Source organism: Aegilops tauschii, chromosome 3 (genome assembly GCF_002575655.3).
Source record: "Aegilops tauschii subsp. strangulata cultivar AL8/78 chromosome 3, Aet v6.0, whole genome shotgun sequence".
NCBI classification, from domain to species: domain Eukaryota; kingdom Viridiplantae; phylum Streptophyta; class Magnoliopsida; order Poales; family Poaceae; genus Aegilops; species Aegilops tauschii.
Window position 1 is genome coordinate 333,027,035 of NC_053037.3, and position 144,179 is coordinate 333,171,213.

Below are 144,179 nucleotides of genomic sequence, written 5' to 3' on the forward strand. Positions count from 1 at the left end.
CTCGTGCGCGTTGGCCCTTTCCATGCCGGGGTGGTCCACTGAAGCTTCGACTTCTAAGCGGGAAACCCACTTGACGAGCTTGTAGTAAAATTCGGCGTCACAAACGTGTGCGTGCCCGACAGCCTCCAGGGCTATTTGCCGGGCGCCGGCCTCCACGTAGTCGGCCCAGTTGCGGGCGCTCTGCTCGCGACTCAGAGCGTCGGTGCGCTGCTGCTCCATGTCCCGACGGCGGCGCAAATCGGCGATACGCTGCTCCTCCGCCAGGCGGTCGCGCTCCAACAACTCCTCATACTCCGCATTGCCATCTAAAGACCGATAGAATGCCTCCTCCCTCCGTCTGCCTTCCGGTGAAAAACCGAACACTAGTTCCGGCGGTGACCGCCTCCGGCGTCGCCTACCGCGGACGGGCGGGGGCATGGCGGACGTGGCGAGAGCGAGGATAAGTGGCGAGCGATGTCGGGCCGGTGGGGGCTTATGAGGATAGGGCGAGTTGGGTGATGGTGCCACCGGAGAAGCCCGGGAAACAGTAATTATAGGCGGAAGGTAGGCGAACCAGCGTGTCGCGGGAAACACAACGGTTATCGCGGTCATCGGAATTCAATGCATAAGCCGGCATGGCTTAGCACGCCAGCTTGCCGTGGAAAACTAGAAAAACTAAAATTATGACGGTGCCGTCCCGTCCCGTCAGTGGTGCGTCCCGTCCGTGCTGGTTCGCACGCCAGCATGACGGTCAAACGAGTGCACTCGAATCATCCAGATGAGGTACTCCCTCCTTGTCAAAAATCATTCCATCACTCATCATCTACCTTGGTTGGTGAGATTTTTGAATTAAGCCCTGCAAACCGGAAAGGAGGTAGTACGTGCATGATCCGCTATTTATTCGTGTAGGATCGAGTAGGTCGTTTTTTGAATTGAGCCCTGCAAACCGGAAAGGAGGTAGTACGTGCGTGATCCGCTATTTATCCGTGTAGGATCGAGTAGGTCGGATAGTGTACGTGTAGGATCGAGTAGGTCGGATGGTGTACGTGTACGATCGCATTAGCTGATGAACGTTTGCTGAGAGATAAGGCATTTGCGAACATTTTTGCTGGCAGTTTCTTCAGATTCGCATGGCATTTTCTTCAGAGCAGCTTGTTAGTTTCTTCAGAGATAGGCATTTTTATTCAAAAAACTACCACTTCGGATCTTGCGTCGCAACTAAAATTGCCAGAGCGCATTAGTAGGCTAGCTAGTGATTGATCAATAACTTGTAAACACTGAGCCAACAGAAATAAGGAACTCTTAGTAACTTGTAAACACTGAGAACACAGAATAAGGATCATGCTGTGCACAACAGTAAGAGCCGATCCGTTCGAAATGTTCACACGAGACTCACAGGCCTGGCATTGTAATATGTTCACATTAGTAGCCCAAATTCAAAACCAACTAGTACGATTCCCATACATAAGATCAACATGTTAATGCATCTCAATGATTCACAGATCATATACAAATATGTAGCTCCAAAAGCAAACATCTAGAAAAACATATGTTCTTCCTACTAACTTGGATGCTTCTCTTGGCCAACATTCAATACAGAGTGAAAGACAAATTTGTTTGTGAAGTCTACAATTCCTCTTACAAACGTAAGTAGTTTCACCAACAGCTGGAACCATGAGAATGAACCACACATGATGGAGGAACATCCACTGCAATCTGATTTGGTCTTCTCTCGATCACACGGCGAGACTATTTTCGGAATACAAACTTTAACTTAGGCAAAATGATGCCCATTGTATAATCAGACCAAAGCAATGAAGCACCTAGTGTTGGCCAATAAATAGTGCAGTACTACTTTTCTGCAGTCCATGAAGTGACTATCCAATCTTTCTGTGTCTATTTTCAAATGGCACTGCATGCAGTGACTATACTATTCTCTTGTGCAGTTCAACCAAAATTGCGGTCACTTTGTTTGTTTGCCAAATAGCAACGGGCAGACATCTCTATCTGCACAAATATCAAGCAGCTAGTAAACATATACCCCACCTTGTATTTTTGGTTTAAACACCTCTCTTTCGCTTAGCATCTGTCATGTTTTGCACTGGACAATTTGATACAGTCATGTTTTGCCCTGGACAATTTCATACTGAATTGATTTGCTGGTTCAGAGCAGAAATATAGCGCCTATTCTTCATCAGACCAAGGATATCCATGTTCGCAGTGATGGAAGAGGTGAAATCGATACAACCGAAATTGAGCATCCAATCATTGAATCCTGTCCTGCACCTCCAATGTAGGTCCACCCTACCAATAAATTCACATGCAAACCACTAGTATTACTATCTAATGACAGTATAAAAAAGTAGCAAGATAGTAGCAAACCATGTACCTTCGTAATGAACAGCTCATAGTGCCACCAATTGGATATAAAGGTTTGGAAGAAAACATGCTCCTAATGTTGAACCATTTGGACTTTTTGTGGAGTTCCACTAAAATCGAGCATCCCTGTTTGCATAGATATTGGAAGTGTGATTACTATAAAAGTGGCACTAGTTGAAGCATAGACTCACAAATATAAGCATTCCAATTTCTTAATGGGAAAAGGTAGCAAGACTGTTTCTAACCACCTGTTTGAAGCAATAAATAAGGCAACAACGGCTTATGTCAGGAAGGCATACGTAGTTTTTTCTGAAAAATTGAGCCATTCCTGACCTTTCCTCTTCTTTTAAGCATATTTTGTGCAGTTCAACTAAAATAAAATGCCATCACCGCCTTGACAATTCAGTGGCACTGTACAAAAGGAAATGACTTAACATTACATCATGATGTCAGGTATGTAGTCGACAGGCATTAGAGACAAACATACATACCTCCTCCGATAACATAATGAACATTAATTTTAACAAAGGTGTGACTAGCTTTACCGGGATAATTGGAGTGAACTCTACACCCTCAGTTCCATAATATAAGACGTTTTCGCAGTTCAATTTAAAGTACCCAAACGTCTAGTATTTAGAAAAACAGGTAGTAGTTTTCTTGAGCACATATCTGGGAAAGCTTGCCACACTTTATATATGTCCATACGCTAATGCAACACCATTCGAATAGTACAAATATACACTAATCCAGTGGCTAGTGCAATAGTAGAGTAGTTATTTTATTACAGGGTACAGTACAATGGTTTTTCTGAACAGATTTCCATAAGCTCTAGCACTGGAAGATTTCTATAAGAATTAACAATACAAAATGTAAAGGTAACAAGTTTCAGCATTGGTATACTAGCTGTGCAAGAGCATTAAACCAAATACAAAAGTCTCAAGGTAACTAGCATTATTAACTAATGACAGTATAAAAAAATTGCAAACCATGTACCTTCAAGGTAAATATCATTTCGAACTCGAGGGGACCTAAAAATTGCTATCCCAATCTTGATAATCGATCAAACATAAAAACTTGACCGAACGAATCAAGAGAACAGCCGGAGGAGGAGGTGCCCACTCTTTACCTTTCCTCTTAACACTTTACAAAAAAAAATTGACTTATCTCATGAAAGTGAGGTATGTAATCTATAAGCATTAACAGTGCAAAAATCTGAAGGTAGTAACAAGATTCATCGTTGGTATACAGGCTGTGTAACAGCATTAGAATGCCTTAGCTGAAAAATCTTTAATACATCCACAATCAATAGCTAACCCTAAAATAACCCAGTAACATTAAATGGCATTGCTTAAATTTATCGGCGGCATTAGACTGAGTGCGACATTAGACTGTTTTTCCCCTTTTCAACCTAGATGCAGGTTCGAGGCCTAGTCTCTTGGACAGTATAGTCTCCCTTCCTTTCTTTATTCAACACAAACATGGATTAGTCTGCATGAAGTAGGGTTTCCTTTAATAGTGCAAGTTAAGGTTTTCGTCTGCGTGACCAGCAGAGCAGAGGATTGCAAATTGGGAAGATGGTGGAGTGGAAAAAGATCCACATGCAGCGACGTGGCAGATGGGGCAATATAACAAGGGTATGGTTTGAAAAGAGGTAGCATACCTGAGGGTCAACGGGAAGTGGCTTCGCTCGTGGTCGTCGTCCTCCGCACACACTACAGCAGCAAGCTTGGGGATGGAGGCCATCCCGCGTGGGTGCTAGGTCTGAGAGGACGGCCTTGTCGTCAGTGCGTGACCTCACTCGCCGACGACGAGTGCGTCAATGTTGCACGTCCTTTTCTTCCCCGGCGGATCTGTGACCACCGGTGAGGAGGGAGAGAGAGGCCGTCTTTTTTAGATCTGGAGAGAGGGTGCTAGTGTGAGAAGCAAGTGGGCAGCCCTTAGCAAGAAAGCGCTGAAGCTCCAGCCTATATATCTTTTTTATACTACTACTAGTACTAGAGGTGGAGTAGTGGTAGAGTAGTTTATATTTTCTCTGCATACAGAACTAGTTAGTCGTGCTTCAAAACTGAACAACCCCAGGACATAAATCCCAGTAAATGACCCTTGTGTCATCACCAGCCCCAGGATTACCGTTGTTGGTGGACATTTCCTTGATTTAGAATTCCAAGCAATTACAAGAGATTGGATACAAGACCACAAAGGTCCAATGAATATAACAAGGATCTCTAGTGGTGGATGACGGAAGCGACTCGTGGATCTCCAATGTTGATGGGACTCCATTCCCACGGGAACAACTGACCAGGATAACTCCTATCTCGCGTGGCTGCTATCTCCGAATCCTAGGTTGCGAGGTGTCTTCATAGTGCTCGTCTCTGAGTCATGATCTGGCCAAGACAATAGCCAGGGACAAGCCAGTGAGTACATTTGAATGTACTCACAAACATCAAGAACAAAAGATATACCGGATGCATATGCTCATGATGAATTAAATTATATGCATGTGCTGACTGAGAATTAAAGCATGGCATGACAAATATTCATACAGAAAATAAGGCATGTTATTAGTAAATCAAAGAAATGAAATGGAACTTTAGGCGTTGGACCGCCCGAGAAATTCCAAGAGAAATGCCAAACGGGTGTCTAAAAGAGAATCGGGCGAGACAAGACCGCCCGAGAACTCAAGCGACGCCACGAGAGGTCTTGAAAATAAATGCCACAGTCGGGTGTCTGAGCGACGCCTCATAAAGGGCTTATAAGAAAATAACATGAGTATTCAGGTGGACTAGCCATCCCAAGTGATACTCGGAAACGAAAATAAACTGGAGTATCCCGGGTAGTCTAGCCATCCCAAGAGATACTCAAGGTTAAACATAAGAGGAAAAGGTTAGTCCACAACAATATCCATATCAACAATAATATTCATAATAGCACTAGTAGTGACAATCATTATCCTACAAAAGGAATAATGATCACTTTAATTATTTCCTCCGTGACTGACACTAAGACCGACACTTGACCAACCCAGACAGTAGTCCTTAACCATGGACACGGCTATTCGAATAGATATAACTCTACAGAGGGTGTACTCTTTACCCACAAGAAAAGGATTTCTTTAGCCAGCATCGAGACGCTGACTAATTCCCATTACGGCCTTTGGGTTGAAAACACACCTAACCAGCACACACCAGATTAAGTTTCCGGATGCCAGGAATCGCCCAAAGCATCATTCAAGAGAAACTCTAAGGCGGGGAGACCATCGTCTCGAGTAGCATGGGATCACTATTAACACACGCGGATTATAAGGGGTGCCCCCCTCTCGGCCCAGCTGGATACACCCATGCCCCCTGGCCCGAGGACTGGCATTGCAGCCGGTACCTGGAAACCCTCATCATGACCTCTCTGTACGGTGTGTGCAGGGAAAGGGGTTAACAACTTACTGAACCGTACCCAGCCTGTGGCCGGGACAAGTGGTAGCACGAAACTAGTATGGGGGTTACCGGAACAAGACTCGATCTACGGTCAACTCAGGAGGTTTAAGTTTGCCTGCAGTGGTTAGCACAATATAAATCCTTGGTAGTACCGAACAGGGTCACCACCCGGTATGTTCCAACATACCCTCACTGATCACTCTCGTCACAACGAGATTTCAGTCTCATGGTCACTTTTCTCATGACTGATTCTTCCTACAAATTAGCCCGGACCAACACAGGCACATATGGCACATGAAAACAACCGTACTCACTTATACTTCATGTTTAAGTGAAAAAAAATACCATCAAGGGGATCATGCATGTATGACCAACAATATGCAAACTCTATAGGAATTCAACATATTCATAATTCAAATACACATGCCACAAATAATTATGCAGTCACCATATCATGTGTTCAAAATGCTTGCCTTGAGCATGCAGAAATGTTGGGCGCATTCCAAAACTTTGAAAATTATATCTCCCCTCCATTTCCTATTTTCAAAATATTATAATTACCACATAAATCCAAAAAATGCTAAAAAGTTGTTTGGAAGCTTTTGACATAAATACTAAAATAAACTAGAGGAAATTTAAGGGATAACAGAAAAAGAATCAAGTCAGTTGGAGTTCATATGATTTTCCTATGGATTTACTAAGCTGGAATAATCAAGAAAATGGACTATTTATTAGATCCAGCAAAAACCAGGCCTAGGAAAAATGTTCACCCTATCTGGATACATAGAACATGATTGCAGGAGTTGGAAGAAATTTGAATCATCAAATTTGAATGTGAAATGGATGTTGTGGAATTATCTGAAATCTGCTGGAAAAGAAAAAGGGAAACACATATTACTGTTATGGGCTGAGTAGAAATGCGCCCTGGGCGCGGTATAGCCGCCTGGCGTTACTGGGCCAAGCCCAATCGCTCGACTGTGCGGGAGGGCTGCAATGTCGAAGGCGTACTCGCAAGAATACGCTTTCGCCGCGGGAAAGCAACTTCAACCGAACCCGTCTCCACTTAAGACGAGCTGGTGCGGTGCTGGGTCACTAACAGTGGGCCCGTCTGGCCCACCGGTCAGGTTTGACCAGTCGCCGCGCGCGCCTCCCTCCCGGCAGAACAGAAGCGGGGCTCCGGTGAGACTCGCCGGCGAACGGCGGCACCGCTCGGGGATCTGAGCACATGGATGTGCTCAGGACGTCGAGGCAAACCCGTGGGTACCCGCCATGATTGACGACACGGACGGAGTCGCCGACAGCGAGCTCTCCGGCGGACGGCGGCGTCGGGTGAAAGGGGTGCTCCGCCTACGGTGGCTCCCGGGGCCAATTTAAGGTGGGGATGGATTCATGGGGCGAGGAGGGGGTGGACGGTGAGGAGAGTGGAGGAGGGGAGCTCTGGTGGCGTCGGAATCAACAAGACAGTGGCGGCGGCCGTGGTTGCCGGAGCGGAAGAAGACGACCATCTTCGGTCATTTGGCTGCTCCTGGTGGCTTACAGAGGGGGAAGGGAGTGTGTTGAGGATCGTAGAGAGCCCGAGGTGAGCTTTTATAGCGCGAGGGAGTCGGCTCCGTGGTGTCCCGAGGATAAGCACGGCGGCAGCGATCATTACGGTGGCAGGTGAGGCCGTTGAGGTTGGCAGAGTGGACGGTGAGGGCAGTGGCCGCCCGCAGTTACTCCTGGAAGGAGATGGGCTACTCGGAACGCGCCACACAGGTCGGGCAGAGACGTGGCTGTGCGAGACTCGTCGGGCGGTGGTCTTGGTCGTCGTGGACAGCGGTGGACGGTGCTAGGGGCCAAGCGAGGGTGTCGGCGAGGTTCCTGGTGGCCGAGCTGATCCATAGGAGGATCAGGATGAGAGGGGGAGGCAGCAGAGCGGCGGCAGAAGCTCGGTGCCGACGTGTTCCAAACGCGCGCTCTGGACACGCTCCGGACGTGCACGTAGCATGCTTGACAAAATGCTTCAGTGGTCTAGGAGCCTCTGATGCTAGTGCAAATTAATAGTACTATGAGACTAGTTGTGAGAGAGCTAAAGGACATGCTAGTTTGGCCAAATGATCAAGTGTCAATGAAGTTCAAAAAGCTTTGCCAAATCCTGTCATGAGCTGAAGGTGTTCGATAGAATGCTAGGGCAAGCTAGAGGACTTTGATGGATTTGAAACTTGGAAGGGTGGGGTCTCTTTAGATGATAGAGATGGTAGTGGAGTTAGTTTGGCAAGATGAGAAACTTTCTAGTGCAAGTTTTACCAGAATCCAATTATGGACAGAAACTTTAGTGGCATGTTCGGTGTACTTGAAAGATGAAAATAGAGCTGATCTCCTGGAGTTAAGGTTTTGGTTGGAAGGACGACAAGGTGGAAAAGTTTCAGAATTAATGGAGCTAGGGAAATTGGGGTTGTAGTTATAACTCAAGAATGGGGCAGAAATGAAAAGAGGATGTTTCAATCAAAATTTTCAAAGGACATAGTTAGGTTTTTGCTCAAAAGTGACACATAGGAATCACCTGACCTCTCATAATTTTTGTGGGGTTTTAAAACAATTATTTAGAATGCTTGTAGTGCAACAGAAGCATTTTAAGTATTGAAAATGCTTTGAAAAGTATTACTTTGTGTCAAATTTTTATTATGAAAATATTTCCTACTGTTATTTACAATATAAGTGAAATGTTTTACAAAACAACCAAGGACCACAACATTTCACAATAATCTTCTATGGAGGGAAGAATTTTGTAAAACAAAATAGAAAAGGCTCTGAGATTAATAAATGACCTGGAGTAGCTCAAAATTTTATTTCTAGCCAAGTTTTACTTTAATAAAAATTTGATTAAATTTTTGGGGTGTTACAAACTCTACCCCCCTTAATAAAAATCTCGTCCTCGAGATTTTCTAAGGGCCGAAGAACTGAATGCAAATCACAACAATGATCATATGCATAATGCAATCATGGCAATGCACTTACGACATACGCCCTAAATTACAATACAACGGTTGCAACACATAAACTAGTGCTAGGTATAGCAACAATGACCATCTACGGTCCGAAGGTGAGATCTACAGGGTCTTGTGGAAAGGTTCCCGGTGTTGGGGCACATTCTTCTTCTTCCGGGGTGAAGTGAAGGAAGTAAACGAAGAACACGCCCTTCCGGAGTTGGCCATGGTGGTCCTCCAATGGCAATATGGGGATTTAGAACATCAAGATAATGGAGGTAATCCATTAGTTGCTGTGTTAGATGCTCCTGGGCCATCACATATTGAATGAGATTGGCCAAAGCTGGATCTCTCTCTATGCGTTCACAACGGAACGTGGCTTCTACTCCAGAAGCTGCGCGGCTAGGGAAATAATAGTATTTCCTTCACTAGCAGCGGGTACAATGAATCGAAGACGGGTAACTGCTTCATAAGCAGCAACCTCAATAGCCATGCCTGAGGTTGGCATGGATCTCCCGTCGAAGACAACATATGGAGGGCCTTGATTTAAATCCTCTCGTGGGATGTGCACAACTGCCCAGTATTTTGAGGAATCAGGGGTGATCCTCATTTTGAACAACTCATACTGGGGTGGGTGGCTGGAACCAAGCGTATTGCGAGTCAGATCGCACAAAACCTTAACGAAACTACCAGGGCTTGCATCTGGAGTTCGTAGGTAGGCTCCGGGGTGAGACATGGAAGGATGAATGTAGAAGAGCGGTGCTCAAGTGTGGTGGCTGGTGGTGTATGGATACGGGCCCTTATAAGGTGCCTGGGTCAAGGAACATGATGCGGCGCTGGTACGACTTATGCATCGGTTCCGACATAGGGTTGTCCAAGTCGAATTCTCGGACATCACTTCCCAAAAGGAGTGTGACGTATTACTATGCGTGTCGGCAGTCATGTCTAGCATTTACTGTGTCGCCACATGCCAACCATTTATGCTATATCACACATAGTACCATTAAAACAATGGCACACGGGTAACTTACAAGCTCACTACGCCATGCGACTGCTACATTGAAAATACAAGACAACAATACTACTAAGATTTAACAACACTACTGGTGGACTCGGTCCACCTCGTTGACATCTAGCCGGGCGTGTCTTGCAGATGTCGAGGCTTCTCCGTGAGTGTCGGAGTTGTTCGGGGTAGGATGGGGTGCTATAGTGCTAGGATAGCGGTGATGCCCCTCGTGGGGTCTCGTTGTCACAATTCCATTGGAGTAGGTCTCCAAGAGACGACGGAGTTCCCCTGCGGAGGTGAAGGCATTGCCCGGATAGATGACAGGAGCAGACCTTGGGGGCTCAACTGGCCACCCAAGCAGCATTATCGGGGTGTCAGTGTCGGTTGCAGCTTCACTTCTCACCGGTGTCAGGAGAGCAAGCGTCCTGCGGGTCGCAATCAGGTCATTAGTGACCTGATCAAATAGTGCCTCTTGCGCTCTCAGGTAGCGCACCAGATGCACTAGAGCAGGATCCGACTCATGGTCACCGTTGGCGACTTGGGTTGGGCTACCATAGCCTTCACGACTAGGGTAGTAGAAGAAAGGGCGAGTGTTAACCCTCGGCGACAAATGCCGGAGATGAACTATACCCTCTCGGGCTGCAAGTTGGATGGCTTGGGGCTCGTCGGAGGTCGTCCTTCCGGTGAACCGGTAGGGACGCTCTGATGTGGTGCCCCTCCCGTAGATGTGCACCGTGGCCCAGAAGTGATGAATGGCATCACTTGTGTGTTCCTGGTACACAACATATTCTGGGGGTTCGTCTATGCCAAAAGCACGACGAGTGAGATTGGCGAGGATCGCTACAAAATCTCCAAGCTCGGACGCGGTGGTCTCGATGGGAGCAGGCATCTTGGTGGTTTGGAAATCAGGGTGCAAGTTAGAGTTGTGATGTGCTGAGTTTGGGCAAGGCTTCCTTTATAAGCCAGTGAAGTCTTCCATCGCACGCTTGCGGATGGGACAACTCAGGTGTCGGCCACAGGCGCACGGCCTATGGCCTAGGACGATAGGTTGGGCACCGACTGTCAAAAAGATGTCGGCTGGCCACTGTGCGGGCTATCGGATAGGATGAGCTTGACGGTGGATAAGAAAGGATATGGACGGTGTGGAAACCTAGGGATAGTGACCAGGCTAAGATAGGATTAGCCGGTGGTCAGCCTGGCTCTGATACCAAGGTTGTAGGGGCCGGATTTCTGGGACATAAATCCCAGTAAATGACCCTTGTGTCATCACCAGCCCCAGGATTACCGTTGCTGGTGGACATTTCCTTGATATAGAATTCCAAGCAATTACAAGAGATTGGATAAAAGACCACAAAGGTCCAATGAATATAACAAGGATCTCTAGTGGTGGATGACGGAAGCGACTCGTGGATCTCCAATGTTGATGGGACTCCATTCCCACGGGAACAGCTGACCTGGATAAATCCTATCTCGCGTGGTTTCTATCTCCGAATCCTAGGTTGCGAGGTGTCTTCGTAGTGCTCGTCTCTGAGTCATGATCTGGCTAAGACAATAGCCAGGGACAAGCCAGTGAGTACGTTTGAATGTACTCGCAAACATCAAGAACAAAAGATATACCGGATGCATATGCTTATGATGAATTAAATTATATGCATGTGCTGACTGAGAATTAAAGCATGGCATGACAAATATTCATACAGAAAATAAGTCATGTTATTAGTAAATCAAAGAAATGAAATGGAACATTGGGCGTTGGACCGCCCGAGAAATTCCAAGAGAAATGCCAAATGGGTGTCTAAAAGAGAATCGGGCGAGACAAGACCACCCGAGAACTCAAGCGACGCCACGAGAGGTCTTGAAAATAAATGCCACAGTCGGGTGTCTGAGCGACGCCTCATAAAGGGCTTATAAGAAAATAACATGAGTATTCAGGTGGACAAGCCATCCCAAGTGATACTCGGAAACGAAAATAAACTTGAGTATCCCAGGTAGTCTAGCCATCCCAAGAGATACTCAAGGTTAAACATAAGAGGAAAAGGTTAGTCCACAACAATATCCAAATCAACAATAATATTCATAATAGCACCAGTAGTGACAATCATTATCCTGCAAAAGGAACAATGATCACTTTAATTATTTCCTTCGGAGACTGACACTAAGACCGACACTTGACCAACCCAGACAGTAGTCCTTAACCATGGACACGGCTATTCGAATAGATATAACTCTACAGAGGGTGTACTCTTTACCCACAAGTAAAGGATTTCTTTAGCCAGCATCGAGACGCTGACTAATTCCCATTACGGCCTTTGGGTTGAAAACACACCTGACCAGCACAGACCAGATTAAGTTTCCGGATGCCAGGAATCACTCAAAGCATCGTTCAAGAGAAACTCTAAGGCGGGGAGACCATCGCCTCGAGTAGCATGGGATCACTATTAACACGCGCGGATTACAAGGGATGCCCCCCTCTCGGCCCAGCCGGATACACCCATGCCCCTGGCCCGATGACTGGCATTGCAGCCGGTACCTGGAAACCCTCATCGTGACCTCTCTGTACGGTGTGTGCAAGGAAAGGGGTTAACAACTTACTGAACCGTACCCAGCCTGTGGCCGGGACAAGTGGTAGCACGAAACCAGTATGGGGGTTACCGGAACAAGACTCAATCTACGGTCAACTCAGGAGGTTTAAGTTTGCCTGCAGTGGTTAGCACAATATAAATCCTTGGCAGTACCCAACAGGGTCACTACCTGGTATGTTCCAACATACCCTCACTAATCACTCTCGTCACAACGAGATTTCAGTCTCACGGTCACTTTTCTCGTGACTGATTCTTCCTGCAAATTAGCCCGGACCAATACAGGCACATATGGCACATGAAAACAACCGTACTCACTTATACTTCATGTTTAAGTGAAAATAAAATACCATCAAGGGGATCATGCATGTATGACCAACAATATGCAAACTCTATAGGAATTCAACATATTCATAATTCAAATACACATGCCACAAATAATTATGCCGTCACCATATCATGTGTTCAAAATGCTTGCCTTGAGCATGCAGAAATGTTGGGCGCATTCCAAAACTTTGAAAATTATATCTCCCCTCCATTTCCTATTTTCAAAATATTATAATTACCACATAAATCCAAATCAGTGCTAAAAAGTTGTTTGGAAGCTTTTGACATAAATACTAAAATAAACTAGAGGAAATTTAAGGGATAACAGAAAAAGAATCAAGTCAGTTGGAGTTCATATGATTTTCCTATGGATTTACTAAGCTGGAATAAACAAGGAAATGGACTATTTATTAGATCCAGCAAAAACCAGGCCTAGGAAAAATGTTCACCCTATCTGGATAAATAGAGCATGATTGCAGGAGTTGGCAGAAATTTGAATCATCAAATTTGGATGTGAAATGGATGCTGTTGAATTATCTAAAATCTGCTGGAAAAGAAAAAGGGAAACATATATTACTGTTATGGGCTGAGTAGAAATGCGCCCTGAGCGCAGTATAGCCACCTGGCGTTACTGGGCCAAGCCCAATCGCTCGACCGCGCGGGAGGGCTGCGACGTCGAAGGCGTACTCGCAAGAATACGCTTTCCCCGCGGGAAAGCAACTTCAACCGAACCCGTCTCCACTTAAGACGAGCTGGCGCGGTGCTGGGTCACTGACAGTATGCCCGCCTGGCCCACCGGTCAGGTTTGACCAGTCACCGCGCGCGCCTCCCTCCTGGCAGAACAGAGGCGGGGCTCCGGTGAGACTCGCCGGCGAACGGCGGCACCCCTCGGGGATCTGAGCACATGGATGCGCTCAGGACGTCGGGGCGAACCCATGGGTACCCGCCATGGTCGCCGACATGGACGGAGTCGCCGACAGCGAGCTCTCCGGCATCGGGCGAAAGGGGTGCTCCGCCTACGGCGGCTCCCGGGGCGAATTTAAGGTGGAGATGGATTCGTGGGGTGAGGAGGGGGTGGATGGTGAGGAGAGTGGAGGAGGGGGAGCTCTGGTGGCGTCGGAATCAACAAGACAGTGGTGGCGGCCGTGGTTGCCGGAGCGGAAGAAGACGACTATCTCCGGCCATTTGGCTGCTCCTGGTGGCTTACAGAGGGGGAGGGGAGTGTGTTGAGGATCGTAGAGAGCCCGGGGTGAGCTTTTATTGCGCGAGGGGGTCGGCTCCGTGGTGTCCCGAGGATAAGCACGGCGGCGGCGATCATTACAGCGGCAGGTGAGGCCGTTGAGGTCGGCAGAGTGGACGGTGATGGCAGTGGCCGCCCGCAGTTACTCCTCGGAGGAGATGGGCTACTCGGGACGCGCCACGCGGGTCGGGCAGAGACGTGGCCGTGCGGGACTCGACGGGCGGTGGTCTTGGTCGTCGTGGACAGCAATAGGGGCCAAGCGAGGGTGTCGGCGAGGTTCCTGGTGGCCGAGCTGATCCATAGGAGGATGAGGATGAGAGGGGGAGGCAGCAGAGCGTCAGCAGAAGCTCGGTGCCGATGCGTGCCAAACACGCGGTCTGGACACGCTCCGGACGTGCACGTAGCGTGTTCGACAAAATGCTTCAGTGGTCTAGGGGCCTCTGTGTTGGAAATATGCCCTAGAGGCAATAATAAATTGGTTATTATTATATTTCCTTGTTCATGATAATCGTTTATTATCCATGCTAGAATTGTATTGATAGGAAACTCAGATACATGTGTGGATACATAGACAACACCATGTCCCTAGTAAGCCTCTAGTTGACTAGCTCGTTGATCAATAGATGGTTACGGTTTCCTGACCATGGACATTGGATGTCGTTGATAACGGGATCACATCATTAGGAGAATGATGTGATGGACAAGACCTAATCCTAAGCCTAGCACAAGATCGTGTAGTTCGTTTGCTAAGAGCTTTTCTAATGTCAAGTATCATTTCCTTAGACCATGAGATTGTGCAACTCCCGGATACCGTAGGAATGCTTTGGGTGTACCAAACGTCACAACGTAACTGGGTGGCTATAAAGGTGCACTACAGGTATCTCCGAAAGTGTCTGTTGGGTTGGCACGAATCAAGACTGGGATTTGTCACTCCGGGTAAACGGAGAGGTATCTCTGGGCCCACTCGGTAGGACGTCATCATAATGTGCACAATGTGACCAAGGAGTTGATCACGGGATGTGTGTGTTACGGAACGAGTAAAGAGACTTGTCGGTAACGAGATTGAACAAGGTATCGGGATACCGACGATCGAATCTCGGGCAAGTAACATACCGATAGACAAAGGGAATTGTATACGGGATTGATTGAATCCTCGACATCGTGGTTCATCCGATGAGATCATCGAGCAGCATGTGGGAGCCAATATGGGTATCCAAATCCCGCTATTGGTTATTGGCCGGAGAGGTGTCTCGGTCATGTCTACATGTCTCCCGAACCCGTAGGGTCTACACACTTAAGGTTCGGTGACGCTAGGGTTATAGAGATATTAGTATGCGGTAACCCGAAAGTTGTTCGGAGTCCCGGATGAGATCCCGGACGTCACGAGGAGTTCCGGAATGGTCCGTAGGTAAAGATTTATATATGGGAAGTCTTATTTTGGTCGCCGGAAAAGTTTTGCGCATTATCGGTATTGTACCGGGAGTGCTGAAAGGGGTCCCGGGGTCCACCAAGGGGGTCCACCAGCCCCGGGGGGCCACATGGGCTGTAGGGGAGTGCGCCTTGGCCTATATGGGCCAAGGGCACCAGCCCTAAGAGGCCCATGCGCCAAGAGATAAGGGAAAGGGAGAGTCCTAAAGGGGGAAGGCACCTCCGAGGTGCCTTGGGGAGGATGGACTCCTCCCTGGCCGCACCCTTCCTTGGAGGAAGGGCCAAGGCTGCGCCCTCCCCTCTCCCTTGGCCCTATATATAGTGGGGGGGAGGGAGGGCAGCAAAACCTAAGCCCTGGCGCCTCCCTCTCCCTCCCGTGACACATCTCCCTCCTCCCGCAGCGCTTGGCGAAGCCCTGTTGGAATCCCGCTACTTCCACCACCACGCCGTCGTGCTGCTGGATCTCCATTAACCTCTCCTTCCCCCTTGCTGGATCAAGAAGGAGGAGACGTCGCTGCTCCGTATGTGTGTTGAACGCGGAGGTGCCGTCCGTTCGGCGCTAGGATCATCGGTGTTTTGGATCACGACGAGTACGACTCCATCAACCCCGTTCTCTTGAACGCTTCCGCTCGCGATCTACAAGGGTATGTAGATGCACTCCTCTCTCTCGTTGCTAGATGACTCCATAGATTGATCTTGGTGATGCGTAGAAAATTTTGAATTTCTGCTACGTTCCCCAACAGTGGCATCATGAGCTAGGTCTATGCGTAGTTTCTATGCACGAGTAGAACACAAAGTAGTTGTGGGCGTCGATTTTGTCAATTTACTTGCCGTTACTAGTCCTATCTTGATTCGGCGGCATCGTGGGATGAAGCGGCCCAGACCGACCTTACACGTACACTTACGTGAGACAGGTTCCACCGACTGACATGCACTAGTTGCATAAGGTGGCTAGCGGGTGTCTGTCTCTCCCACTTTAGCGGATCGGATTCGATGAAAAGGGTCCTTATGAAGGGTAAATAGAAATTGGCATATCACGTTGTGGCTTTTGCGTAGGTAAGAAACGTTCTTGCTAGAAACCCATAGCAGCCACGTAAAACATGCAACAACAATTAGAGGACGTCTAACTTGTTTTTGCAGGGTATGCTATGTGATGTGATATGGCCAAAAGGATGTGATGAATGATATATGTGATGTATGAGATTGATCATGTTCTTGTAATAGGAATCATGACTTGCATGTCGATGAGTATGACAAACGGCAGGAGCCATAGGAGTTGTCTTAATTTATTGTATGACCTGCGTGTCAATGAAAACGCCATGTAATTACTTTACTTTATTGCTAACCGTTAGCCATAGTAGTAGAAGTAATAGTTGGCGAGACAACTTCATGAAGACACGATGATGGAGATCATGATGATGGAGATCATGGTGTCATGCCGGTGACGAAGGTGATCATGCCGCGCCTCGAAGATGGAGATCTAAGGCGCAAGATGATATTGGCCATATCACGTCACTTTATGATTTGCATGTGATGTTTGTCATGTTTACATCTTATTTGCTTAGAACGACGGTAGCATAAATAAGATGAACCCTCACTAAAATTTCAAGAGACGTGTTCCCCCTAACTGTGCACCGTTGCGAAGGTTCGTTGTTTCGAAGCACCACGTGATGATCGGGTGTGATAGATTCTAACGTTCGCATACAACGGGTGTTGACGAGCCTAGCATGTACAGACATGGCCTCGGAACACATGCGAAACACTTAGGTTGACTTGACGAGCCTAGCATGTACAGACATGGCCTCGGAACACAAGAGATCGAAAGATCGAACATGAGTCGTATAGTAGATGCGATCAACATGGAGATGTTCACCGATGATGACTAGTCCGTCTCATGTGATGATCGGACACGGCCTAGTTTGACTCGGATCATGTATCACTTAGATGACTAGAGGGATGTCTATCTGAGTGGGAGTTCATTAAATAATCAGATGAACTTAATTATCATGAACATAGTCAAAAGGTCTTTGCAAATTATGTCATAGCTTACGCTATAGTTCTACTGTTTAAGATATGTTCCTAGAGAAAATTTAGTTGAAAGTTGATAGTAGCAATTATGCGGACTGGGTCCGTGAACTGAGGATTGTCCTCATTGCTGCACAGAAGGCTTATGTCCTTAATGCACCGCTCGGTGTGCTGAACCTCAGCGTCGTCTGTAGATGTTGCGAAACATCTGACATACACGTTTTGATGACTACGTGATAGTTCAGTGCGTAATGCTAACGGTTTAGAATTGTGGCACCAAAGACGTTTTCAAACGTCGCAGAACATGTGAGATGTTCCGAAGACTGAAATTGGGATTTCAGACTAATGCCCACGTCAAGAGGTATGAGACCTCTGACAAGTTTCTTAAGCCTGCAAACTAAGGGAGAAAAGCTCAATCGTTGAGCATGTGCTCAGATTGTCTGAGTACTACAATCACTTGAATCGAGTGGGAGTTAATCTTCCAGATGAGATAGTGATGGTTCTCCATAGTCACTGCCACCAAGCTATTAGAGCTTCGTGATGAACTATAACATATCAGGGATAGACATGATGATCCTTGAGGAACTCGCGATGTTTGACACCGCGAAAGTAGAAATCAAGAAGGAGCATCAATTGTTGATGGTTAGTAAAACCACTAGTTTCTAGAAGGGCAAGGGCAAAAGGGATACTTCATGAAACAGCAAATCATTTGCTGCTCTAGTGAAGAATCCCAAGGTTGAACCCAAACCCGAGACTAAGTGCTTCTGTAATGAGGGGAACGGTCACTGAAGCAGAACTACCCTAGATACTTGGTAGATAAGAAGGCAGGCAAGGTCGACAGAAGTATATTAATGTGTACTTTACTAGTACTCCTAGCAGCACCATGGTATTAGATACCGGTTCAGTTGCTAAGTGTTAGTAACTCGAAATAAAAGCTGCGGAATAAACGGAGACTAGCTAAAGGTGAGATGACGATATGTGTTGGAAGTATTTCCATGGTTGATGTGATCAAGCGTCGCATGCTCCCTCTACCATCGAGATTGGTGTTAAACCTAAATTATTGTTATTTGGTGTTTGCGTTGAGCATAAACATGATTGGATTATGTTTATCGCAATACGGTTATTCATTTAAGGAGAATAATGGTTACTCTGTTTATTTGAATAATACCTTCAATGGTCTTGCACCTAAAATGAATCTCGATCGCAGTGATACACATGTTCGTGCCAAAAGATATAAAATAGTAATGATAGTACCACATACTTGTGGCACTGCCATTTGAGTCATATTGGTATAGAACGCATGAAGAAGCTCCATGTAGATGGATCTTTGGACTCACTCGTTTTTGAAAGGATTGAGACATGCGAACCATGTCTATTGATATATATGCGTGAAGAAACTCCATGTAGATGGATCGTTTGGACTCACTTGATTTTGAATCACTTGAGACATGCAAATCATACCACATGGGCAAGATGACTAAAAAGCCTCGTTTTCAGCAAGATGGAACAAGAGAGTAACTTGTTGGAAGTAATACATTTGATGTGTGCAGTCCAATGAGTGCTGAGGCACGCAGTGGATATCGATATGTTCTTACTTCACAGATGATTTGAGTAGATGCTGAGAATATTTACTTGATGAAACACAAGTCTGAATTATTGAAAGGTTCAAGTAATTTCAGAGTGAAGTTGAAGATCGTCGTGACAAGAGGATAAAATGTCTATGATATGATCATAGAGATATCTGAGTTACGAGTTTGGCACACAATTAAGACATTGTGGAAAGTGTTTCACAATTAATACCGCCTGGAACACCACAGTGTGATGGTGTGTCCGAACATCATAACTGCACCCTATTGGATATGGTGCATACCATGATGTCTCTTATCGAATTACCACTGTCGTTTATGGGTTAGGCATTAGAGACAACCGCATTCACTTTAAAAGGGGCACCACGCAATTCCGTTGAGACGACACCGTTTAGGGAAACCTAAGTTGTCATTTCTTAAAAGTTTGGGGCTGCGATACTTATGTGAAAAAGTTTCAGGCTGATAAGCTCGAACCCAAAGCGGATAAATGCATCTTCATAGAATACCCAAAACAGTTGGGTATACCTCCTATTTCAGATCTGGAAGCAAAAGTAATTGCTTCTAGAAACGGGTCCTTTCTCGAGGAAAAGTTTCTCTCGAAAGAATTGAGTGGGAGGATGGTGGAGACTTGATGAGGTTATTGAACCATAACTTCAACTAGTGTGTAGCAAGGCACAGGAAGTTGTTCCTGTGGCACCTACACCAATTGAAGTGGAAGCTTATGATAGTGAGCATGAAACTTCGGATCAAGTCACTACCAAACCTCGTAGGACGACGAGGATGCGTACTACTTCAGAGTAATGCGTGATCCTGTCTTGGAAGTCATGTTGCTAGACAACAATGAACCTACGAGCTATGGAGAAGCAATGGTGGGCCCACATTCCGACAGATGGTTAGAAGCCATGAAATCCGAGATAGGATCCATGTATCAGAACAAAGCATGGACTTTGGTGAACTTGCCCGATGATCAGCAAGCCATTGAGAAAAATGGATCTTTAAGAAGTAGACGGACGTGGACGGTAATGTTACCGTCTATGAAGCTCGACTTGTGGCAAAGAGTATTTTCACAAGTTCAAGGAGTTGACTACGATGAGATTTTCTCATCCGTAGCGATGCTTAAGTCCGTCAGAATCATGTTAGCATTAGCTGCATTTATGAAATCTGGCAGATGGATGTCAAAACAAGTTTCCTTACCAGTTTTCGTAAGGAAAGGTTGTATGTGATACAATCAGAAAGGTTTTGTCGATCCTAAGGATGCTAAAAGGTATGCTAGCTCCAGCGATCCTTCCATGGACTAGAGCAGGCATCTCGGAGTCAGAATATACGCTTTGATGGAGTGATCAAAGTTTTTGGGTTTATACAAAGTTTGTTAGAAACTTGTATTTACAATAAGTATATGTGAATGACATATTGTTGATCCGAAATGATGTAGAATTTCTGGAAAGCATGAATGGTTGTTTGAAAGGAGTTTTTCAAAGGAAGACCTGGATAAAGCTGCTTACATATTGGGCATCAAGATCTATAGAGATAGATCAAGACGCCTGATGATACTTTCAAAGAACGCACACCTTGACATGATTTTGAAAGAGTTCAAAATAGATCAGCAAAGAAGGAGTTCTTGGCTGTGTTACAAGGTGTGAGTATTGAGTAAGACTCAAGACCTGACCACAGCAGAAGAGAGAGAAAGGACGAAGGTCGTCCCCTATGCTTTAGACGTAGTCTCTACAGTATGCTATGCTGTGTACCGCACATGAAGTGTGCCTTGCCATGAGTTGGTCAAGGGGTACTATAGTGATCCGGGAATGGATCACATGACAGCGGTCGAACTTATCCTTAGTATCTAGTGGACTAAGGAATTTTCTCGATTATGGAGGTGAAAAGGAGTTCGTCGTAAAGGGTTACGTCGATGCGAACTTTGACACTAATCCGGATGACTCTGAGTAGTAAACCGGATTCGTATAGTAGAGCAGTTATTTGAAATGGCTCCAAGTAGTGCGTGGTAGCATCCACAAGATGACATAGATATTCGTAAAGCACACACGAATCTGAAAGGTTCAGACCCGTTGACTACAACCTCTCTCACAAGCATAACATGATCAAACCAGAACTCATTGAGTGTTAATCACATAGTGATGTGAACTAGATTGTTGACTCGAGTAAACTCTTTGGATGTTGGTCACATGGTGATGTGACCTGTGAGTGTTAATCACATGGTGATGTGAACTAGATTATTGACTCTAGTGCAAGTGGGAGACTGTTGGAAATATTCCCTAGAGGCAATAATAAATTGGTTATTATTATATTTCCTTGTTCATGATAATCGTTTATTATCCATGCTAGAATTGTATTGATAGGAAACTCAGATACATGTGTGGATACATAGACAACACCATGTCCCTAGTAAGCCTCTAGTTGACTAGCTCGTTGATCAATTGATGGTTACGGTTTCCTGACCATGGACATTGGATGTCGTTGATAACGGGATCACATCATTAGGAGAATGATGTGATGGACAAGACCCAATCCTAAGCCTAGCACAAGATCGTGTAGTTCGTTTGCTAAGAGCTTTTCTAATGTCAAGTATCATTTCCTTAGACCATGAGATTGTGCAACTCCCGGATACCGTAGGAATGCTTTGGGTGTACCAAACGTCACAACGTAACTGGGTGGCTATAAAGGTGCACTACAGGTATCTCCGAAAGTGTCTGTTGGGTTGGCACGAATCGAGACTGGGATTTGTCACTCCGTGTAAACGGAGAGGTATCTCTGGGCCCACTCGGTAGGACATCATCATAATGTACACAATGTGACCAAGGAGTTGATCACGGGATGATGTGTGTTACGGAACGAGTAAAGAGACTTGCCGGTAACGAGATTGAACAAGGTATCGGGATACCGACGATCGAATCTCGGGCAAGTAACATACCGATAGACAAAGGGAATTGTATACGGGATTGATTGAATCCTCGACATCGTGGTTCATCCGATGAGATCATCGAGGAGCATGTGGGAGCCAATATGGGTATCCAGATCCCGCTATTGGTTACTGGCCGGAGAGGTGTCTCGGTCATGTCTACATGTCTCCCGAACCCGTAGGGTCTACACACTTAAGGTTCGGTGACGCTAGGGTTATAGAGATATTAGTATGCGGTAACCCGAAAGTTGTTTGGAGTCCCGGATGAGATCCCGGACGTCACGAGGAGTTCCGGAATGGTCCGGAGGTAAAGATTTATATATGGGAAGTCTTATTTTGGTCGCCGGAAAAGTTTTGCGCATTATCGGTATTGTACCGGAGTGCCGAAAGGGGTCCGGGGGTCCACCAAGGGGGTCCACCAGCCCCGGGGGGGCACATGGGATGTAGGGGTGTGCGCCTTGGCCTATATGGGCCAAGGGCACCAGCCCTAAGAGGCCCATGCGCCAAGAGATAAGGGAAAGGGAGAGTCCTAAAGGGGGAAGGCACCTCCGAGGTGCCTTGGGGAGGATGGACTCCTCCCTGGCCGCACCCTTCCTTGGAGGAAGGGCCAAGGCTGCGCTCTCCCCTCTCCCTTGGCCCTATATATAGTGGGGGGGGGGAGGGAGGGCAGCAAAACCTAAGCCCTGGCGCCTCCCTCTCCCTCCCGTGACACATCTCCCTCCTCCCGCAGCGCTTGTCGAAGCCCTGTTGGAATCCCGCTACTTCCACCACCACGCCGTCGTGCTGCTGGATCTCCATTAACCTCTCCTTCCCCCTTGCTGGATCAATAAGGAGGAGACGTCGCTGTTCCGTATGTGTGTTGAACGCGGAGGGGCCGTCCGTTCGGCGCTAGGATCATCGGTGATTTGGATCACGACGAGTACGACTCCATCAACCCCGTTCTCTTGAACGCTTCCGCTCGCGATCTACAAGGGTATGTAGATGCACTCCTCTCTCTCGTTGCTAGATGACTCCATAGATTGATCTTGGTGATGCGCAGAAAATTTTGAATTTCTGCTACGTTCCCCAACACTCTGATGCTAGTGCAAATTAAAGTACTATGAGACTAGTTGTGAGAGAGCTAAAGGACATGCTGGTTTGGCCAAATGATCAAGTGTCCAATGAAGTTCAGAAAGCTTTGCCAAATCCTGTCATGAGCTAAAGGTGTTCGATAGAATGCTAGGGCAAGCTAGAGGACTTTGATGGATTTGAAACTTGGAAGGGTGGGGTCTCTTTAGATGATAGAGATGGTAGTGGAGTTAGTTTGGCAAGATGAGAAACTTTCTAGTGCAAGTTTTACCAGAATTCAATTCTGGACAGAAACTTTAGTGGCATGTTTGGTGGACTTGAAATATGAAAATAGAGCTGATCTCCTTGAGTTAAGGTTTTGGTTGGAAGGACGACAAGGTGGCAAAGTTTCAGAATTAATGGAGCTAGGGAAATTGGGGTTGCAGTTATGATTCAAGAATGGGGCAGAAATGAAAAGAGGATGTTTCACTCAAAATTTTCAAAGGACATAGTTAGGTTTTTGCTCAAAAGTGACACATGGAATCACCTGACCTCTCATAATTTTTGTGGGATTTTAAAACAATTATTTAGAATGCTTGTAGTGCAACAGAAGCATTTTAAGTATTGAAAATGCTTTTAAAAGTATTACTTTGTGGCAAATTTTTATTATGAAATATTTCCTACTGTTATTTACTATATAAATGAAATGATTTACAAAACAACCAAGGAGCACAACATTTCACAATAATCTTCTATGGAGGGAAGAATTTTGTAAAACACAATAGAAAAGGCTCTGAGATTAATAAATGACCTGGAGTAGCTCAAAATTTTATTTCTAGCCAAGTTTTACTCTAATAAAATTAAATTTTTGGGGTGTTACATGCGGTGGACGAAATCATTGATCGGTGCAACGTCATCACCTCGGCTAGGATGGCAGGTTCGTTCAAGACCATTCTCGACTCAACTAATAACATCATTACAGGGAACTCAAGGGTCCAGGAGCGGTTTGATCTCCCCTATCTTCTTCGCCGTGACCCTGCTGACTGGCGCGGGCAACGGAGGCCTCGCCTTGTGCAAGTTGATGCCGCTTGATAATGATACGTGTGATGTTAAGATGCCATCGCTTGAGGGTAAGTCTTGGGCAGGCGCAAATGGAGATTGGGTTGTTTATATTGGGTACAACTGCGAGTGGGAACTTGTGAATGTGTACACTCGTCACCGGGTTCCACTTCCAAAAATCTCAGACTGCCCAGAGGTCGAGTACACTGGTATTCTACGTGAGTTCAAATATGATCATGGTGACTGTCGTCTACGGAAGATAGCAATTTGTCGAGTTCCCAACCGCTCTTGGGATTACACGAACTATTAAGTTGTTGCTATCTTCGACAAGCTTGTTGCCGTCCTTACTTCCACGCCTCGATGGATGTTGCTCAAAAATCAATTTCTATACACGGATGAGTACTGTGATGCAATTCAATACGAGGGTCTTGTGTTAGTTGCCACCACTCGTGGCACTATTTTTGCATGGAATCCGGATACTTTCGGTACGTTTGTCTTCCACCGTAGTTATAATTGTTTCATCCACATGCATGCGGGTTAGCTAGTTTCCCTTTACTAATTAACCTTCTTGTGTTTCCAAGGTCCTGTGAACATTCCACCACCTATACTTGAAAATTTTTATAACCAAGGGGAGATGACGATGCTGATGATCACGAACATGAGAACGAGTAGGACCCATATACTCAGTGGCGCCTGGCAACTTATTCTGATGGACCACCTCTTCTTGTCTGTATACAGGGCACTGCTGATGTTACTATGGAGGCAGGTGTTGTCTCGCATGGTCGCACTCTCCGGATCTATTCCAACATCCGTTGCAGGGTATTCGAGATGGATACTACTGTGCTAGCGCCAACACCTTCTCCCTGGTTTAGTATTGATACTCTTGGAGGAAACTCGCTCTTCCTTGGACAAAACTATCGAATGATGGTGGAAGGCGATCCAACTGCTGTTGACACAACGTTACTACCATTTATGAGAAGCAACTATATATATACCTCGGACATTGCTATGCTTCCGTACCATCCCAATATGGGTCCTGACATAGGCCGCTTCAGCCTGGATGATCAGTCCTGCGTTGGTCTTGAGATTGACAGTAGCGGGCCCTTCCCAGAGAATCACTTCCGGTTCAAAGCAAGCGTTTCCAGCGCCGACGAGTGGTTGAGCTGAAGTTCATTTCATTGCTTGTTATTTCTTGTGTGATGAAAACTTTAGTATTTATAATGTATCCTCGTTGTGGTTGTGGGTTGATGACCTGTTGTATGTAATAAAATGATATGCCTATGATAAACTTACTAAATTTATGAATGGCTTTCGAGTCGCTTCTCTGAGTGGGTGCTGCGACAAGGCAAAAAATATTTTCCGAATACATAATTGTACATGCATTGCAACAGGTTATCGGATGAGTCCAATCAACAATAGTACTACTACTATTTGTACTAGCTTCACATGCTTCGCGCGTCGGGCGGGTGTTTTTACTGTAGCTGCGAATCCCATCATCCTAGGTCCTCAGATGAGTACAGTAGAAATTGCATTATGATGTTTGGGTTCAAACTTTCAAAACTGCTGCACTATCTCTACGGCTACGTATACGTAATACAACAAGTTTTAAACTTGAGACCAGCCACCCACCCTCACAAAGAACACCTTTTAACCTAGCAAAGACTCCAGGAAATTTGGCCACAGTGTGAGGTGGGCCATATGTTAATGTGTTCGCTGTACTAGCAGCACCTCGAATCCTCGATATATAATAGGGTGGCATGGGCCAGATCAAGCATTCACGTCTAGGAGTACGACACACGCCACCAGCACGACTTCCATCTGACACCATATTTCTTGGAGTCCGTGCTACAACTATCTCTTCAACCTCGTCGTTTCTCTAACTCAGCCATCGCGCGGCGGGCGAGGTGGGGGTTTGCCGATACTAGTTGGTTTCCTCAACTGCGGTCCCACTTGTAAGGCCAACTCCAACGCACGACCCCAAATGGACCTCCGTTTTGCCCGGATTCTGTCCGTTTGGGTAGGGCAATGGGGTGGGGTCGTGTCCAGGCCATTTCTCGGATGCGGTGGCCGTGCGCCCAACGCGCGGACGCATCTCGGCTACGTACATTTTTCTTTGCAAACACATATCTTTTTTTCATCATTGATTTTTGGTACATGGAAATACATCACCAAAATTTGACTTGAAAAGCAAGACCAAAGAAAACAAGAACCACAAGAATACATATTAGAATATATCCAACTTCCATAACTGCTCCTGTAAGTTGGTTAGTGCCTTCTCGATGCATTCGTTGTTGATCTACGGAGGCTCGATCTTGCGTGCTTCTTTCTTCTTCGAGTGTAAAGAAGTAGACATTGCTTCCTCGCATCTAGTCTCATGTCTAGCCTCTATTCTATCAACAAGTGCACTAGTCTCATCTCTAGCCTCTATGCTAGCTAAAAGTGCTAGAATATCTACTAAATTGCGCTCTATCAATATATCGATGTAGTCTTCTTCCCAGTACCAAAACTTGCATCCATTCTACACAATAAAATTTTAAGTTAGCACAACTAGTCTAATCCGAGAGCACAACCAAAGCTAAAGTAGCACATACCCCATCGGTTGAGCACTTGATGAACACCCATCCGGGATGTTCTGGCGTTGTAGACACGTGGCACAAGACCTTCTTTGGGCAGTCGTCGCATGTAATGAGTGACAACGGTGCGTCGACGAGCTTTTGGGCCAGCACCGAGCCTGGCCGACCGCCATTCATGTATCTGCCGGCGGACCGCCGACGGTGCAGATCCGAGTGGCTAGAGGAGGAGTCAGTACCTGCATGCGGCCTTGCCGGGGCCTTCCAGCCCAGTGCCCGGCCAGTCCATGGCGCGGCACGGTCTCCCATGGCCTGGCGAGCTCAAGCCCGACCGGATCCGCTCCAAATCCGGCCGCCGGGTGCGCAAAACACGTAGCCGTGGTTGGGTAGCTCCGGGGCGTCTAGGGAAAGGGGGCTGAGCGAGCACTCGTCCGAGCTGCACACGCTGGAGTTGGCCTAGCGGCGTGGCGGACCAACCGTGTGGGGGTGTGAAGTGGCTTTGCTCGTGTGGGGGACGGAAGCCAACCCGCGCGGGCGCTAGGTCTGACAGGACGGCCTTGTCGTCAGTGTGTGACCTCTGTGGCAACCGTCCGCTCCCCACTAGCCTCTTCGTTGACATGTGGTCCCGTTCCAACATGTTAGTGAGATGACGACGAGTCCTTTTGTACAATTTCCGAACGGACGTCTATGTAGGCCGGGGCGCCTCTTCGTGTACCGTGGCAACCGTCCACCAACTCTTCGCCTTTCCCTCTTGATTTGGAACTGCTGTCGCACGCTCTTCCTCCCTCCTCCATTTGCCTTCACCCTTCCTTCTGCCATTGTTCGATCGTCTTCTCCATGGAGGGAACAGGCCAGAAACGACCCCGTTATTCTTGCCCCGATCAGAATGATGACGTGGGGGAGGAACTCATTGATCGGTGCGACGTCATCACCTCGGCTAGCATGGCAAGTTCATTCAAGACCATTCTCGACTCAACTAATAATATCATTACAAAGAACCCAAGGGTCCAGGAGCGGTTTGATCTCCCCATCTTCTTCACCGTGACCCTGCTAACTGGCGCGGACGACGGAGGCCTCGCCTTGTGCAAGTTGGTGCCGCTTGATAATGATACATGTGATGTTAAGATGCCATCGCTTAAGGGTAAGGCTTGGGCAGGCGCAAATGGAGATTGGGTTGTTTATATTGGGTACAATTGCGAGTGGGAACTTGTGAATGTGTACACTCGTCACCGGGTTCCACTTCCAAAAATCTTAGACTGCCCAGAGGTGGAGCACACCGGTTTTCTACATACTTTCAACTACGATCATGGTGACTGTCGTCTATGGAAGATAGCAATTTGTCAAGTTCCCGACCGCTCTTGGGATTTAATGGACTATGGAGTTGTTGCTATCTTCGACAAGCTTGTTGCCTTCCTTCATAGTTCGACTAGATGGATATTGCTCAGAAATCAGTTTCTATACACCGATGTGTACTGTGATGCAATTCAATACGAGGGTCTTGTGTTTGCTGCCACCACCACTCGTGGCACTGTTTTTGCATGGAATCCTTATGCTTTTGGTACGTTTGTCTTCCACCGCAATTATAATTGTTTCATCCACATGCATGCGGGTTAGCTAGTTTCCCTTTACCAATTAACATTCTTGTGTTTCCAAGGTCCTGTGAACATTCCACCACCTATACTTGAAATTTTTTATAACCAAGGGGGAGATGACGATGATGATGATCACGAGCATGAGGACCCATATACTCAGTGGCGCCTGGCAACATATTCCGATGGATCACCTCTTCTTGTCTGTATATAGGGCACTGCTGATGTTACTAAGGAAGCAGGTGTTGTCTCCCATGGTTGCACTCTCCGGACCTATTCCAACATCCATTGCAGGGTATTCGGGATGGATACTACTGTGCTAGCACCAACACCTTCTCCCTGGTTTAGTATTGATACTCTTGGAGGAAACTCGCTCTTCCTTGGACTAAACTATCCAATCATGGTGAAAGGCGATCCAGCTGCTGTTGACACAACATTACTACCATTTATGAGAAGCAATTGTATCTATACCTCGGACATTGCTATGCTTCCCTACCGTGGCTATCACAATATGGGTCATCAAATAAGACGCTTCAGCCTGGATGATCAGTCCTGCGTTGGTCTCGAGATTGACAGTAGCTGGCCCTTCCGAGACAAACTCTTCTAGTTCAAAGCAAGTGTTTCCAACGCCGAGGAGTGGTTGAGCTGAAGTTCATTTCATTGCTTGTTATTTGTTGTGTGATGAAAACTTCAGTATTTACTAGAATGTTTTGTTGGAACTAATCTATAATCCAACATGTATCCTCGTTGTCGTTATGTGTTGATGACTTGTTGTATGTAATGAATGGTAAATTTGGATATGCATGCCATAAACTCAATTTATAAATGGTTTTTGACTCACTTCTTGGAGTGTTAGTGCCGTTGTAGTATAGCCAGCATCCGTAGTAGTATGAAGTTGCCACATCACATAGAGCCAAACAATAGTTAGTTCTAGTTAGATCAACTAGAGCTAGGTGTCGCACGGAGACCGAGAAATATGGTGATAGTGTGACTCCATGAGGTGGGCTTGTACGCAGTATGATGTAGGCACATGGCTTGCCATGTTTCCTACTCCTCCAGTCTAAATGTGGAGAAGATTTGGTCGAGTTCTTCCTCCTTTTGCCGACACATGGGACATCCAGCATCCAGGTCGTGTCATGCAAGAAAATGGAGTGGTAGTTGAAGCCACGTGATGTGCATCTTGGGTTAAACTGTAAATAGAATCTTACTACTCTTGAGTAACTCCAAAAGCAGCCACCGAAGATCTTTATTGGATTTGTTTTTCATCACCAGCGCGTCGAGGTGAAAGATGTGCAGGTTGAGTAGGTCCTCTTGCGTTTTCACTGACATGTGGGACTGCATGTGAGCAAACAGATGATGGGCTCCGCGCGTCTGCTGGCTGGCTGAGAAGAGAGATAGAGGAGGGCTGAGCACAGACTCCAGGAAATTTGTTCTACGTAACCAGCACCTCGATATAGGCTCGGGTGGCATGGGCCATAACTAGCATTCACGTCTAGCAGTACGGCACATGCCACCCACATGAGTCCCATCTGACACCAATATTCTTGGAGTCCGTGCTACAACCATCTCTTCTCCCTCCTGTTTTCTCAGCCATCGCGCGGTGGGCGGGGTGGGGGTTTGCCGATAGTCGGTTTGCTCAACTGCGGTCCCACTTGTAAGTGAAAATGCAACACAACACACATTCCCCCTTGAGCAGCGTGCCCGACCAACCGTGTGGGGGTGTGACGCGAATACGGCAGGCTTTTCCTTTTGAACTTGTAACTTATAAAATTTGGTTATGCTCCATGGCGCGACCGATAGATAGAAATAACGTTTTCCCCTAGAGTAACGAGAATTTTGGTTCTGGCGCGGTTCATGCATGGAGTACGTACGAAAATTATGAAGTTGATGCGAAAGGTAAGATAATTACTAGTAGTACCATATACTACTACATGGATTTGACGGAAAGATAAAGATACATACGGATCCATCAACGACATCCTCACGCCCTAGTGCGCCGGGTCACCAACCGACATGTGAGGAGCAGCAGCGTTGGAGGCGAGCTCAACGTGCTTCTGAACAATGCTGTCCAAGGTTGCCCTGCGGGTCAAGAAGGCCAGCAACCTATCGTCCTCCTCCGGCACGTAGTAGTCCTTGTGGACGATTTGCGTGTAGACGTGGGTGATTATGTCGACGGTGTCTTGCTGCACCAGGCGCTGCGCGGCGAGCGTGACCTCGAGGTGGACTTTCTCTGGCGCGACGGCGGGGAGTCGCAGCGCCACCAGTCCGTCAAAGAGGTTGTCACCATAGAGGCCGTTGAGGGTGGTGGGCATCACAGAGCCTGGGCACGTGGGCTGGAGGCGTATGTTAAGGTCGTCTGCGAGCTTCTTGACGACGGTGAACTTGTCGAGGAAGCCGACGAGGACCTTGTCGAACAAGGAGACGAAGCTATCGTCCAAGCGGCCTCGAGCCCTGGTGGCCTCAAGCACGACCTGGAGACGTTCCTAGGTGCCGGGCCGTAGGCCGGCGTCGTGGACCATTTGGCACGGCCGGCTGATGCTCGCGCTCATCGCCTCCATGGGTCTAGCTTCTAGTCAACTGATCTTGTGATTGGAGTGATCACTCTTGCCCTTGGTTAGGGTGCGTAGGTGCGTAGGATTTCGTGGATTGGACTGGCGGGGAGCCTTTATATGAGAAGTGCAGACTGCGTTGCATTCATGTGTGTGTTGGCCATCTACTCCTTGGCCCTCTACTGCACCTGCCTTTGGCTGTATGACAGGTGGGCCAGCCACCTGTTGGGCCCACGTGTCATTCACCCAAACGCAGGTGCAGTAAGTCAATGAAGCTGCGTCCCCTCCGTCCCAAAACACTTAGGCACGGTAGTTCCCTCCTCGTTTCTTATTTCGTCACATATCAACCATTGAGAGATGTGGGCCATGCATGCTTTCAATGACTTGAGACTACCAAACATGACATGGAGTGGTTAGTTCATTGCATGTAATCCTATTAATTATCAAAAGGACATTAAGTTCTCTCGCTTTCCCCTTCGTCTTGTTCACGGCGCACAACCTAAGAGCATGGTTAATAGTATAGCCAGCTGCTGGCTATATGATGTTGCGATGTCATATAGAGCTATCACTTGTAGCCACTCGTACAATAAGGTTAGCTATAAGGCTGGCTATAAGAGTACTACTTTTTCTCATCTTCTCTCTCTCTTTCTTCATATTTATTGTATATCGGCCTAGGAATCCGCATATAGCTAGGCTCTTGCATGAGAGCCCACTCCTCTTTTTCACTTGCTCTAAGATGACTTAAACACCTACACGGAGGGAGTAGTTCAATTCATTGGATGCATACGCACCCCACGTCTCCTATTGGGTGATTTCTTTTTTCGTGGCAAAAAACAGGGAATGAGGTGGGTAATTAATGCACCGTGCCTAAAAGTTTTGGGATTACTATTTGGTTTTCGTAAAGTGACTAATGCACTAGTACGGAGGGAGTACAATAGTAGTCTTTGATTGCAATTTTTTGTTGGTAGCTTACAAAGCTGAGCGCTCGGTGAGTACAATAGTAGTCTGATTGATGAGACTTTAGATTTGAGCCATCTACCGGAAGGAATAAAACAATACACCATGTATTTATTTACAGAGGGAGTAGTACATTTTTTTACATGCATTACTAGATATTGCTAGTCAAATACTAAATCCAGATGGACGTGGTAGTACTACTAAATCCAGACGGTGGTGCTAGTACTAGTAGTAGTACTAGCAATGTAGTAGCACTATACTACCCGTTGGTCAAATTATTACGTGCTGCTCCTCATAGTGAAGTCACAAGACCCTGCGCCAGAGATGACACCTGAGTATAGGCGCCGTGTTCGGCATACCATAGCCAGCCTCACCGTCTGCAGTCACTGTCATCATGGCTGTAGAGCTAGCCTGCTTAATTTCCCGTGCGTAGATGCCCGTGCATTGCATGGAACACCAAGATTGGGGGTGGACAGCGCCGGCAGCAGCCATCGTGCCAGATTTTTCCATGGCCTTCTAGATGTGGTGGGGAGGAGATAAGGCTGATTGTGAGAGACAAGGAGTTGTTTGTAAATAGGGAACAAGTGCGGGCATCTTTTTGCAAAACTGGAGAAGTTTGGTTTGTATGCGTCAGATCTAGATCCGACGGCTATTAGTGAAAGATGGCAGGCAGAACATCATCACCAACTCAGGACCTCTTTGATTCGCAGGATTTTGAAAACACAGGAATAGGACACGGCAATATTACAAGTTTCAAACTGATATTACAAATGTTAGGAGTAATGCTGCACCTACGAAGAGGGAATCTAGGAAGTTTACGTAAGAACTTTCGTTACTTTAGGTGGATGCAGCATTAACGTACAAACTAAAATCCACCGCCCTGACAAGTCACTAATGGGCAAATAAATTTTTGAGTCTCTGGCCACTTGATGTTTCAAAAACAAATTCAGCTTCTGCGGAGACTTTGTCATTTAGGCTTAGACGCTTGCGGTGATCAACACGCCATTCATTGTTGCGCCAGAGAACACCAAACCTCATTACCTTGAGCACACTTGCCTCAAGAGCAAAGAACCTGGCCAATTTAATCTCATATGTGCTGCCTCGGTAGTAGATCAAATCAATTTCTGTAAGATGGAGATCAAGGCATTCGATGAGATTGTTATAGTGCAACACATATTTCACTTTTGGGTCTTTTTTTATCTGCAAAAGAAGAGAACATATTAGAGCAGCTGGCTGTATAAGATTGCCGTGTCATCAAGAGGTACCAATATCATTCGCTCATACGATAGGGTTGGCTGGCTAGTGATATTTTTTCACCCTCTCTCTCTCTCTCTCTCTCTCTCTCTTTCCTCTCATTTACCTAGGAGCACGTGAAGAGCTTGGGCATTTGTTGCCTTCCACTATGTGGCCGATGCCATATTTCTCAAAAGTATGCCACATAATATGCATCGATGTCTCAAAAGATTTTGGCACCGCTCCTCGCGATGTGAGAGAGTTGGCACCGCTGTGCACACAGACCCACGTGTATAAACAAATCAAGCAAACCAACTACACCAACCTCTCACTCTCCCAAACAAGTGTTTTTTTATTGCCTCAGTCCTCTCTCTCTCTCTCCCACGCAAGTGTTTTTTCATTGCGTGAGTTAATTTGGCACCGGAGCAAAGTAGGTGATCCAGATTGGGGCACCAGGTGAGCAATGGAGGGGCATCGATGCCAAATGCATCACAAGTGAATTTGGCACGTGTTTTGGCCTACATAGTGGAGGGCCATTATAGCTCACTTTTGTACTACCTCGTATTTAGTGTAAAATTTTGACCATAGATTTACCTAAGAAAATGCCAATGCATGTCACAAAAAATTATACCATTTGAAATTAGTGTTCACATACGAATCCAACGATATAATTTTTAGTGACATGGATTAACATTTTGTCAGTTAAATCTATGGTCAAATTTTGATACTACAAAATAGGAAGAGTAAACCAGGACGGAGGTAGTACTTGCTCTTAGGGTAACCATAGAGTTACTAGTCTAAGTTACTTTCCACTATGACTAGCATAGGCTACTATAGTAGTACAACAAAAAAATGATGCAGGTGATGATGTGAGAAAAAATACTAAAAACATTTCTTTCGGTGCAGCGCGTAGATGCAGTTTTGAACACTACACGTGTCATCGTAATTTGGGAAAATTACGAAAAAATTGAGCTACATTGTGATTACCGTTTACTAAAAGGAAAGAAGTTTCACCTCGATGAGTAGCTTCTCCGTGCACAAAAAGCATGTAAGGAATCCAACAACTTGATCCAGATTGGGGCCGATAGATTTTATTGCCAAGATCTTCACTCTGCGCATAGACTGGGTCAAGCTTGTGGGAATCATTTTCCGAAAGACGGTCGTAAATACATCAAGAAGAAATTTAAAAATGTGAATTTCAAGAAGACGGAGAAGAAGATGAGTGCTGTACCTGAACGATTATGGATCCAATAAAGAGTTCAAAAAATTTGGCAGACGAGTACACCAACGCTGTCAATTTTGGCGCGTCAATGACCCTGATTTTTGTTGGACCTTCTAGATCAGATACAAGCAATCTCTCAAGGAAAGGCGCATTCTCAATGACCATAACGTGGAATAGCTGGAGTGATCTCTTCCCAATTCATGTCTTGTTGCGGGGCCAGCAAGACACATAAATCCATCGGAGATTCGTCGAGGCGATGTGGAGGCTAATGAACCTGTGGATCTGCTCAAGACAAAGGTACTCGAGCGCAGTACAGCTGCGGAGCAGGTTCTCCATAGCTTGCTTCGAGATGCCAACATCGAAGAGGTCGAGCTACTTGAGTTGAGGGAGAAGAAGGGTGGGTGCGGCATTAATCTGGCGAAGATAGCAGGAGCTGAAGCTGGCGCGGCGCAGCGTTGGCGTGAGGCAGAGCGCGGACGGCGGCAGGGAGCGACATCGTCCAGCTTCAAAGCTGAGCTCCTCAAGCTGATTTAGGGCGGGGGATAAGAACCACTCGTCGAACTTGGGTTGGACCTTGCAGTTGGTACTGAAGATGCGTATGTCAAGGCGTCTGGCTGGCCCAGGGTGCGATGAAAGGATCTTGGAGACTGCGGCCATGCGTTTACAATCCCCGTCACAGAGGTAGTTGTCGACGGTGAGGTTGAGGTGGACGCGGCGCCAGAGGGGGCGCCACCGCCGGGAGAGCAGGGCGGTCCGCACGGCAGATTTGGTGGGGAGGAGGCCGATGATGATGGGCAACATGTCGTCGGGGAGGCTGCTGATAAAGTCCAGGCTCGCCGGATGCAGTTTTGGCTCGAGCCGCCCCTGCTTGTTGACTGCCTCACCATCCATCTCAACCGGCGGTGACACCGGTGTACACGTGTGCTAGTGTGTGTTGTGTGCTAGCCTGCTGGGTGTGCGTGAGTGCGTCCTTCTGTGCATGCCGCCGCGTAGTGGTGAATTGTGCGCGAGTGCGTCCTTCACGCGGAAGAAGTGTGTCCTCAATGCACCCTCAATTTACTAGCGTGTGGGGTGCTACCTTGAGTGGTTTCAACTTTGTTTACTTCACCGTGTGTCAGATGGGCCTCTAGTTTACTTATTTTCACCCACTGCCACATGGGCCAGCACACAAAGATAGAGAACACGAGCTGACAAGGCAGCATGTGGACTGGTTGACCTGTCAACTAAACAATATACGGAGCTATACGCTGACATAGTGAGCGTATAATCTGTCGGTATAGAGAGTTCGAGTGAGAGGGGAGGCCCGTGAGAGATAGCAGAGAGAGAGAAAGAGCTACTCCCTCTGTTCGATAATGTAGTGCCAACATTTTTTTAAAGTCAAACTTTTGAAACTTTGACCATGTTTATAAAGAAATTACTTATATCTACAATACGAAAGATAAATGATAGTATGAAGTAAGTACATGTTGTGATGAATCTAATGATCGTTCCAGATGTAAATGTTTTTCTCCACATATACCTGGTCAAACTTTTCTGAGGTTTGACTTTTCAAAACATCCATATGCTTATGGACGTGAGAGAGTCCCTAACTAGAGAGAGAGAGAGAGAGTGAAATAGAAAGAGTGAGTGAAAAAAGTGTGTGTGCATGTGTGAAAGAGACATGGACAACACACGATAAAAGCAGAGAAAAGGCGTGTGTGTCTTGTGCAAACATATCACACATGCATCTTCGACAACGGAAGCAAGGTGAGGAGATAGTGTGTGGTTGTTTGCAACCGAGAGAGAAGGACCCCTAGCACGTGGCCAACAGGGGTCTAACAAACAAGGGAGAGAGGTCGAGAGAGACGTACGGAGAAAATGGAGACATGGGAAGGAGAGAGTGTATGTTTGTCATAGAGAGATCCCCTGGAGATCGGGATGGGACTACATGGGTGGGAGATCGAGTGACAAGGTGTGTGCGCGATAGAAGATACCCCGAGAGATATCGAGATAGACGTATGGATGGAAGGAGACAATACATGTGTTCCTGATGGCTAGTGAGAGATAATCATACTTAGGGGGGAGTGCGTGCGCCTATGATGGAGTGAGGGATTATGGTACTTAGGGGGGTGCATGTCACATAGAGAGAGAACAAGGGCGGAGAGTGTTGGATGGGTCTATATGTAGCATGAGAGAGACATGTGTATGTGTGAACCAGGGAGATATAAAGTTTGAGAGAGATAGAGGAGCCCCGATAAGGCTTAGTGGTGCGTCAGATAGCTGAGAGGGGGAAAGAGATATTCCATCCGCTCGATAATGCAGTGCATGTAAATTTTTTAGAAGTCGAACTTTGGAAACTTTGATCAAGTTTACGCAAATGTTCTTTATATCTACAATACCAAAGATACATCATACGAAACTACATCTGATGATGAATCTAATGGTATATGTTTGCCGTTCTAGATGTAAATGTTTTTCTCCACGCACATGGTCAAACTTTGTGATGTTTGACTTTTCAATAAATCTATATGCTATGGACCGAAGAGTGTGCCTAAGTCGAGAGAGATCAAGTGCGTGTGAAGGAGAATGAGTGAGTGTGCAAAAAGAGTATGTGTGTGAAAGAGAAAGGGACAACAAACGATAAATTAGAGAGAGAGAGAGTGTGTGTGTGTGTTTTTTCGTTTCTTATGCAAACATATCACACATGCATCTCCGAGATAGAAAAGCGAGGTGATGAGATACACGAAGATAGCTAGTGCGTGATTGTTTGCAACGGAGAGAGACACCCCTATAGCACATGTCCAATAGAGGTCTGGCCAACAAGGAACAAATGTGGAGAGGGACACATGGAGAACATGGACGCATGGGGAGGGAGAGAGGGTGTGTTTGTGATAGAGAGATCCCCTCGAGATCTTGAGGGGACTATATGGGTGGGAGATCGAGGGAGGTGTGTGCGCGATAGAAAGATGCCCCGAGAGAAATTGAGATAGACCATGCACATGTTTGTGATGGAGACTAAGATTAGCTAGTCATATACATATAGGGGGGACTGCGTGTGCCTACATTTGAGTGAGAGACCATCATACTTGGCTAGGCATGAGATTGTGTGTGTGCGTGTGAGATGGAGAGAGAACGAGGGAGAGAGATAGAGTTTTAGATGGGTCTATCGAGTGCGAGTGAGATATGCATGTGTATGTGTGACCCAGGTAGATGGAGAGTTTGAGAGAGAGAGAGAGGGAAGAGCTCTGAGACGACAGAGTGGTGCGTGAGAGAGTTACGGGCAACGAGCCAGGGAATTTGTGTGCGTATGATGAGTGCACCCAAGATATTTAGCTTGGACTAGAGAATCATACATAGTGTGCGAGAGAGGCCTATAGATGGAGTATATATGCATGCGAACTAGAAAGACCCCCCCCCACACACACACAAAGAGAGAGAGAGAGAGAGAGAGAGAGAGATGGAGAGAGAGGGAGAGGGACCAACAAGGTTTGTGTGTTGGATGTGTGTGACAGAATAGAAGATTGTCGGCGAGAGAGAGAGAGAGAGAGAGCAGGCGTCCGGGAGAGGGGGAGGTCGCGTTTTATGCATCAAAGACTGATATAAACCATGTTTCGATATAAACTTGCATTCAAATATTTAAATTGGAGAACATGTTGTCTGCAATCCACACATGAACGGAGATATGCGTATATCAAACAAGTTCATTAATTTGACTTTCAACATGTTCATGGAGTACTATAATACTCTACAACATGCTACTCGATTAAGGTGTTCAATTTTGGATTTAGTTCACTATTTTGACCTGGTGAACGAGCTATTTCATTGAATCGAGATATTTCATTTTGGGTTTGATTCCCGTTTTTTAGTGGGTCAACTATTTGTCATATAGTAAATCGCTAGCAACGAGCATGTAAAAACACATTACTCCCGACCATCATCTCTCCATCAAAAAAAGAATTGGCAAGCTAATATTTCAAAATTTGATTCGAATCGACTTGGTAAGGTAGACGTGGATGCTCGTTCTCCCGAAATGTGAACGAACCATTAAACACCCTCTGCTCGGTGGAATTCGCCCGAGCAAATAATGGGAGACACAAAATTACCGGCCTATGTGGCACACACATCAATTGGCCCGTTGTACGTAGGTTTGTAACTTCATCCAGACGCGCCTTCTCCTCGGCCGAAATGACATGTGTCGAATAATTCATAAACCATGGTCGGCAAAACACCCTCTCCTCGCCCGAAATAGCTCGCGCCCACTATTTCAAAACACACTCTCCTCGCCCGAAATCGCTCGCGCCCACTATATTTCAAAACACGCCTTCCTCGCCCGAAATCGCTCGCGCCCACTATATTTCAAAACACGCCCTCCTCGCCCGAAATTTCTCGCGCCCACTATTTGGGAGAAGCAAAGTTACTCTACTATCCCTGACCCTCAATATACAGACCCAAGCCAAGAAGCCTAAAGGCAGGGGTAGAACTGTAACTCCCCCCACATTTCAGACAAATGCGTCGATAACAGATGGTTCCCCCTCCCAATTCCCCATTCATACCTCGTGGGCGCCAAATCACCTTCTCCCCGGAAGCTCCCTTCTCCCGAGCCGCGAAACCTCAGCCCCTCCTCCATGGTGCTCCCCACCGCACCAAATTCACAGCCGCCCTCCTCTCTAATCCCGGAGACGTTGTCCATTTGCCGTCGAGCACTGGGTTGTGTGCCTCTTACTCCGTGCTGCCGAAGCTGCCTCGACGACGGCCGCGTGAACCGTACCGGAGCCGATTCACACCCGTCGTTGTTCTCGGCGCTGGAGCGGCTCCAACTTTGGACCCGTCCAGAGCCCCGGCGCTGCTTCCCCGTCGCCGTCGACCATCGCGACATCTCTTCTTCCCTGCCGCCGGTAGCCACCGCAACCGCGGCGGCCTCACACCGACTCGGCAGCTGGAGCTGCCTACTTCACCGGGCCGCTGATGTCTACTACACAACCTTCTTCTTGTAGACGTTGTTGGCCCTCCAAGTGCAGAGGTTTGTAGGACAGTAGCAAATTTCGCTCAAGTGGATGAGCTAAGGTTCATCAATCCGTGGGAGGCGTAGGATGAAGATGGTCTCTCTCAAACAACCCTGCAACCAAATAACAAAGAGTCTCTTGTGTCCCCAACACACCCAATACAATGGTAAATTGTATAGGTGCACTAGTTCGGCGAAGAGATGGTGATACAAGTGCAATATGGATGGTAGATATAGGTTTTTGTAATCTGAAAATATAAAAACAGCAAGGTAAGTAATGATAAAAGTGAGCACAAACGATATTGCAATGCATTGAAACAAGTCCTAGGGTTCATACTTTCACTAGTGCAAGTTCTCTCAACAATAATAACATAATTGGATCATATAACTATCCCTCATCATGACAAAGAGTCACTCCAAAGCCACTAATAGCAGAGAAAAACAAAGAGATTATTGTAGGGTACGAAACCACCTCAAAGTTATCCTTTCTGATCGATCTATTCAAGAGTCCGTAGAAAAATAACACGAAGTTATTCTTTCCGTTCGATCTATCCTAGAGTTCGTACTAGAATAACACCTTAATATAGAAATCAACCAAAACCCTAATGTCACCTAGATACTCCAATGTCACCACAAGTATCCGTGGGTATGATTATACGATATGCATCACACAATCTCATATTCATCTATTCAACCAACACAAAGAACTTCAAAGAGTGCCCCAAAGTTTCTACCGGAGAGTCAAGACGAAAACGCCTGGCAACCCCCATGCATAAGTTCATAAGGTCAATGAACCCGCAAGTTGATCACCAAAACATACATAAAGTAGATCACGTGAATATCCCATTGTCACCACAGATAAGCACATGCAAGACGTACATCAAGTGTTCTCAAATCCTTAAAGACTCAATATGATAAGATAACTTCAAAGGGAAAACTCAATCCATTACAAGAGAGTAGAGGGGGAGAAACATCATAAGATCCAACTATAATAGCAAAGCTCGCGATACATCAAGATCGTGCCAAATCAAGAACACGAGAGAGAGAGATCAAACACATAGCTACTGGTACATACCCTCAGCCCCGAGGGTGAACTACTCCCTCCTCGTCATGGAGAGCATCGGGATGATGAAGATGGCCACCCGTGAGGGATCCCCCCTCCGACAGGGTGCCGGAATAGGGTCCCGATTGGTTTTTGGTGGCTACAGAGGCTTGCGGCGGCGGAACTCCCAATCTAGGTTCCTTTTCGGGGGTTTCTATATTTATAAGGATTTTTGGCGTCGGGAACAAGTCAGGGGGGTCTCCGAGGCAGCCACGAGGTAGGGGGGCACGCCCAGGGGGGTAGGGCGCGCCCCCACCCTCGTGGGTGCCTCGGGACTCTTCTGGCCCATCTCTGATACTCCATGGGCTTCTTCTGGTCCAAAAATAATCTCCGAGAATTTTCAGGTCAATTGGACTCCGTTTGGTTTTCCTTTTCTACGATACTCAAAAACAAGGAAAAAACAAAAACTGGCACTGGGCTCTAGGTTAATAGGTTAGTCCCAAAAATCATATAAAATAGCATATAAAACATCCTAGATGGATAATATAATAGCATGGAACAATAAAAAATTATAGATACGTTGGAGACGTATCAAGCATCCCCGAACTTAATTCCTGCTCGTCCTCGAGTAGGTAAATGATAAAACAGTATTTTTGATGTGGAATGCTACCTAACATAATTATCAATGTAATTTTCTTTATTGCGGCATGAATGTCCAGATCTGAAAGATTCAAGACAAAAGTTTAATATTGACATAAAAATAATGATACTTCAAGCATACTAACCAAGCAATTATGTCTTCTCAAAATAACATAGCCAAAGAAAGCTCATCCCTACAAAATCATATAGTTTGGCCATGCTTCATTTTCGTCACACAAAATGCTCTCATCATGCACAACCCCGATGACAAGCCAAGAAATTGTTTCATACTTTAGTATTCTCAAACTTTTTCAACTTTCACGCAATACATGAGCGCGAGCCATGGACATAGCACTATGGGTGGAATAGAATATGATGATGGAGGTTATGTGGAGAAGACAAAAAGGAGAAAGTCTCACATCAACGTGGCTAATCAACGGGCTATGGAGATGCCCATCAATTGATGTCAATGCGAGGAGTAGGGATTGCCATGCAACAGATGCACTAGAGCTATAAATGTATGAAAGCTCAACAAAAGAAACTAAGTGGGTGTGCATCCAACTTGCTTGCTCATGAAGACCTAGGGCATTTGAGGAAGCCCATTGTTGGAATATACAAGCCAAGTTATATAATGAAAAATTCCCACTAGTATATGAAAGTGACAAAATAAGAGACTCTCTGTCATGAAGATCATGGTGCTACTTTGAAGCACAAGTGTGGAAAAAGGATAGTAACATTGTCTCTTCTCTCTTTTTCTCTCATTTTTTTGGGCTTCTCTTTTTTGGCCTTTCTCTTTTTTTGGGGCCTTCTCTTTTTTTATTTGGCCATTCTCTTTTTTTTTATTTCCTCACACGGGACAATGCTCTAAAAATGATGATCATCACACTTCTATTTATTTACAACTCAAGGATTACAACTCGATACTAGAACAAAATATGACTCTATATGAGTGCCTCCGGCGGTGTACCGGGATGGGCAATGACTCAAGAGTGACATGTATGAAAAATTATGAATGGTGGCTTTGCCACAAATACGATGTCAACTACATGATCATGCAAGGCAATATGACAATGATGAAGCATGTCATAATAAACGGAACGGTGGAAAGTTGCATGGCAATATATCTCTGAATGGCTATGGAAATGCCATAATAGGTAGGTATGGTGGCTGTTTTGAGGAAGATATAAGGAGGCTTATGTGTGATAGAGCGTATCATATCACGGGGTTTGGATGCACCGGGGAAGTTTGCACCAACTCTCGAGGTGAGAAAGGGCAATGCACGGTACCAAAGAGGCTAGCAATGATGCAAGGGTGAGAGTGCGTATAATCCATGGACTCAACATTAGTCATAAAGAACTCACATACTTATTGCAAAAATCTACAAGTCATCAAAACCAAGCACTACGCGCATGCTCCTAGGGGGATATATTGGTAGGAAAAGACCATCGCTCGTCCCCGACCGCCACTCATAAGGAAGGCAATCAAAGAAACACCTCATGCTTCAAATTTGTCACACAACGGTTACCATACGTGCATGCTACGGGACTTGCAAACCTCAACACAAGTATTTCTCAATTACTCAGCTAACACGACTCTAATATCACCATATTTATATCTCAAAACAATTATCAAGTATCAAACTTCTTATAGTATTTAATGCACTCTATATGAAAGTTTTTATTATACCCATCTTGGATGCCTATCATATTAGGACTAATTTTATAGCCAAAGCAAATTACCATGCTGTTCTAAAATACTAACAAAATAATATAAGTGAAGCATGAGAGATCAATATTTCTATAAAATAAAACCACCACCGTGCTGTAAAAAGAGATAAGTGAAGCACTAGAGCAAACGACAAACTACTCCAAAAGATATAAGTGAAGATCAACGAGTAGTCAAATAATTATGCAACTATGTGAAGACTCTCTAACATTTAAGAATTTCAAATCTTGGGATATTATTCAAACAGCAAGCAAAACTAAATAAAATAAAATGACGCTCCAAGCAAAACACATATCATGTGGTGAATAAAAATATAGCTCCAAGTAAAGTTACCGATGAACGAAGAAGAAAGAGGGGATGCCATCCGAGGCATCCCCAAGCTTAGGCTCTTGGTTGTCCTTGAATATTAACTTGGGTGCCTTGGGCATGCCCAAGCTTAGGATCTTGCCACTCCTTATTCCATAGTCCATCGAATCTTTACCCAAAACTTGAAAACTTCACAACACAAAACTTAACAGAAAACTCGTAAGCTCCGTTAGTATAAGAAAATAAATCACCACTTAGGTACTGTTGCGAAATCATTCTAAATTCATATTGGTGTAATATCTACTGTATTCAAACTTATCTATGGTTCATACCCTCCGATACTACTCATAGATTCATCGAAATAAGCAAACAACACAATGAAAAGAGAATCTGTAAAAAAAATAGAACAGTCTGTAGTAATCTGTAACTCTCGAATACTTCTGTAACTCCAAAAATCCTACCAAATTAGGAAAACCTGAGCAATTTGTGTACCAATCTAGAGCAAAAATAATCAGATCAAAAGCACGTTTCTGTGAATTATCAAAACTAATTTATTGGGCGCAAAAGTTTCTGATTTTCAGCAGGATCAACACAACTATCACCGTAAGCTATCCTAAAGGTCTTACTTGGCACTTTATTGAAACAAAAGCTATAAAACATGATTACTACAGTAGCATAATCATGTGAACACACAAAAACAGTAAAGGTAAATATTGGGTTGTCTCCCAACAAGCACTTTTCTTTATTGCCTTTTTAGCTAGGCATGATGATTTCAATGATGCTCACATAAAAGATAAGAATTGAAACATAAAGAGAGCATCATGAAGAATATGACTAGCACATTTAAGTCTAACCCACTTCCTATGCATAGGGATTTTGTCAGCAAACAACTTATGGGAACAAGAATCTACTAGCATAGGAAAGCAAAACAAGCATAACTTCAAGATTTTCAACACATAAAGAGGAAACTTGATAATTTTCAGTAGCATCATGAATGAATTCAACAATATAAGTATCACATAAAGCACTATTTTCATGATGCAAAAGCATAGAATTTTTATTACTCTCCACATAAGCAAACTTCTTCTCATGAATAGTAGTGGTAGCAAACTCAACAAAATAACTATCATGTGAAGCATAATCCAATTGAAAATTAAAATCATGATGACAAGTTTCGTTGTTATCATTTTTATTTATAGCATACATGTCATCACAATAATCATCATAGATAGCAACTTTGTTCTCATAATCAATTGGAACCTCTTCCGAAATAGTGGATTCATAACTAAATAACGTCACGACCTCTCCAAATCCACTTTCATCAATATAATCGTCATAAATAGGAGGCATGCTTTCATCATAATAAATATTCTCATCAAAACTTGGGGGGCAAAAAATATCATCTTCATCAAACATAGCATCCCAAGCTTGTGGCTTTGCATATCATTAGCATCATGGGTATTCAAAGAATTCATACTAACAACATTGTAATCATGCTCATCATTCACATATTTTATGCCAAGCATTCTATGTAATTCTTCTTCTAGTACTTGAGCACAATTTTCCTTCCCATCATTTTCACGAAAGACATTAAAAAGATGAAGCATATGAGGCACCCTCAATTCCATTTTTTAGTTTTCTTTTATAAACTAAACTAGTGATAAAACAATAAACTAAAATATTTAATTGCAAGATCTAAAGATATACCTTCAAGCACTCACCTCCCCGGCAACGGCGCCAAAAATTGCTTGATGTCTACTACACAACCTTCTTCTTGTAGACATTTTTGGGCCTCCAAGTGCAGAGGTTTGTAGGACAATAGCAAATTTCCCTCAAGTGGATGACCTAAGGTTTATCAATCCGTGGGAGGCGTAGGATGAAGATAGTCTCTCTCAAACAACCCTGCAACCAAATACAAGAAATCTCTTGTGTCCCCAACACACCCAATACAATGGCAAATTGTATAGGTGCACTAGTTCGGTGAAGAGATGGTGATACAAGTGCAATATGGATGGTAGATATAAGTTTTTGTAATCTAAAAAATATAAAAATAGCAAGGTAACTAATGATAAAAGTGAGCACAAACGATATTGCAATGCGTTGAAACAAGGCCTAGGGTTCATACTTTCACTAGTGCAAGTTGTCTAAACAATAATAACATAATAGGATCATATAACTATCCCTCATAATGCAACAAAGAGTCACTCCAAAGTCACTAATAGCGGAGAACAAACGAAGAGATTATTGTAGGGTACGAAACCACCTCTTAGTTATCCTTTCTGATCGATCTATTCAAGAGTCCATAGTAAAATAACACGAAGCTATTCTTTCCGTTCGATCTATCCTAGAGTTCGTACTAGAATAACACCTTAAGATACAAATCAACCAAAACCCGAATGTCACCTAGATACTCCAATGTCACCACAAGTATCCGTGGGTATGATTATACGATATGCATCACACAATCTCAGATTCATCTATTCAACCAACACAAAGAACTTCAAAGAGTGCCCCAAAGTTTCTACTGGAGAGTCAAGACAAAAACGTGTGCCAACCCCTATGCATAAGTTCACAACGTCACTGAACCCGCAAGTTGATCACCAAAACATACATCAAGTAGATCACGTGAATATCCCATTGTCACCACAGATAAGCACATGCAAGACGTACATCAAGTGTTCTCAAATCCTTAAAGACTCAATCCGATAAGATAACTTCAAAGGGAAAACTCAATCCATTACAAGAGAGTAGAGGGGGAGAAACATCATAAGATCCAACTATAATAGCAAAGCTCGCGATACATCAAGATCGTGCCAAATCAAGAACACAAGAGAGAGAGAGATCACACACATAGCTACTGGTACATACCCTCAGCCCCGAGGGTGAACTACTCCCTCCTCGTCATGGAGAGCGCCGGGATGATGAAGATGGCCACCGGTGAGGGATCCCCCTCCGGCAGGGTGCCGGAACAGGGTCCCGATTGGTTTTTGGTGGCTACAGAGGCTTGTGGCGGTGGAACTCCTGATCTAGGTTTCTTTTTGGGGGTTTCTATATTTATAAGGAATTTTGGCGTCGGGAACAAGTCAGGGGGGTCTCCGAGGCGGCCACGAGATAGGGGGCGCGCCCAGGGGTGTAGGGCGCGCCCCGACCCTCGTGGGTGCCTTGGGACTCTTCTGGCCCATCTCCGATACTCTGTGGGCTTCTTCTGGTCCAAAAATAATCTCAGTGAATTTTCAGGTCAATTGGACTCCGTTTGGTTTTCCTTTTCTGCGATACTCAAAAAGAAGGAAAAATCAGAAACTGGCACTAGGCTCTAGGTTAATAGGTTAGTCCCAAAAATTATATAAAATAGCATATAAATGCATATAAACATCCTAGATGGATAATATAATATCATGGAACAATAAAAAATTATAGATACGTTGGAGACGTATCAGCCGCCAGATAGGTCGCACCCTCATCTCAAATCACTTTATTTATTCGTCAGTTGTTTGAATTTTTATTCTGGGCCAATCGATTCCCAATGGGAAGCAGCACCCCTCGAGCCGGCGGAGCTCCTAGGCTGCCGGTTGGCTGGTGTTGAACGTAAGGGTGCGGGGGCGCAAGTTCGCCGCAGAAGCAGCGCTTAGATGGCTATCTTAGAGTTGCGTGAGTTGAAGGTACTGCCGCCGCCGGATCTGGATGACGACGAGTCTTTGTGGATTGGCCCGGGGGAGGCGTAACCACGGCAGTGCAGTGGGGCGGGGAGCGGGGTTTTGGTCGGGGCCACGGACGGCGAAGGCAGGCTGCTCTGCTGGTGGTCGCTGGCTCTTCGGGGAAGATTCCGAACAGTGTCAGCCGGGAGGCACAAGACGGCCAGCAAGCCATCCGGCATAGATCGGACAGTAGCAAAATAAAATAAAATCGTGTGACCCCAATTTAGTCTTCAGTCAACAGACGTGTGACCACTCTCATACCTTGCTGTTGATCTCTTAGGGTACTTCTTCACATCAGAGAGATGTGTCGTTCTTAGCATTATGCGTTTTCTGCATCTTCAGCTACACCGTCTTCCGACTCAACGCAGCTGCTCCAACAAGGGAAGCATACACCAGAAGGGAGCTATAGTCCCCACTCAACAGTTCCCTGCATCGAATTCACGTGCCCGACATGGACAGCCACAACAACTGCAGGGCCATCGACAGGTCAACACATGATGCTCACTCCTATGGATGGCGGCCAGATAGGTTGTAGTACCCTCATCTTACTTGTGTACAACATTTATGGCTTTGTTATTCATCTAAGGATGGAAAATAGATTATCACATTTCACTGTATATTCATGCTGATCTCTTACGGGTCTTGTTCAGGAGTTAACGTTGTTCATAGTTCAGGTAAGAGACTTGTTCTTTAGGTAACACTGTTCCATGGTTATCATCCATCAGCCAATGCTATCCCACAGGCTGGTGATTATAGTATTATACCACTTCTAGTATTACCCATGTTGTTCTTTAATACTTTTATGTGCCATCTAGTTAATCCCGAGTACAAATGATACATATTCTATAGCTTTCATCTGTGTTCTCCCTTTAGTTTTTGAGACCTGTTGCTGCTAGTTAACCCCAGCCCTAGTATTTATGTCATCTCCTACAGGCACTCATTACATAAATCTAACTACTAGTTGTCTTCCATGCATGTCAGATATAATTGCACACACTGATTTATCCGCAAGAACCTCACGGAGCAATGTAACGGCCAACAAACTTGACGTCAATGATACCGAATATGATGGAACATGTAAAGGCAGTTCTTCACAAGACTTGCACAAAGATGATGAATCCTATTCACCCCACAAGGTCCTTGCTCTTACTTGGCCCTTGATATGGGTACATCATGCACATAATGTCCTGGAGTGCATCTACTCTGTTGCAATGCCTTGTGCTTAGCCTACTGATCATGCATGTAAATATGGCATGCCTTCCCATTTTTCAGTACCTATTCCATTCATGATAACATGTTTTCAAATTCATGTATTGTCATTCTACTCTATCGCAATGCCATCTGCTTAGTTTGGACATCATGCTTTTGAATATCTTATGCATTGTTATTAATCAATATGTACTTCATCTGTCTACCATACCATGTTCTTTTTTGTACATTGAAGTGCTGTTCTAGTGGTCTCTTGCAATGCCATCTTAGTTTCCCAATCATACACGCATATGTTGCCTTAGTGTTTTTCTGTATGTATTTCGCTAGCATACAATTTTACATTCAAGTAGTGTTTTTTACACTGTTATCCTGTCGTATCCCTAGCTCTTACATCATACTCCCTCCGTCTGGATTACGTGTCGCAGAAATGGATAAAACTGGATGTATCTAGAACTGAAATACGCCTAGACCCATCCATTTATTTCCGAATGGAGGGAATTCATGTCAATATTTCATGCCTTTCTATTCTTCAGTACCTATTCCATCTCTGCTGTAGCATGTTTTATAATTGAAGCACCATTCTTCTATATAAGGCATGCAAGGGGAAGACGACTATGTTAGAATCTGAAGGGTTACAAACCAGGTCTTTGCAAAAGATCCAAACGCTAGGAGATAATAAACCAACTCCAGTTTTCATAGATACTGCTCCAGCACAAAGAAACCCAACTCCCACTGATAATAAGCAGATTCCAGTGGCCAAAGAACTAGTCCGCTCCAGTCCAGCAAAAATATGTCAACTCCATTCTAAGAAGCGTGTGCGTATCCTCGCATCATGAAATTTTATAGCATTCTGATCATATTTTCTACATGTTTCTTACCCATCTCTCTTTTAGAAAATAAGGTTAAACGATAGAAGACTTCCTCCATTGGGATCGTATTCGAGGAAAATATCTTGCGGGAATTCTCTGTGCTCCAATGCTGATGTAAGTACCTGTTGTATATCACTATATTTTTACATCAGCATGTATTTTGTTAATCGGCGTGAATCCAACCTTTATCTGATCTAAAATTAGTTGTAGCAAAATGTTAAAGGCGCCAATGTTAATTTTTGTATGGAAAACTGCCTAGTAGTTTTGCATACTGAGCCGCATGAGTGTACTATCTCATATCATGCACATTACTGAATTGTAGTGCTGCTCTGGTTGCCCATTCATTCATTTTGTCAATGTTGCTTTCGTATTACCTTACCCTGCTGATGATAACTGTGCCATATTGTGTTAATTTGGTGTAGGCTAGTTGCCCAAACGTTTGTTGTGTCAATGTTGCTTTCCAATTATCTTACCTGGCCAATGATAGCAATGCTAGTGTGTTAATTTGGTGCAGGCTGCTGAAGATAAGAAGACAAACTCTGAAAACAGCAAGGCAACCCCATTGTTTCTTTCCAATAAATCTAGGCCAGGTAATATGGCAATAACTCATGATTAATCTGTTCGGTTCCCCTCCTAATTTATGTTATGATGCAGTGGTCGAGACACTCTCCACTATCAATATAACAAGCCTGCCAAAATCGCCATCTGAATCTGTTCGGTTTCCTCTGTCTCGAATGCAACAGAAAAAATGTATGTTTGTGAACCAATTAATGGCTGAAGCAATGATGGAAATGGTGGAGGAATCAGAGGTGCACATTCGTGCGCAACAACAACTGATCAATGTTTTCAGAGACAGTGTAGCAAAGTAGCAAGAACTTGCCCACATGCTTATGGGCGTCATCCGCGCTGAGGTTGCAGATTGTGACTTTGTAGATCGTTAGGTTTTGTTCATTTATTTGCACTGGCATCAATCTTTGATTGCCCAGTGGATGTAATTTCCTGTAATATATGCTGGATGTGCAACGTTTTTCCCTGTATGCCGTACCTTTGCTTGATCGGTTTTGGTCCTGTGCATAATTGCTCGTTGTAATGGGCTCAAATTATCTAATTGGGCCTAAAGACATGTACGAACTTTAGTGGGCCCATTAAGTTAATGGGCCGTTACCAAGCCGAAAGTTAATGGCCGCCCCTCTTACCTCCTGGTTCATTAATAGACCGACATCGAAGCGGGCAACAGGTGGGACCATTTGATTTCACAGGCCGTTAACAGGCCGTTATGAAGGTTGAGCTACATATGAACCAACTATACTGTGGGCCTTTAGCAGGCCGAAAGAGACAGCGGGCTCGTACTAGACCATGAAGAGCATGGGCCGCTAAGAGGCCGAAAGTCAGGTCGTACTGTAAATGGCCCAACTGTGTTGTGGGCCTTTAGCAGGCCGAAAGAGAAACCGGGCTAGTATTGGACCATGAAGAGCATGGGCCGTTAAAAGGCCAAAACTCAGGTCCGACTACAAATGGCCCAACTCATTTATGGGCCGTCAATAGGCTGAAAGAAACACCAGGCCGGGAATTGGCCCAACACTTAAATGAGTCGCTAAAAGGCCAAAACTCAGGTCCGACTACAAATGGCCCAACTCATTTATGGGCCGTCAATAGGCTGAAAGACACACCGGGCCGGAAATTGGCCCAACACTTAAATGGGTCGCTAAAAGGCCGAAAGATGTACATCCTGAAAATTGGCCCATCCATTGAATGGGCCGTTAACAGGCCGAAATCACATCGGGCCGATATGGAGCCCAAATATATAGAGGGCTGTTAACGGGCTCGAGCTGACGATGGGCTGCAATGGTGTCAAATCTATAACGTGCCGTTGACGGGACGAATTGGCACATCTCGTATGGGCCGTGGGCTTAAATGGACCTGACACAAGTAGGCCTTATATGGGCCGGCCTGCTAATTTTTACTAGGCCAACCTTTTTCACTGGAATGGGCCACTATTGGGCCGTGCCACGTGTCGACATATCATAGGCGCCTCCTGTCCAATGAGTCGATGACATCTGTCCCCACGGTGAGCCAACTCGTGTTTCCTCCGGCCAATGGGAATTTTACATGTGGAAAATCCTCATTGGTCCGGGCTGTTAACGGGTTATCGGATCTAAAACCGGACCCGTTAGCTTAACGGTGACCCGTTACGGTGGATGCCACGTGTCGGTCACCCTTGATGAAAGCACTTTCATGACGCGCCATTTATCGCCATGGAAGTGGACACTTCCGTGATGATAATTTTGGTAATGTCATGGAACACTTCTACAACAGCACAGTATGACTATCTTGATTCTGTCATAAAATCGTCATGGGTGTACATGCATGACAGAAAACGTGACCTACTGTGACAAACACGTATCATCATGAAAGGGTATTTTTTGTAGTGTATGCACCGTTGCTACAGTTCGTCGTGTCGAGACACCACGCGATGATCGGCTGTGATAAGCTCTACGTTCACATACAACGGGTGCAAGCCAGTTTTGCACACGCTGAATACTCGGGTTAAACTTGACGAGCCTAGCATATGCAGATATGGCCTTGGAACACTGAGACCGAAAGGTCGAACGTGAATCATATTGTAGATGTGATCAACATAGTGATGTTCACCATTGAAAACTACTCCATCTCACGTGATGATCCGACATGGTTTAGTTGATTTGGATCATGTGATCATTTAGATGACTAGAGGGATGTCTATCTAAGTGGGAGTTCTTAAGTATTATAATTAATTGAACTTTAATTTATCATGAACTTAGTACCTGATAGTATTTTGCATCTCTATGTTATTGTAGATCAATGGCCCGTGCTACCGTTCCTTTGAATTTTAATGCGTTCCTAGAGAAAGCTAAGTTGAAAGATGATGGTAGAAATTAAACGGACTGGGTCCGTAACTTGAGGATTATCCTCATTGCTGCACAGAAGAATTACGTCCTGGAAGCACCGCTAGGTGCAAGACCCGCTGTAGGAGCAACTCCAGATGTTATGAACGTCTGGCGGAGCAAAGCTGATGACTACTCAATAGTTCGGTGTGCCATGCTTTACGGCTTAGAACCGGGACTTCAACGACGTTTTGAACGTCATGGAGCATATGAGATGTTCCAGGGGTTGAAGTTAATATTTCAAGCAAATGCCCGGATTGAGAGATATGAAGTCTCCAATAAGTTCTACAGCTGCAAAATGGAGGAGAATAGTTCTGTCAGTGAACACATACTCAGAATGTCTGGGTACCACAACCACTTGACTCAACTGGGAGTTAATCTTCCTGATGATAGTGTCATTGACAGAGTTCTTCAATCACTGCCACCAAGCTACAAAAGCTTCGTGATGAACTATAATATGCAAGGGATGGATAAGACAATTCCCGAGCTCTTCACAATGCTAAAGGCTGCAGAGGTAGAAATAAAGAAGGAGCATCAAGTGTTGATGGTTAACAAGACCACTAGTTTCAAGAAAAAGGGCAAAATGAAGAAGGGGAACTTCCAGAAGAACGGCAAGCAAGTTGCTACTCAAGTGAAGAAGCCTAAGTCTGGACCTAAGCTGGAGACTGAGTGCTTGTACTGCAAAGGGACTGGTCACTAGAAGCGGAACTGCCCCAAGTATTTGGCGGATAAGAAGGATGGCAAAGTGAAAGGTATATTTGATATACATGTTATTGATGTGTACCTTACTAATGCTCGTAGTAGCACCTGGGTATTTGATACTGGTTCTGTTGCTCATATTTGCAACTCGAAACAGGGTCTACGGATTAAAAGAAGATTGGCTATGGACGAGGTGACGATGCACGTGGGAAATGGTTCCAAAGTCGATGTGATCGCCGTCGGCACGCTACCTCTACATCTACCTTCGGGATTAGTTTTACACCTGTATAATTGTTATTTGGTGCCAGCGTTAAGCATGAACATTATATCTGGATCTTGTTTGATGCGAGACAGTTATTCATTTAAATCAGAGAATAATGGTTGTTCTATTTATATGAGTAATATCTTTTATGGTCATGCACCCTTGATGAGTGGTCTATTTTTGTTTAATCTCGATAGTAGTGATACACATATTCATAGTATTGAAGCCAAAAGATATAAGTTTAATAATGATAGTGCAACTTATATGTGGCACTGCCATTTAGGTCATATTGGTGTAAAGCGCATGAAGAAACTCCATGCTGATGGGCTTTTGGAATCACTTGATTATAAATCACTTGATGCTTGCGAATGATGCCTCATGGGCAAGATGACTAAGACTCCATTCTCCGGAACAATGGAGCGAGCAACAGACTTGTTGAATAAACTCAGGTCCGATGAGTGTTGAGGCTCGCGGCGGGTATCGTTATTTTCTGACCTTCACAGATGATTTGAGAGATATGGGTATATCTACTTAATGAAGCATACGTCTGAAACATTTGAGAAGTTCATAGAATTTCAGAGTGAAGTGGAAAATCATCATAGAAGAAAATAAAGTTTCCACGATCTGATCATGGAGGTGAATATTTGAGTTATGAGTTTGGTCTTCATTTGAAATAGTGCGGAATAGTTTCGCAACTCACGCCACCTGGAACACCACAGCGTAATGGTGTGTCCGAACGTCGTAACCGTACTTAATTGGATATGGTGCGATCTATGTTGTCTCTTACTGATTTACCGCTATCGTTTTGGGGTTATGCTTTAGAGACGGCTGTATTCACATTAAATAGGGCACCATTTAAATCCGTTGAGACGACACCATATGAACCGTGGTTTGGCAAGAAACCCAAGTTGTCATTTCTTAAAGTTTGGGGCTGCGATGCTTATGTGAAAAAGCTTCAACGTGATAAGCTCGAACCTAAATTGGAGAAATGTGTCTTTATAGGATACCCAAAGGAGACTGTTGGGTACACCTTGTATCACAAATCCGAAGGCAAGATATTCGTTGCTAAGAATGGATCCTTTCTAGAGAAGGAGTTTCTCTCGAAAGAAGTGAGTGGGAGGAAAGTAGAACTTGATGAGGTAATTGTACCTTCTCCCGAATTGGAAAGAAGTTCAGTTCCAGTGATTCCTACACCAATCAGCAAGGAAGCTAATGATGATGATCATGAAACTTCAGATCAAGTTACTACTGAACCTCGTAGGTCAATCAGAGTAAGATCCGCACCAGAGTTGTACGGTAATCCTGTTCTGGAGTCATGTTACTTGACCATGACGAACCTACAAACTATGAGGAAGCTATGATGAGCCCAGATTCTGCGAAATGGCTTGAGGCCATGAAATCTAAGATGGGATTCATGTATGAGAAGTGTGGACTTTGGTTGACTTGTCCGATGATCGGCAAGCAACAGAGAATAAATGGATCTTCAAGAAGAAGACTGACGCTGGCGGTAATGTTATTGTCTACAAAGCTCGACTTGTTGCAAAAGGTTTTCGACAAGTTCAAGGAGTTGACTACGATGAGACCTTCTCACCCGTAGCGATGCTTAAGTCTGTCCGAATCATGTTAGCAATTGCCACATTTTATGATTATGAAATTTGGCAAATCGATGTCAAAACTGCATTCCTTAATGGATACCTCAAAGAAGAGTTGTATATGATGCAACCAGAATGTTTTGTCGATCCTAAAGGTGCTAACAAAGTGTGCAAGCTCCAGCGATCCATTTATGGACTGGTGCAAGCCTCTCGGAGTTGGAATATATGCTTTGATAGTGTGATCAAAGCATATGGTTTTATACAGACTTTTGGAGAAGCCTGTATTTACAAGAAAGTGAGTGGGAGCTTTGTAGCATTTCTGATATTATATGTAGATGACATATTGTTGATCGGAAATGATACTGAATTTCTGAATAGCGTAAAAGGATACTTGAATAAGAATTTTTCAATGAAAGACCTCGGTGATGCTGCTTATATATTGGGCATCAAGATCTATAGAAATAGATCGAGACGCTTAATTGGACTTCCACAAAGCACATACCTTGATAAAGTTTTGAAGAAGTTCAAAATGGATCAGTCAAAGAAAGGGTTCTTGCCTGTGTTACAAGGTGTGAAGTTGAGTCGGACTCAATGCCCGACCACTGCTGAAGATAGAGAGAAAATGAAAGTCATTCCCTATGCCTCAGCCATAGGTTCTATCATGTATGCAATGCTGTGTACCAGACCTGATGTGTGCCTTGCTATTAGTTTAGCAGGGAGGTACCAAAGTAATCCAGGAGTGGATCACTGGACGACGGTCAAGAACATCCTGAAATACCTGAAAAGGACTAAGGATATGTTTCTCATTTATGGAGGTGACAAAGAGCTCGTCGTAAATGGTTACGTCGATGCAAGCTTTGACTCTGATTCGAATGACTCTAAGTCACAAACCGAATACGTATTTATATTGAATGGTGGAGCTGTCAGTTGGTGTAGTTCCCAGCAGAGCACCGTGGTGGGATCTACGTGTGAAGTGGAGTACATAGCTGCTTCGGAAGCAGCAAATGAAGGAGTCTGGATGAAGGAGTTCATATCCGATCTAGGTGTAATATCTAGTGCATCGGGTCCAATGAAAATCTTGTGACAATACTGGAGCAATAGCCTTGGCGAAGGAAACCAGATTTCACAAGAGAACCAAGCACATCAAGAGACGCTTCAATTCCATCCGTGATCTAGTCAAGGAGGGAGACATAGAAGTTTGCAAAATACACTCGGATCTGAATGTTGCAGACCCGTTGACTAAGCCTCTTCCACGAGCAAAACATGATCAGCACCAGGACTCCATGGGTGTTAGAATCATTACTATGTAATCTAGATTATTGACTCTAGTGCAAGTGGGAGACTGAAGAATATATGCCCTAGAGGCAATAATAAAGTTGTTATTTATATTTCCTTATATCATGATAAATGTTTATTATTCATGCTAGAATTGTATTAACCGGAAACTTAGTACATGTGTGAATACATAGACAAACAGAGTGTCCCTAGTATGCCTCTACTTGACTAGCTTGTTAATCAAAGATGGTTATGTTTCCTAACCATAGACATGTGTTGTCATTTGATGAACGGGATCACATCATTGGAGAATGATGTGATGGACAAGACTCATCCGTTAGCTTAGCATAAATGATCGTTTAGTTTATTGCTATTGCTTTCATCATGACTTATACATATTCCCCTGACTATGAGATTACGCAACTCCCGAATACCGGAGGAACACCTTGTGTGCTATCAAACATCACAACATAACTGGGTGGTTATAAAGATGCTCTACAGGTGTCTCCGATGGTGTTTGTTGAGTTGGCATAGATCGAGATTACGATTTATCACTCCGTGTATCGAAGAGGTATCTCTGGGCCCTCTCGGTAATGCTCATCACTATAAGCCTTGCAAGCAATGTGACTAATGAGTTAGTTGCGGGATGATGCACTACGGAACGAGTAAAGAGACTTGCCGGCAATGAGATTGAACTAGGTATGATGATACCGACAATCGAATCTCGGGCAAGTAACATACCGATGACAAAGGGAACAACGTATGTTGTTATGCGGCTTGACCGATAAAGATCTTCGTAGAATATGTAGGAGACAATATGAGCATCCAGGTTCCGCTATTGGTTATTGACCGGAGATGTGTCTCGGTCATGTCTACATAGTTCTCGAACCCGTAGGGTCCGCACGCTTAACGTTCGATGACGATTTGTGTTATGAGTTATGTGATTTGTTGTACCAAAGTTTGTTCGGGGTCCCGGATGAGACCACAGACATGACTAGGAGTCTCGAAATGGTCGATACATAAAGATTGATATATTGGAAGGTTGTATTTGGACACCGAAATGGTTTCGAAAAGGTTGGGACATTTTCTGGAGTACCGGGTTACCGGAACCCCCCCGGGGAGTTAATGGGCCTTCATGGGCCCTAATGGAGAGAGGAGGCGGCGGCCAGGTGGAGGCGCGCGCCCCCCCAAGCCCAAACCGAATTGGACTAGGGTTGGGGGGCCCCTTTCCTTCTCTTCTCCTCCTCCTTCCCTCCTCGTAGTGGGAATAGGAAAGGGGGGGGGCGAATCCTACTTGGACCGGGAGTCCAAGTAGGACTCCCCCCCATGGCGCGACCCCCCTTGGGCCGGCCACCTCTCCTCCACCCTTTATATACGTGGGAGGGGCGCACCCCAAAGGGACACCAAGCCTTCTCTTAGCCGTGTGCGGTGCCCCCTCCACAGTTACACACCTCGATCATATCGTCGTAGTGCTTAGGTGAAGCCCTGCGCCGGTAACTTCATCATCACCGTTGCCACGCCGTCGTGCTGATGGAAATCTCCCTCGTCCTCAACTGGATCAATAGATCAAGGGATGTCATCGAGGTGAACGTGTGCTGAACGCGGAGGTGCCGTACGTTCAGTGCTTGGATCGGTTGGATCGCGAAGACGTTCGACTACATCAACCGCGTTACTAAACGCTTCCACTTTCGGTCTACGTGGGTACGTGGACACACTCTCCCCGCTCGTTGCTATGCATCTGCAAGATAGCTCTTGCGTGATCGTAGGCAATTTTTTTGAAATACTGCATTCCCCAACAGCACTGCCCACAACTATCGATTGGTCAAGCTGTTACAGCTTACCCAAATCATGGCCCGAGGCAATCTTTTTACGGGCGCGTCCCATCGAAGTGGAGATCGTGCCTATTTTCTCAGGGATATCATTAAGATTTTGTTTCTACCCATGCGCCCAATGGCATCTTTTGTGGGGAGTGGCGATTACACCGGTGTGGCAAAGGGATTCTTGGCCTTTCACCAGTGTATAAGAGTAAAAAGATAGAAACAAAAAGAAGTACGCTATCATTTCCTTCGCCTGCTACCTCTCGAGCTCTAGCACTTAGATCCAATCTCGCCTTCCTCCTCCCCATCACATCCTAGCTTCCATTCCCAGCACTGGCCGACGCCACCCTCAAGGGGCACTAGGCTGGTTCCTCTGTTACAGAGGGCACCATCCTGGAGCTGCGCAGCGCGGGGTATATCCACTACAAAAAAATACACTTCCGTGATGATACGTGTTTGTCAAAATAGGTCACGTTTTCTGAGATGCATGTACATCCATGACGATTTAATGACAGAATCAATATAGTCATACCTGTGCTGTCGTAGAAGTGTTCCATGACATTACCAAAATTATCGTCACGGAAGTGTCCACTTCCATGATGATAAATTGCGCGTCATAGAAGTGCTTTCGTCAAGGGTGACCGACACATCGCATCCACCGTAACGGGTTGCCGTTAAGCTATCGGGTTCCGGTTTGGATCTGATAACCCGTTAACAGCCCTGACCAATGGGGATTTTCCATGTGTAAAATTCTCATTCGCCGGATAATGCACATGTCAGCTCATCGTTGGGACAGATGTCATCCCTACAATGGATGGAAGACGCCTATGATATGTCAACATGTGGCACGGCCCAACAGTGACCCATTTAAGGTAAAAAGGCCGGTCCAGCTAAAGGCCCACCATATTTTTTCAGACACTAGTGGGCTGGCCCGTTAACAACCTGCCATGTTTTGGGTCAAATTGAGGCCCATATCAGATCAGGCCCGTTCACATCCTGCCGTCTTTTGGGCCAAATTACAGCCCATATCGGATTAGGCCCGTTAATAGGCCACTGTTCTTTTGGGCCCATTCTAAACCAGGTTTGTATTTCAGCCTGTTAAATTCCCGTTTACCAGTTCGGCCCGATAATAGTTTCGGCCTGTTAGCGGCCCGTGGTGCATCTGGGACGTTGTCGGCCCGGTTTAACTTTAGGCCATTTAACGACCCATGCAGAAACTGGGCTATTTCTTGTCCAAAGTAACTTTAGGCCTCTTAACGGCCCATAGTCTTCGTGGATAAATTTCAGCCCAATGGGCCTATCGGCCTGTTAATGGCTCGTGTAACAGTTGGGCCTAATTACAGCCCGCGTTGAATCCGGCATGCTTACAGCCCATCTGATAATGGCACGTGACACTGTTGGGCCTACGGCCCGCATTGATACCGGCCTGCTTAAAGCCCATAATTTTATTGGGCAAACAGGGCCCGAGATATATTTTGGCATGTTAACGGCTCGTCCTATTTGGGCCAAACATGGGCCTTAGGCAGTTTCGGCATGTATTGGCCCGTGAATTTTTCGGCTCAATGCTAGCCCAATCTAGTTTTTAGCCTGTTAAAAGCCCATGGTATTCTTTGGCCCAACTGGCCAGAACTTTACTCGGCCTGTTAAAGGCGGAAAACTACTATACGTTTAGACCTGCTAATGGCCGATGATGATTATAGGCCCACATTTTGGCCCATATGAGTAACGGGCCGACCTGAAGACCGACAACACTGAGATCCATCGAACTTTCCGGCCTAAATTACAGCATACCGACCAAGAATAAACCTAGACTATACAATAAAGAAATTATGGCATATTACATCCACTAGGAATCAAAGTTCACCACCGGTGATAATAAAGCGCAACGTGACCGCGAATTACATACACTGGGCATCAAGGTTACCACCAGTGCATATAAACGCGCGCGACAAAATATTATACAAAACTGAGAGCACTTCAGAAGGCATTAGGCCTGGCCGGGACGGGCACCGCAAGCAGCCAAACAAGCTGATGAGACCTCGGTTATGTCAACGAGAGATGCTCCATCCCTAGCTGTATAGGCTCAAAGTGCGCAATGCATTCCTCTGAGATCTTCATTGCATCATTGACATCAAGTCAGAGCTCAGCTAAAGTAAGCCTTTTCGCTTTAAGTTGAGACTGAAGAAGTCGAACTGATTAAGGCAGCGACTGCACAGAGGTTGTGTCGGTGCAACAAACCCTGGGTCTATTGCCTAGACTGTGCACACGCACGAGAACAAGATCACAACACCAAGGTCAGACCAAAGCATGAGAGATCAGCTCTTTAAGGGACCAGCATGCAGTGCAAGAGGACCAAGACTAAGCCTGGAAAGCAAGGTATTGCTAAGGAAGAGACCTCCCTTGCCGGGCAGGCAAGCCCGGCAAGGGTGGAGTCACCCCGGAAGCAAGCCTTCTGGACGTCCCGGCAAGCTGGCCGGCCGGGGCTTACAGATACAGAACCACTTCACCACACCACCTCATCACGACGCAAGTCATCAATCAGTGTGGTGTCAAGCCGCAAAGTGACTAAGTGGCTGCTATTTGCCACATGGCAGCCACTTCCTACAGAAAACACCTCCAAGCAACACCCGTCCTGCAACGTGTCGAGCAAGCAGACTTGAAGCTGGCAAAACAGCCCGGCAGGGCCTGTCGGGCAAGCTATGATGTGATGTTGAGCGGCGCATTTAATGTGCCCTGTCAGCTTGCAGAGTTAGGTATGATAGCACTATTTGCTATCTAATCAGTGCATAATGACTGATTTGTCACTGTGGTTACCCCTTGATCTATAAAGGGAGGCCCATGACAACCGGAGAAAGGATTCGGACCCCTGTACACTCGTACTTGCATAGCTATTCTCGCCCCAAGGCAACCCTGCCGGGCAAGAATGCGGTGCTTTCCACCACAATCCACCATCAATCCACCAAAGCAGGAGTAGAGTTTTACGCCTCACGGCGGCCCGAACCTGGGTAAAGACTACCTGTGTGATCTCTGTCATGCTGCTCCACGCTCCTCTGCTCTTTGTGCAACATGCCATCCCCCCACCGAACCAGCAAGGGACCGTTGGTCCCATAGGTGGCTGTGGTTTCCCACGACATCTTTGGCGCGCCAGGTAGGGGGATCACTTGCGCGAACCTGAAAGCGTGAGCAGCGCGTCATCTTCATCACCAACAGCGCCATCAACTATGGCGCCCAAGAAGAAACACAGTGCTTCAGCTCAGCCGTCCACCTCGGAGGCTCCTCCTCCTGCGGCCGCCAACACCGCGGGGGATATGGAGGCGCACGAGGGTGTGGGCGTTGCGGGGGACACGGTCGGCGCAGGCGGCGTTGTCACCACCTCCCCCGCAACCGTAGCAGGAGCAAGAGGCCCTGGAGGAGAGCAGCATCAACATCATCCAAGTGGCCATGCTCCACGAGGTCTGAGCGAAGGGGTTATTCCGTCCATACCTCTTCCCCTCGCTGAAGGGCACAGTCATAGTGGTGGTGCCCGATCCGGGGCGAGTCGCCGCCTCCGGCCGCCCCTGCCATGGGCGCAACCGAGTGCATGTGCCTCCCCGGAGCGGGTTGACTCGACTACCGTGCCAATGGAGCCGCTGGCCCACAAGCGCCTTCACCGCGTCACCATGCCATCCAAGTGGCCGGCTCGCAGCAGCGAGGGCGTGACGTTGCCGCCACCGGCACAGTCCGAAGCCGAACGTCGGTGTGATCTACATCATCATCGCCAATGCGAAGCACCACTACCGAGCCAAGGCACAGGCCCAATTATTGTTGAGGTTCCCACCGGCGGCCGATCAGATGGATGAGTGGAGAGCCACCATTCAGAGTCTTATTGGCTTCGCAGAGGCTGGGGGCTCACAGCAAGCTAGCCCGCCGCGACCTTCCCAAGCGACAACCATGGCCCGCGCTGCTGGTCGTACGGAAGGGGCCACCCCCACGGTGCAGTCCCCACCACGGCAACCAGCACGGGCGCAGCAGAATGAAGAACCCGATGACGTCTCGATGGCGTCTTCTGACCCTCGAGCACGTCCAGGCCAACGGCGAGCCCTGGAGGACAGGCGGAGGGGAGACGCATGCATCATCATCGAGCGACGCCGCTACCACTGCCGCCGGACCAATGGGTGCGATGGTCCCGAAGTCGACGAGTCTGCGCTCGAGGACGGAGGGTGCCTGCCTTTCGAGGTCGGGTGCCCTGCCTTTACTCGTGAGCTGTGGCAAGTCCGTTGGCCATCTGCTCGCACGTTCAAGCCAGAAATACCCAAGACGTATGATGGGAGGCTAAACCTGGTAGAGTTCTTGAGCATCTACACTATCGCTGTTCAAGCTGCCGGGGGAAGAGACGAGAAGGTGTTTGCCAACTACTTCCCATTGGCACGCAAATTCAATGTAAGGTCTTGGCTGATGCACCCGCCGAAGAACTCTATTTCATCATGGGCTGACCTGTGCCAAGAATTCATCGGCGCCTTCACCGGCGGCCATCAAGAACCTGGACGACCCATCGACTTGCAGCTTCTCCAATAGAAAGAAGGAGAGACTCTCCGTAAGTATTTGCAAAGATTCAGCCAAGTCCACAGAAATATCCCAAATATCCACCCGACAGCTGTGATTGCTGCCTTCCAGTCCAATGTGAGCAACCGCAGGATACATTCCGAGATGAACGTGTGGTTGCCCAAGACTGGGAAGGAGCTTTACACCTTGGTGGACAAGTGCGCTCGGGTGGAGGAGGGAAGGAAACTCCCTGGAGAGGAGGATTGCGTCGACATCGACTCAGAGGATGATGATGAGTCCACCAGTCACAAGAAGAATAACAAGAAGCACAACACGAGGCACAAAGATAAGGCAGTGATGACCGTCGAAGGATCGGGAACGCTTAGTACCGACAAGAAGGCTAAGGCCGAAGCCCCCAGCAAGGAAGCTGCCGTGTGCGCTGACTGCCCGGAGGCTGCGACTACCGGGAAGGCTGGGAAAGGCGATGGGCCATACTGCAAGATCCATTGGACCCATGGCCACGACCTTCAAGAGTGTCATTAGGTCGAGCAGCTCGTCAAGAGGCCGAGGGTTGAGTATGAGAAGTAGGACAAGGAAAAAGGTCAGAGTGACGCTGGCGGGAAGGGCCGAGGCGGTGAAGTAAATCGCCCCGACAAGCCCTTTCGGAACCAAGGAAAACCCGCCAGGGGCCGAGAGAAGGGAGTCTACAATGATGAGAGTGACGAAGGGGATGAAGAGGAAACTAGTGAGCAGGAATTCCAGAAGGCCACTGATGCCCTATGCATTGACGGGGGTGCATCTTTGCACTCCTCTCACCGCCAACGCAAATGATGGGCCCATGAGGTCAATGTTGTGGAGCCAGCGGCAGAGTCTCGAAGCTGCTCAAATGGTCATGCACGCCCATCATCTTCGATGAAGAGGATCATCCTGACCGCACCACCGTGGTAGGGTGTTTGCCGTTGTTGGTCTCTCCAACAATTCGCAACCTCAAAGTCACAAAGATGTTGGTTGACGGTGGGGCCGGATTGAATCTGATTTCCCCAAAGGTTATCAGCAAGCTTCAGATAGCAGAGGAAGAGCTAAAGGTCATGAGCACGTTTCAAGGAGTTAATCCCGGCAGGAGTCATCCTAAGGGAAAGATCACGTTGCCAGTGACTTTTGTGGGAGAATTGAATTACCGAACTAAGAAGATTGTGTTTGATGTGGTCGATCTCCCCCTGCCATACAATGGGATCCTTGGACGCCCAGCTCTGGCGAAGTTCATGGCGGCATTCCACTATGCCTACAACACCTTGACGATGCCAGGGCTGGTAAGACTCATTTCCATCCCATAGGATGAGAAAGACACAATCATTTGCGTGGATAAGATGTATCGGGATGCAGTCATGGCAGAGGCAGCGGCAGCAACATTTCTCGCCAAGGACAACGGAGGAAAGAAGAAAGGATAACAAGGACACCAGCAAAGAATCCGAGAAGCGTGCCTCTTCGGGGTGCGCTGCGCCGGTTGATGACTTGCCGGAGAGTTCCAACAGCAAGAAATCCAAGGTCACTCCACCACATGTGAAGAAGGTCCCGGCAGGGCTGGCTGGCGTTGATGGTACTTTCACTATCAGCGCCACCCTTGATGACAAATAGGAAAGCGCGCTCGTTGCCTTCCTGCGGGCGAATGTTGATGTGTTTGACTGGCAACCATCTGACATCCCCGGTGTTCCCAGGGAGGTAATCAAGCAGCACCTTGCTGTTTGCCCACATGACCGGCCGGTCAAGTAGAAGGTTCGAAAGCAGGCCTTAGAGAGGCAGCAGTTCATTGCAGAAGAGATTAGGAAGCTTGAGGCAGCTGGTCTGGTCAGAGGAGTACCGCATCCGACATGGCTAGCAAACCCAGTGGTCGTTCGCAAGGCTAATGGGAAATGGAGGCTTTGCATAGATTTCACAGATCTCAACAAGGCTTGCCCAAAGGAGCCATTTCCCTTGCCACACATTGATGAGATCATGGACTCCACTTCAGGTTGTGATTAGCTCTCCTTTCTGGATGCATACTCTGGGTATCATCAGATTTTCATGTCTAAGGAAGACGAAGAGAAGACCTCGTTCATCACCCTTTGTGGTACTTACTGTTTCGTGCGCATGCCTTTCGGGTTAAAGAGTGTCGGCTCCACCTTTGCAAGAGCAGTCTAGATTGTTTTTGAGCCACAGTTGCACAGAAACATTGAGGCTTATATGGATGACATTGTGGTAAAAACCAAGGACAAATCAACCCTCATCCATGATTTAGAGGAGACGTTTGTTAATCTACGCAACATCAACCTGAAGCTAAATTCGAAGAAGTGTGTGTTTGACGTTCCCTCCGGCAAGCTACTTGGATTCTTCATATCCCATCGTGGTATCTAAGCCAACCCTGACAAGATTAAAGCTATCGAGCAGATTCAGGCACCCAGGACAGTCAAAGATGTGAGGCGTCTGACAGGGTGCATTGCCGCACTTAGCAGATTCATCTCCAAGTCTGCCGAGCGCGCCCTGCCATTCCTCAAAATCTTAAAAAAGGCAGGGCCCATGAAGTGGACCCCGGAAGTAGATGCAGCTTTGCAAGATTTGAAGGCCTACTTATGTTCTGTGCCCACCTTGGTTGCCCCCAGGCCACAAGAGCCGTTGCTGCTGTACTTAGCGGCAACTAATCAAGTGGTTAGTGCTGCTCTAGTGGCACAGCGGGAAGTAGAGTAAGCAGAGAGTAAGCTAAACCCGGTAGGATCGGATGGGGATCAGGCCAGAGAGGTGCACGGCAGCAGGGGCAACCCCAAGGACGTGGCAAGGAAGAGAGTGGTGCAGCGCCCAGTGTATTTCGTCAGTTCCCGATTGCGGGGGGCTAGATCGAGGTACTCTGGTGTGCAAAAGTTGATTTTTGGCCTCATCATGGCCTCAAGGAAACTGCTCCACTACTTCCAAGCCCATGAGATCAAGGTTGTCATCCGCTTTCCATTACAGAGGATACTCTGAAACCCTGAGGCCACCGGCAGAATAGTGGAGTGGGCTTTGGAGTTATCCAGCTTTGGCCTCAAGTTTGAGAGCACGTCAACAATTCAGAGCAGGGCATTGGCAGAGTTTATTGCAGAACGGACGCCAACCCCTGATGAGGAAGTAGTGGAAACAGTTACCCCCGGCAAGGAGGCGCCCCAAGAATGGATCATGTATTTCGATGGTGTCTTCTCCTTACAAAGTGCAGGGGCTAGCGTGCTTCTCATTGCCCCCATAGGGGAGCACTTGAAGTACGTCATCCAGATGCATTTTCCCCGGGAGGAGGGAACCAACAATACAACAGAGTATGAAGGGCTCCTTGCCGGGCTTAGGATTGCCACAAAATTGAGAATCAAGAAGCTGATCATTCGAGGAGATTCACAACTTGTGGTGAGACAAGTCAACATGGACTACCAAAGTCCATTGATGGAGGCATATGTTGAGGAAGTGAGAAGATTGGAGGAGCGCTTTGACGGATTGCAAACAGGGCACGTACCCCATGTGGAAAACAACATAAATGATCATGTGTCAAAGTGTGTTGTGGAAAAGCTTCCTGTGGAACCAGGAACTTTTGTTCTCCATCTTACTCAGCCCTCCGTATCCCCGGAAACAATGGCCAGAAAGAGGAGGAAGTTGGACTTCGGTAAGCCTCTCCCGGTAGAGCTTCCCGGGGCTCCTGGTAGGGACCTTGCCGGAAACAACTCCCCATCAATTGCGAGCTGCGCCCTCCTGCTGGACCACTGGTCACAGCGGTTGAGGAATGTGCTCCCGCGGATGAGGAGGTGCCGCTAGTCCTTGTTGCCGAGCCCCAGGCTCCAACTTGGGCGAGCTACATAGTCCATTTCCTCCAAACTGGAGAACTTCCCAATGAGCAAGATGAAGCTGAAAGAGTAGCCCGGAGGGCCAGTATGTATTAGTTTGTCGATGACACTCTGTACAGAAAGAGGCCCAACAGTGTGAAATTGAAGTGCATTTGCCGGGAAGAAGGAAAGGAACCGCTGGCTGAAATTCACAATGGCATGTGCAGCTCCCACATTAGATCAAGGGCATTAGTTGGGAAAGCATTTCGGCAAGGATCCTATTGGCCCACAACCCTCCAAGATGGGGTTGAGCTAGTCACCATGTGTGAAGCCTGCCAGTTCCTTTCCAAGAATATCCATCTGCCCGCACAAGCACTTCAGACAATCCCTTTATCATGGCCGTTTTTGGTCTGTGGGCTCGATATCCCCGACCCTTTCCCCCGAGCTGCCGGGGGCTTTGAATTCTTGTTCGTCGCTATCGACAAGTTTACAAAGTGGCCGGAAGTAGCTGCCGCGAGAAAGGTGACTACTTAGTCATCTATCAAGTTCTTGAAAGAATTGGTGTGCCGCTTTGGGGTCCCTACCCGGATCATCACCGACAACGGCACCCAATTCACGAGCCGCGCCTTCATGCAATATGTTCATGCCCTCAGAATCAAGATCTCATTTGCCTTTCTTGCACATCCCAGAAGCAATGGACAAGCTGAGAGGGCGAACGTTGAAATGCTGCGAGGACTCAAGACGAGAACCTTTGATACGCTGCAAAAGTGTGGCAGGCGATGGATTGATGAGCTACCGGTAGTTCTCTGGTCCCTCAGAACGACACCAAATCGAGCTACTGGGCAGACTCCCTTCTCCCTAGTCTATGGGTATGATACGTCTCCGACGTATCTATAATTTATGAGGTATTCGTGTTGTTTTATTATCATTCTTGGATGTTTTACAATCATTTTATAGCAACTTTATATCATTTGTTGGGACTAACCTATTGACCCAGTGCCCAGTGCCAGTTGCTGTTTTTTGTTTGTTTTTTACATCGCAGGAAATCAATATCAAACGGAGCCCAAACACCGCAAAACTTTTTGTGGATTTTTGATGGACCAGAAGACCACCAGTGGGCCAGAGAAGCACCTAGGGGGTGCCCCGAGGGGGGCACAACCAAGTAGGTCGCGCCTGGGGGCCCAGGCGCGCCCAGGTAGGTTGTGCCCACCTCGGTGGCCTCCTGCACCCCCTCTTTACCCTACAAATACATAAATATTCCAAAAATCCTCGGGGTTAACCTAGATCAGAAGTTCCACCGATGCAAGGCTCTATAGCCACCGACAACCAATCTAGACCCTTTCCAGCACCCTACCGGAGGGGGGAATCATCACCGGTGGCCATCTTCATCATCCCGTCGGCCACCACAATGAGGAGGGAGTAGTCCACCCTCGGGGCTGAGGGTTTGTACCAGTAGCTATGTGTTTAATCTCTCTCTCTCTCTTGTGTTCTTGAGATGTCACGATCTTGATGTATCGCGGGCTTTGTTAATATAGTCGGATCATATGGTGTTTTTCGCTCTCTATCTTGTTGTGATGAATTGAGTTTTTCCCTTTGAGATTTCAATGTTATCGGATTGAATACTTTTATGGATATGAGAACACTTGACATATGTCTTGCAATTGAATACTCGTGGTGACAATGGGGTATCGTATTGATTCACTTGATATATGTTTTGGCACTCAACCCGTGGATTCCCGAGGTGACATTGGGGTAATCTATGCATAGGGGTTGATGCACGTTCTTGTCTTTGTTTCTCCGGTAGAAATCTTGGGGAACTCTTTGAAGTTCTTTCTGTTGGATTGAGTATTATGAATATGAATTTGCTTTGGTGTTATTAGTACGAACTCTAGGATAGATCGAACGAAAAGAATAGCTTTGAGTTATTTTAGAACGAACTCTTGAATAGATCAAACGGAAAGAATAGGTTTGAGGTGGTTTCGTACCCTACAAACAATTTATTCGTATGTTCTCCGCAAGATAGGATCTTTGGAGTGATTCTTCATCGCGCTTTGAGGGGTGGTTATATGATCCAATTATATTAGCATTGTTGAGAGGTTGCACTAGCGGAAGTACGGACCCTAGGCCTCACTTTCAAGCATTGCAATTCCGTTTTTGTGCCTGTTTACTATGTGCTACCTTGCTGTTTTTATTTATTAAGATTATTAAAATATATTTCTACCATCAATATTACACTTTTATCACCATCTCTTCGCCGAACTAGTGCACCTATACAATTTGCCATTGTATTGGGTGTGTTGGGGACACACGAGATTTCTTGTATTTGGTTGCAGGGTTGTTTGAGAGAGACTATTTTCATCCTAAGCCTCCCACGGATTGATAAACCTTAGGTCATCCACTTGAGGGAAAATTGCTACTGTCCTAAAAAACTCTGCGCTTGGAGGCCCAACACGAGTCTACAAGAATAAAGTTGCATAGTAGACATCAATCTCTTTTCTGGCGCCGTTGCCGGGGAGGTGAGTGCCTGAAGGTATATCTTTAGATCTTGCAATTGAAGCTTTTAGTTTCTTGTTTTATCGCTTGTTTGGTTTATAAAAGAAAACTACAAAAAATGGAATTGAGGTTGCATCATATTATTGATCATCCTTATAATATCTTTCATGAAAATGATGGACAGGAAAATTGTGCTCAATTGATAGAAGAAGAATTCAATATAATGTTTGGTATAAATGATGAGCATGATTGCAATGTTGTTAGTACGAATTCTTTGTATATCCATGATGCTAATGATATGCAAAGCCATATGCTTGGGGATGCTATATTTGATGAAGATGGTATTTTTACTCCCCCAAGTTTTGATGAGAAAATTTATTATGATGAAAGCATGCCTCCTATTTATGATGATTATATTGATGAAAGTGGGTTTGGAAGAGTGTCAACTCTTGGTACTAATGATCCCACTATTTTGGAGGGTGTTGAATCTTATTGTAATAATTATGAAAGTGGATTCGTAGAGGTCATGACTTTACTTAGTGATGAATCCACTATTTCGGAAGAGGATTCAATTGATTATTATGAGAACAAGGTTGCTATCTATGATGATTATGGTGATGACATGTATGCTATAAAGAATAATGGTAACCATGAAATTTGTCATCACGATTTTAATTTTCACTCTCATGATAGTTATTTTGTTGAGTTTGCTCCCACTACTATTGCCTATTGATGAGAAGAAATTTGCTTATGTGGAGAGTAATAAAATCTCTATGCTTTTGGATCATGAAAAGAATGCTTTATGTGATAGCTATATTCTTGAATTCATTCATGATGCTACTGAAAATCATTATGAGGGAGGAACATATGCTTGTAGGAATTGCAATAATATCAAGTTTCCTCTATATGTGCTGAAAATCTTGAAGTTATGTTTGTTTTGCTTTCCTATGCTAGATGATTCTTGTTCCCATAAATTATTCGCTCACAAAATCCCTATGCATAGGAAGTGGGTTAGGCTTAAATGTGCTAGTCGTATGCTTCATGATGCTCTCTTTGTGTTTCAATTCTTATCTTTTATGCGAGCATCATTGAAATCATCATGCCTAGCTAAAAGGCATTAAAGAAAAGCACTTGTTGGGAGACAACCCAACACTTTTACCTACTGTTTTTGTGTGTTAACATGATTATGCTACTGCATTGATCATGTTTTATTGCTTTTGTTTCAATAAAGTGCCAAGTAAAGCCTTTGGGATCATGTTGGGTGATAGTTGATTTGATCAGAAACTTTTGCGCTCACGGAAATAATTCTCATTTTTAACATAAGAGTGCTTTTGAGTTGATTCTTTTTGAAGAATATTAATATACAAATTGCTCAAGTGCTCCTAGTTTTTTCATAATTTTTGGAGTAGCAGAAGTATGGTTGGAGTACAGATTACTACAGACCATTGTTGAGGAAATCGTTAACTGGTAGCTGCGGCTGGCTGGCGAGTAGGGGATTAATAGGCTAATCGGCAAGTTAATCGGCCATTTCTCGGATGATTTATCGGTTTATCGGCTACTCGCTGACCCTATAAGTAGGGATTAATCGGCAAGTTAACTGGTTAATCGGACGAATTCTTGAACAGGGCTACAGACTATTCTGTTTTTGACAGATTCTGTTTTCAATCCATAGTATGCTTGGTTCCTACTTTCTATGGCTTATATTGCTCAATATAAATTGTGGAAATGATATGCTACAGTAGGCATTGTGTGGAAACAATTATGAATCTTGTATTGGACAGTACCAATGTGAAATGGTTTACTCTTTATCATACTAACCTATCTGATGAAGTTCCGTTAAGTTTTGTGTGATTGAAGTTTTCATGTTTTGGGTGAGATATTGATATGAGGAGAATAAGGAGTGACAAGACCCTAAGCTTGGGGATGCCCAAGGCACCCCAAGGAAATAATCAAGGAATATCCAAGCAACTAAGCTTGGGGATGCCCCGGAAGGCATCGCCTCTTTCGTCTCCAACATTATCGGTAACGTCACTTAGAGCTATGTTTTCATTCGTCACATGATATGTGTTTTTGTAACAGCCTGGTTTTTGGCCCTTTTATTTTTCCTTTGATTTATTTGGTTTTTGCACTGTTTTTCTTTTGGAGTGGTTCTGTGGCCTTGCAACCTGGGAGATCATCATCCTTTCTTCTCCCAAGTGGTTTATCATCCTCAGACCTTTCCCTAGACCATGCCATTCTAGCCCAACCCCATAATTATTTTTCTTGGGGAAAATTTCCTTTTCTATTAAAGGAATAACCTCAAGTGCCCTAGGTTGTGAAGCAACCTATATTTCTGTCCATCCAAAAATTGCCAAATAATTCTCATAATTCCTTTGGGTCATTTGTTGCTCAAATATGCCCAAACATTCCTTAGTCAGTTCAAAAATAATTCCCCAATATTATTTCTTCATTTCTGTCCAGTGTGGCTTTTTGTGAAGGAAGTGCCACCTATCCAATCTTGTTTGCTCCCAAAACTTTTGGGCATGATATATCATCCAAATCATTGCCTCGTGCCAAAATTCAACTTTATTTTCCTAGCCAATCTTCCTCAGCAATTTTGAAAGTTTTTGTCAAATAGAAGCCATTGTGAAGGAAGTACTAGCTAGGAGTATCCAAATGAGTTGAAAGTTTGCACACTCCTTCATGTTCTCATATCATTATCCTCCTCCAAATTTCAGCTCCATACCTTGATCTATGTGAGCACAGGATCAAATCTTTGCTTTTGTCAATATTTTTAGGTTGTGAAGCAAGTATATTTTATATTGCTTCATTTTGGCTGAAATTTTACCAGAGCATTCTCATGACCATTAAACCTCCCTCCACCAATTTTGGGATCAATTCATCAAGCCCATATTTCTCTAGAATTATTTCTAGTTTCTGGACAAAGAGGATGTGTGTGAAGGAAGTACCATTTTGGTGAATCCAATTGGTATGAAATTTTTACAGCACCTTTATCTGTCCCAATCATCATCCTATGCCAAGTTTGAGCTCAAGTTGATGCTTCATGTGAGTGCATCATCTTGATTTAGTTTCTGACCAGATTTGGCAGTTGTAAAGCAACTATATTAAATCTTGGTCCAAATCTTCTCAAAGTTAACAGGACGATAGTCCATCCTAATCTAATCACCCTAGACAACTCCACTGGCACCAATCAATTCCCTGTTGATCAGGGGTGCACGTCCAAGTTTGATGCAACATACTTTGCTCGATGCCTCACTTAACCTCAGAGCTCCATTTGTCGATCCATCACCTCCCTCAGCCTCTATGATGCAGGAACTAATCACCAGACATATCACGGTAGTCTCTTGTGTCCCCTCCTTGCCGGGCACAGTGGTGACCGTGTCGTTTGCATGTTTGTGCATGCGCTCTGGGCGTCGGGATGCGTCGGCCAGCTCGGCATCGTCGGTTTCCGCACGTCTGGGCGTACCGACCTGACTCCCTCCCCTCTCACGTCGCCCTCGACCCTCTGCCCCCCTCTCGAAGCCTCCTCGCCGGAGCTAGGCAACGTGCGTCCATGAGCGTGTTGTGCCCGTTTGGCTCCGAGCTCGTTTCGGCCTCTTCCTCTGCTCCCCGGCGTCGTTTTCTTCTCCGTGACCCTCTGCATCGATGCCTCGTCGCGGTCCGGTGCCCTCCCCGTGATCGATGAGCTCGGCAGAGCTCGGCCGGATGTGCACGGCGGCACTCACCCTCGGCCATCCCCTCCCCCTCTATTTAAGGCCGTCCCGGGCGCGTTTCTCCTCACCACTCGACCTCACTCCCAGAAGCCTCCCCGACCCCTTCCCTGAGCTCCAAGAGCTCCCGAGTCCTCCAATGGCCGCCCCGGCCGCTGACGGACTCTACTCAAATCCGAGCTTGCCCGAGCCCCTCCGTCACTTCCTCCACCACCACGGCCCTCCCCTAGTACCCTAGAGCCACCCCAGCGCTCCGTCGCTCCCCTCCCTTCTCCGGTAGCCTCTGGCCGCGAGTTAACCGGAGCCTGAAGACCTCGTCCACCATGACCCAGCTCCCGCTCACCTCGGTCCACCCCGGAGTCCGAAACCTCCACCGTCGAGACCTCCACCATAGGTCGAGCGCGGCGGGGGACAGCCGGAGCCGGCCGGACGAGCCCCCACGTCGGCGGCCTCCTCTGTACTGCGAGCACGCGTTGGGGGAGAAGAAGGAGAAGGCCAGGAGGAGAGAGAAGACTCTGGGGGCCCCACTCGTCAGCGAGACCAAGGCCCAGCCCCGCCACTGCTGACATGGATAAGTGGAGATGTACTCCGGAGGAGTATGCTTTCATCCACCGAAAGCGTATTTCACTTCTTCTTCGGGTGTAAATACGTTTTCCTCTCTGGAAAGCGCATTTACTCAAAACCCGCTTCTGCATTATCCACTCAGGGACTGGGTTGTGATGAATTTTTTGCAGAAAAGTCCCTGATCTTCATCAGCTCACAACTTTTCACTCGTAACTCCGGTTGAGGTGATTCCAAAGCCCACTTCTTCATCTCGTCAAGCCCATTCTGTTGGTATCATTTTCACCATGTGTTAACATTTTGGAAATGACCATTTTGACCTTGCACTACATCAGCCCCCTCCGAGAGAGAACAGTTTCCGGCGATTCTTTCCGCGAGTTTCTCGCACTTCTTCCCGATGAATCCCTCCACCGCAGGCAAGCCACAGCCTCCATTTGCATGATTGCAATGCAGTGACATGGTTTAAATTATTTGAACTTGTTTAAAATATTGTTTTATCTAGTTGTGATTTGTTCATGGCATTTCTTGGAGTTATTTCGATCTTGCGATTTCCATGATATTGCTTGGAGTTCTCGGACTTATTTTGCAGCTTATGTGGATGACATGTTGCCTTTGGATTCTTAGTGGCTATTATGATTATTTTCATGATGGTATTATGCTTTGGAGTATTACTTTGGATATCACGTTGCCTTTGGATTATTAGTGGCTAGAATTATTTTCATCATGATGCTAGTTGATATTATGTTTTGAAGTATGATTTAGTAGATGATGCTTGCATGTGGATCTTAGCTGGATAGTTGGTTCTTGCTTTTGGAGTAGTAGTATTATCGTTCTTGGATTCATCATGATAGTAGTGCTATCCCCGGAGTATTTTGATGTGGCGCTAGTATGCTTTGGATTAGTTGTTGGATATTGCTATGACTTGGATTACAGGTTGGTAGATGATGTCGGAGTATCGGTTATCACTGCTATATGTTGGGGATAAATTCCTTCATTAAGTTGGTCAGGTGCAACCACATTTGCCTTTTATGGGAAGGCCCTAATGCGGTCCATTGTCATGTCTCTCGCCGGTGCCTCCAACAAGGGAAGGTTATGGGCGTGCGGTACCCTGGCCCGGTAAGCAGACATGACCTTGTGTGCCCGTAGTTGTTGTTAGGGGCCTTTTTGTCCTGTTTGGGACAGTTTTTGTTTTCCCACGACGGTGGCCGTTGATGCCTTTGGTAGGCACGGGGCCACCCAGGAATGAACCCAAAAGGGGTGTTGGTCGGAGTGGCCGGGAGAGTGTCATGGCCGTAGGTCGGTTTTGTCGGAACGTCGTTGGTCCACCCGAATGGGAGTGCGAGGCCATGGGTTCCGTGGTGTGGGTAAAGTGCGCTACCTCTGCAGAGTGTGTGTGTGTTTAATCTATCGATAGCCGCGACCTCGGTCATGGGCACAAGTTCGTAGTAGGTCACACCGTTCGATCAACACTCACATGATGGAATGACTTGTAGGTGATTTATATGATGATATATTGTGAGCAGTAACAGTTTGGCAGGATGCAGATGATGATGTTGAGATGATTGTCAGTGTCAAAACCAGCAGATCTCGGGTAGGGGGTCCCAAACTGTGTGTCTAAGGATCAAAGGTAATAGGAGGCGGGGGACACGATGTTTACCCAGGTTCGGGGCCTCTTAATGGAGGTAATACCCTACTTCCTGCTTGATTGACTGTGATAAGTATAGCGGCTACAAGAGTTGATCTACCTCGAGATCGTAATGGCTAAACCCTAGACGTCTAGCCTGTATGATTATGATTGCCCTACAGACTAAACCCTCCGGTTTATATAGACACCGGAAAGGGCTAGGGTTGTACAAGGTCGGTTTACAGAAGAAGGAAACTACACACGCGGACGTCCAACTTGACATCCACGCAAAGGAGAGTCCCATCCAGACATGGGGGAAGGTCCTCGATGTTGTATCTTCACGGCCCATCAATCCGGCCCATATAACATAGCCCGGATGCCCAAGGACCCCTAGTCCAGGACTCCCTCAGTAGCCCCCAAACCAGGCTTCAATGACGATGTGTCCGGCGCGCAGATTGTCTTCAACATTGCAAGGCGGGTTCCTCCTCCTAATATTCCAAAGCAATTTGAACAAAAGAACTATATTCGACGCAGTATCCAGCTTTTATATCTTCGGTTCTATTAGGTGGGGCCTCCATGATACTCCGGACAGCTTTGGCTTCACATTAAATATCATATCCTTCGACTTATGTGCTACCATCGCCTTGGCTTCCATGTGTCAGACGAATAGAAAGGGTCCAAGTGTTTTTACAAATAACACCCTATCGATGTAGGGAAGGCGTCTATCTAAGGAGATTGGATCTCAGGTACCATTCCAAACCAGGCGAAAAATCCTTAGAGCTGGCCACAGAGAACCAGGCAAACATGGCTGGCGCTCCCAGTTCTTCCTCTCGCCCTCACGGCCCTCAAAAAGGTGATTGGGAGCGCTGCTCGGTCTCCCACGCCCAGCTGACCAACCTCGAGACGCAGGGATATCTTCCTCCCGCGGACCTCATTCCCGTTTGGGCGGGATTAACTTCCATAAATGGCAAAGCCCTGGCAGAAAATTTCCCCAATCCTACTGAAGGGGAGCGGGTGTGGTTTGTTTCCTTCCTAGTAAGAGGCGTTGGATTTCCAATCCACCCTTTTCTCTGAGGTCTCCTGGAGTACTATGGCATCCAGCTGCACAATCTCACGCCGGGCTCCATTCTGCACATCGTGGGCTTCGTTGCTGTTTGTGAGCTATTCCTAGGCTGCGAGGCCCATTTTGAGTTATGGAGAAAAAATTTCTGCCTCGTCCCCCGCTCCCAAAAGGGATCTATATTCGAGGTGGGTGGTGCCGAAGTATGGCGCATAGCCGGGATAGGATACCTGTCCGACACTCCAAAGAAGGCAACCGAAGAGTGGCCCTCAGAGTGTTTTATATTGAAGACATTGTTCTCCCAGACCCAATCCGATGGGGCCTACTCGAATTTTCCAATGCTCCGTTAAAGAAGCACCACATCTGGCGCCCCCAGAGCTTATCAGAGGAAGATAGTGTGGAGAATAAGAAGTTGATGAGCAAGATAAAGATACTCGTCCAATCCGGACTATCTATAATCGAGGTAATGGCAATTTCAGTAACGCGAGGCGTTCAACCACTTCAATCCAAAGGACTCCCCATGTGGCACTACAACGGGGAAGATGACGCATCACGCTGCGGGCGCAAGGGTCCGGACAACTTTGCTGCCTTGGCTGCCATGTTGGCTGATCTTTATAAAGGGGAGAAAGAAGATTTACTCGCCTTAAGTGCCGAGAGGGCCTTTCCATGTACAACCCTCCTAGCTGGGTGAGATTTCGCTCCGTAACCTTACTCAATCCTCTTCCTGAGTCGCACCTAGTTGAACTTAATACAACTATTTTTAACAGGAATGGAGAAAGGTTGTCGCAGGTATCTATAGCCCCGCTCCGCAGCCGGAGGACCATATTCGAGACCTGCCCAGATTTGAAGAGGTCCAGATATATTCATAGAGCTCAAGGAGGGGGTCTTTTATCAGGCGAGCTACGACGCCACAGAACTGGCCATCACAGCTGATTATCCCGGCCTTCTCCCCTCCTCCCACGTAAGTACCCAGGAGACATCTTTTCAACAAGAGCCTTCCCGTTGCGCCTCACCCACCGCACTATCTCATGCTCCAAAGGGGCGGCGCTCGTCCCGCCAAACCACATCGAAGGCGCCCTCCAAGAAGGCAACGCTCGCGCAGGGCGAGTCTTTGAAAAGAAAGGCGGGTAGTGATACCATCGAGCCTCCTCGTTCACCGAAGAGGTATAATTTTTAACCTGCACTTGGCAAATAGGCCGGATTGTAATGTGTTCGCTGTGTTATATTTCAGGAAGAGGGTACACCGGGCCGTATCCGGGGATCTCGCCGGCCATGCATCGGTCAATCCGGCCCCGGACCCTGCCACTAGTACTAGGGTTGGTACGGGTGCCATGCCGGATCGTTACCTCCACGAGGATTCAGATAATGTATCCATCACCAATTCCGAAGTGGAGAAAAGAAGCCATGCGCGATCCAAGCTTCACCGAAGAGGCGTTCAATGCCCTCAGTTCTGCGGATGCATACATCCGGGCTGCTCGAGATGGAATTGCCGGTGCTACACATCAGCTTTCAAAGGATATGCGGGTAAGGCTTTGTGTAGATTCAATAATCCTGTGCACCAGTAGCCCCTGAGACTTGAAGCAGTTGGCACAACTGATTTGAGGATCGTTGTATAATTAGGTACTCAGGGAGAAGAACAACATGCTATCTCAGGACCTTGAAAAGTGTCGGACCCAGCTAACTGCTGTCACCACCGAACTAGAGAAATCCAAGAAGGCACCGACTGGTAATGTCAACTACTATCCAGAAAATACAATTCTGTGCCCAGCGTGTTTTAACATAAGCACTGTTGCGTTTACAGCGGCAGAATCATCGGATCAGTTGGAAGAGAAACTAAGGGCCGCGCAGGCGGATAAACAGCATGCCGAAAGGCAAGAAGCCGCTGGTCAACGTATACTGACACGGACCCGGGATGAGAAGGACAAGCTTCAGGATGCCAACAACAAGCAAGGCGAAGAGCTAAATGACATACGAGCCCAACTGGCGGATGCCTTGAAAGAGAACAGAAAGCTGAAAGGCGGCATATTCAGTATGGTTTTTAACCTCACTTCCATATAGTCCCCTAATGGGAACTTTAACAAGTTTGTTTCTGTAGGTGTGCTGACTGGGCGGCCCGAAGGAGAGGTGTCCGGATTTCAAGGTGATCTGCTTCAAGAGCTGTCCAAAGTGCATGAGCGAGCCCGGAAGGCAATGAGGAACATTGCTAAGGCTTTATGGCCAGCCGATTCTCCTCCAGGAAGTATGGAGGAACTCGTGAATTTATTCAAGGAGCTCGTCGTCGCTTTGGGCTATGGAAGATATCAGCATGCCGAGAAGGCGCACGAGAAGCCTGGGCCATGGTGAAAACGCGGTACACCGGACTTGATCTAAATCATATGGCGCGGGTCGGGCCTCGGGGACCAGATGGACAGGAAATTCCTGTTAGTTTGGTGTATGACCAAGTAAAGATAGCCGCCAAGTTTTGACAACAGGAATGTAAACTAGACAACCTATTAGATGGTCTAGAGGAGGAAGAAGTTTTCAAGTCCAAGTAGTAATGTACATGTATCGGCAAACGTATCTCCAGCCGAATTATAAAACGATTGTCATGGCAGTCCTTCCGCTTTAACCTCCGAAACCCAAGGTCTGGAGTGTTTCCGAATACTATACAGTGGTAAACACCGAAGTATACTCGGAAACCAGGTAGTCCGGCCATAGTTGCTTGAACAGACAAGTTGTATTCGGGGGGTTATGTTATATTACATTTGAGCGTAAGAAACATCTTCCAGAGAGAATAGTTCTGTTAAGGGTTCCTCTCCTTGGGCCAGCATGCGTTGTTGTGCATGCCTAAGCTGTGATGCTAAAAATCACAGTACACGTGATATTTTGGGGGCTTGTATCACAACAAGGGTAGTTCATCTTTTGTCCGCTGACCTCTTATTCCCATAAGAACGCTAGCTTTCGGCTTCACCCGTCTGAGGTACACGTCCGAAAAACCCGGCTGTAACAATCGCAGAGGTGCTCCCTTTATGCCCTAGCCGAACAACCGGGAACGTAGGGCAAAAGCACAGGAGCCACGCAACCCAGCTTGGCAAAAACTGAAGTCATAAACGTGCGTATAATGGCGAAGGAAAGACATATATGAGAAGACAACACATAATGGTGAGCTTGATGCTTGAAAAAGAATAATAATAAGCTTCTGTGAAAAGAAGCTATCGGCGTTCTGGGAACGGGGGTCCCCAGACTTGCCTGCCTGCGGCCCACGACATGGCTACACAAGTGGGCCCGTACGGCCCATCTTCACCAGCAAGCACTCAAGACCCTCACGAGGGGCCAAGCCTCGCGAGGTGGACAACACAAGACCTCCTCGGGAGTGGCCTCGCCAGGCTGGCTCGCAAGGGGCAAAGAGAACAAGGCAAGCCAAACCTCGCGAGGTTCTCATGACGTGAGCCATGACGACCAAGGCCAGGCGGGCGCTAGGGCGCACAATGTCCTTGCTTCCTCTTTGGTGCTAAGGAGGCAAGCGCAGGCGAGGAGTACCGAGGCGTCAAGCAAAGGTTTCCATATCGGTGCAACGAGACCAAGACCAGTAGGACAGCAAGACGAAGGTCATCGTGGAGCCCAAGACGGCGTCACCACCAGAGCCTTTGGTAGGCGAAGACTACTTTTGTCAGGATAGCTTGTACTAGCTGTCCCCTTTCAAAACGGCTATTGTGGCATCCCTTCCCGCTCAATATTTGGGAAGAGGACCGGGGCCCCTATAAATAGGACTAGTCACCACAGTAGGAGGGATGGGATCCTCACCCACTAGAGCTCGAACTGATCTTGAGCAATCCTCACCCGCACACCAGCTCACCAAGCACAAGAACACCTCACCTCAGGAGGCTATTTTCCCCTTGTAATGTTCATCCTCACCCCAAGAGGCAATCCACCACCACCACACTGGAGTAGGATATTACACCACAACAGTGGCCCGAACCAGTATAAATCTTGTGTCTCTTGTGTTGCGAGTTGGTCGAGCTAAGCTTAGAGATCCCGGTGAGGCTGAGGGCGTGATTTGGTAGGGGGAGATCTTCGCGCGCACCCCAGTGTGTGAACCTTGAGGGTTTTGCCGGAACCCGTAATCCGACATTTGGCACGCCAGGTAGGGGGTGCGCCGGAGCCTCTCCTCCGCCAGTTGATCCATCGATGCTCCGCGGTTCCGATGTCCGGCGACCCAAGAACCAACACCGACCGCTAGGCCGCTTGGCCAGCTTGGGCGGCGTCGTCCACCCAGGAAGACCTCAACCCCGTGCTCCAGGCGGCGCGAGCGCCACCCAATGCTGCGGGGCATGGGCGGCGCGGCCAGGCGCCGTCCACCCTTACTCCGCGACAGGCGCGAGCTGCTGCAAGGGCCGCAAGCCACGCCGCGGCGACGGCACCGCACAACCGGCGGGAGCAGGCGAACATGCGTTCTGCACTCACGGTGGCACGGGAGCTGCTACGGTGCCGACTGATGGAGAGCGGCCGGGATGCACTGCTGGAACACGTCGCCGAGCTACTAGACGTAGCGGCCACAGGAGCGCCGCCCTTCTGCTACCAGCTGACGCCCCAGGCAGCGGCCGGATCCCATGGCGGGCCTCGCCGCGCCCGCGTGCCCTTGAGTGCGCCCGGGGGTCTCATCGACGTCAGCGCGACCCAAGGGGCCGGCCGCTCCATCGCACCCGCACCACCCCCGATGGGTGCGGGCACGAGCGTCGCAGCACACGGCCCCAGCGGGGCGCTAATCTACCATCCTCAGGACGACGTGATGGGCCGGGCGACATGAAGCGTGGGGCACTTCGGCAGGTCTTCGGGGCCACGGCCTCGGAGGCCTATGGGCCCCGCATGATGAACCAGGAGTCCACGCCGGGGGATGACCCCGGCTCGTTCCTCGAGCCAGGATGGGAAGAGGAGGCGCTAGGAGCTGAGGCCTTCCAGGAGCCGCTCGAGAGCCCCGCCAACCACGCCGTCGGCCAAAGCTACAGGGTACCACTAATCTCCCAGGGGCAGGCTTACGCTAACCATGAATCGCAAGTGAATCAGGTCATAGCGTCAGGCGACGGTTCCGGCACGGCGGTGTCCATCCCACCAGGAGAGGCTCACTGGGGGCTGCATGGGAGGAGCCAGGAGCAAGGCCCCTTCCCGCGTTGCACAGAGTAAGGCGTTGCCCGGAGGTAAGCCCTCTGCCTGGGAGGCACCGGCGAGCCTTCCGCCGGCAGAGGACCCGTGGTCACCGAGGGCGCCGCTGGCGTTCTCTTTGCCCCCTTTGGCGCTGTCCTGGTTTCCGATCGTCCCAACAGTGGTAGAGGGTGGCGCAAGGCGGGGCCCTTGTCTGGCGATATGACGTAAGGCTCACGCCTGTGAAGGTCTCCGCTCGTGACACTCTCACGTAATAATGAGTGGGGCTGTACACGCGCCAGAGCCTCAGGAGTACCGCCCTCGGGCCTCGGGGGCTCCCTCCCACGTCCTAGTGGCAGCACTTTGCTCTGCGCTGGTGAGAAGACTCGAAGACAAGAAGACTAGACTAGGCGCCGGACGCGGCCATTTGCTTTTGATCTCTTTTCTGTAGCCCTGCTTTCTGGCTTTGGATTTAAGTTGGAGTTGAGTTTTCATTTGATGCGCGCGGGGGGTGCCTTTTATCGTTCGCGTTGTTTCTTGCAATCTGGTTCTTGCCTTATTTCGGGGCTCGCGCTTACTGCCTCCCCCTCGCGAGCCCCTCGCGAGCGGGGCTGGGCATAACACATGCACACCACGTGCGGGTCGTGCCACGGCTGGTGGATGCCTCTCACGAGGCCCTCTCAGACGGATCGGAAGGCCCCTCAGGGGCTCTTCAGAAACTCACGACCTCACGAGCCAGTTCAGAACCTGCCCAGGTTAAGGTAAATTACAACAGCAAACTCGCCACGGGACTCGTGAGCTCATGAAGGCGCATATTCAGCTTGGCCCAAAAGAATAGGGGCAGTAATCTGTTTACATGAGGGGCTCCCCCTCCCAAAATGCTCTTACAACCTCTGGGGCCGCGCCCGAGCTTCTGCATGCAGGATAAAAATCAAGGAAACACCGGATCAATCAGACATGTCGCTCGCCGCGTCCCCTGGGTCGCCTTCAGACGCGTCGCTGGAGTCGTCATCACCATCGCTGGCATCACCATCACCTTCAACAGCACCGCCATCACCATCGTCGACCACGTCGCCTTCGTCTGCCGCGACCACCACCGCGTCGTCCTCGGAAGCGAAGGCCATGACCAGCGCGTCCACATTGTCTTCCATCCACCGTGCCAGGTCGCCCCGGATGGCCTCCGGTACTGGGGCAATGGCGGTGTCAAAGTCGAAGTTGGGGTAGGTGTTCCGGAGATGGCTGAAGATGCGGGAGAACGCGCGCCCGAGCAGGTTGCGGCTCCTCTCTTCAACAAGCTGGCGAGCTCTCTCGGAACGGTTCTCCAGGCGTGTCACCACCTCGGTGAAGAAGCGGAGGTGACTAGCGTAGTCGTCCGCGTGGGGATGAGGGGCATTTTCATCGCAGATGTGGCCCAGCGCAATGTTGGCCCTGTTCCTAAGGCCCTGGAGCATGGGGCGTGCACGCGCTCCAGTGTCCGCCGCTGAAGCACCTCCTCCCTGTTTTGCCGCGCAACGGACTCGGCGTCGTCAACCCACTACAGAAGAGGGAGCAGCTCGGCGCGGGCGGAGGCTAGTTCAGCCTACGCCGAGACCAGGGCGGCTACGGCGGCCTCCTCACGGCGCTCTGCCTCAGCCAGCTTAGACTCGAGGGTACCAGTCCTGCCCGCAGCCTCGGCTTCAACGCACTTCAGCTTCAAGTCATACCTGCCCACAAGATCTGCGCGAGCCTCGGCCACACGGCGGTCGACCTCCCCCTGGGCCCGGGCCTCACGCGCACCAACAGCATCCTCCGCTTGGGCGACTAGGCGCTCCCTCGTCTCCAACCGCTCGAGCTCAAGGCTGCGCTCCACAGCTTCTAGCGCTAGCGCTTCCTCACGCTTCAGGATCTCCTCCTCCTCAGCAGGCGTCCCCCTCATCGACGCAAGGGCGGCTTGGCGCGTCTCCACCTGCTGCTCCAAGGAGGCGCTCCAGGCTTGGACCTCCCACGAGCGTTTCTCTGCGATCTCGCGGCGGCGGTCAGCTTCCCGGGCTTCTTCCAAGGCTCGGGAGCAGGCCTTGCCCGAGGTCGCGAGGGATGCCTTGGCCTTCGCATTGTCAAGCTCGCGCTGGTGGCGCCCGAGGTTGATGGCCACCTTCAACTTGTGTTGCTCCTCCACCAGCCGAAGACCCTCGGCCACAAGGCGCGCGTCTACGTCCGCAAGTTCTTCACCAAGCCGGTTCATCGCGCCCATCCCATCCCGGAAGAGCTCGTGGCGGACGACACTCCGCTCGTGCGCTGATCTAAGCACGTTGCCAGCTCCGTCCTCCACCGCGGGGGACGCAGACGGGGCACGAAGCGGCTCGCCCCCTTTCAGCAGGGAGCTGGGGGCTGGCGCCCGCCCGGCTGCCGGCCAAGCCTCGCGAGGGGCCCGGATGAGTGGAGACTCGCCGCTTGAAGAGGATCCCAGGATCGAAGCCAATCAATCGCCGTCCACGATCAGAGGAGGGGCCCTTGGCACACTGGCCGCGCTCCAAGCAAGGCCGCAAAGGGGAGACGGCAATGGCACAAGCTCAAGGCGCCCCGCTGGCAGGCTTGCTCCTCCGGCGGACCCTGTGCTAGGGGCGGCTGCAGGCTCGGGGTGCTCGAAGCTTGTCGGGTGGTTGGTGCGACATATGCCAACGGATGACTTATCATTGTGGGTGCCAATAAGACATCGCCGGTGCCTGGAAACGGGATGAGGCGAAGACATGCACGCCGGCGGATCTTACCTAGGTTCGGGGCTCTCCGAGGAGATAACACCCCTAGTCCTGCTCTGCGGGGTCTCCGCATGATCACTAGATCAGGAAAGGTAGCTACAATTGCTCTTAGAGCGGTTGGGTTCAAGGGAGAAGAAGAACAAGGCTAGCTCTTGCTTCTCTCTATCTCTATGGTGTGTGTGCTGTGTTCAGAAGCTAACCCTTTGCATGGGTGCCCCGGGGGGTTTATATAGGCCTACCCCCCGGGGGTACAATTGTAATCCGGCTGGGCTCTGGTCCCAGCCGTCAGTGTCTACTCTCGCCGGCTTCTCCGCCGGCTGTTGGGGCCCGCCGACTGGGGGGTCCCGCCGGCTGCCGGCCTCTTGGCCGACAGGCCGGCCCCACCGCCTAGGGTCTTGTCGGCGGCTGCTTACTGTAGCCTCGCCTCTGATGACGAGGGCTTTGTCGAGGTAAGCGTGGCTACAGTGTGCCGCCTCGAGGGCTCTCACTGTAGCCTTTCCTCGTCTTGTCTCCTTAATGGGGCTCCTGCTTCGAGGAAGGGAGTAGCCGGCTTCTGGGGGCCGGCTACACCCCTGGCCGACTGGGGGAGGCCGGGCCGCCTTTGCGCCTCTCTCTGGCAAAAGGGGCCCACCGACCGCGGGCCGTACAGGAATCGGTCGTGGATGACGTTGAGGCTGGCGTGGCTACAGTGCCGAGCCGAACGGGAGAGGGCCATCCCGTACGGCCTCCTGTAGCCATGCCTGCCTCGGGCCTCGGGGGTAGTGGGCCGCACTTTGGCCACACCCCGTCTTGTCACCGTTATGTGGGTGTAGCTTTGGTGGTTGTGGTCTCGGCCGGCTTCTTGGAGTCGGCGCTCTTCTTGGCCGGCTTCCTGGAGTCGGCCACCCCGTGGTTGTCCTGGGGAGAGGTTGCCGAGGCTGGGTCGCCTTCCGGGAGTCGGCTTCAGAGGTAGCCGGCCAGGGAAGGCGGCCCAATGCTTGGAGTGCTTGGAGGCCCAAAGGCCTGATAATTTTTTCAAAAGAACCAGGGGCAGTCGGTTAGGCTACCCGTGGCCATTTACTCCGACAAAGCTGGCGGGGAAGATGAAGCGAAAGGAGGTTGCTCCTTGGGAGGCTCCGCGGCCTTGGCAGAAGGGGTCATGGGGAACCGCCGTCTGGAAGGGAAGCGGTGCACAAGGAATGACGGAGATAAGGTACTTACTCATCGATGGCGATATACTTCCTCCGCTTCAACGGCCTGAAGGCGCCACTGCTACAGCCTGGCGATCCCTTCCTCTTGCGGAGCTCCTCAAAGTCCACGCGGACCTGGCCGAAGTGTTGGACGTGGCGACCATCGCGGGGTGAAACTGGAGAAGCACCCAAGGAGACCACCTCAGGAGCGCCAAGCTGGGGGAAGCTATCGGGCTCCGCCTCGCGATGACATGCCGAGGCCTCAGGAGCTTCGACCTCAGGAGCAGCGGACTGCGTCGCCCCTTCAGCTGCCGCCCCAGCGTAGGGATCACGGGTTCCCGAGGGTGATGCCTCGGGAGCCTCAGGTGGCATCGACACCCTGGCACTCGCGCCCCCGGCCTCCGATGGTGCTTGCCCCCCAGTGTCTACTCTTGGGAAAGATCGGGGCTGGTGGCAAGGAGAGGAACCACGATGATGGATTTCCCGCGGGGCCCCACAAGGCCGACTTGACGCGCCCCCCACTCATTGAAAGAGGGCATCTGCTCCACAAATTCCACCTTGTTCAAGCAGCGTTACAAAAGACAACTCTCCCCTGGCATGTCGTCGGGCAACGGGACGCCCGTCAGGACCTCGAGCACCGTTCGCCGCGCCTCAAGAGGGAGCCCAGACTCCTGAAGTCTCATGTGATCATTGCTGTTGAGCAAGGCCCACATCAGTCGAGAATGTCGCTGAAGTGGAGCAACTCGGCGCCGGACTAACCCTTTCACCACCATAGGCGCAGTCACACCACGGTCTTTCAGCCTCTTCAGCCTAAGCCAGACGGAGGCAAGGCACGGATCGGCGAGCCTTTGGTGGCACCAACCAGAGTTGGGAATGGCAGGCGCCGACGGAGGAGAGAGTAGGGGGCTGAGCACTCCGACATCAACAAAAACCCACCGTGTACGAAACCCACTCGTGGATGGTCGAAGCTAAAAGTCAATCCCCGTGCCGGCCGTCGCCGCCACGGCCTGGAAGCTCAGGCATCCCGAGCTCTGCCGGGGATCCATCAGGTGCAATGAGAAGAAGTGGCGGAGAAGGGCTACGGAAGGAGCGATGCCCACCATGGCTTCACAAACAAAGGCCAAGACAACGAGAAGGGTCACAGATTGGGGATCAAGGTGCAGCATGTGCATCTGATAATGGGCAAGCACTACGTTGAAGAAGGCAGAGAAGGGAGGTACCAGGCCAGCCCAGAGGGCGTCGATGAAGGATGGGACCTCGGTGGCCGTCCTGTTGACACGAGCTCGAGACGCAGGCCAGACCACCGTCCTTCCCCACTCATTGAAGCTCGAGGTGAGCATGGGGCGCACCTTGTCCATGGCTTCTTGGTTGAGCACCAGTGACCTGCCGACGGCAGGCTCAATGGCCGAACGTGGTTCGGCGGAGGACAGGGGCTTCTTCTCTTTCTCCGTTTGATCCGGCGCCATGGCGACGGGAGGACCGAGCTCAGATTGGATTGGGAGAAGGGGCTGAGCTTCGAGGAAGCGGAAGAATTGGGGGAGTGCGCCGCAGCGATGGGAGGGAAATTGTGTAGACTGAAGTGGCCGCCTAGCCAGGCGGGTATCAAGGTTGCATGGGGAAGCGGGGACGCCCACGTCCAATCAACCGCCACGCGTCAACAAGGGCCGCGGGCTGTTGGGGCCCGCGGCGCTCCGCACTTGCCCTTTGGCTTCGCCTCGAAGCCAAGTCAGAGCGCGCCTTGTGCCCGTGGGCTACTGTCGGCATTCTGGGAACAGGGGTCCCCAGACTTGCCTGCCTGTGGCCCACGGCATGGCACCACAAGCAGGCCCATACGGCCCATCTTCACCAGCAAGCACTCAAGATCCTCGTGAGGGGCCAAGCCTCGTGAGGCGGACGACACAAGACCTCCTCGGGAGCGGCCTCGCCAGGCTGGCTCGCGAGGGGCGGAGAGATCAAGGAAAGGCAAACCTCGGGAGGTTCTGATGACGTGAGCCATGACGACCAAGGCCAGGCGGGTGCCAGCGCGCACAGTGTCCTTGCTTCCTCTTTGGTGCTAAGGAGGCAAGCGCAGGCGAGGGGTAACGAGGCGTCAAGCAAAGGTTTCCATATCGGTACAACGAGACCAAGACCAGCAGGACGGCAAGACGGAGGTCATCGTGGAGCCCAAGACGGCGTCACCACCAGAGCCTTTGGCAGGCGAAGACTACTTTTGTCAGGATAGCTTGTACTAGCTGTTCCCTTTCAAATTGGTCGTTGTGGCATCCCTTCCCGCTCAATATTTGGGAAGAGGACCAGTGCCCCTATAAATAGGACTAGTCACCACAGTAGGAGGTATGGTATCCTCACCCACTAGAGCTCGAACTGATCTTGAGCAATCCTCACCCGCACACCAACTCACTGAGCACAAGAACACCTCACCTCAGGAGGCTGTTCTTCCCCTCGTACTGTTCATCCTCAGCCCAAGAGGTAATCCACCACCACCACACTAGAGTAGGGTATTACACCACAACGGTGGCCCGAACCAGTATAAATCTTGTGTCTCTTGTGTTGCGAGTTGGTCGAGCTAAGCTTAGAGATCCCGGTGAGGCTGAGGGCGTGATTTGGTAGGGGGAGATCTTTGCGTGCACCCCAGTGTTCGAACCTTGAGGGTTTGCCAGAACCCATAATCCGACAGAAGCCCCCAGGTATTGTGGGGTATGTACATTTAAGGATTATGCCCCTTAATTGTGCGGTTTATCCAAACATGAGATGGAAGTCGTATAAAAAACGAGAAAAGGGAAGAAAAGAAGGAACGAGAAAAAAGGTATGTGTGCGGACTTAGGCGTAGAATCTTCGGAGCCGGGCGGCGTTCCATGGGTTTGGCTCCAAGCGATCATCCGAGGCATTGCGAAGGCGATAGGCTCCTCCAGTGAGAACTTCATCTATAATGAAGGGACCCTCCCATTTAGGCTTGAGCTTGTCCTTTTTCTTCTCTGGTAGGCGTAGAACGAGTTCCCCGACATTATAAATCTTTGCCCGCACTTCTCTGCGTTGATACCGCCTAGCCTGCTGTTGGTAGAATGCGGAACGGGCGCGCTCCTCCTCTAGGCCGTCCAGATGGTCCTGCCGATCGAGCTCGGCTTCTCTCTCTTCGTACATGCGCACTTGAGGTGAGTCATGAATAATGTCGCAAGGCAAGACCGCCTCCGTGCCGTACACCATGAAGAAAGGTGTATATCCGGTTTTGCAATTGGGCGTGGTCCGCAGCCCCCAGAGTACGAAATCGAGTTCCTCAACCCAGTGCTTGTCTGATTCTTTCAGGGATCACACTAGTCCGGGTTTGATACCGCTCATTATTAGGCCATTGGCCCGCTCGACTTGACCGTTTGTTTGAGGGTGATATACGGAGGCGTAATCAAGCTTGATGCCTAGATTAGCACACCAAGTTTTTACCTCGTCGGCTGTAAAGTTCGAGCCGTTCTCGGTGATCTTGCTGTGTGGAACACCATAACGGTGTACGACACCGGATATGAATTCAATCACCGGTCCGGCTTCAGCCGTTTTAGCTGGTTTGGCCTCTATCCATTTAGAGAATTTATCCACCATGACCAGCAGGTATTTTTTCTTATGGCTTCCCCCTTTAATTGGTCCGACCATATCGAGTCCCCAGACCACAAAAGGCCAAGTAATGGGAATTGTTCGTAGGGCGGTAGGCGGCATATGGCTTTGATTGGTGAAAAGCTGGCATCCTACACAACGTTGGACGAGGTCTTATGCATCTGCTCGGGCCATAGGCCAGACGAAACCAGTACGGAAGGCCTTACTTACAAGGGCCTGAGCTGCAGCATGATGGACGCCAAGACCAGCATGGATTTCAGCCAAGAGCTATCGCCCCTCTTCTTCGGAGATACATGTTTGAAGGACTCCGGTAGTACTTTTCTTGTAAAGTTCTCCTTCATGAACTTTGTAGGCTTTCGAGCGTCGAACGATACGACAGGCCTCAGTCTGATCATCAGGGAGCTCCTTCCTGGTGAGTTAGGCAAGGAGAGGTTTAGTCCACGGGGCAATTACGACCATGATTTCATGGGCCGATGGTGTTATTTCGGTGCCTGAGCCCCCGATGATATCGTAATTGTGTTCGGAATCTGGGGGTATGATCGGCTCTGCCCTTGTGTTGCCGCTCTCGTCCTGCCATACCACGGATGGCTTGAACAGCCTCTCCACAAAGGTATTGGGTGGGACGGGGTCGTCCTTAGCGCCCATGCGAGCAAGGATGTCCGCTGCTTGATTACTCTCTCGATCCACGTGATGAAACTCGAGCCCCTCAAAACGAGCTGATATTTTAAGTACGGCGTTGCGGTAAGCCGCCATCTTCGGATCTTTGGCATCAAATTCTTTGTTTATTTGGGATATTGCAAGGTTTGAATCCCCGCGCACCTCGAGGCGTTGTATGCCCATAGAGACGGCCATCCGAAGACCATGCAATAGGGCCTCATATTCAACTGAGTTATTAGAGTCTGTGTACAATATTTGGAGCACATAACGGACTGTGTCTCCTGTGGGGGATGTCAGGACGACACCAGCCCCAAGTCCGGCTAGCATCTTAGAGCCGTCGAAGTGCATCACCCAGTTGGAATATGTGCCGTACTCTTTAGGGAGTTCGGCCTCTGTCCATTCGACGACAAAGTCAGCCAACACCTGAGATTTAATGGCTCGGCATGGCTTATATGTTATTTCAAACGGTAAGAGATCAATGGCCCATTTGGCGATCCGGCCGGTGGCGTCCCGGTGGTTTATGATATCATTAAGTGGTACTTCGGAAGCCACCATGATCGAACACCCTTGAAAGTGGTGCCGCAGCTTCCGGGATGCCATGAAGACCGCATACGCTACCTTTTGATAATGTGGGTATCGGGATTTGCATGGTGTGAGGACCGTCGATGCATAGTATAGTGATTTTTGAAGTGGGAATTTATGTCCCTCTTCCTCTCGTTCGACGACGAGCACCACACTCACCACCTGGTGTGTTGCAGATATGTATAGTAACATGGGTTCGCCGACGTTTGGTGCGGCCAGGATTGGGTTGCTTGCTAACAAAGCTTCTATTTCTTCAAGTATGGCTGTTGTAGCATGCGTCCACGCAAAGTGGTCAGTGTGTCGGAGCAGGCGATACAATGGTAGTGCCGTTTCTCCTAATCTAGAGATAAAGCGGCTCAAAGCTGCCACGCACCCGGCTAGTTTTTGGACCTCCTTGAGGTCTGTTGGTGTAGCCAACTGTGACAGGGCTCGGATTTTGGCTGGATTTGCTTCGATTCCTCTATTGGAAACAATGAACCCAAGCAGTTTTCCGGTGGGAACGCCGAAAATGCACTTTTCCGGATTGAGCCATAGGTCATATCTTTGGAGGTTGTCGAATGTAAGGCGTAAGTCGTCCACCAATGACTCAACATGCTTAGTTTTGATGACTAGATCATCTACATATGCCTCAACTGTCTTGCCGATTTGCTTTTCCAGGCACGTTTGAATCATGTGTTGGTATGTGGCGCCGGCATTTTTGAGCCCGAAAGGCATGGTGTTGAAGCAGAAGGGCCCGTATGGGGTGATGAATGTCGTTGCGGCTTGGTCGGATTCCTTCATTTTGATTTGATGGTATCCGGAGTATGCGTCGAGGAAGCACAGTGAGTCGTGTCCTGCGGTTACATCAATAATCTGGTCGATGCGAGGTAGTGGGAGGGGATCCTTAGGGCAGGCTTTATTAAGGTCCTTGAAGTCGACACACAGGCGCCAGGATTTATCCTTCTTCGGCACCATGACCAGGTTTGCTAGCCAGTCCGGGTGTTTGATCTCTCTGATAAACCCGGCTTCGAGTAGCTTGGCTAGCTCCTCACCCATAGCCTGTCGTTTGGGTTCGGAAAATCGCCATAGCGTTTGCTTGACTGGTTTGTATCCCTTTAGTATATTGAGACTATGTTCGGCCAACGCGTGTGGGATTCCTGGCATATCCGAAGGGTGCCAGGCGAAGATGTCCCAATTCTCGCGCAAGAATGCGTGCAATGCGGCGTCAACCGTCGGATCCAGCTGTGCCCCAATGGAAGCTGTCTTCTTGGGGTCCGTCGGTTGAACTTGAAATTTGACTATCTCGTCTGCTGGCTTGAAAGAAGTGGATTTAGGCCTTTTATCAAGAATTACATCGTCTATATTCACTGTGGAACGCAGAGCGGTGAGCTCCTCGGCCACCAGGGCTTTGGACAGTGCCTCGAGGGCCAGGGATGCGGTTTTGTTTTCGGCGCGGAGCACTATGTCCGGATCACTGGTGATAGTGATAACACCGTTGGGCCCGGGCATTTTGAGCTTCATGTACCTGTAATGAGGTATGGCTTGAAAACGTGTGAATGCATCTCGCCCTAACAGGGTATGATATCCGCTGTTGAAAGGTGCCACCTGGAAGATTAATTCTTCGGACCTGTAGTTCTCAGGCGTGCCGAATACCACACAAGTTATATTTTTCCCAAACACCATGCTTCTCGGCTGGGGATGATACCTCGAAAGGTTGTACTGCTCTGCTCGATGCGGCTCTTGTCTATTTGCATTTTATCGAGCGTGTCCTCATAGATGAGGTTCAGTCCGCTGCCTCCATCCATGAGCACTTTAGTGAGGCAAAAGCCGTCTACTATTGGGTTTAGAACCAAAGCGGCTGGTGCTCGGACTGATCGGGCCCTTGGCTCGTTATTGTCGTTGAAGGTTATCGCCATATCGTTCCAAGGATTTATTGCGGCTACGTGATTGACTTCGGCGAGGTCGCGGAGCGCCCTTTTCCGCCGATTGTTTGAATAAAAGGTCTCGAAGACCGTAAACACAATGAGGTCGTTATCCTCGGGGGAGTACCTCGCCGGGGTAGTGTTGGTGAGGATATCCTCACCGCTTTTAGCCACTTGCCGGAGTATCCAACATGCCTGAAGGATATGAGTTGGTTCAGAATTTGGCATCACGTGTAACTGACAGGGCTTGTCGAGCCATTCATCAAGGACAGTTTTGTGTCCCGGTAAGGGCTTAATTTTCCTTTCCGTGAAGTAATGATCAGGTGCCCCGTATGGGTGCATCCTTTTTGCCCGGCTGGTGGGTGGCTTAAAGGCCGGTGGTTCCCACCGAGCTGTCTGGGCTTTCCAAGCGCTTTCCATTGCGCAATACTTCTCTATTATGTGTGCCAAATCTGCGAAGTGCAGTATGCGGTGCCGATTGAGTGCATTGACGATCCCCTCATCCGTAGATTTGCAGCAAAAGACTGATACCGCATCGTCGTCGCAGCAATCTTTCATCTTGTTTTTAACAAGTAGGAATCTAGCCCAAAAGTGGTGGACTGTTTCTTGAGGTTGCTGTCGTATGTACATTAAGTCACATATGTCCGGGGGGACCGGAATTGCTTGGGGAGTATTGATTTTGGTGGGCGGGTGGGCTTAAATCCGAGCCCTGACTCGCCGCGGAATCCGGATTTTGAAAAATTTCTAAGGTCGTTGGCCCAGGATCCGGAGTGTCCTGGGGGTTCTTAGGTTCGACGCCTGATTCCATGCTCGGAGGACAAATGATCTCTTCTCGAGGATGAGTGTCCGGCTCGTGGGGCTCAGAAATCCAAACATAGCTTGTTTTGAGCACAGGAGGAGCAGTATCCTCAACTTGCTCTTCCACGACAGTCACCAGGTGGGTGACCAGTGGGGACCCGATTGCCCTCTGATCGGGTTTAAGCCCAATCAGATCGTAATCCGTTGCGACCCCCAGGGCGGCGATGCGATCTAGAAATTCATTTAAAGACGAGATATCTGCCGGATCCATCTTACCGACGCTTCCGGGGTTGATGGAGAGATGATTTTTGGCAATCCGGGGGACCGCCCTGGGCTTAATGGCCGGGCAGGCGCCTATGGTGAAATTGCCGGTCTGGAGGATCTGCCCAGGAACTAGGGCCCTTCTAGAGGTGATTTTGTCGTTGACGACAAGGTGAGCCATTGATCCTTCAATCGACAATACGGAGGAACTCTCAATGAAAGCACCAATGTCGGTGTCAAAACCGGCAGATCTCGGGTAGGGGGTCCCGAACTGTGTGTCTAAGGATCAAAGGTAACAAGAGGCGGGGGACATGATGTTTACCCAGGTTCGGGCCCTCTTAATGGAGGTAATACCCTACTTCCTACTTGATTGACTGTGATAAGTATAGGGGTTACATGAGTTGATCTACCTCGAGATCGTAATGGCTAAACCCTAGATGTCTAGCCTGTATGATTATGATTGCCCTACAGACTAAACCCTCCGGTTTATATAGACACCGGAAGGGGCTAGGGTTGTACAAGGTTAGTTTACAGAAGAAGGAAACTCCACACACGGACGTCCAACTTGCCATCCACGCAAAGGAGAGTCCCATCCGGACACAGGGGAAGGTCCTCGATCTTTTATCTTCATGGCCCATCAATCCGGCCCATATCACATAGCCCGGATGCCCGAGGACCCCCCAGACCAGGACTCCCTCAATGATCTCGAGGATGACAATTCAGTTTGTGATGTGGTCACAAGGGATCACAAGATGAACAGGTGGATCATGAGGTGATCGAGATGGTATATTGCCTGGCCGAATAGCCAAGAGTGAGATGGTTGTTGAGATCTGAGATGTTGGTTTATCAATATTGTAGTAGTATCATATCAGGTTTAGTAGTTTCTTTCTTATCATAGTAGTTATTAATTAATTAACCTGTTTACTGCTATGTTGTTGTCTTGCCTTGATGCTTTTGGTTCTTGTGAGCTTGCAAGTACATTCAATGTACTGACCTGGCGTGTCATGCCAGATTGCAGGTGATGCCGGGATTGATTGATTGCTTGTCCAGGTTTCCGTTCGTGCGAGCTAGATCGTGTCCCAGCCAGAGTCCCTGCGGAGTGGAGTTCACCACCTTCGTTGTTGTTCCACTGCTAGAAGCATTCCGCTGCTACGAGTTGTTCCGCTGCTAGCATAGAGCAAGTGTAGTATCGTAGGCGTAGTGTTACCGTGCTGATGTGCTTCTTTATAACATCAGACCCTTGTATTACTACCCTTGTAATAAGAGTTGATTTGTTCTATGTCAAGCAGTGCCGTATTCCAGAGACTTCTCCTCGATCTCTGGGCTGGAATACGGGGCGTTCCGGTTTCTCTGAGCCGGGGTGCCACAGTTTTGCTTGGAGCATCATTTTATTTTGTTAGGATTTGCTTTCTGTTATTTAGAATGATGTTTTGCATCTTTTATTTCAGTAAAAGTGGCACCGGTAGCCTTTACTATGCTTATTTTACCAGTCTACATGTTGCTGTTTGAAAACAGAAAGTTTACCACTGTTGCAAAAATTCCCTAGAAAAGTCAGAATGTGATAAAATGTTGAAACTTTTTGCAAAATAAGCTCTGATAAATTTTCTACAATGTGGTAAATTTTCATAACTTTTGGAGATAGGGAAGTATTGATACTCTTGCATTCTTTACAGACTGTACTGTTTTGACAGATTGCTGTTATGTTTGCATTGTTTGCATACGTTTGGTAGTTTAATGATTCTATTTGAGGATAGGAGTATTAAATATGCAGAGGCATTTAGTATGAAATGTTGAATAATAATTTTAGTGATTTGCTACAGTAGAGAATGATAAGTTTTTGCATTGTTTATACTAACTTATCTCACGAGTTCTTGTTGAGTTTTGTGTGGATGAAGCTTTTGAGATTTAGGAAAACTGTGATATGGGAGGAATTAAGGAGACAGAAAAGCTCAAGTTTGGGGATGCCCAAGGCACCCCAAGATAATATTTCAAGGAGTCTCAAGCATCTAAGCTTGGGGATGACCCGATAGGCATCCCACCTTTCTTCTTCAACAATTATCGGTTAGTATCGGTTGAGCCTAAGTATTTGCTTCTTCACATGAGTTGTGCAATTCTTAGAATGTCATTTTATTTTCATTTTGCTTGATATTTTAATTAAATACTTAGATCTGAAAGTTTTTAAATAAAATAGAGTCCTCAAATAGTTTCCAGGGAGGCTAGGTAAGCAGCACACACATCCCGTCAACGAAACTCTTTTCTATGGAATTGCTCTAGTGCTTCACTTATATCTTTTTGAGCATGGTGTGCTTTAGTATTTTTGAAGAAATTCTCTCTTGCTTCACTTAAATTAATTTGAGAGAAAGAAATATTATGCTCATGATCTTCACTTATATCTTTTTGGAGTAGCTTGTCATTTACTCTTGTGCTTCACTTATATCATTTGAGTAAATTGTTGAATGAATCGAATATCATGAAGTTGAAATTATATCATGCCTAGTGGTAGCTTCACATTGGGTTTTGAAAGTGAAATATTTTGAGGCTTGACAATCACAATATTGGTCATACAAGCAATTCACGAATAATTAGTATAAGGAAGAGAACTTTCGCATGCAAATACACTATATTGGAAATCTTTTGTGATTGTGAGCCCCCATCAAAATATTATATGCCAAAATTGTTGACGTTGGACAAGGAAGACAACATAATGGTTTATGTTTGTTCATATTCACATAGAAGTTATATTGTCATAGATCCTTCAACATGTGGTGCTTGCCCCCCATCTTTGCTAGCCAAAAATTCCGCACCAAGTAGAGATACTACTTGTGCATCCAAAAACCCTTAAACCCAAATCTTATTTTCAAGTGTCCACCATACCTACCTAAGGATTGAGTCAGATCCTTCAAGTAAGTTGTCATCGGTGCAATAAGGCAATAAAAATTGCTTCTAAAAGCGTGAGATCATTTAGTGTAAGAGAAAATTGAGCGTTGTACGAACTTGTGATGGCAAAGAATAAAAGCGACAGACTGCATAATAAAGGTTGCTATCATAAGGGGCAATGTAACGTGACGTTCTTTTTCACTAAGGGGTTGAGCATACAAACAAATAAGCGCATGGCAACCTCTGCTTCCCTCTACGAAGGGCCTATCTTTTACTTTCATATTTACTTTTATGCAAAGAGTCAAAGGTTTCCTTCTATTCCTTTTTATTTTCTCCTTTGGCAAGCATCATGTGGTGAGGAAAGATCTAGGCACATATATCTAGTTGGATATGGGTAGCATGAGTTATTATTGTTGACATCACTCTTGAGGTGAATACGTTGGGAGGCAAAATTACAAGCCCCTATCTTTCTATGTGTCTGGTTGAAACGTTTTGCTCATGTGTATGCGGTGAGTGTAAGCAATCATAGAAGACTAAATGATGGTTGAGTATGTGGAGCTCTTCCTTAGACTCTGTTGAATAAGTTGAATTGCAATTGCTTGGTGACTGAGAACATAGGTTGTTGAGTTTCAAGAGAATTCATTGTTTGAACCTTAACATGTGAATTGGTTGCTACTATAACATGAGAAGTTTTATAAGAAAGAATTGTTATTATGATGCTTGGAAAACTGATTGAAATTATCATTGATCAAACTTATGCACCTTGCTAGCATTCACACTCCATAAATTATTTCTTTTGTCATTTACCTACTCGAGGACGAGTAGGAATTAAGCTTGGGGATGCTGATATGTCTCCGATGTATCTATAATTTATGAAGTATTCATGCTGTTTTATTATCATTCTTGGATGTTTTACAATCATTTATAGCAACTTTATATCATTTTTTGGGACTAACCTATTGACCCAGTGCCCAGTGCCAGTTGCTGTTTTTCGCTTGTTTTTTATATCGCAGGAAATCAATATCAAACGGAGTCCAAACGCCGCGAAACTTTTTGTGGATTTTTTATGGACCAGAAGACCACTAGTGGGCCAGAGAAGCACCTGGGGGGTACCCCGAGGGGGCACAACCCACCAGGGCGCGCCTGGGGGCCCAAGCGCACCCAGGTGGGTTGTGCCCACCTCGGTGGCCTCCCGCACCCCCTCTTTACCCTATAAATTCACAAATATTCCAAAAACCCTCGGGGTTAACCTAGATCAGATGTTCCGCCGCTGCAAGGCTCTTTAGCCAGCGAAAACCAATCTAGACCCTTTCCGGCACCCTGCCGGAGGGGGGAATCATCACCGGTGGCCATCTTCATCACCCCGTCGGCCACCACGATGAGGAGGGAGTAGTCCACCCTCGGGGCTGAGGGTTTGTACCAGTAGCTATGTGTTTAATCTCTCTCTCTCTCTCTCTGTCTGTCTGTCTCTCTCTCGTGTTCTTGAGATGTCATGATCTTTATGTATCGCGGGCTTTGTTAATATAGTCGAATCATATGGTGTTTTTCCCTCTCTATCTTGTTGTGATGAATTGAGTTTTTCCCTTTGAGATTTCATTGTTATCAGATTGAATACTTTTATGGATTTGAGAACACTTGATATATGTCTTGCAATTGAATACTCGTGGTGATAATGGGGTATCGTATTGATTCACTTGATATATGTTTTGGCACTCTACTCGCGGATTCCCAAGGTGACATTGGGGTAATCTAAGCATAGGGGTTGATGCACGTTCTTGTCTTTGTTTCTCCGGTAGAAATCTTGGGGCACTCTTTGAAGTTCTTTGTGTTGGATTGAGTATTATGAATATGAATTTGCTTTGGTGTTATTTTAGTACGAACTCTAGGATAGATCGAATGGAAAGAATAGCTTTGTGTTATTTTAGTACGGACTCTTGAATAGATCGAACGGAAAGAATAGCTTTGAGGTGGTTTCGTACCCTACAAACAATTTATTCTTATGTTCTCCGCTAGATAGGATCTTTGGAGTGATTCTTCATGGCACTTTGAGTGGTGGTTATATGATCCAATTATATTAGCATTGTTGAGAGGTTGCACTAGCGAAAGTACGGACCCTAGGACACATTTTCAAGCATTGCAATACCGTTTTTGTGCCCGTTTACTATTTGCTACCTTGCTGTTTTTATTTATTCAGATTATAAAAATATTTTTCTACCATCAATATTAAACTTTTATGACCATCTCTTCGCCGAACTAGTGCACCTATACAATTTGCCATTGTATTGGGTGTGTTGGGGATACAAGAGCTATCTTGTATTTGGTTGCAGGGTCGTTTGAGAGAGACTATCTTCATCCTACGCCTCCCACGGATTGATAAACCTTAGGTCATCCACTTGAGGGAAAATTGCTACTGTCCTACAAAACTCTGCGCTTGGAGGCCCAACACGAGTCTACAAGAATAAAGTTGCATAGTAGACATGAAGCTCTTTTCTGGCGCCGTTGCCGGGATGGTGAGTGCCTGAAGGTATATCTTTAGTTCTTGCAATTGAATCTTTTAGTTTCTTGTTTTATCGCTAGTTTGGTTTATAAAAGAAAACTACAAAAAATGTTGAGGTTGCAGCATATTATTGATCATCTTTATAATATCTTTCGTGAAAATGATGGAAAGGAAAATTGTGCTCAATTGACAGAAGAAGAATTCAATAGAATGTTTGGAATAAATAATGAGCATGATTGCAATGTTGTTAGTACGAATTCTTTGAATATCCATGATGCTAATGATATGCAAAGCCATAAGCTTGGGGATGCTATATTTGATGAAGATGATATTTTTACTCCCCCAAGTTTTGATGAGAAAATTTATTATGATGAAAGCATGCCTCCTATTTATGATGATTATATTGATGAAAGTGGGTTTGGAAGAGTGTCAACTCTAGGTACTAATGATCCCACTATTTTGGAGGGTGTTGAATCTTATTGTAATAATTATGAAAGTGGATTCGGAGAGGTCATGACTTTATTTAGTGATGAATCCACTATTTCGGAAGAGGTTTCAATTGATTATTATGAGAACAAGGTTGCTATGTATGATGATTATGGTGATGACATCTATGCTATAAAGAATAATGAGAACCATGAAATTTGTCATCATGATTTTAATTTTCACTCTCATAATAGTTATTTTGTTGAGTTTGTTCCCACTACTATTGATGAGAGAAATTTGCTCATGTGGAGAGTAATAAAATCTCTATGCTTTTGGATCATGAAAAGAATGCTTTATGTGATAGCTATATTGTTGAATTCATTCATGATGCTACTGAAAATCATTATGAGGGAGGAACATATGCTTGTAGGAATTGCAATAATATCAAGTTTCCTCTATATGTGCTGAAAATCTTGAAGTTATGTTTGTTTTGCTTTCCTATGCTAGATGTTTCTTGTTCCCATGAATTATTCGCTCACAAAATCCCTGTGCATAGGAAGTGGGTTAGGCTTAAATGTGCTAGTCGTATGCTTCATGATGCTCTCTTTGTGTTTCAATTCTTATCTTTTATGCGAGCATCATTGAAATCATCATGCCTAGCTAAAAGGCATTAAAGAAAAGCACTTGTTGGGAGACAACCCAACACTTTTACCTACTGTTTTTGTGTGTTAACATGATTATGCTACTGCATTGATCATGTTTTATTGCTTTTGTTTCAATAAAGTGCCAAGTAAAGCCTTTGGGATCATGTTGGGTGATAGTTGATTTTATCAGAAACTTTTGCGCTCACGGAAATAATTCTCATTTTTAACATAAGAGTGCTTTTGAGTTGATTCTTTTTGAAGAATATTAATATACAAATTGCTCAAGTGCTCCTAGTTTTTTCATAATTTTTGGAGTAGCATAAGTATGGTTGGAGTACAGATTACTACAGACCATTGTTGAGGAAATCGTTAACTGGTAGCTGCGGTTGGCTGGCGAGTAGGGGATTAATAGGGTAATCGGCAAGTTAATCGGCCATTTAATCAATTAATCGGATGATTTATCGGTTTTTCGGCTACTCGGTGACCCTATGAGTAGGGATTAATCGTCAAGTTAACTGGTTAATCAGACGAATTCTTGAACAGGGCTACAGACTGTTCTGTTTTTGACAGATTCTGTTTTCAATGCATAGTATGCTTGTTTCCTACTTTCTATGGCTTATATTGCTCAATATAAATTGTGGAAATGATATGCTAGAGTAGGCATTGTTTGGAAACAATTATGAATCTTGTATTGGACAGTACCAAAGTGAAATGGTTTACTCTTTATCATACTAACCTATCTCACGAAGTTCCGTTAAGTTTTGTGTGATTGAAGTTTTCAAGTTTTGGGTGAGATATTGTTATGAGGAGAATAAGGAGTGACAAGACCCTAAGCTTGGGAATGCCCAAGGCACCCCAAGGAAATACTCAAGGAATATCCAAGCAACTAAGCTTGGGGATGCCCCGGAAGGCATCCCCTCTTTCGTCCCCAACATTACCTCACTTAGAGCTATGTTTTCATTCGTCACATGATATGTGTTTTTGTAACAGCCTGGTTTTTGGCCCTTTTATTTTTCCTTTGATTTATTTGGTTTTTGCTCTGTTTTTCTTTTGGAGTGGTTCTGTGGCCTTGCAACCTGGGAGATCATCATCCTTTCTTCTCCCAAGTGGTTCATCATCCTCAGATATTTCCCTAGACCATGCCATTTCCATTCTAGCCCAACCCCATAATTATTTTTCTTGGGGAAAATTTCCTTTTCTATAAAAGGAATAACCTCAAGTGCCCTAGGTTGTGAAGCAACCTATATTTCTGTCCATCCAAAAATTCCCAAATAATTCTCATAATTCCTTTGGGTCATTTATTGCTCAAATATGCCCAAACATTTCCTTGGCCAGTTCAAAAATAATTCCCCAATATTAATTCTTCACTTCTGTCCAGTGTGGCTTTTTGTGAAGGAAGTGCCACCTATCCAATCTTGTTTGCTCCCAAACTTTTTGGGCATGATATATCATCCAAATCATTGCCTCATGCCAAAATTCAACTTTATTTTCCTAGCCAATCTTCCTGAACAAATTTTCAAAGTTTCTGTCAAACAGAAGCCATTGTGAAGGAAGTACTAGCTAGGAGTATCCAAATGAGTTGAAAGTTTGCACACTCCTTCATGTTCGCATATGATTATCCTCCTCCAAATTTCAGCTGCATACCTTGATCTATGTGAGCACAGAATTAAATCTTTGCTTCTGTCAATATTTTCAGGTTGTGAAGCAAGTATATTTTATATTGCTTCATTTTGGCTAAAAATTTACCAGAGCATTCTCATGACCATTAAACCTCCCTCCACCAATTTTGGGATCAATTCATCAAGCCCATATTTCTCTAGAATTATTTCTAGTTTCTGGCCAGAGAGGATGTGTGTGAAGGAAGTACCATTTTGGTGAATCCAATTGGTATGTAATTTTTACAGCACCTTTATCTGTCCCAATCATCATCCTATGCCAAGTTTGAGCTCAAGTTGATGCTTCATGTGCATCATCTTGATTTAGTTTTTAACCAGATTTGGCAGTTGCAAAACAACTATATTAAATCTTGGTCCAAATCTTCTCAAAGTTAACAGGATGATAGTCCATCCTAATCTAATCACCCCAGACAACTCCTTTGGCACCAATCAATTCCCTGTTGATCAGCAGTGCATGTCCAAGTTTGATGCAACAAACTTTGATCGATGCCTCACTTAACCTCAGAGCACCTTTTGCCGATCCATCACCTCCCTCAACCTCTATGATGCAAGGACTAATCACCAGACATGTCACGACAGTCTCTTGTGTCCCCTACTTGCCGAGCACAGTGGTGACCACGTCGTTTGCACGTCTGTGCACGCGCTCTGGCAGCGTTGGCAGCGCTATGGGCGTCGCGATGCATCGGCCAGCTTGGCATCGTCGGTTTCCGCGCGTCTGGGCGTGCCGACCTGACTCCCTTCATCTCTCACGTCGCCCTCGACCCTCTGCCCCCCTCTCGGAGCCTTCTCGCAGGAGCTAGCCGACGCGCGTCCACGAGCGCGTTGTGCCCGTTTGGCTCCGAGCTTGTTTCGGCCTCTTCTTCTGCTCCCCGCCGTCGCTTTCTTCTCCGTGACACTATGCATCGATGCCTCGTCACGTTTCGATGCCCTCCCCGTGAACGATGAGCTCGGCAGAGCTCGGCCGGACATGCATGGCGGCACTCACCCTTGGCCATCCCCTCCCCCTCTATTTAAGGTCATCCCGGGCGCGTTTCTCCGACCCCTTCCCTGAGCTCCAAGAGCTCCCGAGCCCTCCAATGGCCGCCTCAACCACCGACGGCCTCTGCTCAAACCGAGTGAGCCCGAGCCCCTCCCTCACTTCCTCCACCACCACGACCCTCCGCTAGTACCCTAGGGCTACCCCAGCGCTCCCCTCCCTTCTTCGGTAGCCTTTGGCTGCAAGTTCACCGGAGCCCGAAGACCCCGTCCGCCATGACCCAGCTCCCGCTCACCTCGGTCCACCCCGGAGTCCGAGACCTCCACCAAAGGTCGAGCGTGGCGGGGGACAGTCGGAGCCGGCCGGACGAGCCCCCGCGCCGGCGGCCTCCTCTGTACTGCGGGCGCGCGTCGGGGGAGAAGAAGGAGAAGGCCAGGAGGAGAGAGAAGATGTGGCGGGCCCCACTCGCCAGCGAGACCAAGGCCCGGCCCCGCCACTGCTGACGTGGATAAGTGGATATGTACTCCGGAGGAGTACACTTTCATCCACCGAAAGCGTATTTCACTCTTCTTCGGGTGCAAGTACATTTTCCTCTCTGGAAAGCGCATTTTCTCAAAACCCGCTTCTGCCTTATCCACTCAGGGACTGGGTTGTGATGAAATTTTTGCAGAGTCCCTGATCTTCATCACCTCACAACTTTTCACTCGTAACTCCGATTGAGGTGATTCCAAAGCCCACTTCTTCGTCTTGTCGAGCCCGCTTTTTGAAACTTAGGTGCTCCCATCCCTTGACACGAACGCTGCTTCGGTCAGGATGATCGCAGTGGCCTTTGGTAAAAAAAGATTGGCGGGGGGCTGGCCCCTCATTACCCTAGCAACAAAATAGAGGGTGCCGGCAGGATAGCAAACTGGGGGAAACTCGTTTATTTAAAATATAGAGGCGTTCCACCTCTGCATGGACATATACATGCACGAGTTCCCGACAAGGTTTATCTTTTTCATTAATATGCTGATCAAACAAGTACAAACCTTACAGGACACAAACATGGACTTGAGAGATTACATTATTTGAACTCAAATTTGGCAAGTGCCTGCAGATTTAAGATTGAAAAAAGATAAGTGCCCCGTAAACTCCTCTCCATGTTCCTCTTATCCCAGGTAATGCGGTGGGAAGAGAAGGGGACAGGAGAAGTGCCCGAGCAGGAGACCACCCCGATCCGGTCATGGCCTGCCGGGCACAGCTTGACAAGATCGGGAGTGGCGAGGTTGCGAAGGAGGAGGGCGGAAGGAGTAGCTCGCCGGTGCCCAGGTCACCACCTCCAGGACCAGCAAAAATCCCCAGCCCGAGCGCCGGTGGAGTCATCCACCAAAGCTCAGCTGGAAGACAGCTGGAGGAGGCAAAGGCACCAAGAGAGCAGCCCCCTCCCTGTTGATCGGGAGGCCGGTGATGATGGTGCCGGGGAGGGAGGGGAGGAGCAAAAAGACGAGGCGGCAGGTCGCCAGTACGAGACGAATGCGGCGGTGCAATCGTACTCCGACCTGACGGCCTGCCTCCCACCTTCTATGTCTTCCCTGGCTTCATCTTCATCAATGCCTCTCCAGGGAAATGCCGACCTCGCGGTCCGGCACTCCTCCCGAAGAGATAGCATGCGACCAAGATGGCCAGCCTCTCAGGCGAACATCGAAGGCGCCAAGAACCAGGTCGCCGAGCCTATAGGCGTCACCGGGTCAAGGTGAGAAGCCATATTACCTGACAGACGACCGACCATGGCGGAAGAGACAAGCATATCCCCACAATGGGGAAGCTTGATATCTCCCACACCACGGGCGACTCGTTCGCCGCGTCTTCCCCGAGCTTGGACCAGACTCACTCCCCAAGCGACGGCGCAAGCGCTCGACGTATCTGACCTCAAGCTACTACATAGGGCCTGGCCCCAAGCCCTTCTCCGTCCTAACATAAAAATCAGTGTGCAGAAGACGGAGGAGAAGGGATGTGAGGATGAATGCCTCCGCTCTTCCCTCACACCTCCTTTTATAGGCGGGTCGGGGAAGAGAGCTGAACCCTCAACGGGCGACCACCGCCCTCCTCCACCAATTCAAGATGACCAGGTGATAACGCACAAGTATAGGGGATCAATTGTAGCCTCTTTTGATAAGTAAGAGTATCGAACCCAACGAGGAGCTAAATGTAGAACAAATATTCCCTCAAGTTCTATTGACCACCGATACAACTTTACGCACGCTTGACGTTCGCTTTACCTACAACAAGTATGAAACAAGAAGTACTTTGTAGGTGTTGTTGGATAGGTTGGAAAGAATATAAAGAGCGCGCAAATAAAAATTAGGGGCTGTTTAGATAAAGACACAACTAAATTAGTTTTTGTAAAGAGCTTTTTGTCACGAGAAAGTTATTTGTCCCTAGGCAATCGATAACTAGACCGGTAATCATTATTGCAATTTTATTTGAGGGAGAGGCATAAGCTAACAAAATTTCTCTACTTGGATCATATGCACTTATGATTGGAACTCTAGCAAGCATCCGCAACTACTAAAGATCATTAAGGTAAAACCCAACCATAGCATTAAAGTATCAAGTCCCCTTTATCCCATACGCAAACAACCTACTTACTCGGGTCTGTGCTTCTGTCACTCACGCCACCCACCATAAGCAAATCATGAACATATTGCAAACCCTACAGCGGGAATTCCTCACGCTTGCGCGACACGGAGAGCACCATAGGACAGCACCAATAATAAAACATGCAACTCAAACCAATCTTGATCATCAAATAACCCATAGGACAAAACGGATCAACTCAAACATCATAGGATAGCCATACATCATTGGGAAATAATATATAGCGTTGAGCACCATGTTTAAGTAGAGATTACAGCGGGTAAGAGAGAGGTTACACCGCTGCATAGAGGGGGGAATAGTTGGTGATGATGGCGGTGAAGTTGTTGGTGAAGATTGCGGTGATGATGAAGGAAACGGCAGCGTTCCGGTGCCACCGGAAGAGAAGGGGAGAGGGGGGCCCTTCGTCTTCTTCTTCCTTGACCTCCTCCCTAGATGGGAGAAGGGTTTCCCTTCTGGTCCTTGGCGTCCATGGTGTGGGAGGGGCGAGAGCCCCTCCGAGTTTGGATCTATCTCTCTGTCTCTCTCTGTTTCCGCGTTCTCTTCTGCTGCCCTTTCACCGTTTTGTGTATATATGGAGATCCGTAACTCCGATTGGATTGAAACCTTCACCGTGATTTTTCCCAAAAATTAGCTTTCTTGCGGCCGAAGAAGGGCATCAACCGCCTTACGGGGGGCCCACGAGGGTCAGGGGCGCGCCCCCTGCCTCGTGCCTCCCTCGGGCACCGTCTCGCGTGGTTTTTCCTTCCCATATTCTTCGAATATTCCAAAAATAATCTCCATCCATTTTTATCCCGTTTGGACTCCGTTTGATATGGATATTCTGCGAAACAAAAACATGCAACAAACAGGAACTGGCATTGGGCACTGGATCAATATGTTAGTCCCCAAAAATAGTATAAAAAGTTGCTAAAAATATATGAAAGTTGTAGAATATTGGCATGGAACAATCAAAAATTATAGATACGACGAAGACGTATCACCGGGCCACCGCCTTGATGCTCTCCCACACCGGACGCCTCAGTTACCTACCTCACGCGATGCATGCAGCATACGTGGCTGAGGATAAGGGCATGGTGGGAAGAGTGAATTGGCGGTTTCTACCCAGTGCGTTAAAGTCATTCATGGGCCATTACAAAAGTGGCCCCACAACGATTGGCTATACGCAACACGCGGGAAAAACGGAAACTGGCCCGGACTCAAGATTAATGAAGAAGCAAAGAAGATCTCATTGGGCCAATGTTGGGGAACGTAGCAGAAATTCAAAATTTTCCTACGTGTCACCAAGATCAATCTAGGAGATGCTAGCAACGAGAGGGGCGGAGTGCATCTACATACCCTTGTAGATCGCGAGCGGAAGCGTTCAAGAGAATGGGGTTGATGGAGTCGTATTCGTCGTGATCCAAATCACCGATGATCCTAGCGCCGAACGGACGGCACCTCCGCGTTCAACACACGTACGGAGTGGGGACGTCTCCTCCTTCTTGATCCAGCAAGGGGGAGGAGAAGTTGATGGAGATCCAGTAGCACGACGCGTGGTGGTGGAAGTAGCGGGATCCCGGCAGGGCTTCGCCAAGCGCAAGCGGGGAGGAAGAGGTGTCACGGGAGGGAGGGAGGCGCCAGGGCTTGGGGTGCTGCTCCCATGCGCCTCCCCACTATATATAGGGGTGGAGGGGGCTGGTTTCTTTCCCTCCAAGTCCATTGGGGCGTTGGCAAAGGTGGGGGAAAGAAATCCCATCATTTCCCTTCCCCACCGATTGTTATCCCCCTTTTTTAGGGATCTTGATCTTATCCCTTCGGGATATGATCTTATTCCTTCTAAGGTGGGATCTTGGTGCGCCTTGACCAGGAGTGTGGGGCCTTGCCCCCACTACCCACGTTCATGTGGGTCCCCCCATCTAGGTGGGCCCCACTTCAGAACCTTCTAGAACCTTCCCGGTACAATACCGAAAAATCCCGAACATTTTCCGGTGGCCTAAATAGGACTTCCCATATATAAATCTTTACCTCCGGACCATTCCGGAACTCCTCGTGACGTCCGGGATCTCATCCGGGACTCCGAACAACTTTCGGTTAACCGCATACTAATATCTCTACAACTCTAGCGTCACCGAACCTTAAGTGTGTAGACCCTGCGGGTTCGGGAGACATGCAGACATGACCGAGACGACTCTCCGGTCAATAACCAATAGCTGGATCTGGATACCCATGTTGGCTCCCACATGTTCCACGATGATCTCATTGGATGAACCACGATGTCGAGGATTCAATCAATCCCGTATACAATTCCCTTTGTCAATCGGTACGTTACTTGCCCGAGATTCGATCGTCGGTATCCCAATACCTTGTTCAATCTCGTTACCGGCAAGTCACTTTACTCATACCGTAATGCATGATCCCGTGACCAAACACTTGGTGACATTGAGCTCATTATGATGATGCATTACCGAGTGGGCCCAGAGATACCTCTCCGTCATACGGAGTGACAAATCCCAGTCTCGATTCGTGCCAACCCAACAGACACTTTCGGAGATACCTGTAGTGCACCTTTATAGCCACCCAGTTACGTTGTGACGTTTGGTACACCCAAAGCATTCCTACGGTATCCGGGAGTTGCACAATCTCATGGTCTAAGGAAATGATACTTGACATTAGAAAAGCTCTAGCAAACAAACTACACGATCTTGTGCTATGCTTAGGATTGGGTCTTGTCCATCACATCATTCTCCTAATGATGTGATCCCGTTATCAATGATAACCAATGTCCATGGTCAGGAAACCATAACCATCTATTGATCAACGAGCTAGTCAACTAGAGGCTTACTAGGGACATGTTGTGGTCTATGTATTCACACATGTATTACGGTTTCCAGTTAATACAATTATAGCATGAACAACAGACAATTATCATGAACAAGGAAATACAATAATAGCCATTTTATTATTGCCTCTAGGGCATATTTCCAACAGTCTCCCACTTGCACTAGTGTCAATAATCTAGTTCACATCACCATGTGATTAACACTCAAAGTTCACTAGAGTCAATAATCTAGTCCACATCACCATGTGATTAACACTCAATGAGTTCTAGGGTTTGATCATGTTATGCTTACGAGAGAGGTTTTAGTCAACGGGTCTGAACATTCAGATCCGTGTGTGCTTTACAAATCTCTATGTCATCTTGTAGATGTAGCTACCACGCGCTACTTGGAGCTATTCCAAATAACTGCTCTACTATTCAAATCCGGTTTACTACTCAGAGTCATCCGGATTAGTGTCAAAGTTTGCATCGACGTAACCCTTTACGACGAACTGTTTTACCACCTCCATAATCGAGAAAATTCCTTAGTCCACTAGATACTAAGGATAAGTTCGACCGCTGTCATGTGATCCATTCCCGGATCACTATTGTACCCCTTGACTAACTCATGGCAAGGCACACTTCAGGTGCAGTACACAGCATAGCATACTGTAGAGCCTACGTCCAAAGCATAGGGGACGACCTTCGTACTTTCTCTCTCTTCTGCTGTGGTCAGGTCTTGAGTCTTACTCAATACTCACACCTTGTAACACAGCCAAGAACTCCCTCTTTGCTGATGTATTTTGAACTCCTTCAAAATTTTGTCACGGTATGTATTCATTTGAAAGTACTATTAAGCGTTTTTGATCTATCCTTATAGATCTTGATGCTCAATGTTCAAGTAGCTTAATCCAGGTTTTCCATTAAAAACACTTTTCAAATAACCCTGGATGCTTTCCAGAAATTCTACATCATTTCTGATCAATAATATGTTAACAACATATACTCATCAAAAATTCTATAGTGCTCCCACTCACTTCTTTGGAAATACAAGTTTCTCATGAACCTTGTATAAACCCAAAATCTTTGATCATCTCATCAAAGCGTTCATTCCAACTCCGAGATGCTTACTCCAATCCTTAGAAGGATTGCTGGAGCTTTGCATACTTGTTAGCATCTTTCAGGATTGATAAAACCTTCTGGTTGTATCACATACAACCTTTCCTCAAGGAAATCGTCGAGGAAACAATGTTTTGACATCCTATCTGCAAGATTTCATAAATAATGCAGTAACTGCTAATATAATTCTAACAGACTCTTAGCATCGCTACGAGTGAGAAAGTCTCATCGCAGTCAACTCCTTGAACTTGCCGGAAAACATCTTAACGACAAGTCAAGCTTTCTTAATGGTGACACTTACCATCATTGTCTGTCTTCCCTTTAAAATCCATCTGTACCCAACAGCCTTACGACCATCAAGTAGTTCTTTCAAAGTCTATACTTTGTTTTCATACGTGGATCCTCTCGGATTTTATGGCCTCAAGCCATTCGTCGGAATCCGGGCCCACCATCGCTTCTCCATAGCTCGTAGGTTCATTGTTGTCTAGCAACATGACTTCCAAGACAGGATTACGTACCACTCTGAAGTAGTACGCATCCTTGTCGTCCTATGATGTTTGGTAGTGACTTGATCTGAAGTTTCATGATCACTATCATAAGCTTCCACTTCAATTGGTGTAGGTGCCACAGGAACAACTTCCTGTGCCCTGCTACACATTAGTTGAAGTGATGGTTCAATGACCTCATCAAGTCTCCACCATCCTCCCACTCAATTCTTTCGAGAGAAACTTTTCCTCGAGAAAGGACCCGTTTCTAGAAACAATCACTTTTGCTTCCAGATCTGAAATAGGAGGTATACCCAACTGTTTTGGGTATTCTATGAAGATGCATTTATCCGCTTTGGGTTCGAGCTTATCAGCCTGAAACTTTTTCACATAAGCGTCGCAACCCCAAACTTTTAAGAGACGACAGCTTCGGTTTCTCTAAACCATAGTTCATACGGTGTCGTCTCAACGGAATTGCATGGTGCACTATTTAAAGTGAATGCGGTTGTCTCTAATGCCTAACCCATAAACGGTAGTTGTAATTCGATAAGAGACATCATGGTGTGCACCATATCCAATAGGGTGCAGTTATGATTCGGACACACCATCACAATATGGTGTTCCAGGCGGTATTAGTCGTGAAACAATTTCCACAATTTCTTAATTGTGTGCCAAACTCGTAACTCAGATATTCATCTCTATGATCATATCACAGACATTTTATCCTCTTGTCACGACGATCTTCAACTTCACTCTGAAATTACTTGAACCTTTCAATAATTCAGACTTGTGTTTCATCAAGTAAATATTCTCAGCATCTACTCAAATCATCTGTGAAGTAAGAACATAACGATATCCACTGTGTGCCTCGGCACTCATTGGACTGCACACATCAAATGTATTACTTCCAACAAGTTGCTCTCTTGTTCCATCTTACTGAAAACGAGGCCTTTCAGTCATCTTGCCCATGTGGTATGATTTGCATGTCTCAAGTGATTCAAAATCAAGTGAGTCCAAATGATCCATCTGTATGGACTTTCTTCATGCATATATACTAATAGACATGGTTCGCATGTCTCAATCTTTTCAAAAACGAGTGAGTCCAAAGATCCATCAACACGGAGCTTCTTCATGCGTTTTATACCAATATGACTCAAGTGGCAGTGCCACAAGTATGTGGTACTATCATTACTATCTTATATCTTTTGGCATGAACATGTGTATCACTACGATCGAGATTCAATAAACCATTCATTTTAGGTGCAAGACCATTGAAGGTATTATTCAAATAGACAGAGTAACCATTATTCTCCTTTAATGAATAACCGTATTGCGATAAACATAATCCAATCATGTCTATGCTCAATGCAAACACCAAATAACAATTATTCAGGTTTAACCCCAATCTCGATGGTAGAGGGAGCATGTGATGCTTAATCACATCAACCTTGGAAACACTTCCAACACATATCATCATCTCACCTTTGGCTAGTCTCCGTTTATTCCGCAGCTTTTATTTCGAGTTACTGACACTTAGCAACCGAACCTGTATCTAATACCCTGGTGCTACTAGGAGTACTAGTAAAGTACACATTAATGTAATGTATATCCAATATACTTCTGTCGACCTTGCCAGCCTTCTCATCTACGAAGTATCTAGGGTAGTTCTGCTTCAGTGACCGTTCCCCTCATTTCAGAAGCACTTAGTCTCGGGTTTGGGTTCAACCTTGGGTTTCTTCACTAGAGCAGCAACTGATTTGCCGTTTCATGAAGTATCCCTTCTTGCCCTTGCCCTTCTAGAAACTAGTGGTTTTCCTAACCATCAACAATTGATGCTCCTACTTGATTTCTACTTTCGCGGTGTCAAACATCGCGAGTTGCTCAAGGATCATCATGTCTATCCCTGATATGTTATAGTTCATCACGAAGCTCTAATAGCTTAGTGGCAGTGACTATGGAGAACCATCACTATCTCATCTGGAAGATTAACTCCCACTCGATTCAAGTTATTGTAGTACTCAGACAATCTGAGCACATGCTCAACGATTGAGCTTTTCTCCCTTAGTTTGCAGGCTTAAGAAACTTGTCAGAGGTCTCATACCTCTTGACGTGGGCACTAGTCTGAAATCCCAATTTCAGTCTTTGGAACATCTCATATGTTCTGCGACGTTTCAAAACCGTCTTTGGTGCCACAATTTTAAACCGTTCAACATTACGCACTGAACTATCACGTAGTCATCAAAACGTGTATGTCAGATGTTCGCAACATCCACAAACGACGCTCGAGGTTCAGCACACCGAGCGGTGCATTAAGGACATAAGCCTTCTGTGCAGCAGTGAGGACAATCCTCAGTTTACGGACCCAGTCCGCATAATTGCTACTATCAACTTTCAACTAAATTTTCTCTAGGAACATATCTTAGTAGAACTAAAGCGTAAGCTACGACATTATTTGCAAAGACCTTTTGACTATGTTCATGATAATTAAGTTCATCTGATTATTTAATGAACTCCCACTTAGATAGACATCCCTCTAGTCAACTAAGTGATACATGATCCGAATCGACTAGGCCGTGTCCGATCATCACGTGAGACGGACTAGTCATCATCAGTGAACATCTCCATGTTGATCGTATCTACTATACGATTCATGTTCGACCTTTCGGTCTCTTGTGTTCCGAGGCCATGTCTGTACATGCTAGGCTCGTCAAGTCAACCTAAGTGTTTTGCTTGTGTTCCGAGGCCATGTCTGTACATGCTAGGCTCGTCAACACCCGTTGTATGCGAACGTTAGAGTCTATCACACCCGATCATCACGTGGTGCTTCGAAACAACGAACCTTCGCACGGTGCACAGTTAGGGGGAACACATCTCTTGAAATTTTAGTGAGGGATCATCTTATTTATGCTACCGTCGTTCTAAGCAAATAAGATGTAAACATGACAAACATCACATGCAAATCATAAAGTGACATGATATGGCCAATATCATCTTGCGCCTTTGATCTCCTTCTTCGAGGCGCGGCATGATCACCTTCGTCACCGGCATGACACCATGATCTCCATCATCATGATCTCCATCATCGTGTCTTCATGAAGTTGTCTCGCCAACTATTACTTCTACTACTATGGCTAACGGTTAGCAATAAAGTAAAGTAATTACATGGCGTTTTCATTGACACGCAGGTCATACAATAAATTAAGACAACTCCTATGGCTCCTGCCGGTTGTCATACTCATCGACATGCAAGTCGTGATTCCTATTACAAGAACATGATCAATCTCATACATCACATATATAATTCATCACATCCTTTTCGCCATATCACATCACATAGCATACCCTGCAAAAACAAGTTAGACGTCTTCTAATTGTTGTTGCATGTTTTACGTGGCTGCCATGGGTTTCTAGCAAGAACGTTTCTTACCTACGCAAAAGACACAACGGTGATATGCCAATTGCTATTTACCCTTCATAAGGACCCTTTTCATCGAATCTGATCCAACTAAAGTGGGAGAGACAGACACCCGCTAGCCACCTTATGCATCAAGTGCACGTCAGTCGGTGGAACCTGTCTCACGTAAGAGTACGTGTAAGGTCGGTCCGGACCGCTTCATCCCACAATGCCGCCGAATCAAGATAAGACTAGTAACGGCAAGCAAATTGAACAAATCATCGCCCACAACTACTTTGTGTTCTACTCGTGCCTAGAATCTACGCATAGACTTGGCTCTGATACCACTGTTGGGGAACGTAGCAGAAATTCAAAATTTTCCTACGTGTCACCAAGATCAATCTAGGAGATGCTAGTAAAGAGAGGGGAGGAGTGCATCTACATACCCTTGTAGATCGCGAGCGGAAGCGTTCAAGAGAACGGGGTTGATGCAGTCGTATTCGTCGTGATCCAAATCACCGATGATCCTAGCGCCGAACGGACGGCACCTCCGCGTTCAACACACGTATGGAGCGGGGACGTCTCCTCCTTCTTGATCCAGCAAAGGGGGAGGAGAAGTTGATGGAGATCCAGTAGCACAACGGCGTGGTGGTGGAAGTAGCGGGATCCCGGCAGGGCTTCGCCAAGCGCAAGCGGGGAGGAAGAGGTGTCACGGGAGGGAGGGAGGCGCCAGGGCTTGGGGTGCTGCTCCCATGCGCCTCCCCACTATATATAGGGGTGGAGGGGGCTGGTTTCTTGCCCTCCAAGTCCATTGGGGCGTTGGCAAAGGTGGGGGAAAGAAATCCCATCATTTCCCTTCCCCACCGATTGTTATCCCCCTTTTTTAGGGATCTTGATCTTATCCCTTCGGGATATGATCTTATTCCTTCTAAGGTGGGATCTTGGTGCGCCTTGACCAGGGGTGTGGGGCCTTGCCCCCACTACCCACATTCATGTGGGTCCCCCATCTAGGTGGGCCCCACTTCGGAACCTTCTAGAACCTTCCCGGTACAATACCGAAAAATCCCGAACATTTTCCGGTGGCCAAAATAGGACTTCCCGTATATAAATCTTTACCTCCGGACCATTCCGGAACTCCTCGTGACATCCGGGATCTCATCCGGGACTCCAAACAACTTTTGGTTAACCGCATACTAATATCTCTACAACTCTAGCGTCACCGAACCTTAAGTGTGTAGACCCTGCGGGTTCGGGAGACATGCAGACATGACCGAGACGACTCTCCGGTCAATAACCAACAGCTGGGTCTGGATACCCATGTTGGCTCCCACATGTTCCACGATGATCTCATCGGATGAACCACGATGTCGAGGATTCAATCAATCCCGTATACAATTCCCTTTGTCAATCGATACGTTACTTGCCCGAGATTCGATCGTCGGTATCCCAATACCTTGTTCAATCTCGTTACCGGCAAGTCACTTTACTCGTACCGTAATGCATGATCCCGTGACCAAACACTTGGTCACATTGAGCTCATTATGATGATGCATTACCGAGTGGGCCCAGAGATACCTCTCCGTCATACGGAGTGACAAATCCCAGTCTCGATTCGTGCCAACCCAACAGACACTTTCGGAGATACCTGTAGTGCACCTTTATAGCCACCCAGTTACGTTGTGACGTTTGGTACACCCAAAGCATTCCTACGGTATCCGGGAGTTGCACAATCTCATGGTCTAAGGAAATGATACTTGACATTAGAAAGCTCTAGCAAACGAACTACACGATCTTGTGCTATGCTTAGGATTGGGTCTTGTCCATCACATCATTCTCCTAATGATGTGATCCCGTTATCAATGACAACCAATGTCCATGGTCAGGAAACCATAACCATCTATTGATCAACGAGCTAGTCAACTAGAGGCTTACTAGGGACATGTTGTGGTCTATGTATTCACACATGTATTACGGTTTCCAGTTAATACAATTATAGCATGAACAACCGACAATTATCATGAACAAGGAAATACAATAATAACCATTTTATTATTGCCTCTAGGGCATATTTCCAACAGCCAACCCCTTCCACGCCCCTGCCTGTGCACTTATTAGGGCCTACCACGACGACGGCCGACAGCGCGTTCGGGGCAGGCCCGGGGGCTTCTGTCGGTGCAACAAACCCTGGGTCTGTTGCCGAGACTGTGCACGGGCACGAGAACAAGATCACAACACCAAGGTCAGACCAAAGCATGAGAGATTAGCTCTTTAAGGGACCAACATGCAGTGCAAGAGGACCAAGACTAAGCCTGGAAAGCAAGGTATTGCTAAGGAAGAGACCTCCCGTGCCGAGCAGGCGAGCCCGGCAAGGATGGGGTCACCCCCGGAAGCAAGCATTCTGGACATCCCGACAGGCCGGCCGGGGCTTACAGATACATAACCACTTCACCACACCACCTCATCATGACACAAGTCATCAATCAGTGCGGTGTCAAGCCGCAAAGTGACTAAGCGGCTGCTATTTGCCACATGGCAGCCACTTCCTACAGAAAACACCTCCAACCAACACCAGTCCTGCAACGTGTCGAGCGAACAGATGCGAAGCTAGCAAAACAGCCCGACAGGGCCTGCTAGGCAAGCTACGATGTGACATTGAGCGGCGCATTTAATGCGCCCTGTCAGCTTGCAGAGTTAGGTATGATAGCACTATTTGCTATCTTATCAGTGCATAATGACTGATTTGCCACTATGGTTAAACCTTGATCTATAAAAGGAGGCCCATGGCAACCAGAGAAAGGATTCGGACCCTTGTACACTCGTACGCGCATAGCCATTCTTGCCCCGAGGCAACCCTGCCGGGCAAGAACGCGGCGCTTTCCACCACAATCCACCATCAATCCACCAAAGCAGGAGTAGGGTTTTACGCCTCACGGCGGCCCGAACCTGGGTAAAGACTACCTGTGTGATCTCTGCCATGCTGTTCCACGCTCCTCTGCTCTTTGTGCAACGTGCCATCCCCCCGTCGAACCAGCAAGGGACCGTTGGTCCCATAGGTGGCCATGGTTTCCCGCGACAGGTTGTCTCACAGCTGCTAGTGAGTAGCTTCAACTCACTGTCTTCATCAAGACAGGACGTTGGGGTCATCTCGCTCTCTTCAAGATGGTTTGGCTCACTATCTTCCCTAAAGTTCTGCCTAGCATAAGTGATACGACTCTGAAAGAGAAACAAGGAGACACGTAACTGGTTTTACAATTAGATAAGCAAATAAATGGATCTGTTCTGCATAAGGAACATGTTTTTAAACCTACAATTTACAACTATTTTTTTGCAAACATCCAATCAGATGTAAAGAACAAAGTAAACAGGAGTGGAGGAAATGATGCCTATCCAAATCTATACTAGAAAAAAGTTTGAAGGCTTGAGAAGGATGAACTTACATTACATGGTAACACGGGCTGGACAAAGCCCATCTCCATGTCGATGGAAGGATAATTCAATAAATTCCCCAAAGAAACTTCTTTATAAGCGTTGCCATTATTCTACATTTTGCAAAGAGTAAATATAGATCAAATAATATTGGAAGAGACATAGGATAATGAAGCTTAGGTGCAGACTGATGATACATAATCAAATAGAAATTAATTAAGTATAGCGTTACAAGGCAAAAGGTACTGACAAGAGGAATGCGGACATCAACGTGTGCAATGTCATTGGCTTTATTCTACATTTTGGTAAGAGTAATGTAGATCTGATAATTTGGAGAAAGTGGAGGCAGGGCAGATAAGATGCAGAGTAATGCTAGACAATTAACTATCTCGTGATGCAAGTACAGTAATACCACCACCGTCCGTTATTACTTGTCCCTCAAATGGATGTATCTAGCACTATTAAGTTCTAAATACATCCAATTGATCAACAATTAATTCGATACAGAGGGAGTACATGGCAACAAGTACTTACATGAGCAATCCAAAACTTCCTAACCATTGTGTTAATTCTACATTTATCCAAGAGTAAATATAGATCTTATAATATCGAGCAAAGGGAGGATAAAGAAGTGATCATTTATAGTGATACTACATAATCAGGGAGCAATGAGTGTAAGTATGCTCGCAAAGGGGAAGAGGTACTGACAAGAGCAATGCAGTGCCCAATATTGTTGTGAGATCCTATGATCCTTTGAGCAAGGAGATTCATCTGAAATTAGTTTTCATACAACAGAGAAGGTAAGGCACATGCAGAAATTTAGGAGTTCAAATTTTGAATTGATATCATAGACAGTACCTGACGCTGGGCTCTCAGCAGTTCTAACAGGGGTTTGGCCAGTGGAGTAGGGGTAAAGTGTGGTACAGTTGGGCCTGTGTTTTCTGTGGTTGCTGATCTATCTGATTTAACAGGTATCACTACCTTTTCCAAATACCTAGTTCGTACTCCTTGAGGATCTGCACTCACCCGCTTCCTTTTGGACATCTATTACGAAAGAACAACATTTGACTGGAAAAACATAGTATGATGACACAATGAATAGGTACAGAAAATGGATTGGTATGGCATATACTCATATATGATGCTTAAACTAAGTAGATGGTGGTGTAACAAAGTAGAAGTAATGCAAGAGGTCATATGCAAAATAAGTGCGACCAATACAACCTTGCCAAGTTAGAGCAAGCACCTTGATGGGTGATGTCGGGGGGATGAACCCCGGGCAGGCAACGGAACCCAGATCCTTTTCAAAAACGACGGGCCCAGCATTGCCCCTCAAGCCGGCCCGTGCTTGGCCGGGTCGCCCGACCCGGCCAAGCCCCCCGACCCGGCCAAACTCTCCAACCCGGCCGGACTCCTCGACTCGGCGCCAGCAACCAGCTCAAGACAGCCGAACCCGGCACACCATGACTTCTCGAACAAGCCAGCTCCACCCTTGGCGCGTTCCTCAACCCGTCCGCGGGTCAGCTCTCGTCCCATCCCAGCCGTACGATGGGACGAGTCTCCACCAACCGATGACCGAGGCAACAGTGCCCTGCCCATCCCTCTGGTCAGCCAGGGCATGGCAACAGTGCCCTACCTACCCGCCGACCAGGGCCGACGTGGCATCAGTGCAACCATCGTCACCAATAACGCTAGCAAGCGGCGACCTGACGGAGCGCCACTGTAGCTGACTCAACCCGGCCACTCCCTGACGATCGACAAGACGGCCAACAGTGCTCCCGTACCCGGCGGGTCCCGCGCTCAGAGAACCCGGCGAGCCTTGGCCCCCGGCGGGTCCCAGCGCCGGCTTCCCGGACAATGACAACCTGGCCCCACGGCCTTGTAACATTACCATTGTACCCCTGGGGGGTTGGCCTATAAAACCCCCCAGGAGCCCTCATGCATACGGGCGATCGAACACAGAGAAACCAGAAACCACTCATCCACTCACTTAGCAAGCCACACCCGAGGAGAGGGAGCAGCCTAAGCCTTGGCCTGCCTTCCTTCTTCCTCCATACAGCTCTATGAGCAACTCTGTACTGTTACACATCAACTACTCTCGACAGGACTATGGGTGTTATCTCTCCGGAGAGCCCCGAACCTGGGTATGTCTTGCGTCCCACGCTCGCTCATGCCGACCTCGCCTCTGGAGCCCACCAGTGCCCTCGAGCCTCTTCCTATCTTCAGCCATCCCATGGCATCTGCCGTGCACCCACCACGACAGTTGGCGCCCACCGTGGGGCAGCTCGAGGTCCTGGCCGGGAGCATGCTTCGGACAGGGCTCTTCTCCGACTCCGACGAGCCCGTCATGCTGGCGGACGACGTCATCGACGCCCTCGCCGCCTCCTTCGCCAAGCTGCGCATCTCCGATGCGCCGGCGGCCGACGAGTACCCCAGTGAGGTACTTGAATTTTCCGACTCCCCCCTCCCCCTCGGCCGCTGCACTCCCGCCGGGGCAATGGACCTCTGCATGGAGGTCTTCATCACCGACACCGGCGCCTCTTCCTTGTCGAGCGCAGCGAGGAAGGCTGCCGAAGCCAAGGCCGCAACGGATCGGGCCGCCTCGCCCAACCCGCTGTGCGCCATGATGCAGAGCCTTCGGGTTCCCATCGGCACCGACATCGACGCCTCCAACGTCGCCGAGGCCCGGACTCGGCTCGAGGAGGATCGCCAGCGCCTGCTGGACCTCACCGAGACGCTCGCTACCACGCAACGTCACCTCGACTCCGCTCAGCTGGAGCACAATGCCGCCTATGGCTTCACGCCTAGCGCGGCCGAGCCAGGCCGGGTCGCCGACGTGCGAGCCCGGGGTGGCGCGATCGGCCGCGCCTTCGGCGTCATCCCTCCCGTCTACGAGACTCTCGTGAAGAACATGCGCGCCGCCCAGGCGGCTGCGGTCAGCCTGGATTAGCTCGTCGGCGAGGATCTAAAGGATCGCCTCAAGCGGGTGAACGACCTCCTCGACGCGGCCAACACGCAGCAGCACCGCTTCAACCAACTCGCCAAGCCGGCGGGATCCGGCTCCGCCCGCATTGGCGGACCCAGCGAGCACCAGAACACGGCGTCTTCACCACCCGGCGAGGCGCACTCCGGCCGCACCCGGACCCGGAGCAACCACGCCCCGAGGACTGCTGGCGGCTTGGGCGTTAGAGCCGGTCCTGGAGGACCGACGCCGGCTCGACCCTCCGCTCCCACCCGGTTGAACCGACCGTGAAGCCGGAGGACTAGCTCACCGACTACACCACCGCCATCGGCAGCGCCGGCGGTAACCACCCTCTCATAGTGCGCTACGTGCCGCTCATGCTCCAGGGGTCGGCCTGCACCTGGTTGAACAGCCTGCCAGCCGGCAGTATCAACGCGTGGGTCGACTTCGAGCAGGCCTTTGTGTGCAACTTCACCGGCACCTACAAGCGACCTGGCCGCCCCAGCCAGCTCGCCATGTGCGTGCAGGGACCGATGGAAACCGGTCGCGAATACCTCGCATGCTGGACCGAGCTCCAGAATAGCTGTGAGGGCGTCCACAAAGTCCAGGCGAACCAGTACTTCGTCAACGGGTGCCGGGATGGCACCCTCCTCAAGCACAAGCTCTTGCGCTCCGAGCCGGCCACCATGGCCGCACTCATGGTGACGGCGGACAGGTACGCCAACGCCGACTCCGCCATGAAGATCTAGGTGGCACTGGATGAAGCCGGCAAAGAAAAGCCGGTTCCCCCTCCAAAGCCGGCCGGCGAAGGAAGCCGGCAGCAGCACAACCAGCAGAACAACAAACACAAGGCTGATCAGCCGGCCCAACGCTACGACAACCGGCTCGTCGCGGCCGCCGAGCAGGCGCCCGCGACCGACCCGGCCGCCAAGCGCCGGCAGACCGGCAAGAAGACGTGGCAACTCGCCATGTGCTTCGAGGAGATGCTCGACGCTCCCTGCAAGCACCACAGCGGCCAAAGGCCGTCCACGCACAAGCTTCGGCAGTGCGCCATCACCAGGCGCATCATGAGGGGCGACATCCCTCCTCCTCCGACCCCGGCTCCGCGAGCGGGGCAGCCGCCTTCGCCTCCACCAATGCCTATGGCTGGTGGCAGGATGTGCGACGACGACTACCCGGCCCAGAACGCGACCTACGTCATATTCACCAGCCTTGGCGACGACAAACGCAGCGAACGCCTTCTCCGGCAGAGGTGAACACCGTCGTCACGGCCAAGCCAGAGTACATGCACTGGTCGGAGCGCCCGGTCACCTGGACTCGGGAGGATCACCCGGCCGTCACGCCGAACCCGGGTGGTTACGCCCTTGTCCTCAACCCCACCATCATCACACCTCAGCGCACGTGCAAGTTCTCCCGGGTTTTCATCGACGGCGGCAGCAGCATCAACATCCTCTACCGCGACACCATGACCATGCTTGGCCTCGAGGCCAAAGACCTGGAGCCGACCCGGACGATCTTCCACGGCATCGTTCCCGACTTCTCATGCTCTCCAATCGGCCGGGTCCGACTCGACGTCCTTTTCGGCGACAGCAGCCACTTCCGATGCGAGCCAATCTGGTTTGAAGTGGTGGACCTGTCTAGCGCGTACCACGCGCTCGCCAAGTTTATGGTGGTCCCCCACTACGCCTACCTGAAGATGAAGCGGCCGGGTCCGAAGGGCCTTGTCACCATCACCGGTGACTACCGCAAGTCCCTGGAGTGCGCCCGAGACGGTGCCAAACTGGCCAAGTCACCGATCATAGCTGAGGAGCGGCGCCAGCTCGACCGGGTCGTCACCCTGGCCAACGAGACGTCTGCCGCGCTGATCCCGGCCGAAGAGTCGGCCGACGAGGCCTCGTTCAAGCCCTCCAAGGAGACCAAGAAAGTGAAGCTGAACCCGAAAGACCCCAGCTGCAGCAAGTATGTTGTCGTGGGAACCCGCCTCGATAGCAAATAGGAAGGCGAGCTCATCGACTTCCTCCGTGAGAATCGGGATATGTTCGCATGGACTCCAAAGCACATGCCGGGTATCCCGAGGAAGTACGCGGAGCACAAACTCCATGTCCGCAAGGACGCCAAGCCTATCCGCCAACCCCTACGACGTTTCTCCGAAGAGAAGAGAAGAACCATCGGTGAAGAGGTCGCCAAGCTTTTGGCGGCCGGCTTCATCATGGAAGTATTTCACCCCGAGTGGCTGGCCAACCCAGTCCTCTTCCTAAAGAAGAACAAGACCTCGCACATGTGTATCAACTACACCAGCCTAAACAAGGCCTGCCCCAAGGATCCGTTCACCCTCCCGCGGATCGACCAAGTCATCGACTCCACTGCCGGGTGTGAGCTCCTGTCCTTCCTGGATGCTTACTCCGGCTATCACCAGATCAAGCTGGATCCGGCCGACGCCCTGAAGACGTCCTTCATCACGCCTTTCGGGGCGTATTGCTACATCACCATGTCGTTCGGCCTAAAGAACGTCGGCGCCACCTTCCAGCGCTGCATGCAGAAATGCCTGCTGCCGCAAGTCGGCCGCAACATCCACGTCTATGTGGACGACATCATGGTGAAGACCAAGCAGCACCTCACGCTCCTCGACGACCTGAAGGAAACCTTCGCCAACCTGCGCGAGTACAAGGTCAAGCTCAACCCGGAGAAGTGCATTTTCGGTGTCCCGGCCGGAAAGCTACTCGGCTTCGTCATCTCGGAGCGCGGCATTGAGGCAAACCCGGAGAAGATCAAGGCCATCGAGCGCATGCGCAAGCCGGCTCGGCTGCGTGATGTCCAGAAATTCACTAGTTGCTTGGCCTCGGTCAGCCGGTTTCTTAGCCGGCTGGGCGAGAGGGCCTTGCCCCTGTATCAGCTGATGAAGAAGACGACGCCGTTCAAATGGAACGACCGGGCGGACTAGGCCTTCCGGGACCTCAAGCGCATGCTCTCCACCACACCCGTCCTGGCCGCACCGGCCGAGAAGGAGCCGCTGTTGCTCTACATCGCCTCAACCTCATGGTCGGTCAGCACGGTGATGGTGGTCGAGCGACCAGAGAAGGGCAAGATCCAAGCCGTCCAACGTCCTGTCTACTACCTGAGCGAGGTGCTCTCCGCCTCCAAGCAGAACTACCCGCACTACCAGAAGATGTGTTACGGCGTGTAATTCACTGCCAAGAAATTGAAGCAGTACTTCCAAGAGCACGTTGTTACCGGGGTCAGCACGGCCCCTCTCGGTGAAATCATCGGGTGCCGGGATGCCTCTGGCCGGATCGCCAAGTGCGCACTCGAGCTAGCCGGCCACACCGTCCCCTATGAGCCATGCACTACGATCAAGTCCCAAGCTCTGGCCGACTTCCTCGTCGACTGGACCGAGACCGCCGCCACCGTCGGACTCAATGCACTGGAGCATGCACTTCGATGGCTCGAAGATGCGCCTCGGCCTGGGGGCCGGCATCGTACTATCCTCCCTGAAGGGCGACCGGCTCAAGTACGCGCTCCAGATCCACTTCGCCGCCTCCAACAACGTCGCCGAATACGAAGCCCTTGTGCATGGCCTCCGGCTTGCCAAGGAGCTTGGCATTCGGCGCATCCTATGCTACGGCGACTCGGACCTGGTGGTGCAGAAGTGCTCCGGCGAGTGGGACGCCCGCGACCCCAACATGGCGAGCTACCGCTTCCTCGTTCAGAAATTGTCTGGTGGCCAAAGATTTCCGCCATGGTTTCTACTGGCCCACGACCCTCGAATACGCCGAGTCACTCATCCTCAAGTGCAAGGGATGCCAGAGCTTCAGCAAGCGTAGCCATCAGCCGGCGTCGGCACTCCGGACCATCCCGATCGCCTGGCCCTTCACGGTCTAGGGACTGGACATGGTAGGGCCCTTCAAGACCGCTCGAGGCGGCATGACGCATTTGCTGGTGGCGGTGGACAAGCTCACCAAATGGATCGAAGCAAGGCCAATCAAGAAGCTGGACGGGCTAACGGCCGTCCGATTCATCAAGGACATCGCGGTGCACTACGGCATGCTGAACAACATCATCACAGACAACGGCACCATATTCACCAAGGGCGCACTCATGCAGTACTGCTCCGTCTCCGGCATCCGCCTCGTCCTGGCTTCCGTGGCACACCCGCAGTCCAACGGCCAGGTCGAGCGGGCCAACGGCCTCATCCCATCCGGCATCAAGCCGCGGCTCGTCGAGCCGCTCATCCGTTCATCCGGTAGCTGGATCGACGAGCTGCCGGCCGTCCTCTAGAGTCTCCGAACAATAAGGATGGCAATGGGTAGGGTATGGGCAGGGTAGAGCAATACCATACCCATACCCGTATAGTTAGTGGGTACAAAATCGGTCGACCGAGTTCACCCCGTTCTTCCTCGCCTATGGAGCAGAAGCCGTCATCCCGACCGACGTCGAGTTCGACTCGCCGCGCGTCGCGATGTACACCGAAGCCAAAGCCAAAGAATCCCGCGAAGACGGTGTCGACCTGCTCGAAGAAGCACGTCTCCTAACGCTCAGCCGCTCAGCCATCTACCAGCAAGGCCCGAGGCACGACCACAGCAAGAAGATCAAGCCCCTCGCTTTTCGGGAGGGAGACCACGTCCTCTGACTCATCCAGGAGCAGACCGGCCAACACAAGCTGTCCCCCCATGGGAGGGCCCCTTCATAGTCAGTAGGGCCTTGTGCGATCGCAACGCCTACTACCTCATCGACGCCCACAAGTCAAACAAGCGCAAGAGGGACACCACCGGTGAAGAAACAACCCGGCCGTGGAAAGCGGAACTCCTCCGCCCATTTTACAGTTAGCCGTATGCACGTATGTATCGCTGCCTTTTGTAATCATATAAAAACTATGGGGCCCCCGAACGACGCTCAGGGGCTGCCCTTTTCGACCAAGCTATTGTGTCTCCAACATTTATGCATTATTTACCTCCTTATCGAACCCGGCCGCCGGTCCGACTCGCTCGACCCGGGGGCTGGCCGGCTTGGTCACTACCCGCCACCTTACTTAGCGGTTCCTAACGCGTTGGGATCGCCGCGGCCTTCCTCTTTGCCCTAAGCCACAGAACCGGCTTCGGCTGTCGGCCGGCAAGCACGCAAGGCCAGAGCACCAGCACGCCATGAACACTAAGTCAAGGACCACCGGGTTACCCAACCCGGCCACATTGTTTTAAGTTACCGCACGACCGGCTGCTCGCCAGCCGTCCCAGTGGGTGTTTTGCTCACGCTCAATGTTTCAAACGCCTAAGTACTGTGCGCTCCTCTCAAAGGCCAAACCCCTTGTCACGGACCGGAACCTCGGCAGTCAGACTCGTGGGGGGGGGGGTAGCCCAAAGGGGGAAAAGTCGCAAGAAAATGGCTCAACAAACAAAAAGCAGGAGCGCAGCCATCTACAAATTTCATACATACCGCCGGGTTGATCGACCCGGCCCCATCACTTGTAACACGGCCACACGACCGGCTGCCCGCCAACTGGCCCAGTGGGTGTTTCGCTCGCGCTCAACGTTTCGACAGCTCAAGTACTGCGCGCTCCTCTCAAAGGACGAACTTCTTGTCACGGACCAAAGCCTCGGCCGTCAGACTCGCGGGGGGCGGGGGGGGGGGAGCCTGAGAGGGGAAAGCGCAAGAAAAACGGCTCAAAAGACAAAAAGCAAGAGCGCAAACATTCAAGAAATTTATACATCACCAGTTCAAATTCAAACAGGCCCAAGGCCAGAGTTCACTACACCCGGATACCCCCAGTGGGTGGGTGGACCTGCTACCTAACATAAATTTTTACTAAGTTAAAAACAGGCAGCCTCAGGCATCCCCCTCGGTGGCCTCCGGGTTCGCCGAGGTGCCGGTGTCTCCCTCCTCGGTGCCCGCGTCACGGTAGATGTCCATCTCCTCGGAGCTCCCCTCCGGGTCGTCCAGAAGCAGGCCGTAGTCGTCGGCAGGCATGACTTCGCCATCTTCCGCCCGCTCCAGCCGAACTCGTCATGGAAGGCGAACCCGGCGATGTAGCTGGCCCGAGCTGCGATCCGGCCGGCCTCCGCCTGCAGCTGGCTCTCCGATCCGGCTCGCTGGCCCATCAATGCATCCAGCGACAGGTCCGGATGCCAAGACATTGCGAACCTGAGCGCCATCTCAGCGCCAGCATGGGCGGTGGAAACGCGCCAGTCATGGAGCCAATCGAGCCCCGCCTCCAACCACCGCGCCAGCCGCGTGAAGCTGTTCGGCGCGACGGAACCCGGCCAGAGGGCCGCCGTCATCGCTGCGCCGGCCTCAGAGAGCCACCCCATCTGCTTGCTAGAGACTCGCGGACGGGCCTCGGCGGCGGTCACGATCTCCGGGAAGGGCCAGGCTACCCTCGGGTCAGTCCCGGAGCCGACGTCCCCCTGCGGGTCGCACTGGAAATAGACCGCCTCCTCCTCCAGCTGGCGCATCTCCGGGAAGGCCCCTGTCAAGAGGAAAAGCAAGTCAGAAGAAAGTCACCAAGGATAAAAAGCCGGGGTCCCAGCCTGGCAAAACCCTAAGAAAGCACTTACTGGAGAAGGACTCTTCCGAGTGCTGCGCTTCGAGCAACGTACCACGCCGCCCAAGGGCAAGGGTGCGATCGCGCTCCTGCAACGTCTTCTCCAGATCGGCGACCTTGGAAAGGGCCGCCTTCAACTCGACGTCCTTGTCATCGGTCGCCTTCTCAGCCTCCTCGCGGTGCCAGGTCTCCCCCTGGTGGGTCTCCTCTGACGCGGCCACTAGCTCCACCTCGGCCTGGAGCTGACCCTTGTCGTCGGCCAACTGGCCGCGTTGCCGGTCCGCCTCGGCAAGGGCCCGCTGCGCCTCCACAACCATGGCGGCTTCCGCCTTGAGGCATTCCACCTCGACCTCAAGACGACCCTTGTCGCCAGCTGCTCCCGCAGCCGGCTGGCTTCGTCGAGCGCCTGTCGAGCCCCCGTCGCCTCCGCCCTCGCCCTCGCCACATCGGCCCCAAGCCGGCCAGCGTCGGCAGCAAGCCGGTCGTAGTGGAAGTCGGCCCGATTCAGCCGGGTCCTCCAGGACAGCACCTCGGCTGCAGAAGGAAGATTCAGAAACAAAGTACTACTTTAAGATTCGACCCAACTGCTAAGCAGTTGGCCCGAATCTCGGGGGCTACACCCAGTGGATGCGTTGGCTGATGTCTACTACGCAACCTTCTTCTTGTAGACGTTGTTGGGCCTCCAAGTGCAGAGGTTTGTAGGACAGTAGCAAATTTCCCTCAAGTGGATGACCTAAGGTTTATCAATCCGTGGGAGGCGTAGCATGAAGATGGTCTCGCTCAAACAACCCTGCAACCAAATAAGAAAGAGTCTCTTGTGTCCCCAACACACCCAATACAATGGTAAATTGTATAGGTGCACTAGTTCGGCGAAGAGATGGTGATACAAGTGCAATATGGATGGTAGATATAGGTTTTTGTAATCTGAAAATATAAAAACAGCAAGGTAACAAGTGGTAAAAGTGAGCGTAAACGGTATTGCAATGCTAGGAAACAAGGCCCAGGGTTCATACTTTCGCTAGTGCAAGTTCTCTCAACAATAATAACATAATTGGATCATATAACTATCCCTCAACATGCAACAAAGAGTCACTCCAAAGTCACTAATAGTGGAGAACAAACGAAGAGATTATGGTAGGGTACGAAACCACCTCAAAGTTATTCTTTCCAATCAATCCGTTGGGCCATTCCTATAAGTGTCACAAACAACGCTAGAGTTCGTACTAGAATAACACCTTAAGACACAAATCAACCAAAACCCTAATGTCACCTAGATACTCCAATGTCACCTCAAGTATCCGTGGGTATGATTATACGATATGCATCACACAATCTCAGATTCATCTATTCAACCAACACATAGAACCTCAAAGAGTGCCCCAAAGTTTCTACCGAAGAATCAAGACGAAAACGTGTGCCAACCCCTATGCATAGGTTCATGGGCGGAACCCGCAAGTTGATCACCAAAACATACATCAAGTGAATCACGTGATATCCCATTGTCACCACTGATACGCACGGCAAGACATACATCAAGTGTTCTCAAATCATTAAAGACTCAATCCGATAAGATTACTTCAAAGGGAAAACTCAATCCATTACAAGAGAGTAGAGGGGGAGAAGCAACATAAGATCCAACTATAATAGCAAATCTCGTGATACATAAAGATCGTACCACCTCAAGAACATGAGAGAGAGAGATCAAACACATAGCTATTGGTACATACCCTCAGCCCCGAGGGTGAACTACTCCCTCCTCGTCATGGAGAGTGCTCGGATGATGAAGATGGCCACCGGTGAGGGTTCCCCCCCTCCGGCAGGGTGCCGGAACAGGGTCCCGATTGGGTTTTGGTGGCTACAGAGGTTTGCGGCGGCGCAACTCCCGATCTATTCTGTTCCCCGAAGGTTTTAGGGTATATTGGTATATATAGGAGGAAGAAATACGTCAGGGGAGCCACGAGGGTGGAGGGCGCCCCAGGGGGCGTGGGCGCACCCCCCCTGCCTCGTGCCTTCCTCGTTGCTTTCTTGACGTGGACTCCAAGTCTCCCGGGTTGCTTTCCTTCCAAAAATAACTTCTCCGGAAGGTTTCATTCCGTTTCGACTGCGTTTGATATTCCTTTTCTTCGAAACACTGAAACAAGGGAAAAAACAGGAACTGGCACTGGGCTCTGGGTCAATAGGTTAGTCCCAAAAATAATATAAAAGTGCATAATAAAGCCCATAAACATCCAAAACAGATAATATAATAGCATGGAACAATCAAAAATTATAGATACGTTGGAGACGTATCAGCATCCCCAAGCTTAATTCTTGCTCGTCCTCGAGTAGGTAAATGATAAAAACAAATTTTTTGATGTGGTATGCTACTTGGCATAATTTCAATGTAATTCTTCTTAATTGTGGTATGAATATTCAGATCTGAAAGATTCAAGATAAAAGTTCATATTGACATAAAAGTAATAATACTTCAAGCATACTAACTAAGCAATTATGTCCTCTCAAAATAACATGCCCAAAGAAAGTTCATCCCTACAAAATCATATAGTTTAGTCATGCTCCATTTTCGTCACACAAGAATACTCTCATCATGCACAACCCCGATGACAAGCCAAGCAATAGTTTCATACTTTAGTAATCTCAAACTTTTTCAACTTTCACGCAATACATGAGCGTGAGCCATGGATATAACACTATGGGTGGAATAGAATATGATGATGGGGGTTATGTGGAGAAGACAAAAAAGGAGAAAGTCTCACATCAACGAGGCTAATCAATGAGCTATGGAGATGCCCATCGATTGATGTTAATGCAAGGAGTAGGGATTGCCATGCAACGGATGCACTAGAGCTATAAATATATGAAAGCTCAACAAAAGAAACTAAGTGGGTGTGCATCCAACTTGCTTGCTCACGAAGATCTAGGGCACTTGAGGAGGCCCATTGTTGGAATATACAAGCCAAGTTGTATAGTGAAAAATTCCCACTAGTATATGAAAGTGACAAAACAAGAGACTCTCTATTATGAAGATCATGGTGCTACTTTGAAGCACAAGTGTGGTAAAAGGATAGTAACATTGTCCCTTCTCTCTTTTTCTCTCATTTTTTTGGGCCTTCTCTTTTTTATGGCCTTTATCTCTTATTTATTTATTTTTATTCCTCACTTGGGACAATGCTCTCGAAAATGATGATCATCACACTTCTATTTATTTAGAACTCAATGATTACAACCCGATACTAGAACAAGGTATGACTCTATATGAATGCCTCCGGCGGTGTACCGGGATATGCAATGAACCAAGAGTTACATGTATGAAAGAATTATGAACGGTGGCTTTGCCACAAATACTATGTCAACTACATGATCATGCTAAGCAATATGACAATGATGAACGTGTCATGATAAACGGAACGGTGGAAAGTTGCATGGCAATATATCTCGGAATGGCTATGGAAATGTCATAATAGGTAGGTATGGTGGATGTTTTGAGGAATATATAAGGAGGTTTATGTGTGAAAGAGCATATCATATCACAGGGTTTCGATGCACCGGCCAAGTTTGCACCAACTCTCAATGTGAGAAAGGGCAATGCACGGTACCGAAGAGGCTAGCAATGATGGAAAGGTGAGAGTGCGTATAATACATGGACTCAACATTAGTCATAAAGAACTCACATACTTATTGCAAAAATCTACAAGTAATCAAAAACCAAGCACTACGCGCATGCTCCTAGGGGGATAGATTGGTAGGAAAAGACCATCGCTCGTCCCCGACCGCCACTCATAAGGAGGACAATCAAAGAACACCTCATGTTTCAAATTTGTTACATAACGTTTACCATACGTGCATGCTAAGGACTTGCAAACTTCAACACAAGTATTTCTCAAATTCACAACTACTCAACTAGCACAACTTTGATATCACTACCTCCATATCTCAAAACAATCATCTAGCATCAAACTTCTCTTAGTATTCAACACACTCATAAGAAAGTTTTTACTAGTCTTGAATACCTAGTATATTAGGATTAAGCACATTACCATGCTGTTTAAGACTCTCAAAATAATATAAGTGAAGCATGAGATATCAATAGTTTCTATAAAACAAAACCACCACCGTGCTCTAAAAGATATAAGTGAATCACTAGAGCAAAAACTATATAGCTCAAAGGATATAAGTGAAGATCAATGAGTAGTCGAATAATTATGCAACTATGTGAAGACTCTCCCATTTAATAATTTAAGATCTTGGTATTTTATTCAAACAGCAAGCAAAGCTAAAGAAAATAAAACTACGCTCCAAGCAAAACACATATCATGTGGTGAATAAAAATATAGCTCCAAGTAAAGTTACCGATGAACGAAGACGAAAGAGGGGATGCCATCCGGGGCATCCCCAAGCTTAGGCTATTGGTTGTCCTTGGATATTACCTTGGGGTGCCTTGGGGATCCCCAATCTTAGGCTCTTGCCACTCCTTATTCCATAGTCCATCGAATCTTTACCCAAAACTTGAAAACTTCACAACACAAAACTTAACAGAAAATCTCGTGAGCTCCGTTAGCGAAAGAAAACAAAACACCACTTCAAGGTACTGTAATGAACTCATTATTTATTTATACTGGTGCTAAACCTACTGTATTCCAACTTCTCTATGGTTTATAAACTATTTTACTAGCCATAGATTCATCAAAATAAGCAAGCAACACAATGAAAACAGAATCTGTCAAAAACAGAACAGTCTGTACTAATCTGTATCAAACGTATACTTATGGAACTCCAAAAATTCTAAAATAAATTGGTGGACCTGAGGAATTTGTCTAGTAATCATCTGCAAAAAGAATCAACTAAATAGAACTCTCCGGTAAAAAGTTTTAGCTAATCTCGTGAGCGCTAAAGTTTCTGTTTTTTACAGCAAGATCATAAAGACTTCACCCAAGTCTTCCCAAAGGTTCTACTTGGCACAAACACTAATTAAAACTAGGAAACACATCTAATGAGAAGCTAGATGGATTATTTATTACTAAACAGAACCAAAAAGCAATAAATTAAAATAAAGTTGGGTTGCCTCCCAACAAGTGCTATCGTTTAACGCCCCTAGCTAGGCATGATGATTTCAATGATGCTCACATAAAAGATAAGAATTGAAACATAAAGAGAGTATCATGAAGAATATGACTAGCACATTTAAGTCTAACCCACTTCCTATGCATAGGGATTTTGTGAGCAAACAACTTATGGTAACAAGAATCAATTTGCATAGGAAGGTAAAACAAGCATAACTTCAAGGTTTTAAGCACATAGAGAGGAAACTTGATATTATTGCAATATGTAGAAGCATATGATCCTCTCTCATAATAATTTTCAGTAGCATCATGAATGAATTAAACAATATAACCAGCACCTAAAGCATTCTTTTCATGATGCATAAGCATAGAATTTTTATTACTCTCCACATAAGCAAATCTATTCTCATCAATAGTAGTGGGAGCAAACTCAACAAAATAACTATCATGTGATTGAAAACTAAGATCAAGATGACAAGTTTCATGGTTATCATTATTCTTTATAGCATACGTGTCATCACAATAATCATCGTAGATAGGAGGCATGCTTTCATCATAGTAAATTTGCTCATAAAAGCTTGGGGGACAAAAAATATCATCTTCATCAAACATAGCTTCCCCAAGCTTGTGGCTTTGCATATCATTAGCATCATGGGTATCCAAAGAATTCATACTAACAACATTGCAATCATGCTCGTCATTCACATATTTTATGCCAAGCATCCTATGTAATTCTTCTTCTGGTACTTTGGCACAATTTTCTTTTCCATCATACTCACGAAAGATATTAAAAAGATGAAGCGTCTGAGACAAACTCAATTCCATTTTTTGTAGTTTTCTTTTATAAACCAAACTCGTGATAAAACAAGAAACTAGAAGATTCGATTGCAAGATCTAAAGATATACCTTCAAGAACTCACCTCCCCGGCAATGCCACTAGAAAAGAGCTTGATGTCTACTACGCAACCTTCTTCTTGTAGACGTTGTTGGGCCTCCAAGTGCAGAGGTTTGTAGGACAGTAGCAAATTTCCCTCAAGTGGATGACCTAAGGTTTATCAATCCGTGGGAGGCGTAGGATGAAGATGGTCTCTCTCAAACAACCCTGCAACCAAATAACAAAGAGTCTCTTGTGTCCCCAACACACCCAATACAATGGTAAATTGTATAGGTGCACTAGTTCGGCGAAGAGATGGTGATACAAGTGCAATATGGATGGTAGATATACGTTTTTGTAATCTGAAAATATAAAAACAGCAAGGTAAAAAGTGGTAAAAGTGAGCGTAAATGGTATTGCAATGCTAGGAAACAAGGCCTAGGGTTCATACTTTCTCTAGTGCAAGTTTTCTCAACAATAATAACATAATTGGATCATATAACTATCCCTCAACATGCAACAAAGAGTCACTCCAAAGTCACTAATAGTGGAGAACAAACGAAGAGATTATGGTAGGGTACGAAACCACCTCAAAGTTATTCTTTCCAATCAATCCGTTGGGCTATTCCTATAAGTGTCACAAACAGCCCTAGAGTTCGTACTAGAATAACACCTTAAGACACAAATCAACCAAAACCCTAATGTCACCTAGATACTCCAACGTCACCTCAAGTATCCATGGGTATGATTATACGATATGCATCACACAATCTCAGATTCATCTATTCAACCAACACATAGAACCTCAAAGAGTGCCCCAAAGTTTCTACCGGAGAATCAAGACGAAAACGTGTGCCAACCCCTATGCATAGGTTCATGGGCGGAACCCGCAAGTTGATCACCAAAACATACATCAAGTGAATCACGTTATATCCCATTGTCACCACAGATACGCATGGCAAGACATACATCAAGTGTTCTCAAATCATTAAAGACTCAATCCGATAAGATTACTTCAAAGGGAAAACTCAATCCATTACAAGAGAGTAGAGGGGGAGAAGCAACATAAGATCCAACTATAATAGCAAATCTCGCGATACATCAAGATCGTACCACCTCAAGAACATGAGAGAGAGAGATCAAACACATAGCTATTGGTACATACCCTCAGCCCCGAGGGTGAACTACTCCCTCCTCGTCATGGAGAGCGCTCGGATGATGAAGATGGCCATCGGTGAGGGTTCCCCCCCTCCGGCAGGGTGCCGGAACAGGGTCCCGATTGGGTTTTGGTGGCTACAGAGGTTTGCGGCGGCGGAACTCCCGATCTATTCTGTTCCCCGAAGGTTTTAGGGTATATTGGTATATATAGGAGGAAGAAATACGTCAGGGGAGCCACGAGGGTGGAGGGCGCCCCAGGGGGCGTGGGCGCACCCCCCTGCCTCGTGCCTTCCTCGTTGCTTTCTTGACGTGGACTCCAAGTCTCCCGGGTTGCTTTCCTTCCAAAAATAACTTCTCCAGAAGGTTTCATTCCGTTTCGACTCCGTTTGATATTCCATTTCTTCGAAACACTGAAACAAGGGAAAAAACATGAACTGGCACTGGGCTCTGGGTCAATAGGTTAGTCCCAAAAATAATATAAAAGTGCATAATAAAGCCCATAAACATCCAAAACAGATAATATAATAGCATGGAACAATCAAAAATTATAGATACGTTGGAGACGTATCACTGGCGCGCCCCCACTAAAAAAGAGCACACAAGGAAAGTACCTACCGCGGCGCGGAGCTCCTCCTCCTTGGCGACGAGCTGCTCCTTGAGCCACCGGTGCGTCTCCAGGAGCCGGCTGAAGACGTCGACCCGCTAGGAGTCCAGGTGGTGCAAAGAAGCAACGATCAACGCAGGACAACAGTTTAAGATTCGACCCAACTGCTATGCAGTTGGCCCGAATCTCGGGGGCTACACCCAGTGGGTGCGCTAGCGCGCCGCCACGAAGAAGAGCAGCCAAAAAGAAAAAAGAAAAAGCAAGGGAAACTTACGAACACGACGCGCTCCGGCTCCCGTGTCTGCTCCACCCCGGCCTGGGCGAAGGCCTGGATCCGGTCCATCCACCCTCGCAGGCGCCGGGTCACGACGTCCATCGCCGCCTCCTCCTGGGTCAGAGGCCCGAGGAAGACCTCGCTGGCCCCGCTCCGCGTCGGCTGCGAACCTGCGGCCCGGCGACCTCCTGGCCTGAGCCCCAGGGAGTGTTCTCCGCTGACCGCCTCACCCGCGGCCTGCGCCTTCTCCAGCGCCCCCTCCGGCGCCGACGCCGGTTTGGTGGCCAGAGTGGCCTGCGGCTCCACTGTCCGCGGCGCCTCGGACGGCGCCTCCTCCGAGGCTGCGTCACCACCGCCTCCGTAGGCCCCCGCCCGCTCGACCACGTCGGTCCACGGCGGGGTGTCGTCCCCAACAACCACGACCTCCCGGTCGAGGTCCATCACATCCGCACGGCCGCCTTGGCCGTGCTCCTTGCCGTCTCGCGCCCAAGCCGCCGCAGCGCTAACCCAGGCTTGGGTCGACGCCGCCTCCAACTCCGCCTCGGCCCGGTTCCGGTCCCGCCAGGCCAGGGCTTCGGTGTCGGCCGGGTCCAGACCGAGATCCGGATCCACCCGCTCCTCCTCCTCGACCCTTTCGATAGTGCCGGCCCGGCTCCTCCGGAACGCGGCGCTCTCGTTTGACGCGGCATCCGCCAGCGCCAGCGCCAACGAGATCGGCGACCTGAAGCACAAGACAATGAATATGCTAGAGCCAAGCAGAGCCGCTCGTCCACTTGGTTCAAGCAAGAAGAGAACTCACCCCGGCACCACCGGGTCAGCGGGCCTCGCCGCCCGGTCCTGCAGAGCGTCGTGCCTCCTCTTGGCGGCCGGCTTCGCGCCCCCAGCCGGGTCCACCGCTTGCTTCACGGCCGGGGCCCGCGTCGCAACATTGTCCTTCCCGTGCGGGCGGCTCACCGTCGCCGCCCCTCGAGATGACCCGGCTCCAACCGCGCCGCCGCCTCCTCCACCCGGCGCCACTACGACAGCAACACGCGTCAGCATCTCGAGGTCGTCCCGCAACCGGCAACTCAAGAAGCAAAGGCAAACTTACCCGCCCGGCGCCTTGCGCCCGCGTCAGCGGTCGAACCGTCCCCTCCGCCGTGGGCCTCGGGCTCCTCCGAGCCTACGCGCACCACCTGCGTCCGCGCCTGGTCGTAAGGATGCCGGATGGCGTTCAGAAGCACCTCCCGCGTCGCGTCAGGGCAAATAATAAGATGCGCAGCAGCAAAGTACGAAGACCAACGACTCACCATCGGTGCCGGGTTCGTGTGGCTGTACAGGGGTTTCCCGAACTCCCAGTTGTCCCGCTGGTTGGCCTTGGAGATGTCGTTGAACCCGCGCGCGACCTGGTCCGCCCCCAGCCCCAAGCTTGCCATGCAGTTGGGGTCTTGAAGGCCGGTCTTCTGACAAATGAGGTGGCTGCGCTGCTGCAGCGGCGGCACGCGGCGGACGATGAAAGTGGCGATGAGGTCGGTGCCGGTGAGCCCTTCCCGCTCCTTCATCATCAACACCCGCTCGCACAGGTTGAGCACCTCCTGCGACAGATGCTTGTGGTAGTAGCCCCAATTCTGCTTCTCCCTCGGCGGCGAGTTGACGAAGGGCGGCAAGTTGATGCGGTCCGTGCCGAGGTTGCGGACGTAGAAGAAGGAATTCTGCCATTTCTTGGCAGAATCCTGCAGCGGCATCTTGGGGCAGTCAGCGCCCGACCGCTTGGAAATCACGGCGGCCCCGCACTCGAACATCTCCCCAGCCCTCGACCCCTGCTGCTTCAAGGAGAAGAAGCGCACCCAGAGGGAGATCGAAGGCTCGACCCCCAGGTACCCCTCGCAATGGGTGACAAAGCCCGAAAGCTGCACGATGGCGCCGACACCAAGATGATGGGGCTGGAGCCCGAAGAACTCCAGGAAGTCACGGAAGAAAGTGCTCGCGGGAAGCCCGAGCCCGCACTTGAAGTGCGGGAAGAAGACCACGCGCTTCGTGCCCTCGGGCCGCGGCTCCCGCTCGCCCTGCGACAAGCGCACGACATCCTCCGTCGCCCCCGGAAGGCGCTTGGTGGTGCGAAGGTAGGCGATATCGTCCAGGGTGACGGTCGAGCCCATCCACGAGCCCGACGGCAACGCCATCGACAGAGGTGCGGAACAGAGAAGGAAGAGGATGACGACGAAGCTCTGCTCAAGGCGGCGGGCGGCGCAGCGCGCGGCGGTCGCAAGAAGCAGAAGGAGCAAGAAGAAGGCAGGGGCGCGAGCGAGAATGATTTCCGCCGCCCCCACCTCGCCCCAATTTATAAGCCATAGTTTGAAACGTGGGGGAGTGGGATCATTTGCGCTAGCTTTTCCCACTTCCCCACAATAACAGCGCACGTACGTACACAAATAACTGCCTTGAGAATGGCAACCGACTTGCGGACGCCGCAATAAATCCGCGCGCGTGGGCCAAAGGCACGCAGCCGCGGGCCCCAGCGCGTCGCCCTGTCCTGTCGGACGCGTGGCCTGTCACGCGCCTCTGGCTTCCGGGCGCCATGTGGCGCCCGCGCGAAGTCCAAAAGATTGCCTCAAGATTCAACGGATTCTTCGGTTTCCCGCCCCTGCCGACGTGCCGCGATCCGGATTCCGAAAGCCGGCACACAGTGGGTGTAGCCGGACCTGGCGGTCACAAAATTCGCCTCCTCAAAGGGGGGAAACTGCGAAGGCTCTCCCATCCGAAGACGGCGGACCTTCACAGCTTAGGGGACTACTGTCGGGGGGATGAACCCCGCACTACTAGGAAAAGGGCTATAGATAATATGGACACTAATGGCGCACCAGACATGCGGTGCGCCACTACTATATAGCAGTGGCGCACCGTGTGTTGGTGCGCCATTAGTGTGATAGACACTAATGGCGCACCACAACCATGGTGCGCCACTACTAACAATTTTTTTTCCAAAAATACTAATGGCGCACCGGGGCATAGTGCGTCATTACTAGTTTTAACTTGTAATGGCGCACCAGTCACCCCGTGCGCCACTACTATCATTTTTTTGCAAAACTACTAATGGCGCACCGCCAGCTGGTGCGCCATTAGTAACCAGGGTTACTAATGGCGCATTTTTGGGTGGTGCGCCATTAGTAACCTGGGACCAGTTAGATATTTTGGACAGCCACCTACACACTCACTTTCCCCACTTCATTCTCTCCACCTCCTCCTCCAAGCTTGTCTCGGCTGCCTCCTCCTCCTCACCTCATTTGCACCATAGATTCATCCAAATTAAGTGGTTAAATTACCTTTTTTGATAGGTAAGTAAGGGGAAAGCTTTCTTTATGTTGTAGATCTACTTTTTTCTCCTTCCAACAACGTGCACATGCACTTTTTATGGCCTAGCTAGATCTATGTATGTTTGTGGTGTTGCATATGTTTGTGGTGTTGCATATGTTTGTGGTGTTGCATATATGTTTGTGTTTGCAGGTACCGGTATTTGAAATGTGATAGTTGCCAATATTTTGCCGGAATGTTGATTCATTTCCGTCTCGGCGAGAATTTTGGCACTATGCATTCTTTTTGGTCCTATTTTTAGGCAAAGTCATGCCAAATTTTTTCTTGGTTCTAAAATATCGTTTTGCTCTACCCCACTGGCGACCATGGTCCGCACGATGACCGAAGGCATCATGAATAGGTTTTTTAGCTCCCCGAAGGCCGAGATGCTTCAAAAGAACGAGACGGAGATAAGATGTCCGTGTCGAAGATGCAAGCTGAGGAGCCTTATGGACCCGGATTCCGTACAGGTGCGGGACCACCTGCTCTTGCGTGGTTTCATGGATGGCTATCGGTGGCAAGGTGATGAAGATGATTATGAAGTCATCCACGGGGGCCGGGCAAGAAATGAGGAAGGGCAGCAAGACAACCGCGGCGAGGGCGGGCGAGAAGACGAAGAATCTCCAGGACATGATCACGAAGTAGATGCAGTACACAGTCATCATGTAGAAGATGCCGGACATGATGATGAGGAAGATGCCGGAGCAGACAAAGGGCATGATCATGAAGATGAAGATGCCGGAGAAGACGACGATGGACCATCGATGGGCTGGGTGCAGGACCCTCATATTCAAGAGCTGCTTCTCAAGCAGACGGATAATGCAAGAGCTGCCGCCCGAGAGAAAGCCAAGCTGGATCAACTGGAGATAGACGTGGTTACTCCATTGTATGAAGGATGCAGGCCCGAGGATACCCGCCTAAGTAACGCTCATGGCTCTGGAGATGAAGGTAAAACACAAAATGACCGACGCATGCTTCGACGAGAACATGTCATTCTGGCATGAACGTCTTCCCAAGGGGAACAAGTGCCCGACCAGTTTCGAGGAGGCGAAGAAAATCGTGTGTCCTCTGGATTTACCGCACGTGAAATACCATGTGTGCATGAAAAATTGCATCATTTATCGGGACGAGCACCCGGAGTCTACCATATGTCCGGTGTGCGGCGTCACTCGATACAAGAAGAGGAAGAAAGCTCCTCGAAAAGTGGTGTGGTACTTTCCGATCACTCCTCGTCTGCAGCGGTATTTCGCGGACCCTAAGGTAGCAAAGCTCTTGCGTTGGCACGCGGATAGGGAGGAGAAGAAGCGAGAAGATGACGCAAATGATCCGGAGATAAATAAAAAAGACAAGATGCTGAGTCACCCTAAGGATGGGAGCCAGTGGCAAGCGTTGAACTTCGAACACCCAGAATTTGGGAACGATCCAAGGAACATCGTGCTGGGCGCGAGCACCGATGGAGTTAATCCGTTTGGCAGCCAGAGAAGCACACATAGCACCTGGCCTGTGTTTGTGTGGATGTACAACCTTCCCCCCTGGTTGTGCATGAAGAGGAAGTACATTCACATGAGTATGCTAATTGAAGGGCAGAAACAACCAGGGAACGACATCAATCTGTATCTGGGGCTGCTGAAAGAGGAGCTAGACACGATGTGGAAAACGCCAGCCAATACGTGGGACGCCGCAGAGAAAGAATATTTCCCTATGAGAGCCGCACTGCTCACGACGGTGCATGACTATCTCGGTTACGGATACGTCGCGGGGCAGGTGGTCCACGGATTTTCTGGATGAGTCAGGTGCATGGATGACACAACGTATCGCCAGCTAGATAGAGATCCTGGGTCTTCGAAAACCGTGTTCATGGGACATCGAAGGTGGCTTCGCGACGATGACTCATGGAGGAAACGCAAGGATCTGTTCGATGGTGAAACCGAAACCCGAAGACGCCCGCGTATGGGGAGCGGCGAGGAAATAGACGAGCTGTTGAAAAATTGGAAAGATTGCCCACTGCCGGGAAAGAAGCAAAGGGCGCCAGAGCCGGGAAAGAAGCAAAAGGCGCAAGAGCCGTTGCTGAAGGTATGGAAAACGAGGTCTGTTTTCTGGGACTTGCCATACTGGAAGATCCACCGTGTGCCTCACAGCCTTGATGTCAGGCATATCACGAAGAACGTGTGCGAGAGTCTGCTTGGTACCCTGCTCAACATGCCAGAGAGGACCAAAGATGGGCCGAAAGCAATGGCAGACTTGAAATCAATGGGCATCAGGGAGGAGCTTCACGCTAATGATGATGATGATGAGGCGAAGCAGGACACGGAAAGTCGTCGCAAAGGCAAAAAGGCCAAGAAGACCGGAAATGACTTCCCTCCCGCGTGCTTCACTCTAAGTCAGGAGGAGATCGATCAGTTTTTCACCTGCCTCGTAGGAGTAAAACTTCCTTACGGTTACGCGGGGAAGATAAGCAGATACCTAGACTCAGCGAAGCTGAAGTTCGTCGGGATGAAGTCTCACGACTGTCACGTGCTGATGACGCAGATACTTCCAGTTGCATTCCGTGGGATCATGGACGCGCACGTCCGTGAAACGCTATTTGGCCTATGCAACTTTTTCAACGTCATCTCTCGGAAGTCGGTTGGCGTGAGGCAACTCAAAAGGCTACAGGAAGAGATCATGGTGATACTATGCGAGCTTGAGATGTACTGCCCGCCCGCATTCTTCGATGTTATGGTGCATCTGCTGGTCCATATCGTGGAGGATATCATCCAACTCGGGCCGACATTCCTGCACAGCATGATGCCGTTCGAAAGGATGAATGGTGTTATCAAAGGATACGTTCGCAACATGTCACGTCCAGAGGGAAGCATAGCCAGGGACTTTCTGACCGAAGAGTGCATCTCCTACTGCACGAATTATCTAGGCATCGAGAACCCCGTTGGGCTGCCCGTCAACAGGCACCTCGGTAGGCTCGCTGGATGGGGTCACCATGAGGGTCGCCGCGAAATGCATGTCGACTTCGAGGGTCGACTCGCCGACTTTGAAAGAGCAAACCTAGTCGCGCTACAACACATAGACGTGGTCGATCCTTGGGTGGTAGAGCACAAAACCTTTATTGAGAAGACGTACAATGACCGAGGCCAACAGAGGACGGACGGAGATATAATCAAAGAGCACAACTCATGTTTCACGCGTTGGTTCAAGCAGAAGCTTTTGTCGTACCCTTTACATGAGGATTCTTCCGCGGAAGAACAACTCATATTCGCCTTGTCATAGGGCGCCGAGCACAACCTGATGACGTATGAGGCGTACGATATCAACGGCTACACATTCTACACCGAGGCAAAGGACATGAAGAGCGATGGTTATCAGAACTCCGGAGTAACGATGGAATCCTACACCGGTAACGACAAGGACATATACTACGGAAGGATCGAGGAGATCTGGGAGCTGAGCTACGCTTGAGAGAAGGTCCCGATGTTCCGTGTCAGATGGGCCAAGAGCGTCCTGAAAGAAGACTGGTATTTCACCACCATGGTTATACCCGAAGCCAAATCGAAGACCGCGGGCGCAAACGTCACCGCAAAAAATGACCCATGGGTACTGGCTTCCCAAGTGGACCAATGCTTCTTCATTACCGACCCGTCAAAGCCCAGTCGTGTTGTCGTGAGGAGAGGCAAAAGGAAGATCATCAGAATGGACGGAGTCGCCAATGAGCAAGACTTTGACAAGTACAGCGACCCGAAGATGGAACATGACGACGACGATGAAGTACCAGCATACACCACAAGAAGAAGCAGGACCACCCTACCTAAAGGACGTCCGTTCAAGAGAAGAACTCCATTTACGAAAATAAGGGCAAGAAGATTGTGAACAGATAGCTAGCTAAGATTGATTGTATTTAAATTGTAGCCTTCATTTCTCGATTGTATTTCGACATATTGAAATGATATTTCTTCTGTTCTAGTGTCCTCATGAATATTTATTTATGTTTATTATGGTATTGAATTTCTAACTCACAAAAAGTATTGAATTTGTTAATATTTTTTGAACTCATGAATATTTTTAAATTTCATGGGCACTTTTTGAATTCATGAATATTTTTTCAAATTTGATGATATTTTTTCATATTCAATATGAAAAATATTGAATATTCATGAGGACACTCGATCTCGATCCCCCTCCATCTCGATCGCTATCCCCCCTCGCCAGATCCCCCTCGCCGCCGAGCACCCCCCCACCCTCCCCCGCTCCACCGCCACCGCCGACCCCCCGCTCCACCGCCGCCGCCGACCCCCCGCACCCTCCCCGGCCCGCTCCACCGCCGCCGAGCACCCCCCGCACCCTCCCCCGCTCCACCGCCGCCGCCGACCCCCCGCACCCTCCCCCGCTCCGCCGCCGCCGCCGACCCCCCGCACCCTCCCCGCTCCACCGCCGCCGCCGACCCCCCGCACCCTCCCCTGTCTCCTCGCTCGGTTCCCCCTCCCTCCCCCCCCCCCCGCGAGCGCCATTGCTATACAAAAAAAGATTACTAATGGCGCACCTCTCTGTGGTGTGCCATTGCTATTCAAAAAAAGATTACTAATGGCGCACCTCTCTGGGATGCGTCATTAGTATACAAAAAAAAGATTACTAGTGGCGCACCGCGTGTGGATGCGCCATTGCTATCAATTTTTTTAATGGCGCACCGCTCGGGGGTGCGCCATTGCTAACCCTTCCCCCCACTAAAATCCCCAGTCCCCTTTCTATCTCTCACCCGCCCACTACCCCGCCCCGACCCGACCCGTACTGCGCCGCCCCCGCGCCCTGTGCAAACCGCCGCCGCCGCCGCCCCCGCACCTTCCCACTTCCCCTCCCCTCGCGTTGCTTCACCCGACTAGGTCGTCGCCGTCACCGCATCGTCCCCGCACCCCACCAAGGAGTCCAGGAGCTCACCGCGGATCGAGGTCTTCTTCCACCTCCGGCCACCGCGGCCTCATCGTTGATCCGCGTCACCTCGTCAACCCTGGCCCCGCACGAGCTCGCCATCGTCTTCCTCTCGGTGAGCTGCACCGGTTCCCCTTCCCCCCCTTCGATTTCGTCGCCGTAGACTGTCGCACCACCGCGCCCCAGCTCCTGGTTGCCGCCCCCGTGGCCGTGCTCCCCTCGGCTCCTGGCCGCGCCCTGGCCCCGCCCAGGCGCGCTCACCGCCCTCTTCTCGATTCGTTTCGGTTTGCCCACCGTCTACTTCAGTATCCCTAACGTGGTCACCTTACGCGCAGACCACAACGTGCCTCTTCCCGGGACGCCGTGCTCCCGCTGTTGCAACCCTAGTGCCGGCGCCATTTACCTCGTCAAAGGTATCATTCCCCTCTCTCCCTCTATCTCCCCCTCTGTTTCATTTCCTTCCTCTGAATTTGATGACCAAATTGGTTGCTCCGCTGCAATAGTAGACGTGAGAAAACTGAAACCTTTCTTCAGACAAGTCCTATCTAGAGTGCATCTACTCATGTGCATGTCATACTGGTGAAACTGATTGCAGGGATTCGATCAGTTATTGTATATATGTCGTCAGTTAACCAACATTGACCAGTCACAGCGGACACCAATATGTTGTCGTTTGGCTTTCCTGCAAAAAAAGAAAAAGAAAATGAATGCGTCCGTTAGCTGCTTTAGGCGGGCGATCTTAGTTGGTGCTGTCAAAATTAGTGACAAACAAACATGTGTGTGGCCATATAGCCTTCTCCACTAACCATTCCATGCTACATGAAGTGATGCATCCATACAAGTTACTAATCCATATTTGTTTTGTTTTGTTTTGGACAGTAGATGCACTTCAGATTTCTGTTCATGTTTTGGATAGTTCAACTTATAGAAAAGGTGTCTTGTTGGTTAGTGGAATTTAGAACCTGTTATTGTTTTTGAAAAGTTTTATGTTGAATCTCTGGGATCTTGTTGGTGCCTTTTAAATTTAATTCTTGCCTAGCTAATGCCCAGATTGTGATATATTATTTATTCTACGGGGATGTTTTTTTTACTACTACATTGCTCCAGTCTTATGTGCTACTGTCAATGTGGGATGTATAATAGGCCAGGCTGATTTTTACTCATTCCATCGCTTCATTGGCCTGCCAATGAACTGAGTTGGAATAGAAAAAATAGTTCTAGGTTTATTAAATTTGTTATAAAATGGTAAAATGGTGATGTCTCCTGCTGTAACATGTACCATCACATATGGTATCTTGTTTGAATTTGGCAATGGTACAACAGTGCTCCTTGGGGTTTCTACCACTAGGATCTGCTGAAGTGCTATTTTTTTTACCATGCTCATCCGTTCCAGTAATAAAGATAACCCTCTTCTCTAGAAACAAAAAAGTATTCTTGTTGATTGGTGGGATTTGCATACTGTTATTTTTTTCAAAAGATCAAGTTGATTCTTTGGGATCTTGTCGGTTCCTTTTAGATTTAGTTCGTGTATAGCTAATGCCCATGGAGTGTAATCTGTTTGTTTGTTCATTCTATGGATATTGTTTTTTCAGTTACATTGCTCCAGTATGTAGGTGCTATAATGTGGGATATATAATAGGTCAAACTATGTAGTGCCTCTACACTTGAACTGTATGTTGAGCTGCTAACATTGAGTAGTTTTGAGTTGTTTTATGTCGAATATGAGTTTTCCAAACTGTTTTACCTCTTAGCTTCCGATTCTATAGTCCTGGAATATGTTATATAAGTTGGAAAGAACTGGAATGTAGATCTGGAATGTTTCTTAGCCTGCAAGTACAAGTGAACAACTTGCTGCTATTAGATCTGGAATGGAAGCTCACATAAGTTGAGCTGCTTTTTGTCCATATGAAAGCAGAGGACCATATGGTCTGTGGCCTTTTCATCCATATGAAAGTAGAGGCACATTGTGGTGCTAGTTTGCTGGGTTTTGTCTCCGACCATCGTGTCGTGATGATTTTGCAGGTACCCCGAGAGGCCCTTGAGTTTGCCAGAATGTCGATTAACTTCCGTTCCGGCAAATTCGGGTACTCCATATGTCCTATTTTCAGCAAAGGTCGTGCTGAAATTTTCCGTGAATTTTAGCATGACTTTGCTAAAAATAGGACATATGGGGTACTTGCGACTAATGCATGGGCCGGGGTATCTTAGTACTTAATTAAGTAGGATCAACTGCCCCTTTATTCTTGCTGCATTAAACCATAGGTGGCAATAGAGCCAAGTGATTAGGCCCAACTTAGAATTCTCCTTCCCTTTTCTCGATAGGGTATATTATTAGAAGATACCCATATATATATATATATTAGTCAACCTAGGGTGCCTCAACATCGACAAACCCTAAATGATGAAAAGTTAACTTAGCATTTAGGGTGCCTCAGCGTCGTCAAACCCTAAATTATAAAACCTTGGATTTTAGGGTGCCTCGGTGTCGAGAGCTTAGGCTTTTAGAGTGCCTCGATGTCGACAAACCCTAAATGATAAAAGCTTAGCTTTTAGGATGCCTCGGTGTCGACAAACCCTAAATGATGAGACCATGATCTTGTTCCTTGACAATAACCAACTTTTTGACCAAACTTTTTTCCTATTTAGAGCGAAACATGGCCCACAACGATGAGGCCGGCGGTTCGGGCGACAAGGCATTCTGGGAGCTGTCCCAGGAGATGGAGGAAGAACCTCACCGCTATGAGGACGCCGCGGAAGACACCGATCCTGACTACACAACCCCTAGTGGCGTCGGGGATGACACCACTGATGGTGCCGCTGAGGAAGCCACCACTGATGATGGCAGCGCACGCACAGATGGCAGCCAACCGAAGAGGCAACGGAAGGACCGGCGCCCGAACGTGCTCAGCACCGTCAAGGGGGAATTTACTGAAGTGAACTGCGACGGGGATCCAACGGCGCCCAAAGAATTAGTCAAGGGGTACTCGGTTCAGCTCGGGTGCATTCTCCGGAGCACCGTCTCGATCAACACCGAGAACCTAAGGCATAAGGACCGAGGGAATTTGCGCAACCTCCTCTTCACGAAGTTGCACGAACGATACAAGTTCCCCGCTGACTTTGCAAACACACGCCTCTCAGGGAATAAAGTGAATAGTGCCACCCTCACGAAGATGAGCATGGCCCTGTCTACTTGGAGAAGCGCGGTGAAGAGAATGATTAACAAAGGTGATAGTTATGAGAAGATCAAGGCGAAAAATCCTTCAATCAGCGAAGATGACTACAAGGAGTTCAAGATCAAGTGCGAGAGCGGCGCATCCGAGGAATCAAGTCAGTGGGGGAAAGAGATGCGGGACTTGAATTTAGGGGTCCACAAAGTCGGTCCCGGCGGTTACAGAGTGGCGGAACCTATATGGGACAAGGAGGACGCAGAGCGTGCCGAGCAAGGCCTAGCGCCCCGCTTCAAGAAATACCGTGAGAAGCAGACCAGGAACTATGTCAGGGCCCGGTACAAGGAGGACCCGAGCTTACCACAGATCCGAAGACCAAGGCGCTTGAGCGTGTTCTGGTAAGGAATACACCCCCGCGTAATTAGCTCCATATGGTTGCATTCTAATTAATGAAGCCAAATTTCTAAATGGTTCACATTCCTTCCGCAGGAGACTGAAAGCAGTAGCGCGGGGTCGTCTCAGAGCTCCCCTTGGGACAGCACTCTAAATAGGGCGTTGAACATAATGAAAAACAAGGATAAGCTCAGTAAGCCGTCGTCAGCTGGTCGTGTGGCCGGCAAAGGCTTGTCCATA

General features: G+C 48.2%; 1 protein-coding gene across 1 annotated transcript; it reads left to right on the plus strand.

The window, feature by feature from the left end:
• Positions 1-118,918: 118,918 nt before the first annotated feature.
• On the plus strand, positions 118,919-119,629 carry LOC109749901 (uncharacterized). The gene has a single exon (XM_020308841.1). It carries the CDS (start codon positions 118,919-118,921, stop codon positions 119,627-119,629), a length of 711 nt encoding a protein of 236 aa, XP_020164430.1.
• The last annotated feature ends 24,550 nt before the right edge of the window (positions 119,630-144,179 follow it).

What these genes read in the sequence shown, in the direction of transcription:
- LOC109749901 (XM_020308841.1), top strand. Translation starts at nt 118,919, where the DNA reads ATGCACTGGTCGGAGCGCCCGGTCACCTGGACTCGGGAGGATCACCCG.